The sequence below is a fragment of the Notothenia rossii genome (assembly GCF_949606895.1).
Source record: "Notothenia rossii genome assembly, chromosome: 8".
NCBI lineage: Eukaryota > Metazoa > Chordata > Actinopteri > Perciformes > Nototheniidae > Notothenia > Notothenia rossii.
The window spans coordinates 34661810-34805988 of NC_136906.1; the positions used below are offsets into that span (position 1 = coordinate 34661810).

The following is a 144179-nucleotide window of genomic DNA, read 5'->3' on the forward strand; positions in this document are numbered from 1 at the left end:
GCTTCTCTCTCAAAACACACACACACACACACACACACACACACACACACACACACACACACACACACACACACACACACACACACACACACACACACACACACACACACACACACACACACACACACACACACACACACACACACACACACACACACACACACACACAATGCAGTCTACAAGGATATGCACCACAAACAAAAGGGTAATTAAAAGGACTACTCTATAAAATTCGACATGTGTCCACACTGTTCAAATATGTGTAAATTGGAGATATTGGAAACTAAAACTTTACTTTTTGGCTGTCTCTGCCACTTTCTATTTCGTGATTTTAAAATAGTTTTGCTCAATCCTTTAACCCTTAGATGCACGAGTTGCCTACACTCTTCCATAAGTGGGTCAAAAAGGACCCGTATTAGAATAATGTGTGTTTTTTATGCCATTTTTGTCATTTTGGTTAGGAAAAATCATACTTCTATAATACTTAGTATTATATTTTGGTTCACACTAGAAATATTTTATATTTAATTTTTCAGTATTTATAATCTTAGGGGAAAAAAAAAACATTTTGAAAAAACGAAATTCCATAGAAAATGCATGCGGGTCATTTCTGACCCACTTATGGAAGCTTGGGGTGGTAATACAAAAACTACAACTTCTTAAAATGTAAATTTAAAATGTGAATGGCATGATATCCAAAACATGTTTTTTGAGGAATAGCTGGAATATGAAATGATAAAAAAAATGTAATTACAAAGATACTTCAAGAAAACCACCTCACCGGGTCCAAAAAGACCCACTTATGCATCTAAAGGTTAATACATATTTGACCAAATGTATTATACAATGTTCTTCTGAACAGTGTTTAATTCATCCTATTCTATGTTATATGCATTCATTTTATTACTGCACGTAGGCCTACTTGAATTATTATGTCTATTGTGCTACTTTATTGCACTATTTTTCGTCTTTTATTTTTTAAGTATATTCCATGTTGGTGGGGCTTTTGATCAACTCGGCTAGCCATTTTGCGTATGACAAAATAAAACATCTGAATCATTACATCTACTAATTGTGAATCTGACCACATTTACAGGGACAAATAATATCAATTCAACAGCTTCTAACTAACACTTGTAAACCCTTTCCGCTGTTAGCACTATGTTCTGGTTATTTAAACTAACAGACAGCAAGTATGAGGTTTAACTTTGTATGGCTTTTAGATCATGTTAAATTAATTAACTTTTTACTCCCATTCTGGTCAATCTGTTATAATATCTCTGTGTCACATGGTTGCAATGCTTTGGTCATATCTGGTAGATTTAGTGAGCTGCTAGAGGAAGATATAAGCAACATGTTCACATGAGGAGGAAACTTCCTAAATAAAGTGATTTTCAGCTCACGCATTGAAGTGTTGTGCTTTAGTAGCTTAACAACACGATTTAAGAATGTTGATGCTTTTTTTGTTTGATCAGTGGCAGATCGTGTTCAGACGGGCCTGTAAAGCGATAGGAAATGGATAGCATTGCTGTGGGGATGTTCCAGAGGGTGGGCTGATCCAGATGAATTCAAGGCCTCATAAGCACATTTGATCTGCATGAGAATCCTCCTCCATGTGCGCGGATCACCTTTCAGCCTGACAAATTATGCGCATTTGTTCACTTTGCACATTTTTACGGGCATAGTTTGGCGACCAGAGACAAATTACGCCCAGGAAACCAAAATGGCCAGTTAATGAATTTGAAGAGCTACTTCCACCGGGATTAAAAGTGTTTATTAATTGCACTATACTTTGATTACGGTTTTACAGGCATTATAAACAATTTGGACAACATAATATATTTGGGCTACAAAGCACGGACAACACTGACAAGCAGAAAACAGACAGTAGACAGGACAGTTACATAAAGCAGGCAAGAAGGTGCTGTATTTACAGGAGGCCTCACAGGAGAGGGTCTTATTTTGTCCCTTTGTGTCCATTTTATCTTCCATTTGTTGACGCACACGGTTAAGCACGGTCCCAGTCCGTCAATTCGTTATTTCCCACCTTTTTTGACATTTATCTCAGTTCATTTTTAATGCATAACACGCAAATACACCTTCACTTGATCGTCCAAAGCGCTACGGAGCGGGGGTCTTCACTTTGGCCACGAACTTCTTCTCCTTCACCCGCCGGTTCTGGAACCAGATGGTGATCTGCCGCTCGGACAGGTTGGTGCCGGCGGAGATCTTCCTCCTCTTGTCCTTGGTGATGAATTTGTTGGCGGCGTACTCCTTCTCCAGCTCCTTCAGCTGCAGCTTTGTGTACGGTATCCGCTTCTTCCTGCCGCGGCGGAAATGAGAGCCGTCGTGCTGGTGCGCCACCGCATCTGTAGGAACGGAGGACAAAGAGAAGGTGGTCTGAGGAGGGGGGGCTAATACACCGAGACATATCTCTGCCGTAACAGGTTCACTTTGTGTTGAAAGCGAGGGGGTCAGAAGATGTTTAAAAAGTGTATACACATGTTATATTGTATTGTATTGTACTATATATATTATTCTATTAAATGTTTTGGTAATTAAAGTGGGGATTAGTTCAGATAGGATTTGGAAAAAAAGTTACTAACATGCTTGATTTTGTGATTTTATATTGACTTATAGGGATATATTTTTTTTAATGAAAATATACAATAATGTATTTTATATTCACATTATATGTAATGTTTTCTTATTGCACATATAACCCTTAAAGCATGGTCATTTTTTAGTAATCATTTGGTGGTGCTTGATATTTTTCAGAATGATCTATTTTTGTCTTGTTTTTTCAAAAAAGCTTAATTTCAGATCAAACAATATAGACATGTTCATTATAATTAATTGATATGGGCCTGTATGTTAACAATATGAGCAGAAGTCGCCCCATATAAACAACACGCAACAGATGAGTTGCACGGTGCTACCACACAAGACCTTTTAATTAATGAATGGCCTATTCCCTTTCGAGTGTAATGAGGCAACATAAATGTTAATATTACAATTATCCTCTACAGTGACAGATGAGAATATCCTATTAATTTCTGATTGATGTTATGTTACACTGACTCCAAACAGCTTGTATTATTGCGCACCAGTAGCACCAGAAACTGTCAGATTGACACACGAGCTCACTGTTCTAAGATCTTAATTTCACTATGTTTGAAATGAATGAAGAGTGTGTTTAATTATCAGAGCACATTAATCATATCATGCACTGGCAACGTCAACACTCTATGATCTATTCCTGATGGAATGTCACACAATAACTAAATGTAGCAGAACAATATTACAGTGACTTTGAGTTTAAAAGGAGAATGTCAAGTTTTACCAGCCAGAGCAGACTTCCAGAGGTGTCCTGCCTGGCCCTGGTCCTTGCAATACATCTGTCCCCCCCAGCCGTTTGTCAGAGCCCAGGGCTGGTAGCTGTCCATCGGCAGCAGCGTGTCATGGCGCGGCTCGCTGCCCAGCGTCTGGACCACCGACACGTCCAGGTAGCTGGCCATGGACTGGTACGGGCTCGGGTATCCGTGATAAAAGGCGAACTCTTTGGCGCGGTGGTTAGGGTAATCGTCGGGGTTCACCGTGGTGTCCATGTACTGCGAGCTGAGCGCGGGCCCCGCCGCCTGAGTGCACGACTTCACAGAACCCCGCCCCATCCTGCACGGGTAGTAGCCGTTACCAAAGTAGCTGTATGGTAACGAGGTGGCGGCAGAAGAGCTCTGGTGCGGCATGGGGGCACCAGGACACGGTCCTGCCGCGCACTGCTTCCCCGCAGGCCCGCCTGTCTCACTGGAGCCAGACGCGGACACCTCCACCGTGGGGTATCCCGTTGAAGAGTGCACCAGGCCGGACGGGTGGCCACCCAGAGCTGCGGCCGCCGCTGAGTGCGCCATTATGTTGCGGCACTGGCTCGCGGCGAAGTTGCTGCTGCCCACCAGCCCCTCCATGTTCTTGTTCAGATCGTCCAGATTGTTTTCATACACAAACATCACCGTGTCCGCTGGCCAGCGAGGGTTTAGAACCAAGGAGGCGGTCATATGCGCTCCTTTTCCCGGTGTGTCCTCCGCGCGCTGCCGTTTCCGCTCTGACTGTCCGCTCCTGCGCGCTAAACTGCTACATCGGCTAAAAGAAAAGAACTGTTGCGCATTTACTCTCCTCTGATCGCAGACTCAGGTCATTCACATGTAGGGCCTACCGTCACGCGCACCCTCATAGCACGCGTGCGCTGCCTCACTGCGCCGTTTGGTGACTGCACTCACTTGGAAGCAAAGACTCCCGGTAACCGGCCGCACCTCCGGTTACATCCCAGCCGCAGCCTTGACGCAACAAGCCCCCAAGAGCAGGGGGGGGGGTCGCGAGTCCATTGGATGAAACCAGATGATCACGTGAGGGGGCAACAGAAAAAAAAAAAGGAGAAGAAGAAGAGACTTGGGGCTTGTCAGTCAAAGAACGAATGTTTATGAGGCTCGAGCTGTGGCACGAGAGGAGCTGAGCTTTGGAGCGGGTCAGTTCCCTGGATGTGCCGCAGCGAAGTGTGTCAAACACAGAGAGACAGATATGACCATAGTGACACAAAATAAATCTCTTTACAGACAGTTCGGTGCTGTGCGTAAAGACGCACAGGGAGACGGCGCTCAAACTAGGTTAACATTAAATCTATTAATTCATGGGTCACGTTTATTAATAATACATGGTACATTTCGTCTTACATATAATCCCCCAGTTCTTTTAAGCTTTTCATAGATGATATAACCTGAAACACTGATACACTGATATAATTCATGTAAGGTAAATATTGTATTGTACTGAATGTACAATGAACACACCTGCAGGAGACACTGATGGAATAGAAAGCAAACTAATTTTACATCGAATAAAAAGTGCGATAAATGCTAATAATAATTCTAAATATTAGATATTGGAGAGTTATGGACACTTTTAAAGACTTATGCCAAGACTTGCCAAATACATTTTGTTGTCACAAAAGCATTACAAATATAACAAAACAAAACAAAAGACACGTAATGAGACTTCCAGGAGCAGTCCCAGGTTTCAAAAGAAATATTAGATTTAATAATTTTACCCAATTGCCCATTTCTCAGCCTCTGTGTCTCTCCCGCTCTCAACATCTGAGTGGAGGAAGGGGATTTGTGAAGGGATTTGGAGGTTTTAATGCGTGGTTCACAGCGCCTCAGTCAGGTTTCCACGGTATAATTCTGAGCCGTGTTATTTGCGTAATCATTTCACCGGCTGCTTACGGGTTTATATATGTGAGCGTGAGTCACATGTGCGGAACTCATATTTCTGACACTTTTCTTGCACAAAGATTTTTGACATATTTCCGGATAAAAGACTTCAAGCACCCACACTCACTGTCACGTTTTCATCCATGTGGCCTTTTAGGTGTTAAGCTTCCTTTAACAAAATAATGGAGACAAATCAGTGTGTTAATAACTGATTGACAAAAGGATCCAGTGTTGTCGTAGTGGGTGAACCCTGATAGTTATCACGTATTTCTTAAGGAGGTTTATTTAAAAAATATAAAACACAACATAGGCCTGATTTAAGCGTCATGCATTTTGCTGATTGAGTATTATTTTTATTAAACGCTATACGCCATATTTTGCACATTGCTATCTAACCTTGAGATCTCGAGGAATCTTTGTGTTCGGATAAGCCGGTGAGCGTATAGTAACATGTCGGAAGGAGAAGCTTTGTTTTATTTTTGATCATCGAGGGTCAGGAGTTTTCCATAATGCTGGGCAGCGAATAATTGATTCTGCAAAGGTATATTTGTTACATCAGATTCCACTTCATAAAGCAGCAGAGGACAGGTGACGGAGGAGGACACGGCCACATTTCCCAATCTGAGCAGTCAGTGGAGACAAATCCACTAAAGGCTGAAAGAAGAACATGATCACAGATTACGGTGAAAAGGACACATTTAAAACCTGATGTTTAGACATGGAGACAGAACCGTGCCATTTTTTCGGTCTAACGTATGGCAGTTAAGGTTGAACGTATTATTTTTGATACAATACAATAAAATAGTATGAATCATTTTTTAAATTAAAATAACTTTGGGTGAATGTCCACTTTTGGTTGTTGGTGTTCGCTGATAAATACCGCAACGTGGGAATGAAAGCTCCGTGAAAAGACAAAGGAAAGCGTCCCTTGTATATTTTCTTTGTTTGTGTTTTTAAATACATTTCCAATAAGAATACATTTTGAAGTAAAACGTAATATATTAATAATATATAAATAAATAGTAATATTATACAAATAATATAATAAGTAACCCATGTTGTCTTCCTATCAACTTTTGTCCTCCCGGTTTGACTATTTATTAAGTACTAAGCGTTATTTTTCTGGGACTAACATAACATTGACTTATATCCCCACATTTGACCCGATGACAACAGGAAGGATTAATAAGACTGTAAAGTTGACAAGAAAGTGCTTTTGATGATGCTGTATGGCTACATGGAGTCATTGATACATCACTGTCGGAACAATAATTATTTTGTATATTAGGGAGGTTTACGCATTGCTTTGGTGTATAATAACAAAAACAAGATAAGAGGAATTCAGTTGTGAAAAGGGGCTAATGCTTTTTTTTTTAAATGCACAAAAAATACAAATATACAAAGCAAGTACAAACAGATTATGACAAGTTTCTCTGAAACCTAACATGCAGTATAACATAATGTAAGTTGCAGAGCTGTGGTGTTTTAAAAGAGGGAGAGTTGAACAGAAATGTGCAAAATACTGTGAAGATTCACAGTATGGAATATGGAGACTGGAGGATGTGTGTAAAAAGTAAAATGTCTTTGTAAGGGATAAAACTAGACGGTTTAAAGCTAAATGTGTGTAGATCACGTTGGATGTGAAGGTGTGGTGTGTCTCCATCCCATCAGATCAACACCTGAACATATGAACACCAACATGGCTTCCTCTGAAGTGTTGTAGCATTGCCCGCACTGGACACACACACACACACACACACACACACACACACACACACACACACACACACACACACACACACACACACACACACACACACACACACACACACACACACACACACACACACACACACACACACACACACACACAGAGCGACAGAGTGTCTCTCACAGTGTGGTCTGCTGGGCCGGCTGGCCCCTGAGGGTCAAGGTCAAGTTTAACACGGAGAGAGGGGGGAGGGAGGGCAGGCAGACAGAGAGAGAGAGACAGATGTAATTAGCTCAAGTTCAAGGCCACCGCACACCTAGAAGCTTCTTCTGTGTGTGTGCGCAGATGACACGGAAGACGCCATGCTGTCTCAGGGACGGTCAAACATCACCAGGGCCAAAGAAAATCAGACAAACATCCTGAAGCTGCTCCCTATAAATCATTAATCAAACATATCTGCCTCCATGCAAGGGGGGGGGGGGGGGGGGGATTTTCTGTATTCGTCAGTTTGTATTTAAAATGTACGAATGATGTACATTTATTAAATGTCTAAATCGACTCATATTATTTAACTTTCTATCTGCACTGTCCACTGTAACAATAAGTCTCCCGTCAGGAAGAATAAAGACGTCTTTATCCGAACTGACGCTCATCCTTTTATTCTCAGAAGTCACATCCAGCGAAAACACTCAATACTGACGCAGCCATTTGCACATATTTATAGTTAAGCTGCTTTTCTTTTTGCAAACTCTTGCACTTCAATGCCAACACTTAATTATTTTTTCCTGAAGGGGCAATTTACGGCAGGCGAGGACCTAAATAAAATACACCTGATTCATTCAAACATATAAATAACATTTTAAAGACGCTGGATGACAGAGGAAAGTGAAAGATCACAATTCAGTGTTACAATAACGAAATGCAGATTTGTAAAGCCTTTGATGTAGACACCAAGAAATAGGATGCCCCCTATAAGGGATTATACCCCTACCGTGCCCCGGGGCTAAAAATATGATCTGATGCGTTATATTTTCACAGGTGTGTGTCTTATAGCAAACCACTGCATAGTAATTTAGTGAAGCAAGCTGAATGCACAGCACGCCACAAAAGCTCTTTATAAAATATAACCTTCACCGGCATTCAGCCCTGAGGGGTTTTATATCAAATGTTTGGAGAGGCTTTGACAGGAAAGAGCATTTTCATAATTAACATTAACAAAATACGGATGTCCTGCGGCAGTTAACCTGCTATAGCTGAAGGCGTGAACCATGTGAGGCGCACGGGTGATGCGTAGGCCTACGTCCTGTACAGGAACACCGACGGAAAAGATACACTGAAAAGACTCGACTTCACTGTTCATGTTAAGTTAGACTTTGAGGAAATAACACCAGAAAAAACGCATGTATTTATGAGCTGAATACAAAATATGTCTTTAATTTGGCAGAGGATTTGCACACGTTGCAGAAAACACACATCTCTTCCTGCGCTTTACCAGAGAGAATGTGAACAGCCGTGTTAGTTCACTTCTCTAAGGAGAGTCATCCTTCTTTCTTCTGTAGCTACATTATTTCATATAGTGTGTCGGCCCGGTTCTACGGGGGTGCATAAGGGTGACAAACCCTCAGTTGAGTCCTTATGCACCCTCATTTGAAAAATTAAAAGTGAAAATAAATAAATAATTAAAAGTGGAAAAAAATTACATATATAATAACAATAATAATAGTAGTAATAATAATAATAATAATAATAATAATAATAATAAGAAGAAGAAGAAGAAGAAGAAGAAGAAGAAGAAGAAGAAGAAGAAGAAGAGTTGAAATAAAATAAACACAACCACCCTCGGCGGCCTGCAAGTGCCAGAAGACCTCGGCAAAACAGAGCCTGCCCTGGTATATTTAAAAAAGTACCCAACTCGCCTGTACAGTGGGGTAAGGCGCTCATTTTGCAGCTCATGGTTTCAAAACAGAGATTGGCTGGAATATTCCTGCTAAAAAGATGCCATCTTCTGCTATGCATGTAGACATTTCGGTCTTAAAAGGGGAGTGATTTGTAAAATATCCATAAAGAAAAAGTAAATCTGTTTACAGTTCTGTTTCATATGGGTGTTGAGATTTATCATAGCTCTCTTCATTTTGCTCTAAAAGTGCACCAGATTGATGCTTTTAACTTCAATATTTAAAAAATAAATCTTCTGAGGACCCCCCTAGAAGGTGTTAGGTCCACTCCCCCCTTATAAAAATAGCACTTTACCACTGCACCCTCTCTAATCTCAGATGCACCCTGAGTCATTTTGTTCTGGAACCGGGCCATGCCTTTGGTGGCATCTGGCCCTTTCGTATCAATTAGCTGCATTTACATTTCAATTGGAATCAGTCAAAAAAGTAATTTAACCTTTATATTCCCAGGGTTAACTAACTCTAACATTATTTCCTCTCATAAATAGACACAATCTCTGGCTGGCTTTAATTTGAACGAAAAAAAAGCCAGTTTTCTCTTTATAGTAGAGGTTGTTATTATCAAAATTCAAAAAAACAAAACAACTCGTGGAGTATTCTGTGTACAGCAAACATATAGGTTAAATGCTGAGTCAGCGCTCGTTGCTTCAGTTACCGGAGGTAACGTTAGATAAAGGGCAGCATCAGACAAGGAGAAATGATACATAATTAGAAAAGCAGTTGTGAAAATGTTTGTCTTTTAGGAAAACACTGACCAAACCCTCCGTTAACCTGCTGCACTACAGCAAACAGAGAATCTGTAACAACACTTACAATAACGATACACACACATAAGCGAAGACAAACACCTTGCATTCTGAAGCTACCAACTTCAACACGAGAGGACTTTTAACAACAGATTTTTTCTAGAAACAAGGGAAGCGAAGATTCATTTGAAAATAAGATTTTAATAAAAGATGTCAACAGGATTAATTGTATTATTATTGTGAAACAATTACCTGTAAACGAAACCAACAATGTCAACATATTTTTATTTTGTCATATTATCTGTGAACTCCCCAGATTTACAAACATTCCAGGTCACAGCTGAAAGTTCTCTGGATACCTCCATGTTAGGACGTGCATTATCTTTAAAATTGTGAAATGTATTGTAAATAATGTTGCTATATAAAATATAAAGAACATATCGAACATACAATAATCAACTTTTTCTGGACCTGTACATATAGGGAGGTGTGTGGCGCAGTGGATAGAGCCTTGGTTTTGGGATCAGGGGGTCACAGGTTCAAACCCCACTGCAGTCAGCATATCGTTGTGTCCCTGGGCAAGACACTTCACGCCAAATTGCTCCTGTGGGGATTGTCAGTATTGAGTATGTATGTCTCTTTGGATAAAAGCGTCTAACAAATAACATGAAATGGAGCTATTGAATGTCTTCCATAATAAAACACGACCAAAGTCAGATTTTCCGTTGAGGTCATGAGAGTATAAGTTGTTTAAAGGCTCTGCAGTTGTACACTATTTATAACATGTAAGACACAGTAATACATAAACAATATAATAAACATAACAGTTTTAGCAACATGTGGTTTCGCTTCAGTGTATTTGTAACAGGAGTTTTTCCTCAATTACAGTTGGTCCCCTCTGACAGCAGAGCATGGAGCCTGTAGCAGCTCAGCTCCATGCTTCATTATGAGAGCGGCTCATTAAACCTCCTGCACCTGACGCCTGTGGGAAACCAGCTCATGAAACTGAAGAAATTGAAGCCTGGCAGTGTGCCCCATGTTCACCAACAGAGACACAGCCTGCACACTGCATCCAAACTGCCTTCATTTGATGCCACATCTCAGTAAAAACAAAAAGAGCCTCCGTTTGCCATCTTGGAGTTGGAAATAACTATCTGAGGTTTGTAAATTCACTAATATTCAGGTTCTGATTGACAAGAGAGAGCCCTAGGATGAGGTAATAATGCATCCTAACACAAACATTAATAGCATATCAGTTGCACCTTAGGGCTGCATATTCTTAAATGTGTAGAATGCGTTTAACTGAACACAGGAAGAGGACCTGCACATAGTGTATTTATTTATTTATTTTCATTCCTTATTACCTTCACTCACATGGATTAATTAAGTTCTATCTTATCTTATATCCACAGACACATCCACAGACACATAGTGAACTGGGGTTTGAGGGCTTGATTCCTCAGCCTTGGTTGTGTGGAACATGTTCAACAGCACACATGGTTAAACTTTGAGCAGTTCTGTGTGTGTGTGTGTGTGTGTGTGTGTGTGTGTGTGTGTGTGTGTGTGTGTGTGTGTGTGTGTGTGTGTGTGTGTGTGTGTGTGTGTGTGTGTGCTCTCTCTGTGGCGACACAGTGATTGAGTCATCAGCTGACTGAAACCCATCATAATCAGCCTTTAATAACACCGGAGATATCCAAACTAAAATAATTGTCATCTTAAAATATGTTAATGATTTCTATATGTTGGTTTAGTTTATGTAAGCCATCATTGTGAACATCAGTGTGATTACTTCCCATCATCATTGCTTCCCATTATGCAACAGTATGTAACAATATTAAGATTAAGATGAACCTTAATTTATAGTCATAAAACCCAGGCCTCAGTGTGTCCTTTGTCGTTGAACTTGACCTTGTTGTTGAGCATTGATCTAGAAGACCAGAGCAATCAGCATAGTACCGTCAGGCCAGTGTTGTAGTCAAGTCACCAATTCACGAGTCCAAGTCACTCTCGAGTCACCACTCTTCGAGTCCGAGTCCAAGTCCGAGTCACCAAGGGAGAGTCGTAGTCGAGTCCAAGTCCGAGTCCAAGTCCGAGTCACCAAGGGAGAGTCGTAGTGGAGTCCGAGTCCGAGTCCAAGTCCGAGTCACCAAGGGAGAGTCGTAGTGGAGTCCGAGTCCGAGTCACCCAAGGAGAGTCCAAGTCAAGTCAGAGTCGCCTAAGAGTCCAAGTCAAGTCTGAGTCACAAGTCTTCATGTATTAATCTTAGTGGATGCATTTGTTGAAATGTAGCTGCTCCTCTACATTGCTTTCATCCTGTCATGTTATACTAATCTGTCTATTGAACTGCTGGAGCCTTCTCTTCAATATTGTTTCCACATAACGAGCATTTTGCGCTGCTCTTTTCCAATGTGGAAGCAGAATGTGTGAAAGCATACAGCACGATGTGGGGTGTGTCTCTAGACATCTTTATACTGGAATAGCGGGGCCCAGTACGTCTCTGAACAAAGAACGGATTGAGCTCTCTGCTCTATCACCAATTCAATGCGGGATACAGACAACAACAAGTCAGGAACAACCACAGAATCTATTTCACTCACCTCTTCACCCTGCTCTGACTCCCCCTGTGCATGGCTCACAGCCCGTGTCACAGCGCAAGCCACAAACACTCCAGGGGAGGACTTAGCATTCTCCTCTGGGTTAACAGTCACAGTGGGTGAAGATGACTGTATGGTAGGCGGTTGACCCTCAGCCCACACACGGCTGCCAGCCAGGCCGTTACCCAGGATAACATCCACACCACCAATCGGCATTACAGGACGGACCCCCATGGCGATCTCACCCTGCACCAAACCAGAGTTAAGCACAACAGAATGCAGAGGAACAGGCACAACATTCATTCCCATACCTCGCATCAGGACAAAGTCCCCAGTTCTGGATTTGTCAGAAAACGTTAGCACAGAGCTCAGAATGTATGAGTCATACGATGCAGTGTCTCTCAAAATCTTTACCGGCACGCTGATATCACTTCCCACCAATGACACGCATCCGTTTGACAAAAATGCAGAAAAAACTGGTTCCTTCAACCTGCATGGTTCATTAATCTGCTGACAGGGAGAGATGACAGGTTAGGGTACCACAGCACAAGCAGCAGAGTTAAACTGGCCTACACAGTTCCCCCTGCTAGCCTTAGCATTGGGTCAGCTTTCCAGTGCCCTCTCTCCCTGCAGAAGTTACAGATTTCTGATGGGTCTACCCGTGGCTGCCCTCACATCGCACGTTCAGCATTATCCAAATGTCCATGAGCTTCTTCCTCCCATCTACCTGGTGCACGATACATTCCTTCCTCCTGGACCCTGAAGTCTCGACCGCCCCTGTGTATCAGCATGTAGTCATCAGCCAGAACAGCAGCCTCTGTAGCAGTCTTCACCTTGCGCTCGCTGATGTAAACTGCAATGTGGCTGGATGCAGAATTTTTAAATTGCTCCAACACAATCATATCACACAATGAATGCAGCATCCAAATTCACATTTTGGGCATTGCACCATCTGCTAAAAAAAAGTACCAGATCCCACTAGATAGTAAACTAGAATACTTTTCAGCCATAAACCTTGAACAATTAAATTCAATGATTCTCTCTTCTAAACCATCAAAGTGTATCTTAGACCCGATTCCAACTAAGCTGTTAAAATAAGTGTTTCCATTAATTAGCACTTCTTTATTAAATATTATGAATATGTCTTTATTATCAGGCTATGTTCCACAATCATTCAAAGTAGCAGTGATAAAACCGCTTCTTAAAAAGCACATCCTCGATCCAGAGGTTTTAGCCAACTATAGACCTATTTCTAATCTTCCGTTCCTCTCAAAAAATCTTGAGAAAGCAGTCGCAAAACAGCTGTGTGATTACTTAAAAAACTATGATTTATTTGAAGATTTTCAGTCTGGCTTTAGAACACATCATAGCACAGAGAAAGCCCTGGTTAAAGTCACAAATTACATTCTAATAGCCTCAGACAAAGGACTTGTCTCTATTCTTGTTATTCTGATTCAAAATGCTGCAGCTCGTGTACTAACCAGAGTTAGGAAAAGGGACCACATTACTCCTGTTCTGGCTGCCTTACACTGGCTCCCTATAGAACACAGGATAGAATTTAAAATTCTTCTTCTCGCCTACAAAGCCCTTAATGGGCAAGCGCCATCCTACCTTAAATAACTCATTATACCCTACTGTCCTACTAGGGCATTGCGTTCCAAGAATGCAGGGTTGTTGGTTGTTCATAGAGTCTCTAAAAGTACAATGGGAGCCAGAGCCTTTTCTTATCAAGCTCCACTTTTGTGGAATCAGCTTCCAGTTTGTGTTCGGACGGCAGACACCCTATCTGTTTTTAAGAGTGCGCTTAAGACTTTCCTTTTTGATAAAGCTTATAGTTAGGGCTGATTAGATTCAGCCCCTAGTTTTGCTGATATAGGCTTAGTTTGTCAGGGGACATCTTACTTCTTCCTTCTCTCTGTCTATACCTGTGTATTGTCATGTTCCGATTAACCCAGCTTTTCCAAATGTCTTTCTTTTTGGTGTCTATATACGCCGGGATCCGGAGTCGTGGATGATCCTGCGGTCCTGTGTCATGGATCGCGAGTCCTGGATCTTGAGTCGTGGCTGTGGTCCTGGATCATAAATCCTGGATGGATATCCTCGTGGATTCATCTTCCTATTATACACACATGCATTTCCAAACATTTGGACTACCTATGTTACAAATGTATTATCTTTTCAATTTACACACGGCATCTATTGCACGTCTGTCCGTCCTGGGAGAGGGATCCCTCCTCTGTTGCTCTCCCTGAGGTTTCTCCCATTTTTCCCTTTAAACTGTGGGTTTTCTCCGGAAGTTTTTCCTTGTACGATGTGAGGGTCTAAGGACAGAGGGTGTCATATTGTCATACTGATATTCTGTTCAAACTGTGAAGTCCACTGAGACAAATGTAACATTTGTGATATTGGGCTATATAAATAAACATTGATTGATTGATTGATTGATTGATTGATTGACACTGTCTCTGCCAGGATCAACAGTATACTTTCCCCATTTGAAAGCACCTAACTCGAACAGATTTGCTTTCACAATCGCTCTTATGTTTTCCTTCATTCTTTTATCCCCAACATCCGAGTGGAAATGCTCAGCAACACAGATCAGCTGCTCACGGGAGAAACCCTCCAGCCAACCTGATCTCACCCTCCAGCAGCTCCTCTGAAGGCGCTCTCACAAAATCCTCCACAATCTCCATCACGACAACACTGTGTGGCACGCCCACGCTACTTACACGCTACCGCAGCCTGTCCCTCTAACTTAAGGTGACCAGATTTTCAAAATTAAAACCGGGGACATTTTGAGTTTTGCGGTCAAAATAACATTAACATATCCAATTTTCTTCACTGTTCAAGAAAAAAGGGGGGAAATACTGGTTCAATGTAATTCAAACATTTTAACTGTTGGATACAAACAGAAGGACGATAGCTCATATATGAGACTTCAAAGGTATTTTATTTTGAAACTGTACATCAGATTGTCCTGATTCTCTCTGAGTGACTAGATGGGGTGTCCTGCTATCACCCTGGAGTGAAATAAGTCTTTGATAATTTGACAGTTTTTTATTTATTCTTGTATAAAAACAGAAGGACGATAGCCCATATATTAGATTTCAAAAGTATTTTATTTTGAAACTCTACATCAGATTGTCCGGATTTTCTCTGATTGACTAGATGGGGTCTCCTGCTATCACCCTGTAGTGAAATAAGTATTTGATTGACTTCGAATGAGTCTTTGATTATGGACAGTTTCCATTAAATAATAATCAAAATCTAGATGGACAATAGATCTAATTTGAGATTTTAAGATAAGATAAGATAAGATAAGACTTTATTTATCCCGAAGGAAATTGTTGTGCCAGAGTAACAAAATACAATAAACACAATAAACACAGCAGCAAAAAGAGGAATTAAACATCCACAGACAACATGAAACGTAGAAACATAGAAAGTCACACAATCAATGCAATTATTATTAGCATTATTTAGTAGTTATAGTGCAAAAATTAAAACGTAGTGGCAGTTACGTAATTGCACGTTATCATAGTATTATTAATAATACTAATAATAATAATATGATATAATATTGCACATAGTTATATATATATATATAGCAGCGAGTGTATTGCAGTGATGGAACTTACAGTATATTGCACATAGTGTTGGTGTGGAAGTTCTCAGTGCCCTTTACTTAGGGGTGAAGAGTTAAAGAGTTTGATTGCCACTGGGAGGAAAGACCTCCTGTGGCGCTGTGTGTGTAAACAGCATACATTTTAAATTGTGCTTCAGAAAGTAATGTTATTTTAGGAGTGTTGTGAGATGGTGTCACATTAGTCACCCAGTGGAAAGGTCAGATATGTCTTCATAACTGTATCCTTACATTTTACATTCACTCAGTTATAATGTGGTAGTTATACGTAGTTTGTTTTAAATGATTATTGATCACATTATATAGTACATATTTCTTAATTTAAGCTCCAGTATATATGAATATGTTTGGTGTGTTTTTTAGGTATATTTGTTATTGACCGAGTAAACGCTTTTATTTTGAAGGCATTTTTTACAGGCCTCTACCGTAATGTATAGGATATTTGTGCACCGCAATACAACATGCGGGCTGGCTTGACTGTGTTTTCCGAAGTGGGGGCTGGCATGACCACAGTCTGTTTACCCAGTGTTTCCTGACATGAAACGTTTTATTTCACCTTGCTATGTGTTTTTAACGTATATTAAAAAAACGGGGACATTTCCGGGGACAGTTTCCACCGGGGACAGGCCAATACAAACGGGGACTGTCCCCGGAAAACGGGGATGTCTGGTCTGTAGCTCCCTCCAGTAAATGACACGAGGCTGGGGTCTTGATTAAATACGGGGTTTATTCTTGTGGGACCTATTCCAACCCGTGAGAACTGGGTTATAAGACAGAAAAATATAAAAGGTAAACAACAAATAAATATGTAATATATGCATATGTCATCACTGTTAATGCCACCAATTAAACAATAAACGGCGCACATATCACACATAGTAAGTAGCACAAGCTAACAATAGCATGTAGCACAAGCTAGCGCATAGCATACATACATACACACACAAACCTGCAGCTCAACCGCACACAATTACACAAAACCAGCACGAAACGTACCTCGTAGGCTGCTAGACACCTAGAGGGGCTGATAACTTTATATGCATTTTTCCTTTGGTTTCCGTAGTTTTCCTTTAACGTCTTGCGTTGCTCTGCCTTTGCAAATATCCAGTGCGTCGATTAAACAAGTGTAACACAAAACACATCAGATTAGTTCCGCCTCTAAATGTTGCACATAAAAAGGTAGGAACCAAAAAATACAACGTGGGAACAAATGAATACAGAAAGTGAAGACAGTTACACTCCCACCAAATCACCTGTGATTTCCATAACGTTTTTAGAAAACCGATATACATTAATGTAAAAACTAACTATTTTTTTTTAGACCTAATAAGTGCAGAGTGTGAGTGAGAGTAACTGAGTCTTAGTCTACTTCCAACAACAACACCGTCTTGTGGATAGGCCTTTCGAGGTAGACAGGTTTAGCGAGGCGCTTTCCCTTTCCATCCAAGGTAGTCGCTGATAAGCAGCTTGAGCCTTCTTACTCTTCCACCCCCTCCTGGGTACACTTCCACAACCCTGGCCAGCTTCCATTGGCCCCGTGGTATAGTGTTGTCTTGCAGAATGACAACGTCATTCACCTTGACGTTTCTGCGGTCCTTGATCCACTTTGGTCTTTGTTGGAGATGTACTCCTTATGCTGCTGAAGGCACTTTATTTCTTGAGAGAGTGTTGCTTCTTGAACCATCTCGATTATGGTCAGCTCTGCTTCTCTCCTCTCCTCTAAGCGTGTGGCTTCACAGGACCTTGGCTTGAGACCTTTAATTTCCTTTGCAAGGCGCTTGAGTCTGGCAAAGGCTTTAACCACTCTGAGAATTTGTGAAGGTGATCTAGTAGCGACTTTAGTTAGTTTGCCTGGGTATCATGAACCTGGGCCTTCTTAAGCTCTGGGTCACTACTCACGATCTCTCCCACCTTGACTTCTCCACTTGGTAGCTATTTCTGCGAAAGTAGGTCAGGGCCTGTGAACCAATTTGAGGCTTGAAGTTGCTGTGCTCTGAGACCTTTGTCTGATATGGAGGGTTATCTTCAGAAGCTCTTTCGACAAAGTCAGATTCCAGCACCTCGCTGACATCTGCAGGTGAGACTTCCTTAATCTGTGTTCTACAGACGTAGTGTACTTCCCTTGGGAGGTTTGAAGACTGGAGACTTGGCATCACTTGCTTCACGGTTACCTGGTGACTTACTCCAATCATATCTCCAATGTCGAGACAGGGATTGCCAAAGCCGACAACACTCCAGCCCAAATCTGTTCTCTGTGCAAAGGGCTGGTTTTCTTCACCAGGCACTACTTCTCTTGGGACGAGAGCTTGGGGACAGTTGTAGCCGATAAGCAGGCCAATTTCACAGCTTTGCTGAGGAGCGATATCATCTGCGAGGTGTTCAAGATGAGGCCACGCCTTTGCAGTCTCTGGTGTGGGAATATGGTCTCTGTTTGCAGGGATGAATTCTCTTGAGTAGGTTCCTGGCAGAGGTATTATCCTGTCCGAGTAGATTCCTCTCACTTGGAGACCAGTTAGCTTCCTACATGACACGACTGTGCTTCTTGAAGCCATTGTGGAGAGCTTTAGCTGTACTGCTTCATTCTTTGTGCGAAGAGCCTTTGCCGTTTCTTCAAGGATAAAGCTTGTGTCACTCTGTGTATCGAGGAGTGCATACACAAGTATTTCCCTATGTGGCTCACTTGTGGCTGACACCCACACTGGAACGATTGTGGATATATGGGGGTCTTTAACATTCTGGAAAACTGTATTGGATGTTGCCTCATGTGGTGTGCTTGCCGTTTTATTTTGTGGATGTTCCATTGTGCTTTCTCTTGCACCATCATGTTTAGTTGACATTCTTTCTTCTCTGGTGCGATTGTCGTGGAGACAAGTTGGATGTCCCTTTTCGCATGTTTCGCACATCTTTCTGTTTTGACATTCCTTTCAGCGATGGCAAGATTGTAAACAGCCAAAGCACAACTTCTTCTCTTGAACAAACTTGACTCGCTCAGAGATTGTCTCATTCCTGAATTTGTAACATTCATGCAGACCGTGTCCTGCCTTCTCACAGAAAAGACAGTTTGTGGCGTCTGCGGTTTCATTTGTCTCTGTAGTCAATACGTTTGATACAGGACTTCTATTTGTTAAAATCTTGCCTTTTTTGCTTTCTTTTGATTTTAGAGCATGGAGAGATGTTATTGGGTTGCAAGCTATTTTGGCTTCACTTGTGAGGAATGTAACAAACTGGCTGAAGGTTGGGAACGTGTGATTTTGTTCTTCCATTTCTGTGACCTTTCTGTTCCAACTTGAGGTCAATCAGTCTGGAAGTTTAGCAGGCATCTTTTGGTTTTCGTAGCAGTCGTTAAGTATCTCAAGTCCTTTGATCTGTGACATGGCAGCCTCACAGCTGCGAAGGAAGTCAGAGAGCTCTTGAAGTTCTACGCTGTCTTTGGAACTTATCTTGGGCCATGCATCAAGCTTATCTCTGAAGGCCTTAGCAATGAGGAAAGGATTACTGTACCTCTCTTCTAGGATGGTCCACGCGGCATGATAGGCTGACTCTCCTAGCAGGAAGTAGCTCTCTATGGCCTTCTTGGCGGGTCCACCCACATACTTTCTTAGATAGTATATCTTTTCTTCAGCTGGGATGTTTTTCCTGTCAACGAGTGTACGAAAGGAGACCTTCCAGTACAGTTAACAGTAACATTAACAATAAGTTCCTCAGTAGGTCACCACTGAACATTGTAGGTTCAGGTACAGGTAGACGACTTGCACTGATGGACTCTGCAAGAGCTCTGATAAGAGCTGAAGTACTGTCTTCTTGTTTTTGTTGTGTCGCAGCTTGAGGTGGTGAGTGGTTTTGCAGTTCACTGCTTTTATGCTTGAGTTCTTCTTTCACAACCAGAGGAACATGTTGATGGAGCAGCTCGCTAATTTCTTCGTCTGAGCATGCATTCTGTTCATATACTTGATGCCTCGCCTTTGCAGCTTTTAGCTTCTTCATTGTTTCTAATCGCTCTAGTTGTCTCCGCTTGGCTTGTAACTGTCTTTGCCTCTCAGCATTTTCTGCCTCCTGTTTGGCTCTTAACTGAGCAGCTTCAGCCTCCAGTATATTAAGTTCTTCGATCTGTTGTTCCTGTTCGAGCATTACTTCTAAAGTCGCTTCATTTGCAGCAATTTCAGCAGCGGCTTCTTGTCTTTTGATAGAAGAGAGGAATGAACTTCTTTATGTGGCTCTCGAGTTGCTACGAGAATGAGTCGAGGACCTGGTGACATGAGAGCCAGTACTTCTCTTAACAGAGGCAACAGATTTGCATACAGACTCTGTCTGGTTTTTACCAATTTCTTCTTCTTCATGACTTTTGTCTTTTTTTGTGTCCATTCGTTCTCTTGCAGTCTCAATGATTGTCTTTGTAACTGCTTCACAGGTGTCTTCTCTGCGACGTGTGTCATGGTCGGGAATGTCAATGAGCCTCAACTCTTCATAAGCAATATTTACATCATCGGAGGTCTTGCTTACCTTAGTGATGTATTCATGCAGCAGGTCATTAGAGCATTGACCACTTAGCGCTTGTTTGGCTTCCTTTGTGATATCTTTCCACCTTTTGTAGCTCACACTGAAACGGTGTACAAGTCTTGTTACTTGCTCATCGTGCAGTTCTTGGCCCTTTTCCGTTAACTTCCGGACTCTTTGGCTCCTTTGTGGCTCTTGTGTGGAAAGGGAATCCATGTTCGGATCTTCAGTTGCCTGTGGTTGCTCGTTTTCTACTACACTCACTTCATCACTCTTAGTGTAAGACTCAACATCTGACATTTTACTTGTTTACTTAAGTGTGGTTTTAACTCTAATATTTAATTATCTTTAAAGTTAAGTAGTTAGCCAATTTAGATATGAGCTTTGAGTTATCTTAAGCTTATACACAGCTATTGAGCCTTATTTAAATGAAAATCACAAGTGATCATGATATAGGCAAACAACAAAACTTGGTACATTTCTTCAACACTTATCACTTGAAATATATTGTCCTTTAAATGTACTTTGTTAGTTAGTCTGCAAATACTTACTGCAGATACCTTAATACACAAATCAATATTAACAACCTTTAACTTCCATTAGAAAGGTAAGTAAATAACATTAACACAGATTATATGAACAATGAAAATGTCCCATTTTCTTTGTATGGCACTTTAAAGTCTCTTTGTTGCACCTACATTTACACTAAAACACCTGGACCTTTCAGAAGTAGTTGGATCTTGTGCTGCTGTGTAGATGGCTGCTACAGATGCACATGCTGCGACGGAGATGTCCCGTGCCGTCCATGGATCGCTGCCGTCTGGCGCCGTTTTACTCGTCTACTCATGCGGAGCAGTCGAGTTCTCACTGTTGCCCCCTCCAGTAAATGACACGAGGCTGGGGTCTTGATTAAATACGGGGTTTATTCTTGTGGGACTTATCCCAACCCGTGAGAACTGGGTTATAAGACAGAAAAATATAAAAGGTAAACAACAAATAAATATGTAATATATGCATATGTCATCACTGTTAATGCCGCCAATTACACAATAAACTGCGCACATATCACACACAGTAAGTAGCACAAGCTAACAATAGCATGTAGCACAAGCTAGCGCATAGCATACATACATAAACACACAAACCTGCAGCTCAACCACACACAATTACACAAAACCAGCACGAAACGTACCTCGTAGGCTGCTAGTCACCTAGAGGGGCTGATAACTTTATATGCATTTTTCCTTTGGTTTCCGTAGTTTTCCTTTAACGTCTTGCGTTGCTCTGCCTTTGCAAATATCCAGTGTGTCGATTAAACAGATGTAGCACAAAAGACAGCAGATTAGTTTCGCCTCTAAATGTTGCACATAAAAAGGTAGGAACCAAAAAATACAACGTGGGAACAAATGAATACAGAAAGTGAAGACAGTTACAGGTCACCCTACTCTAACTGCCTCACAGAAACTAGCTAAACTCCCCGCTAGTCTTGAGGTGCTAATTACGGCGGGTACTTATGCACTTACTACCGTAAGCCCGGCGAAGCGACCAGCAAAGCGGCAACTCCACCTGCAGCCTCGGCTTGCTCCCGAGCTAATAGCTCCAACCACGTTCACACCACACTAACAGCCCCACCTACAACCTCCAAGGGAGACCGTACTGAAGCCTAACAGGGACAAGACCAACGGTATTACCGAATAAGATGTGGTCCGAACAACTGGTGATATTCTATAACGGTATAGGCAGATGTATCAGGGGCGTGGCCTTTGTCGAATAACCAGGAAATACACATTTCGATCGCTTCTTCTGTCGTTTACATAAATCTTTTGATATATTTGGCTCCATAGGAACACTTTGAGGCACATTCAGTACCAGTGTGTGAGGTTGTGGCACCCCCCAGGATTGCCAAAGCACCCCCTAAGCACCCCCAAGAAATATATATATATATTTTTTTATTAAATTAGAAAAATTATTGATTACGTCAATGCAAATGTGAAACAAACAAATGTTTGACCGAAAACATAAAGCCAACACAGGTGATATGATTAGGCCAATGGCCAGCACCCATTAGATTTTTGACATACCCATAGGCTAAATTACTTTGTGACACTTGAGTGACTTCCTGTTAGCTGGAGCGCCAAATTATTTGCTAACAGCAAAGTGGATCGTTTTTTAGTCCTTAAACGTCCACGTGTGGACACTCAATCAAAACCACCTGAAAGCGAGAGGGATTCTGCACATAATAGGCCTCGTGAGTACAAGTAGCTTACTTGTGGCTCTCTGTGTTTCATTCAAGCTCTGCTCTGTGTGTGTGTGTGGCACGAGCCATTTTGTGTGCGTGCGCAAGCACCGGTGGGTCTCTACCGGAGATCGTTGTGGTTAGCATCTGGTGCTAGCTAGCCAAGCTAACGGATATAAGGAGCTTTTTCAACAACAAGGTGGAGGGAGAACTCTCTCCTGTCAGACTGAGCGTCTCAGATAACCTCAGCTCAGGTGAAGTACTCTCAGTGTTTAGATAGTTAACTTTAGTCTAGTTATCTCAGTGGGTCTCAAACGGTTTGTTTTAAAAGGGGAGTGATTTGTAAAATATCTATAAAGAAATAGTAAATCTGTTTACAGTTCTGTTTCATATGTATGTTGAGAGATGTATCCATAAATCTCTTCATTTTGCTCTCAAAGTGCACCAGATTGATGCTTTTAACTTCAATATTTAAAAAAAAATCTTCCCAGGGGAGCATGCCCCCGGACCCCACTAGAGGAGGTGAGGACCCTCCTAAAGGAGGTGAGGTCCACTCCCCACTTGTAAAAATAGCACTTTACCCCTGCTTACACCTATATGCCGTGAGCTGATTACCGAGCCTTCATTGTAACAGTCGCGGGTACACTGTGTGTGCGTGTGGGGAGTGTTGCAGACAGTAGAAAATTCAACTGTAGCGCTGGTGCATTAATGGGAAACCCTTAAAGTTTGAGCACCCTCTATGAAACGTCAAGCTACCCCACAGCACCCCCTAGAGAAAATCTCTGGCGCTGCCACAGACAGCGAGGACTACAAAAAGACACATGAGGTGACTGGGGATGTGTGTTCAAAACATCGCAAGCTTGAATAAATCATTTCAACCATTTATTTTTGCCAGACTTATTACTGAATATCATTCTTAATGTGATACCAAGTCCATCTGAGACCTGTGTATACCTTCAGACAGCCTACAAGTGAAGCACACGTTGTTTACTCACAGTTTGAAAGCAGCATCTTCAGCTGTGGAGCTGTGATCCGCCCAGGATAAACTGTGATACGACTTCTGTGGCTTGTTCTTGTTGTCAGTCTTATATTTGTATCATGTATCGTTATTAATATGATGTCGAGTTGATTTGAGACCCGTTTATACTTTCATACCGTCTGTTAGTGAAACATACAGTCTGTCTGAGTTGTTTACACCCATCTCCAACACAGCGTGGAGAGCTGTGGTAAACAGTGATCCGCTCAGATTAAACTGTGATACGAGTTCTGTGGTTATCAACCAGCAATCATGTTTAATATTAAAGACTACACACATGTATCCCTTATCAAAACGGTATTCTGCACTTTGCCGCACTTATCCAGATCAAATTTGACTGTTTACTCGTTTTGCAAAGATAGAAGCAGAAATGTCATTGCTACATTTGCAGGGAGATTTAGAATTTATAATGCTGCTTGATCGTTAATTTTGTTCTCGGCAAACAATATTATGAGCTCTATTCAAAAATATTATTCAGTGTCCATCGACATGAAAATAACAAAAGCTCATGCTGGACTCAAACCCATAGCGGCGGGAAGTAGGGGTGCTGGGGGTGCTGCAGCACCCCCTGTTGGCGAGTGGTGTACATTTGAAAACTGAGTGACCACCTAAATAAAAATGATTAAACTACATTAAATAGTTATGATTTCACTTAAAATAAAATTAGCTGTATAAAGTAGCATATAATAGTCATAGTATATATTTGTATCAGTCAGCTTGGCTTGAATTTATTTTCCAAATAAGTAAAATCCGAGTCATCTAGTTCGTAGGTCGTGGGATAGTGACGTAATTGACGCGACACACACACTGCAGAGTGACAACTTTCTAGAATGGCACAAAAAAGGATTTTGGATTTTTTTCTCCAACAAACAACCCAATAAAAAGAGTGGACCACCAGCTACTCCTCAGCCCACCACCTCTACAACTCGAGTAATATGACACAGAAGAGACTGACACATCTGACTTTGATGCATGTCCATAGTAATATTTTGGACAATGTGGATGTATCTGCTCTAATGAGGGTCTTCATTAGTGCCACTCCAGAGAGGAAGGCTACATTTGGAGTTTTGTGAAGCCCCAACACAAGGTAAGACGATATTTTCCTTTAATGCTGCTGCCGCTGTGCAGTGTTTTGCCTTGTCAATCAGTTAAAATTGAATTCATAGTTTTATTAATATTGTAAATCATATTTTCTGACTATATGTAATGTTATGTAGGTTTGTAAGACCCATAGTTAGCATGTGGGCATGTGCAGCTGTTGCTAAGTGATGTAGGTCTATAATGGTTTATTATTAACAGTTAAGGCGAGACACCCCAGGTGAATAGGGTAATCTTTTTTAACTTAAAGATATCAGCTAAAAATGTCTCCAGCTAATTACCTACAATAAGGCAATTGTTACTTGTAGTCCTATTACAAGTTTTCTGAATATGCAAAAATATTTTTAACACATTTCAGGAAACGAAATCTGAACTTTGGATAAAGCCAGGTTCAAAATTCTTGTTTCATTTTGTAGTCATATTAGCATCTAAGGCTTTTACAGAAGGGATTTTGTATATCTCTTTTTATCACTCCATAAATCGGAAAATACTGTCAACAGCCCTAAAATATCAATTTTGTTTAGGTATACAATCTTATATAATTACAGATATGAATGACATATGAACAAACCCTTCTGTAAAAGCCTTCATAATATTGATAGGAATATAACTGGAAGGTTTGGTGTATGTAAGTGCAACTGAAGTGGAAATTTCGGACTCAAAGTAGGAGAAAAAACTCATTTTGAAAAAAAGACCTTTAAAGATTGCAGTGTGACTCTAGCTAAACCCTCCTGTTCTTTGGATGACAGCTTGCGCCTCGACGCACTCCGTGAAGGCATTTCATGTTCGGCATCATTTGTTTTTTGTATTACCTTGCTTCGTGCAAGTGACAATTGTTGTTTTCTTCTCTGTGAACGCCGTACTTTTGCAATTTTGAGATTTCAATTTCTAGCGGAAAGCTAACCAGGAAGTGTTTTAGCAGATGCGTCAAGTGGTGTACGTGACGCATCTGAACGAATCACGTTGTCAGAAGTTGACACCAGCCAATGAGATTTCATTTCTTGGTTTAAGACCCTTTTGTACTTTCACGATTGGTTGCTGATACAAAGGAAATGACCATATTTGGATCCGATGAGATTGTGCAGGAGAGACGGAGCTTTCGAACGATATCTCATAACATGGTGCAAACAGCGGTCGTGGTACTTTATGTCAGTGGTTCCCAACCGGTGTGCCGCGGCACACTGGGGTGCCGCGAGCACTGTCCAAGTGTGCCGCAAAAAAACGTATTTTTATGTTCCTTGTTTTTTTCTCACTTAATAAACTTCACTTCATATACACTTTATTTTATTACATGTACAATGGAGTTCATAAGCTAATAAAACATATTGCTCCGATTTAGAAATATTAAACAGCTTAAATTCTCATAATTCACGTCAGCCGTCATTGTTTACGGTGTGCAGAGCAGCTTTTTATCCTCGCGCCAAATAATTTCAAGATGGACCGTTACGTAGTGACAATAAATAAAGAAGCACCCCAGCCCTCAACAACACAGGCAGGGATGACAGAACGTGATGGAACAGCAGTGCAAAATAAGTCTAAAATAACATTAATATCAGCCACAAGTTTAAAAAGCAGAGCTCAGGATGAACTCGCAGAGCTATCTATGGACCGCTCCCTGAAACTGAAGCACGGGGAACTACGTCTGGATATATTTTGGCTGCTTGTGGGACACGAGTATCCATCCCTCTCAGAGAGTGCCATCAAGGTGCTTTTACAGTTTCCAACCTCCTACTTGTGCGAGCTGGCGTTTTCCTCACTCGCATATGTCAAAAACAAGACCCGGGCACGGCTGTCAGTGAAGCAGGACCTCCGCGTTGCGCTGTCCACTATCCCCCCACGCATCAAGAGACTCTGCTCACAAAAGCAGGCACAAGTGTCGCACTAGCACCGTGTAACGGTCTGATAAATGTTTATGTTTGGATGTTAATTTGTACGGTGGCCCTGAGAGGCCAGGGTGCTGCAAATAAAAGAACGCTGCAAATAAAAAAAACGCTGCAAATAAAAAACGCCGCGATGCAAATAAAAAAGCCACAACGGAAGTGAATTACCGGGGACTATTATTGCTGATGCACATGCGTTTTTTTATGCGAGAGAAGAAGAAGGCTGGGGGCTCTCCGGGAAACATCTCATGGGTAAGTTTATAATGTTAAGACTTTAAATGACGTTATTTTGTGTGTGGGAGCAGATTATGTGTGTAGTGTATAATGTTAGTAGAACATAGCTACTTTTATCTGCTAACGTTAGCTGTTTTCTAAACAAACGGATCTGAGCCGACCGGGACTTAAAGATGATGCTAAGACACACAAAGTAAGTTGAATATGCCTTTATTCAACAGACGAGCTCGGGTCCTCTCCTCAACATGCTCTGAAGGAACAACTTTTACTGAATTAGGGCTGGGCAAGTTAACGCGTTATAATCGTTGCCCAGCCCTATATTGAATACATACAAGTACAGATCTTCACTAACATCCTGTAGTCAATCTTGACTCCATCAACATGTCATCTAAATGTGCCTGTCTAGAGATAAATGAGGGTCTCTTATCCTGCTTAGAGATAGAGAAGGGTCTCTATCCTATCCAAGACGTGCTTCCTTTGAGAAGTGTACTGGCTTTAAATCTTTTTTTTTTTTTTAATGTATTTTGACATTGTAGATGCATGGTTCAGATATTAAGTGATTGCAGCTGATATCTGCTGTTAAATTAGTGTCAGCTGTTTGCAGGTAACATTACCTGCTGCAATAGCTTACCAAGTAGCTGTTGCTTAATTGCAAATGAATAACATTCACATTGCTCTTTTTCCACAGGCAATGTATTGTCCATATTGTGGGACTGCTGGGTGTTTTGGGAGGTTTTGCGGCTCCTGTGGCAGCAACATTGAATGTTTGGCTCCCTTTCTCGAAGATGGTAAGCTCCTCCTTAAAAGTCAAGAATTTCACCAGTACAGTGATAATGTCTTATTTGTATATGATTTGTTGCCATTTTAATATATGCTATACACATATTATTGTAAGTCATGGCAATTTCAACATGATTTAGAACTACTGATAAAAAAAAATGCCAACAAGTAAAAAAATCAGGTGAAATACCAAAGTTGACCAATTATGTGCTCCTTCATGTGCTGAGGGTTGAGCCTTCTGATGCGTTTATGCACAAATACAGGCATTAAAAGGGTACCTTTTTGTTTGCTACCTCTAGATTGATATGTATTTTTATCCTTACCAATTATGTAAGTATCCCAATATGTTGTCCTTTGCCTGTTTATTTCTCTTCTTTTTTGCTCCTCATGTCTGGAATTGTTCACGCATTGAACATACTGAAAACATACACTTATGCATCAAACATTTCAGGTATTTTCCTCATTACTGATACATTTTCATTTTTTTCTTAATAGGTTTTTTGTTATTAAGTTTCATTCCTAATGACACTGTTGTCTTTTCCCTTCAGTCACAGCATCTAATGAAGGAATCAAGGCAGGCCTCATCCACAAGTACTTCACGGAGGGACACGCTTATGAAGTGATACTTGATTTTCTAGAAAAAAGACACAACATTTTTCTTAGTCTGAGGACCTTAAAGAGGAGGCTACAGAACGCTGGCTTAACAAGAAGGACAGACTACACTCCCATTGGCACTGTACACCAAACTGTTGCACATGAACTGAGAGGCTCGGGTCGGCTGTTGGGTTACAGAGCTATGTGGCAGACATTGCAACAAAAGTATCACCTGACAGTAAAAAGGGAGGATGTTAGACAGACGATTTCCAGACTAGATCCATCTGGTGTTCAACTTCGTTCCAGGCGAAGGTTTGTCCGAAGGGGATACGTCACAGCAGGACCAAACCAAGTGTGGCACGCTGATGGATATGATAAACTTAAACCCTTTGGTATTGCCATCAGTGGCTGCATCGACGGCTTTTCAAGGAAAGTTATGTGGCTCAGGAGTGGCAGCACTAACAACGATCCGGGCATCATTGCGCAGTACTACCTGCAGTGTGTATCGGAGTTTGGACTACTTCCAGCCCGCCTTCGCACTGACTGTGGAACTGAAAACGGCACTATGGCAGCCATTAACTGCACATTACGATCTCAACACACAGATGATTTTGCAGGAGCCCTCAGTCACATGTATGGTACCTCAACTGCAAACCAGCGCATCGAGAGTTGGTGGTCTTTCTTCAGAAAGCAAAGGTATAGCCTTTTAAGGTCTTGTGTGTGTGTGTGTGTGTGTGTGTGTGTGTGTGTGTGTGTGTGTGTGTGTGTGTGTGTGTGTGTGTGTGTGTGTGTGTGTGTGTGTGTGTGTGTGTGTGTGTGTGTTACAGAGGTGCCCAAATACTTTAAATCTATCTGGATGAAAAAAATTGTGAAATTACATTAGAGCTGTACACTAACATTTTCCCAAGGGAGTTTATGTGCTCCCAAATGAAATAATGTAGGAGCGCACCAAGAAATGTTCATCATCTCTAGAAATATTGTGACTTTTTACTTGAAGTTGTCTTTTTTTCATGAAATACAAAAGTTTTGAATTCCACCATTAGGACTCAGTTCTGGATCGAGCTCTTCAGTGACCTTAGAGAGAGGCACCTCTTCAATGGGAGCCATGAGCACAAGTGTCTGCTGCGATATGTGTTTTTGGGCATCTTCCAAAAAGACCTCGATGAGTATAGACAGCTGTGGAACAACCACACCATCAGACCTGTTCGCCTGTCTCAGTGTCCATCAGGTAAACCTGATGCCATGTACCACCTGCCTCACAGGTTTGTATTCAAATTGTTTGGTAATATTACTTTAAAATATATCTGACTTCATATAATTTGGTGTATCAGCCCAATATGACAAGTTTGTCACTTGATAAATAACGTGATTCATTTAGTCTGAAAACTCATTATTTCAAAATGATTTCAAGTCTTAAACGACTAAAAATGGATTCCAACACAAAACCTAAATCAGAAGATATCCAAAGCTATTCTGTCGATTTATCTTACTCAATTCCAAAAAGTACCTTGTGTTAGAAAGTGAGTAGAATGACCATATTTGACTGAAAGAGCTGCTGTCAACCTGAGATTAATTTCTCAAGTCAAAGCTCTTTGTTTAGGATTTAATTAACGAAGAATTGACTCAATGGAGTTTTAGTTATAATGCTTATCTAGCATGTTTGGGGGGTTAAATGATCCATTTGTAATCACTTGACTCATGTTTCAATTTATGACTGGTCATAGGTTTGGCGGAAGGGAGTGTGGATTTCCAGTGTCCTGGGAAGCCCTACACCACTTTGATGGCATCATGCAAGCATCATCCCAGTACAATTTGTGTGGTGATGAGAATCTGGAGATGCATTTTGTGGACTTGCAAAGACGGAGTGGGTTGGCTCCACCAGTGAACTGGACAGCTGCTGTTCAGAATTACATTTCCATGAAAAACATGTCTGGAGTGTAGAATACATTGCCCCACCAGCCCCCCAGAACCTTTTTTGTGTGTACAAGTTTCCAATGTAGGTTGAATATTATTTAGAATGCTGCAATTCTGAGTAGATAAGTCCAGTGAAATATTCAGCTTGTATCTTTGCATAAGTCATTAGACTGAAACCTTTCTTTGTTTAAATAAACATACAGCATATTCATGTATTTTGTAAAACATGTTTAGTGTTACATCCGTGTTATCAGTTGAATGGTCGATCGTCAGAAGATTATACACCTAATATTTTGGTAATTGATTTTAATTTTGAATATAAGCAGGTTCCAGCCTCTAAAATGTGAATATTTGCTGGATTAATTTGTTCTCTGTGAGGCTTCACTTTCTGACATTTTAAAGACCAAGGCGTGTCCGAAATCACTCATTCACTACTCCCTACTCCTTATATAGGGAATTCTATATAGGGAGTATTGAGTGATTTCAGACACAGCCCATAACAAATTGATGAATCAACAATAACATTCATTCATTGCATCAGTCACATATGCTACTGTTATTTCTGTTTTCACAGTGGATCTGAGAATAAAATCTTGTGAACCAGCTACAGCCGTGTCATCTTTGTAGCGAGTGTGTAACATATATGCTATACGTAGAAAAACAAGTCCTTACGTTAAAATGAAACACTTTTAAACCATTTAATGAAGAGTCATTCAGCTTTACTCTTTCACAAAGTCCATGTAAAAACATGTTGATAAAATGGGCAAAACAAAATTGGCACATTTGCACAACAAGGTGCCTTTTGCAGTCTTTATTTACTGTTTATGTAAATATTTGTAAAACATCTTAACACATGTTCTGAACTCTTGATTTAACCACGGTCTACCTTACCTACCTAACGAGAATATAATAACAATACAATACAAATGTGTGGTGTTGTTCACATGTTAGATATGAAATAGGACAAATCTGCCATGAAAAATACTCACATCTCTCTTACGTCACAACATTTTGGTCTGACAGATCGCAACATTAAAACAACGGACTGTGTAGCTACTGTGTGTGGGAACATTAACTTTTACCACAAGTTATTTAATTGTTTAAAGGCACCCAAAGCCGGGGGAATTATTAATGCCAAAGTTCATGTTGGCTTTGAAGGCACCATAAGTGTCCAAAAGAGGAAGCTTTAAAATGTTGGCACAGGTATTTGCCATTGGGAATGTTGACGTTGTAGAACATAGGAACTGAAGGCGTGGCAGAGGACTCATACCAGCAGGAGGCACACATGGCACACCTGTAGCGAACATTAACACCTCCTCCAAGGTCACTGAGCTGTCATTTTCTAAAAAGTAGAGAACATTGGAATCAATTGACAGTAAATACTATCTACATCAACACCGGAACTCTTTATAATCTGTGTGTATAAAAATCAGACAAGAGCAAATTGACTAACCTTCACAATCGAGAAGATAATCTGCCCAGTAACTCATAGCTTTCTCTTCCTGAGCCCTTCTGTTGCTTCCCTGTTGACTAAATTCAGGCTGGAACAGATTTTCCATCTCTGCAGCAGACAGCTTCACATCGGCATGACAGAGAGCAGGGGTCAGGACCGTCGGATGCTGCTGCAGAGCTGTCAGAAACTGCAAACTTTCAAGTCCAGCCTTGAATCTAAAATACAATTAAAAGATGCATGCAAAGATACATGTGCATCATGTAGAAGTAAGTAAGCAAGAAAATGGGACAACAGCAACACGTTTTTCAGAATTATTTTAGCAATAACAATGAAATACAAAAACCTACCTTTCGATTGCAGTGTTGTTCCTGTGGATTATGTACCACTTCAGGTAATCCTCTACTATCATTTTTTTTTCTTCACATGACCTGACATGTCTGAAGCACCCAGCAGTCTGCAACATGGCACTGTTCCGTATCATCAAGTCCTGAAGGATCTCCACTGAGGGTGAATTCTGAATCTAAAAGAAGAGATAACAGAGTCCCACACATTTCAAATATGACACGTAATTATAAAAAATGGTAATGCCAGAAGTATATCTTGAAAGAATGGTTTAAGTGGACAAAACTCTCTCTTTACCTATTCTAGAATTTCACACCCTTCTCATACCTCTTGTAGGACTTTCCCTATCTCCTCATCTGTAATGTCTCCGACAGATGCCTTGAAACTGCTCTGCCCTGAGATGTAGCTGACCAGATCCTCTGACAGAAAATTAGGACCTGGTCCACCATGCACAATGGACACAGCAATCATCTTCCCTGCTAAATAATACTCATCCTCTCTGATAGCTGTCCAAGATAATGCAGAATAAAGAAATATTAAATCAGTTTCTATATTTGAAAACACTGCAAGGTTGAAATATGGGTTCTTTTAAAACATTATACACAAAACAGAACCTGTTGAATTGTAGACCAGGTAGCGGCTCTCCACAGGTCCATCAAATATGGGCCGTTTGTTCAGCTCTTTCATGAGAAGGGAGAGGAATTCTCTTTTGGGGCCACCTGTATCGAGACCTTCCTCAAACCTCCCTTCATCGTCAGAGAATTTCACCAGGATGTCTTTCTTTTCTGAGAATGTTGCCCTTTTGAATCCTCTGACTGCTCCATCCCAGATGTTCGAGCGACAGATGTTAAATCTGCTGACAGCTCGATGGTCAATCTCTAGGGCCAGGTTTGCAGTTATCTCAGAAAGTGATTGCTGGTCCACCCTGTCATCAGATAAATTATGACCATGTTAAATGGTACACCATAGCACACATTTTTGATCAGGAAAAATAACAACCACAGTTGAAGTAAGGGTAACTTTTCTCTTACTTTGTATCCTCTGGAATGTCATGACTGCACTCAACACTGTCTGAGTCATCCTTATCCTCTATTACAATGGGCGCATACAGCTGAGTATATTTGCTGAGAAATTGACATACACAAGTTTACATTGTTGATGTTTTCATATAAAACATACTTGAATTGTAGAAAGGAAAGTATAATACCTATAGCACGCAGTTTCCAGCACACCTCCTGATGTTCCTGGGCCCTCTTGTGAGTCAGAAAATAAGACCTGAATCACAAACCATAACAGGGATAGGACAGGTAAGTTGAAGTATTTTAAATCATGGCTATCTGAGGGCTGATTTAGAAAGAAAAGACTATTCTAATGTACACAAACGTGGATCTCTGGGTCAGTGTGACACGTTATTTCATGTAGTTTAAGACATTAATTGTGTGACAATATTTCCAGACAAGGCTAAATGTGAACAAAAGACAATGTTTTGGAGCCACAATTACCGGAGCTGCTGAATCACTGCCTGACTCTGCAGGTTCCCATACCTGGAAGTAAAAGACAATATATCAGTGTGACACTTCAAATTTGACAGAACTAGAGCTTAACACATTTGAACATAAATATTGAATTCTATTATTCTAACAGAAAGTGTATGTGATTTGCGCCAGGGGGAATGATCCTTCTTACATTATTACTTTCAGTGAAAAACATACACATTATTATGGTGTGATTTTGCAGGGATCTGCACTAAATAAAGTTGTTTTCTTAAGTTTGTAAAATATGTGTAGGCCAGGACGCTGCAACATTTACCGCAATTTAAAATGCTATTTTGGGACATGTTTCATCGTAAAAATATGCCGTCTATGTGAAATCTAGAAACATTTTCACTTCCAGATAGAATTTACAATATAAGCGATCTAAGATACAACAAATGTAGTACTCACTAATGTATCAGCTGCATTGAATTCTGCAGAAGTTGGACTCATGATGATCACCTCTGAATCCGATGAGTTGGATTCAGAGCTGGTTTCCTGAGCTGTGAAATACAAGAACAGGTATAAGAGGATTTTAGACTACTCAGAACAACAGAGTGCTTTCCTTGACAAACAAATCAATTTAAAAAGCTCTTCTTGGTTGGTAATTAATTTCACAATTACTTACAAGATGTAAAGAAATCTTCAGCTGTACAAATGTACAGTGTGATACGTTGGTAGGCCTTCCCCACTACCTCTTTGTACTCGTTTAGAGTGAAGGGTACTTCTGTTCCTGGTATATTAGTTATCTTTGTACCGTCAGGGTAGAGCAGTACGTAGGGACCACCATGTAAATTTCTGTCGAAGGTCTTCATTTTTTGCTCAGCAGCTCTCTGCAATTCGTCCGCATCCGACTCTGGTCGCATCAAAAGGGGAAGTACTGTTCCTCTTACAGTCTTCAGTACACCATCTTTCAGCCTCATAAGGCCTACTGAAATCTACAGAGAAACAACGAAATAGGCGACTGTTAACTAGTTCAGTGACACTATAAATACATGACAGAATGGACTGTCGGCAAATTATTAGTCTATCTCAGCAAAAAAATGTACCTTCACAACCTTCAGGTTGTCTTTTGATGGTGTTTTTTTTTTCTTAAAACCTGCTCGTCTCTCCTTCTCTTTTACACTCCGGAAAGTCCGGAATAACTCCAGTGTGCTTTTTCCTGTAGCCTCTGCTTGAAATAAGAGTCCAATCAATCGTCAATGACAAAGAACAGAGAGACATACAGTGTTCTCACCCATACTCATAAGATATAGAGTGTACATTGCCTAAGCCTAATTCAAAAATAAAAAAATAAAAATTACCTCCACTTGTGCCTGTTTTATCAACATCACACAGGAATTTGAGGTCCTTGCCACATGAACAGCAAAAGGCTGATTTAGAGTCCTGCTGCTGTCCACAAAAAGGACAATACATTATGACCTGCAAGAAAACAAATAAAGTATCATTAGGTTGCTTTGCGCTTCAATTGCATGAACATCTTTCTATCTATCTATCTATCTATCTATATATAAAGCAAGAAATGTCCGTGTGTGTGTGTGTGTGTGTCTGTGTGTGTGTCTGTGGCTCGCATATCTCTCTGACTATTTGTCAGATCGACCTAAGCTTTCGGATATGGCTTGCGGATTGCATGATGATTTGCATCCTTCATTTAGAATTTTTTGGGATTCATTTTTCTAAACCTTTATTTTTGACGAATCTACGCGCTCCGATCGGGTACGCCCCCCGGACAACATTGCAAGCAGCAATTATGGGAGCCAAACAATCGGTCCGCTTAGTACAGGCACAAGCTTTGAACGGCCATGCCCCGAACGGGCACTGCACTAGTTTTTAAATAACACTAACACATTTGGAAAGACTAATCAGTACTACTTTCAACGCTGGCTTAATACAAGGAATCTCCCAAAATGGATTGCAAGTGTGTCTTAATCACGACACTCCCCACTGACAAGGGCAAGACAAGTTTCAGGCAGTTAAACACGCAAGAATACTGTGAGTGTGTGTGTGTGTGTGTGTGTGTGTGTGTGTGTGTGTGTGTGTGTGTGTGGTCTAGATTTAAAACGGTTCAAGCTGCACGGATAAATCGAGCAGAATCAAACAGTTTTTACAGACAAGCAAACAACTTGAAAATAGCTTTCTGCAGTTTTGATCAAAGCTATGTTCTACTAACATTATACACTACACACATAATCTGCTCCCACACACAAAATAACGTCATTTAAAGTCATAAATACGGCAGCGACAGATATTATCTACATCCTGTGTAACTTTAACATTATAAACTTACCCATGAGATGTTTCCCGGAGATCCCCCAGCCTTCTTCTTCTCTCGCATAAAAAAACGCATGTGCATCAGCAATAATAGTCCCCGGTAATTAACTTCCGTCGTATGTGCATCAGCAATAATAGTCCCCGGTAATTCACTTCCGTTGTGGCTTTTTTATTTGCATCGCGGCGTTTTTTATTTGCAGCGTTTTTTTTATTTGCAGCGTTTTTTTTATTTGCAGCGTTCTTTTATTTGCAGCACCCTGGCCTCTCAGGGCCACCGTAAATTTGTGTGCCTTTCTTATAAATGTTAGATTTATGATTTTGTCAATCAGTAGGCTATTATCTGGATAGCGAAATGCAGAATGTTTCATATTTGGGATGTGTTTGATGAGTCACATGACCACAGTCAGGTCAGAGGGCATTGTTTCATCCCTCCAATTCTATTAAGTTATTATTTAATCTAAGTGATCATAGGCCTGCCTCTTTTGAAATCCAAATGTAAAATAATAACTGTATTGATATGTATTCGTGTTTTTACACAGGTAGGCCTAATATTTTCAGCCAAAACAAAAGAGCCCACTTAGTAGGCCTGTTTATAATATTGAATTCATCATAGAAATGGTGTTGACATGTTTAGTCTGATTCTTGTTATTATGTGTGAATACATTATTTGTTCTATAGAATATTCTATTCAATTAAATACACATTTAAAAACCAATTTATGGTGTATTTATGGTTTTTAGTTTAAGCTCTGAAGTGGTTTTTAAATCTACATAAAGTTGGGGTGCCTTGGGGTCGAGAAATATTTTCATGGGTGCCTTGGTAAAAAAAAGGTTGGGAACCACTGCTTTATGTTACGTTAGAATGCTAACTTTTGGTGAATTTAGGAGAAATATACAGACGCAAATAGACAAATTATAGTAAAATAAACACTTAAATGTGTATTTTGTATGTTTTCCTTCCAAAAGCCTGAAAGAAAACATGTTATGGAATCAAAATAGCACAACATCTCAAAATGTACCAGTGCATGAAAAACTACGTTTTTGCCTGCCGTGTCTCGCCTTTAACAAACAATTTATTCTGCTCGTATCGCTGACAGCCGATACAGCACCGCCTTTTTTCTTCTTGTTTTTAAGCATCCCCCCTCCCCACTTTTGACAGCACCCCCTGAGCAAAATGACTTCCCGCGGCTATGCTCAAACCCGAGTCCCAATAGCAAAAATCCCTAGTGCCATGCGCGTTATGAGTGAGCCACGGATCAATACGATGTATTTTATCATCACAGGTTATTTTCTCACATTAACATTGTTAAAAGAGTCAGAACAATTCAACCCGATCATCTTTTATAATGTGAGCGAATGTATGTACACTTTAAGCCATATCATATAAATATTATAGTAGGCATTTGCTTTGAAATAGTATATACTGACTGAGCATCATTAAGACCCACCGAGATCAGATATCCTAGTTTATCAGCCTGCGAGCCTACATTATGTTGTGATAATTGGTCATTTTACGTATTATGTATAGCTTGGTTTCACTTGACTTCACACCGCTGCGTTCCTTTGGCGCGAAATTCCATTGGAAGTCAGGAAGTAATTTTCTACAGAGGATCTAGCTGCTGTTACCATTGTGAAAATGCCGGTGTGTTGTGTGGTTTACGGTTGTTCCAATCGATCCGGCCAAGAGAAAAACAAGAGGTTTTACCGAGTGCCGAAGGTTGTCATCCACAAAGCTGAGCAATTTAACAAGCTAACCGAAGAACGCCGGAAAAAATGGCTTGCAAACCTACATCTGCGGTCGGGAGGAGCAGAGTCGTCTAATGCACGTGTCTGCAGCGACCACTTCATCAGAGGTATTAGCTAACTTGGTTTTTGTGGCTTTGTTTATGTATTATTGGGTTGTGGTTAAATGCTTATTTACTTAGTAATACTGATCATGTTTAAGTCACTTGTAGTCTAATATGGACTTTGTTGGGACTTTTTAGGGTGCCCTAGCGCTTTGGGTGACGTTGAGTCGGTAGACTGGGCTCCCACTGTTAGCCAACAAGTAACAAGATCACACAAAAAGTAAGCCCAGATCAGAGGCATCTCTTCAACGAGAGCAGAGGATGGAGCTCAAGGAAGACCAACAAAGACAATCAGAATGTGCAGAGGCTTCGTTGGATCTCCTGCAGACAACCGAGAGCCCAGAACCGACGCAGCCCCCGTCTGACAGCCCACAACCAGAGGACACCAGTGGGATATTAAATGACCAACAAGGTAAATTAACCACCAGCATTATCATTAAATATTACAAATGTGATTGTCAGAAAATCAATGCAAACTTTGAATTAGGTTTAGGTTTAGAAAATAGAGTACTAACTTGATAATCTGCAATAATTGGAACAGAGAACTTGCATGTGTGTAAAAAGGTTGTCAAAAAAGATAACTTCACAACAATTCACATTCATATTTGACTATTTTAAATAACTAATTATGCTTGCTACTGCTATATTGTATGCAGATGCAGGATGCCAGACTGATTTAACGATGGAGGACATCGAGAGGATGGAGGATGTCCTGAGACAGAACACAACAGAGCTGGGAGATCTTCGGACAAAGGCACTGGACACAAAGTTCAACCAGGAGTCCTTTGAGAACAACGAAGAGAAGACAAAGTTTTACACCGGGCTCCCCAACTTCTTAGTTTTACTTCAGGTTTTTCAACTGTGCGAGCCCTACATCACCTGTGGCCCTATGTCTGTGCTCTCCAAATTTGAACAGTTCATTTTAGTTTGGCTGAGGCTGAGACTAAATCTCCCTCTGAAAGATTTGGCTTTCAGGTTCAACATCTCTCTCTCCACTGCTTCTAGAATTTGGCATAAGTTAATTGACATACTTCATGAGAGTACAGAATTTATAATTGAGTGGCCAGAGCGACTTGTACTTCAAGCTGTAATGCCAATGGGATTCAGACAGGCATTTGGATGTAGAGTTGCTGTGATTGTTGACTGTTTTGAAGTTTTTATTGAGAGGCCCTCTAATTTACTAGCTAGAGCACAAACATGGTCCAACTACAAGCATCACCATACTGTTAAATTTCTGATTGGTGTTGCTCCCCAAGGCTATGTCACTTACATATCTTGTGCCTGGGGAGGAAGAGTTAGTGATAAACAGATCACAATACAGAGTGGGCTCCTAAAAAACCTGTTACCTGGAGATATTGTCCTAGCAGACCGTGGGTTCGATATTGGCGATAGTGTGGGATTTTACTGTGCTTCACTAAAGATGCCTGCATTCACCAGGGGGAAAAGTCAGCTGTCAGCATACGAGGTGGAAGAGACAAGAAAAATAGCTAATGTGCGTATTCATGTCGAAAGAGTCATAGGATTACTCAGAAGAAAATATCAGATTCTGCAAAGCAGGGCTGTGCCCATAGAGCACATGCTAACAAAACCAGGTGAGGCACTAGCATTAATTGACAAGATTGGGGTTATTTGCTGTGCCTTGTCTAATCTGTCAGTGTCTGTCGTCCCATTGGAGTAAAGTAATGGAGCTGTAGTCTTGTAAATAAGAAACTATCTATTATTCAGTATCATTTAATCTTTTCAGTAAACATCTTTTTGTGTTCAAACATCTTGTGTTCAAGTATTTTCAGTAAACATCTTTTTGTGTTCAAACATCTTGTGTTCAAGTCTTTTCAGTAAACATCTTTTTGTGTGTTGTAAATTGTGTAGCCCTAATCAATATACAACTTTCATCTACATTCAGGGTTAATTCATTCAACAATATTCTAGAGATGACAATTGGTCTGGTGACGCTCCCATGAATGGCCATTGAGGGTTATTGTAAATGTAAATAAGAAACCATGTATTATTCAGTCTTCTTAGTATCATTTAATCTTTTCAGGAAACATCTTTTTTACAATAGCAATATATCACACAGCCCTACTTCCTCTAGTGAGTGTGGTCAGTGAATATGAAGGTGCTGTAATGCAGGTTAAAGAGCTGCCACTGTGCAAATAATAATGCAACAAGGAGAGAACCACAACTTCCGCTCACAACAAAGTCTTCGGTCACCATGGGGCAGCCAATCAGATCCAAGGAGCAGATGAATGGTTTAGAGGTTTTTGGATCTATTCCGGCGATCACAGGCTCGATGTAGTATGGCCCAAACCTGATGAGAGCATGACATATTTACCATTTATGCAGGTATTTGTGCCTACTGTAAGCAGCTTAAATGTGGACATAGGTCTATATTAAGTTCAGTGCACTCACCTCTTCTCGTACAACAGGTTGGACACCATGCTCATGAAGGTCTTGGGCTTGATCTGGCGACCCTCCTTCAGCTCGTACAGGTTCAGTCTGAATTTAAGCCTCTGGGATCTACACACAAGGCAAAGACGTCCATCAATCCTCAGATATTTACATTGAATTCAGTCATCACAAATCTAACTTATTTCAAAGCTATGGATAGCAGAATTTCTAATAACGTTTTCTCCCCTATTTATTAGAATGCATAGTAATACTATTCAACTACAACACTTTTGTTGTTGGTATAAACATTATAGGTGTAGTATTGTACTTGACACTCCGGGCTTTCTCTAAATGAGAAGTCTTACTTAGTCTAGATCTGAGAGTTGTTGCTTTATAGAGTTGTAAATCAATCCTGTCATCATAGTACCCTGGTGTTCACAACTGTTTAGCCACTTTGAGAGAACAAGGTGGAGGTCTACACGCTCACACTATCTGAACATCAGTGGCCAGTCCTGCCAGCCCAATATACAGCTTATCTCCCATGGGGAAGATCTTCTGGAAGTCTGTGGTGACCATCCGAGCCTGGATGCCAAACCTCCGGTCCACTGCTATCGCCACACAGTTCTTCCCTCGCATGGCCATGACGGCCCCTCCGTTATAGGACATAATAGACTGGATGAAGAAGGAGAAACGTAAGAAGAGTTAAGTTAGTCAGAGCTTAAACCATTGATAGATCAAACAACTAATTAAAGAGACAATTCAAACTATTTAAACATAAAGCTCATTTTTAAGCACATTCATTGAAATTAAAATTAAGTTTAAGTTGAGGCCCTTCTATACAGCATAACATGTAAAGAATATCCTAAGAATATGTATTATTTGCAACATGCAAATAAGATACTGAATAATGTTGTCCTCAAAATAAATGACTGAAATCTATGTATTTCATTTAAGGACCAAAAACATGACTCAGGGTTATTTCCAACCACCCAAATGTGTAAACATGGAGCATAACGTTAATCTAAAATCAATTCAACGATCAAAAGAAATAAAAGTAAGATAAAATAAAAAGTGTAGTTGTAGAACATTATTATTGAATCAAAGTCTTTATTGTCCCGCGTTATACATGTTTAAATGTAATGATGTATAGTGAAACCTCGTTGCTAGGTTGTTGAAGTTGTTGCAGTTGTCTGCTGTCAGTGGACTCACATTAACAAATTGCTGACTAGCTTAGTAGGTTGAAGCTTTAGCTAACCAAACTAGCAATGTCTAATTAACCAAACGTTAGCTGATGTTGACCCAATCGCAACATCAGCCCTTTAAGTGAACCGGATTTATTGAATCATAATGCCATTAAAGTCAATCAATCAATCAATCAATCAATCAATGTTTATTTATATAGCCCAATATCACAAATGTTACATTTGTCTCAGTGGACTTCACAGTTTGTACAGAATATCAGTATGACAATACGACACCCTCTGTCCTTAGACCCTCACATCGTACAAGGAAAAACTTCCAGAGAAAACCCACAGTTTAAAGGGAAAAATGGGAGAAACCTCATGGAGAGCAACAGAGGAGGGATCCCTCTCCCAGGACGGACAGACGTGCAATAGATGCCGTGTGTAAATTGAAAAGATAATATATTTGCAACATAGGTAGTCCAAATGTTTGCAAATGCATGTGTGTATAATAGGAAGATGAATCCACAAGGATATCCATCCAGGACTTATGATCCAGGACCACAGCCACGACTCAAGATCCAGGACTCGCGATCCATGACACAGGACCGCAGGATCATCCATGACTCCGGATCCCGGCGTATATAGACACCAAAAAGAAAGACATTTGGGGAAGCTGGGTTAATCGGAACATGAGAGTACACAGGTATAGACAGAGAGAAGGAAGAAGTAAGATGTCCCCCGACAAACTAAGCTTATATCAGCAAAACTAGGGGCTGAATCTAATCAGCCCTAACTATAAGCTTTATCAAAAAGGAAGGTCTTAAGCGCACTCTTAAAAACGGATAGGGTGTCTGCCGCCCGAACACAAACTGGAAGCTGATTCCACAAAAGTGGAGCTTGATAAGAAAAGGCTCTGGCTCCCATTGTACTTTTAGAGACTCTAGGAACAACCAACAACCCTGCATTTTTGGAACGCAATGCCCTAGTAGAACAGTAGGGTATAATGAGTTCTTTAAGGTAAGATGGCCATTAAGGGCTTTTTAGAAGAAGAATTTTAAATTCTATCCTGTGTTCTATAGGGAGCCAGTGTAAGGCAGCCAGAACAGGAGTAATGTGGTCCCTTTTCCTAACTCTGGTTAGTACACGAGCTGCAGCATTTTGAATCAACTGAAGCGACTTGACTGACTTCTTTGTACACCCTGATAATAAGGAGTTACAATAATCCAGCCTTGAAGTAACAAATGCATGGACTAGTTTCTCTGCATCGTTTTGAGGCAAGATATGCCTGATTTTTGCAATGTTACGTAGATGGAAGTAGGCGGTCCTTGAAATTGATTTTATGTGGGTGTTAAAGGATAAATCCTGATCAAATATAACACCAAGATTCCTTACAGTCTCACTGGAGGCCAAATTAATGCCATCCATAGTTATTATATCTTTAGATAATTTGTTTCGTAGATTCTTCGGGCCAAGTACAATAACTTCAGTTTTGGTCGTGTTTAACATAAAAAAATGTAAGGTCATCCACGTTTTTAAGTCCTTGAGGCAGTCTTGAATTTTATTTAGATGATTAATTTCATCAGGCTTGATTGATAAATATAGTTGAGTATCATCCGCATAACAATGTAAGTTTACTGAATGATTCCTTATAAAATTGCCTAACGGAAGCATATATAGTGTGAACAAAATAGGTCCAAGCACTGAGCCCTGTGGCACTCCATGGCTAACTTTGGTTTGCATGGAAGATTCATCGTTGACACTTACAAACTGAGAGCGTTCAGATAGATAGGACCTAAACCAGCCTCAAGCAGTTCCCTGTATGCCAACTAAGTGCTCTAGTCTTTGCAATAGGATATCATGGTCGATAGTATCAAATGCAGCACTAAGATCGAGCAAGACAAGAATAGAGACAAGTCCCTTGTCTGAGACTATTAGAATGTCATTTGTGACTTTAACCAGAGCTGTCTCTGTGCTATGTTGTGTTCTAAAGCCAGACTGAAAATCTTCAAATAAATCATAGTTTTTTAAGTAATCACACAGCTGTTTTGCGACTGCTTTCTCAAGAATTTTTGAGAGGAACGGAAGATTAGAAATAGGTCTATCGTTGGCTAAAACCTTTGGATCGAGGTTGTGCTTTTTAAGAAGCGGTTTTATCACTGCTACTTTGAATAATTGTGGAACATAGCCTGATAATAAAGACATATTCATAATATTTAATAAAGAAGTGCTAATTAATGGAAAAACTTATTTTAACAGCTTAGTTGGAATCGGGTCTAAGATACACGTTGATGGTTTAAAAGAGAGAATCATTGAATTTAATTGTTCAAGGTTTATGGCTGAAAAGCATTCTAGTTTACTGCCTAGTGTAATATTAGAACTTACGTTTCCGGGAGCTGTTGATAACACTATACTGGTCAAAGGCAAGAGGTCATTGATTTTGTTTCTAAGAGTAACAATTTTATCGTTAAAAAAGCACATAACATCATTACTACTGAGTGCTATGGGAATAGAAGGCTCAGTCGAGCTGTGGCTCTCTGTCAGCCTGACTACAGTGCTGAAAATAAATCTTGCATTATTCTTATTCTCATCTATTAATGAAGAGTAGTATGCTGCTCTCGCTTTACGCAGTGCTTTCTTATATTAATTGAGAGTAATATGCCAAATTAAACGAGATTCTTCAAGTTTAGTGGAACGCCATATCCTTTCAAGTTGTCTCGACTTTTGCTTTATTTTGCGGGTTTCGGCATTATGCCATGGAGCTAATCTATGTTGTTTTATTTTCATCTTTTTCAAAGGAGCAACAGAGTCTAATTTTATTCGCAGCGCATCTGTAGCACTATCAACAACATGATCAATTTGGGGTGGTGTACATTTTGTATAAGTTTCCTCCCTTACATTCAGTCATGCTATCGAGTTAAGTATTGGTGGAATCTCTTCCTTAAATGTGGCTATAGCACTAACAGATAGGTTTCTGCTGCAGGAGCTTTTGGCTAATGCTTTGTAGTCTAGTAACAGTACTTCAAAAGTTACTAAGAAATGGTCGGATAAAGCAGGATTATGCGGTTCGACTAATAGTTGCTCAATTTCAATACCATAAGTCAGAACAAGGTCGAGAGTGTGATTATAGCAGTGGGTTGGTTTATTTACACTCTGACAGAAACCAACAGAATCTAATATAGAGTTAAATGCAAAAGTAAGGCTATTTTTATCATCGTCAACATGAATATTAAAGTCACCTATGATAATTACTTTATCTGTTTTAAGTACGAAAGTTGATAAAAACTCAGAGAATTCTGATAAGAATTCTGAATAAGGACCTGGTGCACGGTACACTGTAACAAATAAGATTGGCTGCAAAGTTTTCCAGGTCGGATGCGTAAGACTAAAAATGAGGCTTTCAAAGGAGGTATAATTAAATCTTTGTTTAGTATTGATAAGTAAACTTGAGTCAAAGATTGCTGCAACTCCACCTCCTCGGCCCGTGCCTCGGGCAATATGAGTATTGATATGGCTGGGTGGAGTGGCCTCATTTATGCTGACATATTCTTCATGTCTCAACCAAGTTTCAGAGAGACAGCATATATCAATATTATAATCTGATATTAAGTCATTTACCAATATTGCTTTAGATGCTAGAGATCTTATGTTTAAGAGACCACATTTAATCTTCCTGTTTTGTTGCACTGTAGTAGTTGTTACATTTACTTTTATTAGGTTATTATGTATGACACCTCTATTAGGTTTTACCTTAAATTGTCCTTGGGCAGACACACACACCGTTAATATTGGGTATTTTATTGGGTTTGGGATTCCTATGGATGACTGCCTAGGAGAGAGCACAGAGAAGCGTGTAAGACTGCGACTCTGCCTCCTGGTCTCAACTCCAGTTTGTCATGGATTAAGTCCACAATGCCCCGAAATGTTTGCCGAAATGAGATTTGCATCTTCCAAAGTAGGATGAATGCCGTCTCTCTTAATCAGACCAGGTTTTCCCCAGAAGGCTGTCCAATTATTTACGAAGCCCACATTGTTTGCTGGGCACCACCAAGACAACCAGCGCTGAAATGATGACATGCAGCTATACATGTCATCATTGACCAGATTGGGGAGGGGACCAGAGAAGATTACGGTGTCCGACATTGTTTTAGCATAACTACACACCGACGCCACATTAAGTTTGGTGCATTCTGACTGGCGTAAACGAACATCATTACCACCGACGTGAATAACAATCCTTCTGTATTTACGTTTATTTTTAGCCAGCAGTCTAAGATGCGCCTCAACGTCGCCCGCTCTGGCCCCCGGAATGCATGCGACTGTGGAGGCTTTGGTCTCTAAATTCACGTGTCTCATAATAGAGCTACCAATAACCAGAGTTGGCTTCTCAGCGGGTGTCTCGCTGAGTGGGGAATATCTGTTAGATACGTGAACGGGTTGGTGGGGACCTGCGGGTTTCGCGTTATGCCCCTTCTGAACAGTCACCCAATCTCCCTGCTGCTCGGGAGTTGCCGGGGGACGGCTAAGAGGAGCTACCTTTTGCCGGTCCGCACCGGCTAACATGGGCTTTACTGTAGCTGAGTTATTTTGTAAGATGCGGAGCCGGGCTTCTATGGCTATGATTCCCGCCTCCAACCTAACAACTATACTACATTTAACACATGTATCGGTACCAGTAAAGGAGGTAGGGAAACAACCAAACATGAGACAGTTAGAGCAGGAAATAGCACCCGAGGGTGGGGAAAGAGCCATGGCTAGCTATCAAACTAAAGTAGCTAACGTTAGCAAACCCGAAAAGAGTGTAGGCAACTGTGGAGTTACAGTCGCTAAGAGAAGGAGAGTTGTGAGGGCTTAAGCTGTAGTAACGTATGATTACAACGTCAGGCAGTTGCCGTGATCAAGAGTTTTAAAACGATCGATTAAGTTAAGATAATAAGCTATCAGCAACAGAACAGGCACACGGGATACCCGGAGATGACAACAACAACCGGAAGTTACAACATGCTTACCGCAATAGTGGTCCGTGTACTATTGGACTTGTACAAAGGATTGATCAATTAGAAGGGAAAACCTCATGAGACTTAAAGCGCAGGAAGGAGACAACAGAATTGTTCCGTCTGTTCAGATCTGCACTCTGTCACTGCTCATCACAACAAACAAGCTTGTGTAAAGCGTGATGCTGAACACAAGCAAAAGATGATTGACATTAAAGTGAATTCGGGGAATGATTGTAACAGTTAAGTTAGCCTACAAGACACAACGTTAGCTCGTGTGCAGCTAGGTAAGCTAAGTATTTAGCATTGCAGCTATGCCCCGGCTACCATCACAATGAAATGTTTTGTATAATTAACTACAACATTGAATATATTGAAACGTTTAGAGTTGTGAGATTGAAGTTACTTGCAACCCCAAACTTACAATATGTTTTCATTGAATATTTGCTAAGTTTAAGCAGGATGGAGAAGTCTATAAGCTAGCTGGCTACCAACATTAGCTTAGCCATTTCTTGTAACTGTTACCCTTAAATACTAGTTACATTTGACCATTTACCTAAAAACACATTGTCATGTGATCTAATCTCTGTTGCTCTGTGTTGTGATTTTTTCACGATATCTGCGGCGTGCAGGTTCATTTATTTTTTGACATAGTCGGTGTCCTCGATGATTCCTACGTTGATGAATGATTGTGTTTTCACTTCCTGACCTCCACTTGAATTTTGCGCGTCATAGAAGTCACGTGACTGAAACCAAGCTATTCTAGTGCACACATTAAGTTCGCATATGCAAATCAGGCCATGTGTTTCGTTATGTAGTAGCTATAATCATCACCTGTCGTGGAAATACAATAACAAGGAATTCATATTAATATTACCAAGTTACACAGAAATAGATAAAACACATGAGAACAAAGACCACATGGATAAACGCATACACGTTAAGTTAGAAACGAAAACATGTTAACAACAGTGAGAAAAAGTATGAATGTGTTTCTAGTTCTCAACGTAGTCTATGTGAGTACCCTCGTCATTCGGTGTCGCTGTATCAAAATTTAACCAAGTAAACAGTCACATCTTATCTGGATAAGTGTGACAAAATGCAGAATACAGTTTTTATAAGGGATCAATGTGTGTAGTCTTTAATATTAAACATGATCGCTGGTTGATAGCCACAGAAGTCGTATCACAAGTTAGCCTGGGCGGATCACAGCTCCACAGCTGAAGACTTCTCCACGCTACTTTCAAACTGTGAGTAAACAACGTGTGCTTCACTTGTAGGCTGTCTGAAGGTATACACAGATCTCAGATGGACTTGGTATCACATTAAGAATGATATTCAGTAATAAGTCTGGCAAAAATAAATGGTTGAAATGATTTATTCAAGCTTGCAATGTTTTGAACACACATCCCCAGTCACCTCATGTGTCTTTTTGTAGTCCTCGCTATACGCGTCTGCATATCGGCATCACAACCACAACCTCACACACTGGTACTGAATGTGCATCAAAGTGTTCCTATGGAGCCACATATACCAAAAGATTTATGTAAACGACAGAAGAAGCGATCGAAATGTGTATTTCCTGGTTATTCGACAAAGGCCACGCCCCTGATACATCTGCCTATACCGTTATAGAATATCACCAATTGTTCGGACCACATCTTATTCGGTAACAACGGTACGTGACTGCCGTGAACAAATACTCAGTGCACCACACCTAACTCGTATTCCAAACAACCAGCTGATTTGGTGTATTCCTTTTTGCAGGGCATGTTTAGTTTTTTTTTAAGGGAAATTCTTTTTTTGAAGCTGTTGTTGGCCTGTGGAAAAATGTAATCATAAGAGATGACTGCAGATTGAGCCATAAGAAATGAATGCAACTGATTATTTAATGTGCAATCATTTAAGCTTTATTAGTTCCAGGTTTAATATGTGCAATAAGTTCATTTCAATAAGTTTTGCAATAAACATTGAAACAGTCCGGCCCTCGACTAGTACCGATTTTTTAATTTTGGCCCACTGTGTATTTGAGTTAAGAATGTAGTCTAAACCGTTTGGGTATGCACTTTTTTTACAAGAGTATTGTTCATACCTGTTTGTATCTAGATTCTGTGATTTGAATACAAAATAAATACAATTCAAGTCTGATCCAGTGATTTTATTGTAAAAAAAAAAAAGAGCCATGATACAAAATAGATCAGGTTTAACTGCAGTAATATTAGTGGTCCCCCATGTTGAAATAGTCCATCAATGCGGATCTAACGTCAGCTCCTTCTTGTCTACCATTATCTGGAAAGGGGTGTAAAGGGGGTTGGTCATACACAAGTTCATGGCAATCTTCAGTGAAGTTGTCGCTATGTTCCTCACATATGTTGTGTAGTACACAGCAAGTCACTGTCATTATTTTGCTGAGCTCCAGCTTGCAGTCATTCATTTTTAGGAGGCACCTTCATCTTCCTTCTAGCCTTCCAAAAGCCATCTCAACAACCAACCGTGCACTGCTCAGCCTGTAATTGTAGGTTTGCTGTTCATGGGTCAGTCTCCCAGTGTCCAAAAATGGTTTCATTAGCCATCTTTGTCACGGGTTGAGAAACAAGCAGGACCCAAATGCAGATATAAACTGAAAATTCCTTTATTTCAAGGCTATGATATATATAAACAATGACAAAACAGAACACTCACCGCAGAACTAGTCATGGAACAAGACGAACCGACCAAGACAGACAGACAACCCAGAACTTAAATACACACAAGACTCAATCACACAACAAGACACAGGTGAGGAGGGAGGAGAAAACACAGGGGCCCAGGTGAACATAATCAGACAATTAGACACACCAGGGAAACTAATGACAAGACAATAACCCAAAGGAAAACATGACATGAAAAACATCAAAAACACCCAAACCTACAAAACTATAAACGTGACATAACATGAGAATCGTGACACAACCCCCCCCCTCAAGGGACGGATTCCAGACGTCCCAAAAAAACTAAAGTCCAGCAGGGTGGGTGGAGGGGATCTGGAGGACGGGTCTCGGGCGGACGGCCCGGGGGCAAAGCAGAGTTCAAAAAAGGGGAATTCGGGCGGACGGACCGGGGGCAAGGCAGAGTTCAAAAAGGGGAATTCGGGCAGACGGCCCGGGGGCAAGGCAGAGTCCATGGAGGGAATATCGGGCGGACGGCCCGGGGGCAAGGCAGAGTCCGAGGAGGGGTGAAGACCAGACAGCTCCGGAGGCCGGTCAGGAGCCGGTGTTGGCAAGATCCCCCATGGAAGAGGAAACAGTACCGGCAGGACCCCCGGCAGGAGAGCAGTCGGCGGAATCCCCAACGCGACAGGACATGGAGTTGGCAGGACCCCCAGCGGAAGAGTAGTCGGCGGGACCTCCAACGTGGCAAGACATGGAGTTGGCAGGACCCTCGGCAGAAGAGCAGTCTGCGGGACCTCCAACGGCTCAGGACATGGGGTTGGCAGGACCCCCGGCAGAAGAGTAGTCTGCGGGACCTCCAACGGGACACGACATGGAGTTGGCAGGACCCCCGGCAGAAGAGTAGTCTGCGGGACCTCCAACAGCACAGGACATGGGGTTGGCAGGACCCCCGGCAGAAGAGCAGTCTGGGGGACCTCCAACGGCTCAGGACATGGGGTTGGCAGGACCCCCGGTAGAAGAGTAGTCTGCGGGATCCCCAACGCGACAGGACATGGAGTTGGCAGGACCCCCCGCAGAAGAGCAGTCTGCGGGACCTCCAACGGCTCAGGACATGGGGTTGGCAGGACCCTCTGCAGAAGAGCAGTCTGCGGGACCTCCAACGGCTCAGGACATGGGGTTGGCAGGACCCCCGGCAGAAGGGCAGTCTGCGGGACCTCCAACAACACTTGAGTGGGTTGGTTCGCCAACAGAACCCGGGGAGCTGGCGTCGGATGGACAGCCAACAGGAGACGAGGTGCTGGAGTCGGTCGGTATGTCGACAAGACACGGGGAGCTGGCGTCAGACGGACAGCCATCAGGACACGGGGAGCTGGCGTCGGACGGACAGCCAACCGGAGACGAGGTGCTGGAGTCGGCCGGTATGCTGACAGGACATGGGGAGCTGGCGTCGGACGGACAGCCAACAGGAGACGAGGTGCTGGAGTCGGCCGGTACGCCGACAGGACTCGAGGAGCTGGCGTCGGCCGATGAGTCAGCAGGTGACGAGGAGTCGGAGTCGGGACCATGGTTACTGGAGCCGGCACTGAAACTGGGACCATGGCTGTAAGGTCCGGTTCTGGAGCCGGAAACATGGCTGTAAGGTCCGGTTCTGGAGCCTGAAACATGGCTGTAAGGTCCGGTTCTGGAGCCGGAACCCTGGCTGCTGGGCGCGGAGCGGAAGCCTGGACCCTGGCTGTGTAAACCAGGTAATGGAGTATGGAAGCAAATCTGCATGGGCCGGTACTGGAGCATGGAGCCATGGCTGCTGGGGTCTGTTCTGGGGCTGGAACCATGGCTCTTGGGGCTTGAGCTGCTAGCTTGGCCTTGCGACTCCTCCTCTTAGCAGCCGCCTGAATACTCCGTGGACCTCCATAAGCCAGACGAGTTCCAGAATATGACTCCTGGACAGGAGCAGGAACTGGGGCAGAAGCATGGGTTGACTGCAGACGGAACCCACCGAGGCGTATGGTGCCAGGTTGGGAATTGGGAGGCCGGGAGCTAGCATGCCTGGGGCTAGCAGGCCGGGAATCACACACAGGGAGGATCTTTGAAATCCAGCCAGGTAAGAACTTCACCATACCTGGTTTCTCTCTAGCCATCTGGCGCGCCTCCGACAACACAGCCTCCTGCTGCTGAACTCCGGGTGCTCTCTTCCATCTATCCGAGCAGTTAGCCAAAAAAAAGGAAAAATGTAATAATTCCGACTCGAATGGATCGCCTGGGCCCATTTCTTGGTCGGTTCGTACTGTCACGGGTTGAGAAACAAGCAGGACCCAAATGCAGATATAAACTGAAAATTCCTTTATTTCAAGGCTATGATATATATAGACAATGACAAAACAGAACACTCACCGCAGAACTAGTCATGGAACAAGACGAACCGACCAAGACAGACTGACAACCCAGAACTTAAATACACACAAGACTCAATCACACAACAAGACACAGGTGAGGAGGGAGGAGAAAACACAGGGGCCCAGGTGAACATAATCAGACAATTAGACACACCAGGGAAACTAATGACAAGACAATAACCCAAAGGAAAACATGACATGGAAAACAGCAAAAACACCCAAACCTACAAAACTATAAACGTGACATAACATGAGAATCGTGACAATCTTTGCATTGGATAGAATGGGTCACCAATCATGTCCCACATCACAGCCAGAGATGGTCATTTTGTTTTGGCCTATTAACACTCCATCACTGATAGCCACCTAAAGATTGGATTGTTTTAGCACTCTAGCATTATGTACATGTACCTGTGTCGCCAACACACACATCCCAGAACATCCCCCTGCCATCAACAACAGCCTGGAGAACAATAGAAAGCCATCCTTTTCTGTTGTAATAGTCCTTGGGATAATTTTGTGGTGCTAAAAAAAGGCAACACGTTCTCACTCCCAACCGTCACATATTGACGGACGGTCAGGGCCCCTCCCCGTCACTCTATTACGTACAGGGTACCCCTTGGAAGTCAGTTTTCAACGGGCAGGGCGTCCCATTGACTTGCATAGAGCTCCCTGAACATTGGTAATAGACAAGTTGGGATTGTGGCGAAATGCTCTCCGCAGATCCATTCTCACAGCGTTTATCAACCTTTTCTTACTCAATATCAAGCCATACTTATTGTTTTTACTTCTTTATTTTAATTGAATAATGTAGGACTTTTGTTGCCGTCAGTTATGGGGAGAGTAGGGGCTCAGAATACTGAAATCTGTATTGTTTCATCGTTTTTTCCTTCTAATTTGGTATTCTTTTCTAAACCACACGCTGTTATTTACTCAACAATAACACATAATTATCCTTGTGTTTATTTATTTGTTTGATTAATAAACACAAGGAGTTGGAGTCCGTCAGGACCGAGGGTTGGAGCAGCTCATAGCAGTTGCTTTAGAGAATTTTACTCCCGGAAGTAAGTATTCTCTCTGCTTCGCTTGACAAACCCCGTGATAGTCCTCAAGCTCTGTGATTTGGATGTTTGAGTGTGCGCTGAGGGTTACGCCGAGCGTCGAACAACACTTTGAAATGGGATGGAACCACGGCAGACTATCCAAAACTGGATTTGAACGGGTCCACCCCGTCCCCCCCTCCTCCACCACATCCCCAGAACTACACATGCTGGCTATTGTGTGTTTTGCAACATGCTCTATGGCACGTCTCTACTGGGAATTGTAGTTTTAAGAGACGTTTTCGTATTTCCCAAAATATCAAGTTGCCAGTATTAAACTGTGTACATCCCTGAAGGTTTAGGGGATAGGAAACACTCAAATTTAAAACATATAATTAATAAATGGGTGAAAATGGCTTGTGCCCATAATGGGCAGCATTAATATATACCCACATGACAGCTAAGGTCAGAAGAGCTTTATTTAACAGCTGGTCTTATGTCTGTGACCCCTCCTGTTGTTCATTGATAAGCCTGAAACATGCACTTGTCAAGGTTCAGAGGCAAATATGGCATAGCCATCGATCATCTTACATTACATTACATTGCATTTAGCTAACGCTTTTATCCAAAGCGACTTACAATAAGTGCGTTCGACCAACAAGATACAAACTTGAAGAAAACAGAATCATATAAGTACATCAGGTTTCATAGAGCTAAAACATTTCAAGTGCTACTCAACTGGCTTTAGATAAGCCAGTCCTTCATTAGTATATAAGTGCTTTGTTAGTAATTCTATCGCTCAAAGTGGAGTCAAAATAAATAAGATATACTTTATTGATCCCAAGTTGGAAACATTTGTGTTACATCAGCATGTGTAACAGTTGTAAATATGCAGTGGTGTTTATTTGTAAATCATTTTGTATAATCACACAAATTCTGTGTTTTATATTTAATAATTCTGTGTTCTTTATTTATTGATTGTTCAATACCTGACAAGGTCGGAGATGAAAAACTTGGGTCGCAGGTTCCTCAACAGTGGATTACGACATCTATCAATATGTGTCTATACCTCCACCATTAAACTGTCATATCGGTCGGAACTAATCTGCTGTGTTTTGTGTTACACCTGTTTGTTTAATCGATGCACTTGATAGTCGCAACTGCAGAGCAACGCAGAATGTAAAGAAAATCTAAGGAAACTAAGGGAAAATGCAGTTAAAGATATCAGCCCCTCAAGATGACTAGCAGCCTACGAGGTACGTTTTTGTGCTGGTTGTTTGTCTAAATGTGTGTGGTTGAGCTGCAGGTTATATGTATGCAGAGCTCTCAAGTCTCACGCAATTGGCGTGAGACACACGCATTTCACTCCATTCACACGCTCACATGTCACACCTTGTATTTCTCACGCAGAGATTTTCTCACCCAGAGATTTCTTTCCAGGGTACCGCCCACCAAGTTGCGCTGCAATTTTGTAAAAAAACTAGACTTGTTTGAGGCGCGTGTTTATTGTTTTATTTAGCGGCATTAACAGTGATGACATGCATATATTCCATATTCATTTATTGTTTACCTTTTATATATTTTTTGTCTTACAACCCAGTTCTCACGGGTTGGAACAGGTCCCACAAGAATAAATCCCGTATTTAATCAAAACCTCAGCCTCGTGTCATTTAATGGAGGGAGCTACATAAAGTATTATTTTTTTCGGATTTCACATCAACAGGAAGTCCTGTTAACTACAATGTCCGTGCGCAACAATACCCCAACCCATAGATCCGCGGGTGAATAATAATCACCACATTACACACATCCCTTCACATTTAAATTTACATTCACATTAAAGTATTTCGTGATGCCTTCTAAAATGTTTTTTAAAATATAATTAGGGTTTTAGTTGAAGACTTTGTAAATTATTGCGTTGCGCAATCGCACAACGGCACGGCCATTAATTCCACAACCACACACATGGATTAACATCGATTTAATACATTAATGTAGCCTTTGTTTCTGCTAAAAGAGGTGTCGACCAGCTGGGGCAACAAGAAAATTGGCGAAATCGAGTGTGAATATTAAAAAATAAATTATTATTATTTTAATATTGACAATAACAACCGACCGTCGGGGTAGCATTTGCCGGGGAGCGTTCTCATGGCGTCTATTATCAACGTTCAGGGAGCTCTATGCAAGTCAATGGGACGCCATGCCCGTTGAAAACTGACTTCCAAGGGGTACCCTGTACGTAATAGAGTGACGGCGAGCGGCCCTGACCATCCGTCAATATGTGACGGGTTGGGAGTGAGAACGTGTTGAATAGGGATGTGGCTTCCATCTATTGTACCAACACACTGTGGTGCTCTCCAACGGTTGTTGAAAAAAGTGGCCATTTCCACCAACTTCTCCACATCAGGAAATTTGATATAGTGAAAGCAACATTTCCATGGTTGCCCTGCAGACATCCTGAACACAGAGGCAAACGATGCTTAGGCCTACCCCGAAAAGATGGCTGATGGTCCTGTATTCACCTCTGGTGGCCAGCTTCCAGAGGGCAATTGCAACCCGTTTTCTATTGGGTATACACAGACGGTAATTTGTGTCTCTTCTCCCCAAAACGCCGCTGACCTGGTTGCAGATGTAGTCAAAGACACGCGGAAATTATGCATGAATTGCTGAGGGGAAACTGTGTGTTCGCTACAATTATTGATAGGCCTATGTCAGTTTTTAATATTCAAATTGACGGAGGATTCATAATCAGCATTGAAAGAATTAGACATAGCCTACAAGCGCTCCTTAGAAATCATGTAACGGATTTTCAGAATTAAATAAAGTTATTGGAGTTATAGGTGCATTATTTATGATATCATTATTATTATTATTATTAGGTATAGTTCAGCAGTGGTAATTGACGTGATATAGACATGTGTTTCAGTGCGTCACCTGTCTGCTGCATGACGGGAATGAACTGTGACTTTATGAATGAGGAATCCGCTTTATAACCCATTCCATTTTAGTCGACTTAAACGTCTGTAATGTGTCGAAGTAATCTAGACCCGCATGTTATATGATTTATAGAAATAGAGCATTATCGTGCGGTTTGACATATTTCTGAGAAGCAGCTTATGCGCTCCACATAAACACTGGCTGACTGAATCCCAATCTAAACTTTTTATTTTAGTATTTCACTTTGACATTACTAAAATAACATTTTCTAAATGAGCATAAACTCTAAATAGTATTGGCTGAAGTGAGCTTTTCTTCTTCAAATAACAGGCAGTCAAAGAACAGTATTTATTTTCGTCCCGTTGCGTTATTCAAAAAAGCTTTATGAGTCATAACAACTGTACACAATCAACAGCAGAGTGCAGGACAAGATCAGCTGCATTGAAATGAAATTAGGGCTATGTGCAAGGTTTAAGAATGCCATGATTCATAAATTATAATTTTTTTCTTTTCTTTTTTACCAATTCTGAAGCACAGGGAGAAAACGAGTCTTGGCAGGGCAAGTTTATTCATACAGCACATTTCAACACAAGGAAATGTAAAGTTCTTTTAAAAAAAAAAGTCAAGCATTGACATAGAATGACATTTAAATACATTAAAACATATGTATGTATTAAAAACCCAAGATAATACAAATAAAGCAGGCTATAGGAGAGGATGAGACAGGTAAACACAGGAATACAAGTGACAGGGCAGTGCCAGATATGAAGAGTTATTTGATTTAATAAAAAGCAGCAGCAAAAATACTTCATCCTGCAGTTTACTGTTTGTTATTTTTCCCAGATATGGAGCATAATAACTGAACGCTGCGTTTAGTTCGACTTCTGATTTGTATCAGAATAACTAAAACCCTTCATATCAAATCAGCTTGCTGCACTTAGCTTTTACTTATTTAATAATAAAAACATCTACATCCAGTAGACATTATGAGGATGAGGCCTGCAGCTCTCTGTGGGATGTTGTGTTCCCTCAGCGGCCAATAGGAGGGAGCCTTGTGCTTCAGTCTGACTCTCAGGTGATCCTGCTGGCTCACACTACACGTGTGAGAGCTCTGATGGAGGACACACACTTACCTTCATACGTGTAGAATCACTGAATATCAGAATGTAAACGTGATTGTATTGCTGTCTTCATTATGCAGTTCCGTGTTCTTCTTATATTTACACCTGATCAAAGGACGGGCATCATATTGCTTTATTTCAGTAATCCTCAGATAAAAAAAAATGTTTCACTAATGTAAAACACACAAAACTATTAACTGATTTCTTGAAATTGTTAAACTTAAAGTAGTTTCCCTGTCAGAATCTGCACTGTAGGAGGTTTTAGACAATGAACAGATCACACCATTTGCCTGGATATAATTATTCTGTTGCAATAATAACAATTTTGTATAGCCCCTGATCACAAATGTACATGAATAAGTTTTTTCAATACACACCGAGGGTAAGAGAGAGGCAGGTTTTAAGGAGTTCATTCTTGATAGCAGGACTTCCGTCAATCATAAACTGACAAGAATCACAAACGGCTATGTAATTTAGATAAAAGGACCTTGACTTAATCTCCAGGAAAAGAGGAGTCTGGATTTAAAGGCTTCAGCAGGGGGTTTATTCCAGAGAATCTGGGGACGATAGGAAAAGTCCCTGCAGCATGAGGACTTCTTCTTACCTCTGTTTGACCAACATAAACCTTGTACTCAGAGCTTACTGTATCAAGTATCACTGAATTATTTTTAAAAACACTGTAAAACATATAATGGTAATTTGCCCAATCATTTATAGCAAATGAGAAAGTCATAGGTGCCAGGAATTAGGAGAATAACAGTACGTTTTATTGGCTGTTATGTTCATGCGTAAATGGGCTGAATTTCCTTAGGACCCATCAAAGCACTTTTACATACACAAGTCAGCAGTCACACATTCACACACATTCAGACAGAGGGTGACGCTGCCATACAAAGTGCCACCTGCTGACATTTACACACACACACACACACACTCACACTCACACACACACACACACACACACACACACACACACACACACACACACACACACACACACACACACACACACACACACACACACACACACACACACACACACACACACACACACACACACACACACACACACACGGCTGCTCATGCCATCGGGAACAACTTGAGTTTAAGTATCTTTCTCAAAGACACAACGACGTGCTGCTGAAGAGGCTGGGATTCCAAAATCTCTCTTCCTTATTGACATATTACATTACATATCATTTAGCTGATGCTTTTATCCAAAGAGACTTACAATGAGTGTAATTTGTCACAGACAAAGCTGCCCCTACAAAGAATCTGACTCCACTAGCTCCCAATGTACTGAATGTAAACACATACAGTTGGAATAAGTTCAACAAAAGCAACCAAAGACAAGTTACGCCTCGTCCACACAGCAGCTTTAAAAAAATCTTCCAACGCTTCTCTGCCCATTGACTTTGAATGGGGGTGACGTCACTTTGTCTCGCTTTTCGCCGAACTGCATTGTGGGGAAGCAAAGCGAAGATTTCCAGGATTTTCAGGATTTTCAGGATTCAAAAGTTGAGCAATGTTCAACTTTTGAAGCTGAGCTGGAAGCGTCAGCCAATCAAATCCCGTTTATGCAAATCTTACAGTACAAGCGCGAGCTAATCAAACCGCGTGCAAGCTGGGAGAGCCAGGCCGCAGTTCATTTCCTCATATTCCAAACGAGAAATTACGGGAGCAAATCACCCGGTTCTTTACGACCAGAACTATTTACCGGGATACAAACCGGAGGAACCAGGCATGGAGGGAGGTGGCAGAGACAGTGGGTGAAACTGGTAGGTTTTCGCCTGTTTGGGGGTTTTATATCCAGTTACTTCGTTTTAACATTGCTATTGTATGTCGGGGCGGGAGATTCATGTGGTTGTTGGTCGCGTTGCTCGCAGAAAATCCCCAAGCTTTCAGACACGCCTCCCTCCAAGATTTTCAAGATTTTTTCAAAGCTGCTATGTGGACGGGCCGTTAGACTATTATGTACCTATATTATTATCTTAATACATAGCCTACATGTCACTTGTTAGACGCTTTTATCCAAAGCGATTTATACCCCATTTACACGGGAGCGCAAATGCAAAGGGACCGAATTCGTTATCAAAAAAGTATTCTGTTCACACGCATTCGACTCATTTAACGTGTCCATTCAACCAAGACCACTTGAGACGCTGTAGTACATATGCCGGGCCTGTAAGTGGCGCTGTACTTCTGCCACAATATACACCAAAAGCAGCAAAGAAGACCCCCGAGCATGGTTGCCATGGTTGCCCTTCTGTTTATGCCCCACGGACCGTGGTAGATATAGCAAAATGTAGTTAATTTAATTCTCCATGTCCACTTGTTGCTGATGGTTGTGGTAGAGGAGCTGTAGATTTTGCACTAACATCTGTAGCATGGTCAGTAGCAGTAGCAGTAGCTACTGACCATGCTACAGCAGTGAGCAGCAGAGGTGGGGCTATGGCTTCATTGTTATCAGGAAATGATCGTATAGGAATATACACACGGAGCCGTTTGGCCCCCCAGAGCGTTCCGTTTGCAGATCTATCCACCTTGGGACCCGTTATCATTTGCGGGGTCCGTTTCCGTGGTTCCGTTACGGCCTCGTGTGAACGAATGGGCTATACGCGGGAAAATAAATAAATAGCGGATACAACCCGTTTAGTTCTCGTGTAAACATCGCCTTAGGCTGCAGCCACACGAGAACGATAACGGTCGTTTCCGCTACAGTTCTCTATCTTATAGACGGTTCAGCCACACGAGCCCGACAGGGAAACACAGATACAGTAACGATAACGGGTCCCAATCAGTGTTAAGTGTGCCGGTCCTACCCGGTCCTTAGTACCGGTAAGAGATTTCCAGGCGGTCCGGAGGACCAGGAAGAATTGACAGCTCCACCCGTGGAATTTATACTACGAAGGGAAGATATTTTGGTTTGGATTACTGGTCTGGGGGAAGCTCGCGTGTGTGTGTGTGTGTATACGTGTGTGTGTGTTTGTGTATTTTTGCGTATTGTGTTTGTTTCCCGGGGAAAACACGAACGAGAAACACGGGCTGTTGTTATGCCTGCTGTGACCTCAAGTTACTCCGTTCTCCGCTTGTAATTATGCCGTTACAAGCTTCTAAGTTGTATTTATCATCTGAATTTGCCGAAACAAGTTTCATATTCTGAAAGCCAAGACTTTGTTTATTTAAAATCCAATAAAACACGCAAACCCCGAAAAACTATTTTTTTACGCAAATCCACGTTTATTTTTAAATGAGCCGTTGCGACTTCTGACTGATTTCGATAGAGCGGGTCACATATTTGCTTTTCCCCACTTTATCAGAACAGCGGGAGGAGAAAAGAATGGAGTGACTGAATGACAGCTAAAACATTAGGCTACGTGATAATTAAAGCAAAGATGCAAACGACGATTCTTCAGATGTTTAAGAGAAAGGAGAGAGATGAAGAAACTCAGAATGTGATTAAAATTAGAAAAACAACGCCCACAGATGACACAGGTGATGATGCTTATTTAGCCCAGAGAATGGACATGAACCTGGCCATGCTGAATACAATAAGTTAGCTAACTAGCAAACTGTATATCTCTATATGGGGTGCCCAACCAGTCGATCCCAAGTCGATTGCGAGATGTCTAAAAGTACAACAACAATATTCTGTTTTATCGTTAATGTCCTACAACAGGGGTGGCCAAAGTTTTTGGCTCAGGGGCCACAATGATGTATCAATGTGACAGCCGGGCTGGGGGGCATTGTTTGGTTCCGTCTTGATTCATGTCGGGCTGAGGGTCGTCGCGGCGCGACGTCCACGCGCAGCTTTGACAACCAGGGAGGAAGGGACTTTGCGCGGCGCGCGCGGCGTGTGGACAGTGGGGGATAACATAAATAAAAATTGGATCGTGGGATTTTAGACTTTAAGGCTTTTTAAGATCAGCGCGGGAACCCTGGCTCATTTATACCAATATTGGATGGGCCGCATTAAACAGATCAACGGGCCGCATGTGGCCCGTGGGCCGTAGTTTGGCCACCTCCGGGCCCGGTTCTACGGGGGTGCATAAGGGTCCCAGTTGAATGTTATGCACCCTCACTTGAAAAAGAGAAGGGAGTGAAAAATATTACATATACAATAACAATAATAGTAATAGTAGTAGTAATATGAAGAAGAAGAAGAATATAGTTGAACATAAAATAAACTGTAATTTTGGTCAAATATTGTGGTCAAATAACTATAGTTAATAACCCCCCCCCCGTCAACGATCGCCGCCGTCTTGGTTCAAAAAAGGTTGGGCACCCTGCTCTATATAGTCAATGGCTATCTTACAGAGAACACAACATGTACACAGCATACTATTTTAACATTAAATATTTTGCTTTGATATCTTCTATTTTAATCTGCACATTGTGGCATACATTTTGAGATATTTCATTTTATTAGTATTTTAATTTATGTAACCAATATTCTGAAAATTCAGACTTGTACACTTTTGACTGTCTGCTGAATTTAGTTATACATTTTTATTCTAATTTATAACAGTTGAGGCCCAGAGGGAGGAAGAGGAGACTCAGCCAGAAGAAGTGGCAGCAGGTCCCTCAGAAGCCACCACAGGTGATGCTAGCCCTACTGCATACCCTTCTATATGGAAAGAAGAACAATATGAACAGTTCAAACAGAAAAATGAATGGATGTATGCTCACAATGGAAGGCTAGGCTGTACCTCATGCCATGATGTGAAGGATCTGGGTGTCATGGCATCCCGTGGTGTTAATATTGCTATTCAGTGGGCTGATGGAAAGATAATCCCAGCTGGTCAATCAAGGGATGTCCAGCTTTCATCACTGCGCAAAAAAATCCGTGAGCACAAGAACTCTGCAGCACATAATGAAGCAGTCAAGATTCTTCAGACAGCAAATAAAGATATTCTTCTGAGAATGAACGTGAGTAGTCAGGAGTCTGTGTTTGAGTCTACTGCCAAGGTATTCATGACAGCCTATTATGTGGCCAAGAACAACAAGCCTTTCACAGACTTTGAGAGTCTGATTGACCTGCAGCATGCAAATTCTGCTGATTTAGGGCGTGTTTTGCATAGCAAAACTGTCAGTGTTTACATAATTGAGCATATGTCATCACAGATGAAAAAGGAACTTCTAAAAAAGATAATAGAGACCAAGAGCAAAATCACAGTATTGGCTTATGAGTCAACCAGTGTTGGGCACAAATCAACACTAATTGTGTTCCTGAAGGCTAGTGTTGATGGAGACATAGAGCCCATTGCCTTTCCATTGGACCTTGTTGAGCTGGATAGTATGTCTGCTGCTCATATCAAGGAACAGATTATGGGTTGCTTGCTTAAAAATGGCTTCACTGTTGAGTTGCTGAGAGAAATCCTCATTGGATTTTGCAGTGATGGGGCCAGTGTCATGCTGGGAGTGAAGTCAGGTGTTGGGAAGTTGCTCCAGGATGACTTCCCAGGGATCATACTATGGCACTGCCTTAATCACAGACTGGAGCTTGCTGTTGACCAGGCACTGGCTGTGACAGGGGGAACAAAGGACTTCCAAGCATTCATGGACAGCCTATATTCATTATATAGCCAGTCACCAAAAAACATGCGGCAGCTGAGTGAATGTGCTCACAACCTGGACATCGCCCTCAGGAGGATTGGAAAAGTGTTCAGTGTTCGCTGGGTAGCTTATTCATGGAGGGCAGTCTCTGCAGTTTGGCAGTCTTATCCAGCCTTGGCACAACATTTCCGTTAGGCATCAGAGGATGATACAAGGGACAGCAGAGAGAGGGCCAAATTCAAAGGTCTGCTTTCTAAGTTGTGCTACATCAACTTCCTGAAAAGTCTTGCACTGATGGCAGATGTTCTGACTGAACTTAAAGGCCCAGTGAAGTGCATGTTTTTGCACCAAAATGAAATGGCAGTTTCATTCCTTACATATCATTGTGCCTGTTCATGGCTAAAATAATTTTTAATAATTCATAATTAATGAATTAATGAATTATTAATTTTGCCGTCTGAGCCTAACGGAAGTTGCAGACGATAGTGGCTGTGACGTCACAAGATGTACCCAGTTGCGATTGTAAACATGGCGGAGACTCTGGAAAGTGATACTAGTGTGAGAGAAATGATTGATTTGGACAGCTTTTCGGACAGGATAGATGAGGAAAGTGATCAATCTGGTGCACTTTGAGGGCAACATTAAGAGATTTACGGATACAGCTCTCAACACTCATATGAAACATATATTTCAATAATCATAATGATTTCTTAACCTATTTTATACAACTAATATTACATAGATGGAAATATTTGTTTACATAGATGACCAAACCCACTGAGATAACTTAGGCTACAGTTTACCTCCCTGAGCTGACGTTATCTCTCTCAGTCCCACAGGAGAGCACTCTCCCTCTCCTTATTGTTGAAACAGCTAATCTCCGTTAGCTCCGAGCTAGCACCAGATGCTAACAACAACCCTGTAACTCTCTCAGTCTCTCTTTCTCTCTCTCTCGAATCGACCAGTGGCCTTTATTTATCATGATCAATCAAAGAATCTCCGAAACAATGACACTAGCCATGCTCACCTTCATCTTTTGGGAACAGAAACATCGCCACTTCGGCAGACTTGACATTACTACAGCCAGCGGCAATGCATCGTTTCCCCTGTGTTTTTCATCCCTCTTTCTTCACTGTCGCCTCCATTGTCAGGTTTTCTCGATTGGCAATCACTTCCAGTCGACTCCGACACACTTTCCAGGAAAATACTAGCTCAAAAACGTTGAGAAATTCGACTTTGAAAAAGAGAAAAAATGAACGGTGGTGAATGTAAACAGTGCAGCGGCGTCCATCTCGTGACGTCACGCAGTAGATCGCAAGCCACGCCCACGAAGGCGAAGGTCGACTGCAGATTTCCCCGGAAAATTCAAAACTCATTTTTTGATATGGGTTCCAATGGACAATTTTGGTCATTACTATACGTATTAGCATAACAGATCATGCACAGGTGCACACTTCACTGGGCCTTTAAGAACTTGTCAGAAATTCTTCAGAACAGGAAGACCACACTCCCAAAGGCCCATGACATCATGACGACGTGTCAAACGCATAGAAAGTTTCAATCGCTACCCAGGACAACATGCAGTTGATGCCAGTCAGGCAGAGGAAGTGATGGAATTCAAGGGAGAGGAGTTAAGAGTTGGCAGGTCTCCCATCATTGACTCTGCTCAGTTCATCCGAGCAGTGGCAGACAATATGAAAGAAAGACTCTTCACAACCACAGCAAACAGAGCACAGGCCATGTGTTGCAGCCAACCGAAAAGAGGCTTATAACAGCCTTATCATTCAAATGGCAGTCCTCAACCCTGACAACTGGGACCATGACAATCCTCGATTTTGAGATAATGAGGTGAGGGCTTTGTGTGATGTCCTACATGTGAACCAACAAGAGGGCCATCTTGGATTCACAGAATACAAGGCCAGTGGAGGAAGAAACATTCCCAACAAAATGAAGAAGTTGCTCATGGCAGTGGACACACTGTCTCCAAGCAATGCTGACTGTGAACGGGGGTTCAGCACAATGAACAACATCATAACTGAGTATAGGAGCAAACTTACAGCAAAAAATGCAGCAAATCTCCTCTTCATCAGCTCTGTGGGACCACCATGCAGACAGTGGGATCCACTGCCTTATGTGAAGACCTGGCTGGGCAAAGGAAGAAGAGCAGCCCACTCAACAAGTTGCATGGCTCGCCGGTACACAGAAGAGGAGAGCTACTTCAGCCCTCTGTGGAAAATGTGGAAAAGTGTGTAGTTTACCTCCCTCAACATGCCTTGCTAATGGTCTGTTAAGTTTTGACACAAGTTGTATGCACAATTGAAACTAAATAATTGACTATACATATTGTCAAGTGTTTCTAATTTCTACCCCATAAAGGCATTAAAAATTTGAAGTTTGTGTTCAGGGATGCATGAAGCTGGGGGCGGGAGGAGAACAATATGAACCAATGAAGGTCGGGGTAGCATTATAGTACCTGCAAGAAATTCAAACCACTTTCACCCCTGGTCCCAATGCGGGTAGACCTGGGGACGCAACGCTCTGGGGGGCCAAATGGCTCCGTGTCTATGCCCAGGGCCGCCTTAATGCACGGGCTGACCTGGGCTGAAGCCCAGGGGCCTACGGAGATCGGGGGCCTATCATGAGCCAATTAAAAAATAAAAAAATAAAAATAAAAATTCTTTTTTTTTTATTTCGGGTGTTTTTTTTTTTTTTTAAATAAACAAATTCTTGGCTTTCAGAATAGGAAACTTTCATTTCCAAAATCACACGATAAATACATTTTTGAATCTTGTAAAGGGAAGACGACAGCTCTCCCTCGCCACTCTGCTGTTCCACAGCGCCGCCCCCCTCCCTCCACTGAAATTATTATTGTAAGACGTAGAGTAATGATAGATAACACAGCAAGGTCCGTTACAGTTTGTTTTCATCTGATTTTAAAAAAACAAAGTCTTGGCTTTCAGAATATTAAACTTGTTTTGGCAAATTCAGATGATAAATACAACTTTGAAGCTTGTAACGGCATAATTACAAGCGGAGAACGGAGTAACTTGACATCACAGCAGGCATAACAACAGCCGATGTTTCTCGTGAGGGTTTTCCCCGGGAAACAAACACAATACACACAAACGCAAATATACACAAACACACACACACGTCAGAATGAGAATATGTTTCACATGTGACTTATTGAAATTGCGAGTGATTGAGTGAAGAAAAAGTTTGAGTGGCGCTCGGAAAAGGAAATTGTTGAGGGAAAAGGAGTTTCGAGACAAGCAGCTATTACAAAAAATGCCGACGCTTACAGGTTATTTTAAACCTGTAGGCCAGGATGAGGAGGAAGGACAGATGAGTTCTGTACCGAGCGGTAGCGGTGCCGGCCGCGGGGCCTCGGAGACAAGTAGCCGTCTGGTTCTGATAGCGATGGAGTAGCGGGAGAGGAAAAACAGACAGGAGGGACATTATCTGTAGGAGGAGATGGAGAGGACGACGAGGACTTGCTACGTGGAGGGGAGCCAACGGCAACCGGACAAATACATGAGGGAGGCCCGATACGTCATTCATATGGAGGAGAGGACCAGGCGCGTGTAGAGCAGAGTGGAGAAGTGCGATCACAGAGCCTGCCGAGGCTATAAATGACTTTGATTTGTTGTTTAAATAGGGGGCCTACAAAAACTATCAGCCCCAGGGCCTGATGGCAGGTTAAGGCGGGCTTGTCTACGCCCTATACTATTATTTTCTGATAATGATGAAGCCTCTTCCCACCTCTCCTGCTCAGAGATCCGACACACTCTCACTCCATAAACGTCCAGGAGCGACGCTTGGTCAGGGTCCCGTGGCGTGCAGTTGTGACGCTCCTAGGCTCCTTCAGCTTCATAAAGGGACGCAAATAGCTTTCAACTGATTGCAATGTATTCCCATCTGCAGCGGGATTTGACGCTCATGGAAGCACGGCATTCGTTTGTGTCGGCTGCCCTTAACACTAGAACCGCCAGAGGTCGCTGTATACCTAAAACCGCCAACGGGTAAAATGTACCCGCTATTGATTTGAAAGGTACAATGTTCTTTTATTTATCATACAGAACAGTGAGTTTTGATCGCACAGGGATGATATTTATACCAATAGAATCTGTGGACTCTCAGCTTTTCATATGATATAGTTTGTGCAGATAGCATGAAGTATAAAATATTGCTACAAGTGCTGATTTAAACGCTTGGTGTTAGACTTGTGTTTTGTTTAGGTACAAATCTCTCAATCTCTCTCTATCTATCTATAACTATCTATCGATCCCTCTGTAATGTTCTGTTCTATGGACATATAATTGTCTACATAAACAGACGACACAGACTACTTCTCTCATTCCGAGTGTCCATCTTTATTCAACTGGCACGTAACCTGCACACATGCATTAGGCTACGTCCTCAACGTGAGCTCAGTCATCCAAGATCTTGTATTCTCCAAGATCTTACACTATCTATAACTATATATCTATCTCTCTCTCTCTCTCTCTGTCTATCAATCAATATATCTCTCTCTCTCTCTCTCTCTCTCTCTGTCTATCTCTCTATCTATAAGGAACCGCAGTAGACAAAAGGCGTTGCTATCGCAACACGTCATGTTTACACTACATTTTCTATGAGGTAAATATTACCCGCTGGCGGGTATATGGGTATAAATGGCAATTTATTTGGCGATTTTTTCAATCTGACTTCCTATTGACAATTTTTAACAACGGAGGGTGCTATATAACACACTTTCAGGAAAAGTCACGGACTGGGAGACTTTAATATGTTATAGAAAAAAAGTTGCATACAATAAAAAAACAGCTGCGGGTAAAATTTACCCGTTGGCGTTTTCTAGTGTTAAAGGCAATGTGAGCGTCCGTTCCCATTGGATAACGGAGAATTGTACACCCGGAAGTAAGTATTCCCCTTACTGTCGATTGATTTTACAGTGATATCTGCACCACTCATCGACAAAAAAAACCCAGATTATCCTTGTTAATTACACAACATTGATTGGTTTAAATTGTGTGCAATGCTTTTGTATTTTTCCCCTTCGATTCGGAGAAAAATATTTTTTCAGAGTAAAGGATGGCAGAAGACACTACACTACCCAGAATCCCCAGCTATCGTTTAGGACTACACCATGTGCTCTGTTTGGCAAACCCCGTGATTATTTCTCAAGCTCTGTGATTGGTTGACCTCCAACTGCATGCCATTAATTCCAATGGCTGGCATCTATGTCAAGTGATCTTCCAATTTCTCCCAGCAGAAAAACAAAACATGGCCGAATTTCGTTTTATTCTCGGTGGAAAATGCCTATTTTAAAGTTAGTTTGGCCATGAAAATGCGTTTTGATGTCATTTGATGCGAGAAATATGAGTTGTTATTTCAGATTATGTGTGCAGTGGATGTACATGATCTTTAGTTTGCTAGTTATTATGAAGATTACTTCAGGAAATTGCGTCCATAGAATGTTTTCATTGTAACCAAGGCGGTTGCTAGGGACGCTGCTATCGATATTATTTCTGTTATGTTGTGTAACTGTTTAATGGTGTTATCTTTATTGCTACCCTCTTCCCCGTCAACGTATAGTGTTGGTCCACAGCGCAAACGTATTAGTTTAACAAAATCCACATCTAAAGATACGTTATTTTCCCCTGTGCAATTCCAGTCTCACATCTCACATCACATCGTCATTAACAAATACCGGAAACAGACCGAAAACATTTAAAAAAATAATAGTAATACTTTATTCCGAGTGTGCTTGCTTTTCTCTTTGAAAGTCATCAAGGCATTGTAATACACGGTTCGGCTGCATTAAATATTACATATCTGCCTTAGTTCTCTATTTATAGAGCCCTGATGAGAAGACTTCTAGACAAACATGAGGAACTGCCACCAAAACAGAAAACGTGACGTGAATCATAAATATATCAGCAATTAAACAACATCCTAGATTTCTTTTCACACAATACGTCTCCTTGCAGTATCAACACTAATTCGGCTGACTTTTATATTTGATCCAATTGGTAGATGGGCTGTATTTACACCATAAAGGTGCACAGCTGATATAAAGGGACACCTAGTGGTTAAAGCATGTTATTGAATTTCATTATTTGTATTATTAGATATTAATAGGATCCCTATAAAGTATATTCATTACTCGTTATTCTCTACTAATAGTTAATTAAAGCCTGTATATAATGACTATTTTGCACATCCCTTTCAAGATTTCAAGATTTTCTAAGGTTTATTGACATATCATATTCACAAACGGTGTAGTTATGCAATGAATGAAAAACTTGGGTCGCAGGTTCCTCAATAGTGCATTACAAGACATCTATCAATATTTGTGCATACCTCCAGCAATGTTAACTGTGTTGAAGCACTTATTTTAACTGATATTATACATATTATACTCTTATAAGATGTATGTAGATATTTCATCTCCGGCCTTGTCAGGTATTGAACAATCAATAAATAAAGAACACAGAATTATTCAATATAAAACACAGAATTTGTGTGATTATACTAAATGATTTACAAGTAAACACCACTGCATATTTACAACTGTTACACATGCTGATGTAACGCAAATGTTTCCAACTTGGGATCAATAAAGTATATCTTATCTTAAGATGATCGATGGCTACTGCCATATTTGCAAAATTTGCCTCTGAACCTTGACAAGTGCATGTTTCAGGTTTATCAATTAACAACAGGAGGGGTCACAGACATAAGACCAGCTGTTAAATAAAGCTCTTCTTACCTTAGCTGGCATGTGGGTATATATTAATGCTGCCCATTATGGGTAAAAGCCATTTTCACCCATTTATTAATTATATGTTTTAAATTTGAGTGTTTCCTATCCCCTAAACCTCCAGGGATGTACACAGTTTAATACTGGCAACTTCTTATTATGGGAAATACGAAAACGTCTTTTAAAACTAAAACCTAGTAGAGAAGTGCCATAGATAGAGAACATGTTGCGAAACACAATAGCCAGCATGTGTAGTTCTGGGGATGGGGTGGGGAAGGGGGGGGCCGGGTGGACCCGTTCAAATCCAGTTTTGGACAGTCTGCCATGGTTCCATCCCATTTCAAGTGCTTTTCGACGCTCGGCGTAACCCTCGGAGCACACTCTCCAATCACAAAGCTTGAGGACTATCACGGGGTTTGTCAAGCGAAGCGGAGAGAATACTTACTTCCGGGTGTAATATTCTCCAAAGCAAATGAGCTGCTCCGACCCTCGGTCCTGACGGACTCCAACTTGTATTTATTAATCAAACAAATAAATAAACGTGAGGATAATTATGTGTTATTGTTGAGTAAATGGAGAATTGCACAGGGGAAAATAATGTAGGCTATCTAAGCCACAATTTTAGATGCAGATTTTGTTAAACTAATACGTTTGCGCTGTGGACCAACACTATAAATTGACGGGGAAGGGGGTAGCAATAAAGATAACACCATTGAACAGTTACACAACATAACATAAATAATATTGATAGCAGCGTCACTAGCAACAAGTAACAAGTAGTTAATAATAATAAAAGACATTAAGAAAAAGGTATTTTAAACAGTAATTAAAAAGCAACACAATCTACCTGCATTGCATTACTCTAAACGTGTAATAACGGGCTTTAACCAGTAGGTGGTTTGGGTTCAAAAGCTGTCAAGTTTACAGTGTTAACAAAATAAAATATATTGCTGTTTCTGGTTTAGTTTACGACGGATATATTTAGTTATTGTTTTGATATTTGTAACACAAAAGCGATGGAAAAAACCCACAGCAACACAGAAAAGATGGTCTTAACATGACCCAGCGGTCTAGTAGTTAATCAAAAACAATAATATCAAAACAAAATATTACTACTAACTTTATTGTGAAATTCAAACTGAACGATAAAAGAATAGTTTCCGTCTATTCTGAGCCTGATCTCTGTAGATAAATAAAAATAAAGAACTATGACAGATGTGTAATATATTTAATGCAACCGAACCATTTATTACAATGCATTCATGTGATGACTTTCAAAGAGTAAAGCAAGCACTGCTGAATAAAGTATGATTTTATCTTTTACGAAACGTTTTTTTTCATATGGAATGCAGTTGGAGGTCAACCAATCACAGAGCTTGAGAACTAATCACAGGGTTTGTCAAACAAAGGACATGGTGTAGTCCTAAACGATAGCTGGGGATTCTGGGTAGTGTAGTGTCTTCTGCCATCCTTTACTCCGAAAAAATATTAGTTTTTCCGAATCGAAGGGGAAAAATACAAAAGCGTTGCACACAATTTAAACCAATTAATGTTGTGTAATTAACAAGGATAATCTGGGGTTTTTTAGTCGATCAATCGACAGTAAGGGGAATACTTACTTCCGGCATACTTGCCAACCTTGAGACCTCAGAAATCGAGAACATTTCAAAATGCAAAATGGGGGGGGGGGGGGGCGGAGCTGTTAGATTAACATTAACATGCTTATTGTAGTTCTAAGTGCACCATCCTCTTGATGGAGCATATGTGTGGGCTGGACCTGTATTTTACAGGAAAGGAGTGATTAGAGAGTAGAGTTGTCGATTCTTGTTCTGTTTTCTGTGACTATCTTCCTCACCCTCTCAGACTTTGAGTTGCGCGCGCTACTAAAGAGACGTGTTACCATGGAAACCAAACAATGGCTTGGCTGTATGAAAGTCAGAGTGGAAACAGTCCTAAGTAAATCTGATTTTGTCAGAAATCGGGAGAAATGCGGGAGAAATATGACCCCGGGAGGAAACGGGGAGAGGGCAATGAAATCGGGAGTCTCCCGCGAAAATCGGGAGGGTTGACAAGTATGACTTTCGGGTGTACAATTCTCCGTTATCCAATGGGAATGGACGCTCACATTGCCTTTAAGGGCAGCCGACACAAACGAATGCCGTGATTCCATGAGCGTCAAATCCCGCCGCAGATGGGAATACATTGCAATCAGTTGAAAGCTATTTGTGTCCCTTTATGAAGCTGAAGGAGCCTAGGAGCGTCACAACTGCACGCCACGGGTCCCTGACCAAACGTCGCTCCTGGACGATTATGGAGTGAGAGTGTGTTGGAGAGGAGTGCTTAGGGACCGTCTACAAACTGCAACGGGGTTTTGCGAGATCTCACAAAGGTTTTGCGAGATCTCGCAAAGGTGGGGCTCCGTAGATTTCAAATGTGTGCTCTAAAATGATATTTATAAATTAGTATTATCATTATCATAAGCAAGACAATAAATGGCAAAGATATGTAGAAAATAAACGTATTTGAGATACGTATTTGAGATACGTTCATAACAAACGTAACGTGGGAGAAAATATGTTTCCAGCTAAACGTAATTGAGAATGCAGTTTAGTTCTGTGGGAACGTAATTTTTAGGAGACAGGGTTGAACAGTGTGTGTGACAAAACTCTTGTCTTCAGTGCCACACAGCCGGGACAGTGTCTGCATGGGAAGCTAACAAAATCATTATCACAGTAAATCTATTTCCTCTCTGCAGTTCCTCTCATGTGCTGACTGTATAATATACATGTATTATCTTTCACTAACGCGGTTAAAGTAAACAGCCGTAAAGCACACACAACTGCACAACGCGGGACCCTGACCAAGCGTCGCTCCTAACAGGTTTATGATATCACTGCCCCGTCTAAGACACGAGTGGATCTGACTTTAATTACATTTCCAGTGTTTCGTCAACTTAATGTGTTGCTTTAAATAATACTTCTGCATACAGTATGTGACACTGTGAGTGTTGCACGGCCAGATAAGGCTCAGCTGACTCAGATAAGGAAATATATGATACATTATGATGTGATATGCCTCGGACTGTACTTAATGTTACTTTGACCCGGTTACTTATGTTGTGGCAGATATTTAAATAAGCTTTCTTAACGCTATTTATGACATTTATGAATAATGAATGCTGGTGTATACAAGTCTGGCCTAAATCTTCTGTCAGAAAGATTGCAGCAATCCAGGGGGTGTAGATATCCAAACTTTAATTGTTCACAGGAGTTATGATGTTACAGGATGTTCGTTTGTTATGTTGTGTTTTGTTGTGGTTATCTAGGAAATATAAATAAACAGAGTAGATCAAATTAGTGAATGACAATATTAATCCTAATAGTTACTTTACGATTTCCTGCTAGGAACAGTATGTACATATAAATGCTGGAACAGTCAGCTTCAGGGTAAACAATACCAGAGATGCCCGCAAGAGGGCTCACTTGACCGCAACAAGTGCAAGTGTTTTAACACTTGATAATGGCGGCTTACAGGGGGATAACGTTGTACATGCGGTAATGGCGGTTGACAGAGGCATACAGTTATACACAGCTGACCGCAATAGCACAAGACTGGTGGTGTATGGCGATCGTACATACAAAATATAATTATATCAACAGTCACAGCGGACAGAAAGTGAAACTACTGAACATTTAACAGGCAGTCACTTACGGCAAACGAGTACTGTAAACAATATATATACTACGCTGATTACTGTCTGTAAACTGTTATTTACATACGAAATGCAAACATATAAATACTAACAGCTGCTTATGCCACATTAACAACACTTACAGTTTCATACACGCACAACGCGGAACACACAACGGCCCGCTCACTCGCTGAAAGTCTGTTTATGACCAGTCGCGCGCTGCGCGTGACTAATGACGTTACAGTGTGAGGGGTGCGTCCGGTAACTGTCTCTGGGCTGCCTGGGGGGCGTCACAAAGCAGGGAAGTTTGCACAGCCGCCCCCAAATTCATTAGATGAATTTGTAATAGCACAAATGTACCTGCTAGAATGTGGGGTAGGCATGTCAGTCCTCTGGCATTTCAGGAAGTGTGATGAGTTTCGTCACAGGTCGAATATATGTAGTGCCTTTAATATTCACCTCTGCAGAGCGTATCCTACCATCATCGCTCGGCTTCACTTTGGTTACCCGTCCAACTGGCCAGAGAGCCCTTGGCAGTTGCGGGTTCATTTCATTTCATTTCAAACCTTTATTTAACGAGATTGGTCCCATTGAGATCATAGATCTCTTTTTCAAGGGAGATCTGCAGCATATAGGTTCCACATGAAACATAAAACAATAAAGGACATCATACATTATATTTACACGATACATTTACATAGTTAAAGACATTTACAAGTTGACGATCATGACGACCTGGTCTGTGGTTAGGTCTGGCGTAGGAGTGTTCCACTTTCGACGGAGCTGAAGGTTAGGGAGATACAGTTGCAAGAAAAAGTATGTGAACCCTTTGGAATTACCTGGATGTCTGCATAAGTTGGTCATAAAATGGAGGAAGCCACTGCTGTCCAGAAAAAAACATTGCTGCACGTTTGAAGTTTGCAAAAGAGCACCTGGATGTTCCACAGCACTACTGGCAAAATATTCTGTGGACAGATGAAACCAAAGTTGAGTTGTTTGGAAGGAACACACAATGCTATGTGTGGAGAAAAAAAGGCACAGCACACCAACATCGAAACCTCATCCCAACTGTGAAGTATGGTGGAGGGAGCATCATGGTTTGGGGCTGCTTTGCTGCCTCAGGGCCTGGACAGATTGCCATCATCGACGGAAAAATGAATTCTCAAGTTTATCAAGACATTTTGCTGGAGAACTTAAGGCCATCTGTCCACCAATTGAAGCTCAACAGATGGGTGATGCAACAGGACAACGACCCAAAGCACAGAAGTAAATCAACAACAGAATGGCTTCAACAGAAGAAAATACGCCTTCTGGAGTTGCCCAGTCAGAGTCCTGACCTCAACCCAATTGAGATGCTGTGGCATGACCTCAAGAGAGCGATTCACACCAGACATCCCAAGAATATTGCTGAACTGAAACAGTTTTGTAAAGAGGAATGGTCCAAAATTCCTCCTGACCGTTTTGCAGGTCTGATATGCAACTATAGGAAACATTTGGTTGAGGTTATTGCTGCCAAAGGAGGGTCAACCAGTTATTAAATCCAAAGGTTCACATACTTTTTCCACCCTGCACTGTGAATGTTTACATGGTGTGTTCAATAAAAACATAAAAACATATAATTGTTTGTGTGGTTTTAGCTTAAGCAGACTGTGTTGGTCTATTGTTGTGACTTAGATGAAGATCAGAACACATTTTATGACCAATTTATGCAGAAATCCAGGTAGTTCCAAAGGGTTCACATACTTTTTCTTGCAACTGTAGTTACATGTAAACTGGGCCCAGAAGTGGTCAGCCAAGACCTGGCTGTGTTTCCAGCGACGACGCCCCAAGCAGATCGCAGTCGCCGTACACTGCTTGTGGCAATGCATCTCGCTGCCCCATGAGCAAGAGATTGCCGCCCCGTGCATGGATTGGTAGGTGACTTCAAGTAGTTCAGACCATGATTTGAAGAGTGTTAGATCTGGAGCCGCAGATTCGGCTGTAGCAATGTTGCCGCAGAAAGTGGTGTTGCGCGTCTCCTCTGTGTGTGCAGAACTAACCACGGGGTTAGTTGGCCAGTCGGCTGGAGGCAGTTGAAGGAAAGTTGGGACAGATGTCCAGCGATTGGGCTTAGCTAAGTCCAGTAGATGCTTTACCCTAGTAATGTCGTCAGCGGGGTTCTCTTCAGAGGTGACGTATCTATTTGTTTAGCTCTATGAAACCTAATGTACTTATATGATTCGCTTTTCTTCAAGGTTGTATTTTCCTGGTCGAATGTACTTATTGTAAGTCGCTTTGGATAAAAGCGTCAGCTAAATGTAATGTAATGTAATGTATCTCCAGCTGTCAGTTCCGACGAGCTCCTGGATTTCCGCTATCCTTGTCCCTACAAAGATTTTGTATTGCTGGGAGTCAGACTGAATCCAGTGCAGGACTGTAGTGGAATCCGACCACAGGATTGTTTTGTGTATTGACAGTGTCAGCTCGGTATGCAGCAGCTTGGCCAACTGTGCTCCAGTCAGGGCCGCACACAGCTCTAAGTGGGGTATTGAGAGCTGTTTCTTCGGGGCTACACGTGACCTTGCCATCACGAATGACACTTGCACTCTAACTCTGTCGTCTTCAAACCTCAGGTAGGCAACGGAGCCGTATGCTTTCTCAGAGGCGTCAGAGAAGATGTGTAGGTCGGCGGGGGTAATGTCGGGAACGTCACAAGTGTAGCACCGGCTGTGTGGCAGGCTGATTTTCTGGAGATTTGGCAGCTCTCTTTCCCAGGCTTGCCACACAGGGAGAAGTTTGTCTGGCAGTGGTGCATCCCATCCACTTTCCTTCTTCCAGAGGGCTTGAACTATGACCTTGGCTCGTGTGGTAAAGGGGATGATGTAGCAGAGAGGGTCATATTGGCTGGCCAGTACTCGGTACACGTACCTCAAGGTGGGTTCAGCTGAAGGAATAGCACGGTGCTTGTATCCCATGGTATCGGTACTACAGCACCGAGCGCAGACTCTTGGGGGTCGGTCTTATTAGCATTTAGCCATAGCTCACACTCAGCTGATTTGGCTTCTGTAGGGATGTGTGAGATAACGTCTGGCATGTTGCTGGCCCACTGTCTTATTTTGAAGCCTCCGCTGGCAAGGACTGATCTCAGCTTGTCAATAAGGTTTCTGGCCTGGTCCTGGGACTGCAGAGACTGGAGACAGTTATCCACATAGAATGAGTGCATCACAGATTTAACTACCTCTTCATTGTCTTTGCTGTGGTCGTTCACGTGGCGCGGCAGGGCATATGTAGCACAGCATGGGCTACAGGTGGTCCCGAAGGGCAGCACACGCCACTCGTAGACATCTGGACTGCGGTCTGTCTCCCCGTCTCGCCACAGGAAGCGGAGCAGTGGTTGGTCTTCAGGGGGGAGACGCACTTGATGAAACATGCCACGTATGTCTCCGCTGATGGCCACAGAATACTCTCTAAACCTCAGCAGCACGCCAAGCAGCGCTGAGCCCAGGATCGGTCCACAAAGCAGATTGTCATTAAGAGAGGCTTGTTGGTAGTTAAAGGAGCAGTTGAAGACAACTCTGTGTTTACCATTGTGTTGTACAAGATGGTGGGGAATAAACCATGACTCCTTGGAGTTGCTCACCTCTTCAGAGCTAATCTTCACTGCATAACCAGCCTTTTCCAGCTTATGGATCTCTTCATTGTAGACTTCAGATAACTTAGGGTTGTTAGACAGACGACGTTCTGTAGCTCTAAGGAGAGCCATTGTTGCAGTAGGGGGTGCATGCAGAGTAGGGGCACTTTGCTTACGCGGTAGTGGAGTGGCGTAGCGAGACACATCGTCAACTGTGACACGTACAGTCTTGTCCTCCAGTAGTTCAATGGCTGCTTTATCCTCACCAGAGCGGGTCACTTAATTGATGCTCCTGAAGGGGAGTGTGTCGACCTGCCAAAGTTTCTCCACGTTCTGATGCAGCTCCTCTGAAGGGGAGAGGAAAGATAAATGGAGACAGTTGCTCTCACCTGCTGACTGCTGATGGAAGCTGGCTGGTCCCTGTATAGGCAATCTGAATGCCGTGCATGCAGCCACTGGGCAGCCTGTTGGGCCTGTGCGCACAGGCTGTTTGGGGATGATCAGATGTGTGTTATCTGACCCGATGAGCAGCATGGGCTTGACCTTATTAAAGGACGGCAGTGGGATGTCCCTAAGATATTTGTATTTTTGCTTCAGGGACTAAGCTGCACGTGACTGCTCTGCCAGATTCTGCTCGGCAGCTGTAAAGGCCTGACTGATGTTGTGTTTTGCACCTTTCTTCGTCATGGCTGACACTTTGAATGACACAGTAGGTCCTTTCACCTGCACTATTTCTTGCCTAATTGTCCTGAGGGATATTACCTCTTCCTGTCCGAGTAGGCCGAGGTGGCGGGCAGCAGCTGGTAATATGATAGTTCTTTCAGAGCCATCATCCAGTATAGTGTACGTGTCCAGGGTTTTCTTTCCATTCTGTAGTCGGACAGGGACAACCTTAAGCATTACTTTGCCTGACCGGCTCACTTGGTTTGTGAAGACCACACTGGAGGAAGCAGTTATAGTCAGTACAGTCATTGTGAGGGCCACATCGTGCAGTATGATAAGATGTTGTTGTCCACAGGTTGCACATGGCTTCTTTAAGGTGCAGTTTTCAGGCGTGTGCCCTCTCCCACACCTCCAGCATTTCCTGTTATCCTTTATCCAGCTTGCCTTTTCAGTGTTAGTGAGTTTAGCAAAGTCGGCACAGGCGTTGAGGTAGTGCTCCTGGTTCTTACAATAAGGGCAGAAGGGCTTAAAACGTTCACGTTTATTTAGCTGGGCAGGAGTGCTAGCAGCAGGTGATGGATTGGAGTGTTGGGCTCCCTGCTGGCTACCAAGCAGTATAGTAGCAGGTCTGACTCTCTGTGGCTTAGCCACTCTTCGCTCCTTACTGTCTGTGTGTGCAGGCTCTGGACATGTGACAGTTATTCAACGTGAAACCTGTAATGTCTGGACTTTCCTCTCGAGACACGCAGCTAGGTCAGGGAGAGTACAGATGTAGCACTGAATTTCAGACTCCGGCTTACAGCTTCCTGCCTACGACCTGCCAAAGACCAGTATTGAGGAATGTTAAGCTCTCCCACTATTTTCCAAGAGGGCGTTGCCAGATTTTCAATTTCAGGTTTTAACCAGGAGATGGCGCTTCATTCACAAATACAGAAAGACAAGTTTCATGGACTTTCAGTTGTGTTTTGAAGAGCATTTGAATACATCAATATTTTAGATCAACTAAAGTATATCTAATCTTTTAATTCAATAATATATAGTCTTTATATATTAAATAATCATAATTATAATGTAAATGTTTACATTACACTTCTTTATTTGTTATGCTCATACTTTTACCTTTACAATCGTTTGCTTTAATATGCAGTATATTTGTTGTATATTTTTATGTTTGCTTCCTCCTGCTCCCTTTCGGACACATACTGTATGATTTATTATTATTATTAATATGAATATATTATTAAGATAAGACAAGATGTTACTTTATTGATTGAACATTTTAGTTTAGAATGTGCTGTCCCACGGTAATTCAGAAGGCTCACAGGTCACATTCCGACCATTATTTAAAACAATAGGTGCTTTGACAGCGTCTACAGTTTGATTTGTATAGAGGGAGCTCTGTCAGTTTTCGAATTACCCATTTGCTTTCGGGGATCCCTATTTTTCAGATCACATCCTGCTACTAAATATGTCACACGCACGCTCTGTTGACTGGCGCAGCAGCGCTGATGCGATCAATTGCTATAAAAACACTCTTCTACTAATACAGACGGTGTCACTATGCCGGCGGATGTGGCCGTTGTTGAAGCCTCTTCAGGCTCCGCATCGGCAGGCCTCTCCCTCGGTGTGGAGCTGTCATGCTCGACCCTAACGCCGCTTACAGCCGGCCAACTAAAAGTTGTTTTCCGTTCATATTGTCATTTTTAGACTCCTTCGCTTCTTTGCTTGTGAATCCAAAAGCTGTGACGCTTGGTTGTTTTCGTTTTGCCATATTTTTTATTACAAAGCCAGAGTTAAAAAAATATCAATATGAACATTTCAAATACCGCACCGGCATCACCGCCATAACCATAGCAACGTAAGTAAGAATGCAGCGCCGCCACGTACAGATGGCAAAACCCAGACATATTCACAAATATAAAACAAATATTCAGAAACTGAAATGAACAATAACTATTATTTATTTCAAGAACTGTTATTTACAGAAACTCAACATTTCTAATCTGTGTGACACAAATATGCACGATTGTTTTGGGCTCCCCCTATTTATCTCAAAGTCAGCCTTCAGGGTAGCTCCCTCCCTCTTCGGGGGAGCTAATTAAGCTCCCCCTAGTTCCCCCCCATTTCGAACATTGTCTGTGGTTGAATGGCCAGCGATTAGGTGCGGCGCATTTATCATAGGTGATCAGAGCTAACTGCCTGCCGTCAGATTTCATTTAAAAAACCGATATGATTTTAAGACTATTTCTGCGCTCATAAAGAATGATAAGAATAAGAATAATGCGTATTGAACTGGTTTAATTAATTAGTGAGTTTATTTAACACTAAAACCGCCAATCGGGTCAATTTGTGTGATGTGTGTTGTGTGTGTGCAATGTAACTTTTTTTCAATAAAATATTAAAGTCTCCCAGTCCGTGACTTTTCCTGAAAGTGTGTTATGTAGCACCCTATGTTGTTAAAAATTGCATTCTAATAGCGGGATTTTAACGGGTTTAGGTAGGCCTATACAAAAACCTCTGGCGGTTCTAGTGTTAAGGTAATTAGGTACAGTAGAAGCCCTTTTTTATCAGTAACGAATTTAGCAGTTGAACATAAAAGTAAACTAACTGAGGGTCACTTGCAATGACAGTGTTGTGTCTAATTGTAAGCTTGTCACTCAGAGTAACCTACCGTTAATTTAGCTGCTGGAGAAGAAAGATCAAGGGGGGAGAGAGCTGTGGTTTATGGGCCATTAGTTGTGTAAATACACAGCTGAGAGCTGCCGTTTCATTCAGACTGTTTAAAAAACGGTAACAACGGGACTATTTTTCTTAGCCGATGCATGTCAATTTAAATCAATACATACAACTATTTTTTAAATCAATAAAAACATTTTCTAAATCCATAAAAGCATGTCATCTCGTTACTTTGTTGAGAATTTGGCCATGTAATAAGCGGGATAATTTGCTGCGACTTGTTCCTTATGGGGAAAATAACACCCTTCATCCAGATGAGGATCCCTCCGCTACGCTTTGGGATCCTGATCGACCGACGGAGCTCCATTAAAATATACATATTTTTGGTGAATTACTGAGTTTAGGCACGTTAATAACGTTTTAATGAAGTTGAATACAGTATATTCATATGTGTCAGTGATTTCATGTCAATTCGGCGAACATAAACATAAATGATCGTGGTGAAGATGATGATTAAATTAGGATTAAAAATCGAGAGCCGGGCTGCATTTCCTCCCGTTCGTTTTTTTCGAATAACACAATTATTTTGTTAAATAACAACATGGTGATGTTTTGTAAATGATTGCATGTTTCTTATTTAGCACAGTAGTATGATATCCATGACATATGGATCTTAACAAAGTTCCGCTGTACATCCAGCATACTGTATCTGACTTTATTTCACATGAGCTCCAGTGTGGAACCCCACTGCACCCCCTGGTGGATCAATGATCCATTGCAGCTGGCTTCATTATAATTACATTTATCTATCATGGGGGCGGTCTCAAGTCAAGCTGGAGGTTTTCCCTTGAGCGAGGGCAGATCACGTACCAATCACGGCCCTCGCGTTTCAAACTGTCTGAAATGAATCGCTACATCTGTATATGTGAGGTTACTACCACTCTGGATGATCCCTCTGTTGAAGCAGTATTCCACGAACGAGTCTCTGAAGTGAGGAGGAAGTTTGCTGAGTAAGGTGTCAACATGAGACCCACATCTCAGCTCGGATGATGAGGGGCCTTCCATGGTGTTTAGCATTCCCACCAGAGGGACAACTGATGCTGCAAAGTCTTCAAACGCTTGATAATCACCAGTTTTCACTGCTGGAGCGTTCAAGATTGGCTTTAAGCTCTCCCTGCACCAGTTGTCTTGGCGGGCCATAGCGTTGGGTCAGGGTTTGCATGGCACTTGTGTATGGAGTCGGGCTGTTGATGTACCTCTTAGATACCTAGAGTGCAGATGGAAAGGTGAGGGGATCGAGGAGGATTTGGTATTTATAATCCACGGACAGGTGTTGGTGAGGGCAAGCACGCTGTCCAATCCCTTTTTGAGCATAAGAAAGTCAGTTTCTTTTCCTGAGCTGAAGATGGTTAATCTTGGCTTTGGGATACCATATGATGATGCAATCGCCATCTCCATCATACTGGGTATGTTTTGATAAGCTGTGGGCCAGGCCGGTGCAGGAGGCTGCATCATCTAGGAGTGATGTACTGGAGGTGGTGCAGCATACTGCATAGGCTGATATGGCTGTGGAGCCGTCTGCCAGTACCGGTGATGTGCATTATCTGGCTGTTCCGGTGGGGCTGGCGCAGACTGCGGGTATGCAACAGGAGCAGGAATAACACCAGGATGTATTAGCAAGGCAGGAGGTTCAGGCTGTACCACAACAGGAGAAGTGACAGGTGACGCAAGCTGCATCAGCGAAGCAGTGGGTGCAGAATGCATCTCTGTTGCAGAAGCTCTTGGAGCCATAGGAGGTACAGGCTGCATCTGTTCAGCAGAAGTAACAGGCGCCGCGGGGGAAGTCTGCTGTGTCTGCGGCGCAGGAGGATCAGCCTGTGTTTGAGGTGGAGACGTTGAAGGACACGTTTGGAGAGGAGCAGGATGAGCTTGAGGATATGAGAGTAAACCTGTTTCTTCCAAACGGTGGTTCGTGGGAGAACACAGCTCCAGTTGAGGGAGGCTGCAGTAGCGACTCTGGTATGCTGTAAACTGTTTTGAGTGGTATTAATGGTAAGCCAGGGCACTTTGTGGATGTGAGATAATCTTTACCTGGTCCATTTCAGTTTCTAGCTCTTGCATCTGCCTGCTAATCGTCTGCCAGCATGCCTCTAATCGTTGCCAGTTGTGATCTGGAGTGCCAACAGGGTGATGTGCTGCTACAGGGTAACCAACATGTCCTCCTTGGCTGGGCGAAGCGTCATATGCTGGTCTTGGTGATGAGACTGGCCTCATATGGGGGGGATAAAGAGGTTGATGTGGGTAGCTGAGCTCGAAGTACTCCAGATGTCCGGGAATGTGCCGCACTCTGCTGGGACGGGGACTGAGCGGTGGCTGCCCATCATACAGCTCCCTGGATGTGGCCATAGCGCAGCTTGTATACATCCGGCTCGAAGGACCACTTATGACATTTATGAATAATAAATGCTGGTGTATACAAGTCTGGCCTAAATATTCTGTCAGAAAGATTGCAGAAATCCAGGGGGTGTAGATATCCAAACTTTAATTGTTCACAGGAGTTATGATGTTACAGGATGTTTGTTTGTTAGGTTGTGTTGTGTTGTGGTTATCTAGGAAATATAAATAAACAGAGTAGATCAAATTAGTGAATGACAATATTAATCCTAATTGTTACTTTACGACAGGGGTACTCAAATACAAATCTTAAAGGTCCACAAAGAAAATGTTCAATAAGACAAAGGTCCGTTTAATACGGTCATTCAAACTTTTAAACAATTGTAACAAGATTCTTAACACGAGATTGCAAAAACAGTCTCGAAGTGAATCAAACCATCCCAGGAATCAAAGTCGAAATAAGTCCAGAACTATTGTACATTGTGTCAAACACTGTTGCTTAATGAGAGAAGTGGCACCTTTGGTCTGTTGCCAAGACTTTGAACTTTGGCACAAAAGGCGTGATGGCCAGGCGGACACACTGATGCAAGTGTTCATTGGTGAGTCGGCTGCGGTACTTGTTCTTCACCATGTTCATTGTTGAGAATGCAGACTCACACCTGTAGGTTGAGCCAAACATTGTGAGAATGTGAAGTGCCATCTTATGCAGGAGAGGGAAATTAGCTGCAGTGACCATCTTTGTCCAGAAGGTGGGAGTGTCACAGTCAGCCTCTTTCAGTGCAAGGTTTTCCTGGAGGTCAATCAACTCACTTTGCAGAGAAGCAGCACTGGCCCATGGGAAGATTTGTTGTGCTTCTGCAGAGAACTCTCTGACATTTCTGACAAGAAATGGGTTTTCAATGTACAGTAGGACTTGTTTTCCTAATCTGAAGTCATCAAAGCGAGTCTTGAAGTTTTCAATCAGCTTCTCCAGGAATCCAACATGATTCTGAGGACGATTGTCTCCTTTGGTCTGTTCCAAAAGTTTGGGGAAGTGGAGCAGTCCCTCCTGTAGGAAAAAATAAATAAGAAAAATATAAGGAGCACTGCTTAAAAGGGTATGATAAAGTATCAAAAAGGTGTTCATTGGAATCCAGGAAATGTGTGTGGTAGAAAATATTAAAAAGGCTTACCTGTAGGTCACTTTTGAAAACCTCCAGTTTCCTCTGGAAAGCACGCACTGCTGACATCAGCTCACACACTGTGTTGTTCTTGCCCTGTAGCTTGAGATTTAGGTCATTGAGATGAGATGTTATATCAGCCAAAAATGCAACAGCTTCCATCTTCTCTTCATTTTGCATGAATTCCATGAACTGTTTTGCTTTTGCACTCTTTTGCTCTGACAGAAACACTTGCAGCTCTTTCCTAATGGACCAAAAACGCTCCAGGACCTTGCCTTTGCTCAGCCACCTGATGTTGTTGTGCAGGAGCAAATCATCAAAAGTTGCATTGACCTCTGTCAGGAATGTTCGCAGCAAGCGATGCTGCAGTGAAGATGATGCTCTCAAAAAGTTTATGAGTCTCATCACTGTTGCCATGATTTCAGAGTACACTTCTCCAAGACTTGCACAAAGGACAGACTGGTGGATTATGCAGTGGTATGAGATCAGGTCAGGGTGGTGATCTTTCAGGCGCTGAACCAGTCCTCTCTCTCTCCCCATCATGGCTGGAGCTCCATCAGTAGCAATTGACACCACTTTCTTTAGATCTATCCCTCTTTCATTCAGCATTCCCATTACTGCTTTATAAATGTCTTCCCCCCTTGTGTGTCCACTGAGGTTCGTCAGGCCCAACACATCTTCAACAAACTCCCCCTTTGCCTCATCATAAAATCTCACAAACACCAGCAACTGAGCATTGTCAGTGGTGTCAGTGGACTCATCCACAGCTAAGGAAATGCGCTGTGCATTTTTGATTCCATCACAAAGCTGATTAATCAAATCACCAGCCAGTATTTCCGTTCTTCTGGTTGCTGTGGAATCTGAGAGGGGATTTGCTTAATTTTAGCTGTTATTTCCTCTTTTTGTTTGCCTTCAAACATGGTCTCCATCACTTCAGTCATGCATTCTTTAATTATTTCTGCATCAGAGAATGGCTTCTTGTGTTTAGCCAACACCCATGCCACTCTGAGTGAGGACTCAGTTGCCTTTTCTCCTTGTGACATAGATGTTACAAGGATCCTGCTTGCAGCTTGATATGAGGATTTCATCCCATTTATTTTTGTGGTTCTTACCGCTGAATTTTGAGGGAAGGTCGCCTCAAAATAATTATGTTTCGTTTCATAGTGCCGTTTCAAATTGCCACTCTTCACAAGAGCTACCGTTTCTTGGCATATTAGGCACATTGGTTTGGTGCTCGCTGGAGGGAGGATGAACGCATATTTTGCAGTCCACTCATCTTTGAATTGCCGGTTTTCACTGTCGACTTTTCTTTTATTGGTCATCTTTGAACATGCCATTTTTCTAGCTTTACTAGCTACACTAGGCTACAGCTGAAACTACTAGCTAAATGCAACTAGATGCGCTGTCAACTCTCGCTCTGACTTTATTTATTTTTTAAGCTCCCGCGCTGACTCAGACAGGTTGAAAGAGACGACACACGCATTTTCATTCCGCGAAGACCCGCCCTCCTGTGCCTCTGATTCGCAGACTGTTGGTGGGGGAAAAAAACGCTGACGGGCTGCTGAATGTGATTGGACCAAAGCGTTGACAGACACACACACACAGTGGAACAGTGTGTGTGTGTGTGTGTGTCGCCAGAGCGCTGTTTGCAGACATAGCGGATAATTTTGACTCGTTGCGTTGTGGCAGACGGATAAGGCAGGCGTTGTGGCAGGCGTTGTGTCTCGCAGATAATACAGATAATACAGATTATACAGATAATACATATGAAAAGTATAATTTGCTCAGAGTCCAGAGACAGTGGTGGTTCGGTCCGGATCCGGACCGGAGTCCGGACTTTGAGGATGCCTGCTTTACGATATCCTGCTAGGAACAGTACGTACACATAAATGCTGGAACAGTCAGCTTCATGGTAAATAATACCAGAAATGCCCGCAAGAGGGCTCACTTGACCGCAACAAGTGCAAGTGTTTTAAAACGTGATAATGGCGGCTTACAGGGGGATAACGTTGTACATGCGGTATAGCGGCTGACAGAGGCATACAGTTATACACAGCTCGCCGCAATAGCACAAGACTGGTGGTGTATGGCGATTGTACATACCAAATATAATTATATCAACATTCACAGCGGACAGAAAGTGAAACGACTGAACATTTAACAGGCAATCACTTACGGCAAACGAGTACTGCAAACAATATATATACTACGCTGATTACTGTCTGTAAACTGTTATTTACATACGAAATGCAAACATATAGGTACTAACAGGTGCTTATACCACAGTAACAACACTTACAGTTTCATACACGCACAACGCGGAACACACAACGACCCGTTCACTCGCTGAAAGTCTGTTTATGACCGGTCGCGCGCTGCGCGTGACTAATGACGTTACAGTGTGTTGAATGCGTACATTAACAGGTTTATGATATCACTGCCCCGTCTAAGACACGATCTGACTTTAATTACATTTGACTCGAGTGTTTCGTGTCAACTTAATGTGTTGCTTAAAATAATACTTCTGCATACAGTATGTGACACGGCCAGATGCGGCTCAATAAGCTGACTCAGATAAGGAAATATATGATGAGATGTGATATGAATGATAATGGGACACATCGACGTCTGCACTCACAGTGCCGCGGACTGTACTTAATGTTACTCCGGTTACTTATGTTGTGGCAGATATTTAAGTAAGCTTTCTTAACGCTAATGTTATAATAGTCAGATTGCTCTGAAGATGGGACGTGATATTCTATTAATTTTCACGTTCACACAGTCGGTGATTTGAACTGCAACGGCAGTTTATCCTGTAATATGACTTGATCACTTTAAACTCTGCACACTGTTGTTATCAGCTGTTCCACCATGGTTTCTACCTCAACCTGTAATAAATGTATCCTTATTGAAACGGTTACATTAAATGAAAAATAAAATCAATGTGCAGGCTTACGTGGCCTACATGAACAATATGGGCAATTTATACATTAAATAAATCAACAGTATAGTGGCGATATATGCTCCAAGTGGAAGCGATTCGCCATTAAAGCAAAGAAGAAGAAGAACTCCGCACAGTTGATCTCTTATCCTGGAACCTATCCTGCTTCGGAGCACAGACACAGGTTCCAGGATAAGTAACCATGGAGATCTAGCCTGCTAAAAAGTGAACCAGCTTCGTAGGACCGGAAATCACAGAAGTTAGCTCGCTAAACGAAAATCTTGATTCGTAGTATACCCCCCTGGTCCCGACCAGGTTAGCCGCACAGCATAAGTTACCATGGAGATCTAGCCTGCTAAAAAGAGAACCAGCTTCGTAGGACCGGAAACCCCGAGTTTTCCCTGAAGTTAGCGAAAATCATGCGTTGTAGTATACCCCCCTGGTGACCGGAGATCTCCTTCATAAAACGAGTAATCGGGGGAATACTCTGGTTGTTCGATGTGTGTGTGGTTAAATGTAGCAGCCTCGATCCCTATTCAGCTGTTCTAATTAAGGGAAGCACAGTGAACTAAACAGTAAAAGGCACAGCTCTTTGCAGCTGGTGCTGCTCTTCTCAGATTCTGCTGAGTTACACATTACTGCCTCCAGTGCCCTGTACAACAAAGCCAGTTCAACAGACCCTGGATATGTTTGAGTTACCCGGCTTAACTAACCCTAACAAACAAAATGTCGCTAAGCGGTCCTACGAAGCTGGTTATCGACTCAGTAAATGAACCAGGGTTTCTCTGTCCGGCTGAGAGCGCCTTCACGTGAAAGGGGCGGGGTTAGCAACATTTTCTCCCACTTTCTCCCAAAAACTAAATTTTTAACAGATATATTTTAGTTTTTTTCTTAAAGTAATACATGTGTTAATGAAAAACAAACAAACAAAATAAAAACATAAAAAAACTAATAAATAAACAGATAAATAGACAAACAAATAATTATTAATTACAGTTATTGTTTTTTGATAGTTTTGCAGCAATTGGACTTTACGCAATGTTTGTGTGCGTGAGCGCCAGTGTGTGTTTATGTGGCCGCCGTTCCAGAATGAGTATGTCCGCACCGCTCTGTGTATCCATGCTTTATTGTTGACGCTGTGCAGCTGTGCAGCTGTTGGCAGCTGTGTGTTTGTGCAGCGGCAGCCGTGTCATGTTATAGACCAGGGGTTCCCAAACTTTTCAGCCCGCGACCCCAAAAATAACAGTGCCAGAGACTGGCGACCCCCTGTCGACGGGAGGGGGGGGGGGGGGGGGGGGGGGGGGGGTTCCATGTGTGTTTTTTATTGGTGTGGTCCTTGGTGGATTGTCAAAGGGGGAGCCTTGTTGCGGGGAAGTTATACAGATGGCTAGTCCGCCCCTGAAAATGTCTATGCAAACGTTATTATTAATAATAATTTAAAAAAAGAAATTATAAAAAATATTAATCAATTTTCCATTTTTATTTTATAATCATCTCGCCACCCCCACTCGGGGGGGTCGCGACCCCCACTTTGGGAACCCCTGTTATAGGCTACTGTGCTGGTGTTGTGTGCGTGTAAATGACTTCTAATATATATGTGTCCCTCTGAATAAACTTTTCTGCAATCAGGCAAGTATAGTTGGCTTAATGGTGGCTTATTTCAGTTAAAATGCGTTTTAGGACATATTAAGTATGTTTGGTCTTGAACAGGCTGGGCCCACCTGATTTGTTTTGGGCCCACCCACTCTTTGATTTCTGCCTACTCCACAGTTTGCGGAGGACACCAAAAAAGTCCTAGAAAAGACAACTTAAACTTAACTGATGTGCATTAAAAGAAAAGAGGAATAGTTTTTGGCGTATTGTAAAGCACTTTGAATTGCCTTGTCTTGAAATGAGCTAAATAAATAAACTCGTCTTGCCTTGCCTTATATTTTCTCAGCCGTGGTGCTCAGGCTGAGCTCCTTGGTGTCTCACTGTCTTGCAGACCCCACGCAGCAACCAGGAAACGACACCAGTAATACAGCTCACACTGTCCACTCCTCGAGCCTCAAAGGGCGGAGCAGCGAGCCCCGCAACGTCCCGCCAACACGGCACCCAGACCCCACGCAGCATTCTCATCTGTTTGTCATTACTGGTGTCATTTTCTGGTTTCTAACGCCATTGTAACACATAATCTCTGATGTTCCGCTGTAACGGTGGTGGACTAATCAGAACAGAGTGGCCGAGCTGACCAATCAGAGCGCAGTGGGCTCATTGGGAGGGGGGGGGGGGGGGGGGGTGTCACGGAGCTCCAACAAGCCGTGTAGGACAGAGAGTGAATACACATACTATACAGAGATGCTGTATGAGAAAACAAATGTGAGTTTGGAACATTGAACAATGTAAATCTATTCTAGTAGACCTCAACAATGGAATTATGACATGGGACCTTTAAGTTGAACCTAATGAAATAATTTATTTAAACTTCATATTATTGCTTTCAACTAACCTAATATAGTTATGTGAAATCGGATAGTGGTATGCTGCTATTCATTGTTAAAAGGACGTGGTCTTCAGAAAAGCTAAACTTAACGCATACAGTATGTCCACTTACTCAATGCAAAAGCAAATTTTATTGCCCACAGAGACAGAAGCACTGGGAATTTATTAACTTTATTGTGTAAAGTGCCCAATCCGAGCTGTAAATGATGTATTGAACACAACAAAAACATATCAACGGACTCAATGCTTTGTATTTATTTGTGGACCGATAAACTCTTTATCCTGCATTTTTCATATTGCAAAGAAAAGTTTGACCTCTGTTATTATCTACATCTTTCCTTCACATGTTAAATAGAAAATAACTGAGCAAACTATAAAAGAACACTACAAGCCAGAGCTGAAGAGAGCAAACTGCAGTCATGGTCGTGATGACAGAATAATTATTTCTAAGATGCTGTACAATACTTCTACGTGATAGTCTCACATTTTTGAGAGATTATGAGTTATGTTGTGCCTGCTGTTGTTCTTAGCAGCAGCTGCTTTCACTGACTCTTAACACAAAGCCCAGCAATTTATTGAGCAAACAGTACATCACATCTGGGCAGCAGTTTAATCTGCAGCAGAGTCAGCTGGAACAGATGAAAGATGAACAGCTGCTCATCTTCACTGATGCATGCAAAGAGAAACACACAATGTTAAGTGAGAGGAAGATGCTCTGTTCCCTTCAGCCTGAAGTTCGTTAGCTTACGGGTCACATTGTCCTGATATTCAGCCAGTGTTACTGCAGTGACATGGGACTTAACTGGTGTAATTAGCTAAACACGCTTCATCCGGCCCTTTTTTCCACATGTGTAAACACTTGAGTGGATTGTTTGAGGGATAAATCATTTTTATCTCTGCCATATCATGCCCTGATGGAAGGACGAGTTAGCAGGTGTAAGTGCTAATAGTGCAGAGACCGTTCTGGATTTGCTCATTCTGCTGCTTCTTGGGTTTTGAAGTCTTTGCATGGCTGGCTTTGTTGTGATTGGTCCCGCCCCTCCGCCTATCACATACAATTTGTTGTAGCGCTAGCCAATATAATCTGCACGTGTTACACAGTGATGTCAATATGTTGCGGAAGTAAACTACGGAGTCCAATGGATGTGTTTTAGACAGGGATAGCGTGTGGGAGAGAAAGTCCCTCAAGAGAAAACACAGGGATGTTAGCCTACAGTATGTAGACCATTTACATGCACTGAAACCTATAGAACACACTACAGGAGAGGGAAAACCCCAACATTCATAATAGGGCATCTTTAAGACCACCTTCTCTTTGGAAAACGTGTGTTTATTAGTTTATTTGATATACACTCTAGATATAATACATAATGTTGACATTGAAAAGACTTGGTATAATTTGTGGCTTTTGTTATTTTCATCTTTTTGAGCACTCAAGCAGCAGCATTCTGAACAGTGGTATACAGTGAAAATACTGGGTTAGGGTTACTACTTATTTGGTTGTATCATCCACATAATTATGGCCAGCAATGTTGTTTGGATGATTCTGTCATAAGGAAGCATGTAGAGATCAAATCCGAGGTCCGCGCATGGTACCTTGAGGATCTCCACATTTCATGCTAGATCACTCGGATTCTTATGGCTTTTCCACTATAGGTTTTGGCGCGGCTTGCCTCGGCTCAGCTCACTTTAAGCTGCGTTTCCATTACAGTTAGTAACGGGGGTAGTAACTATAGTAACAACGCAGTGTAGGCGGGGCGATCGGCTGCGTAAAACTGCTGTGATGTCATCTTCAAGGCGACACAACTCACAAACACCATAACAATGAAGGATATGGAAGCGATCGTGTACTTGGTATGTGGATTTTTATCAAAGAAAGGAGGCTTTGTTTGAAAACTTTTTTTCAGAAAAGGCTGAGTATAGCAGGACGAAATACAGAAGATAAAAACAGGAGAGTTTTGGCAATCCTACAACGCAGCGTAGACGACAAGACGACTCTGATCACTTCAAAACGACAGTGCTACTTGGTAAGCTAACGTTCGAAATGTGTTTAGGGTCCCGGTCACTATACGACCAAAGTGTTTCAAGTATTTAATTCATTTTAGCTACCAGTTTTACGTATTACAATATGTATGCTTTTGTATGTGTATTTCAGAAGTTATACCATTTGCAAAGTCGCCGCCGCAGACCTTGTGTTTAGACGTTCAACCGAGTGGTGGGGTGTGATTATTCCATCTTTCACACACACTCAGTGGGTGCAGAACCTCTAGACGTCTGAGGAAACCTACACCTATCTGTGCAATAAATGTCATGGAGAGACCTATGATGATGAATGGGATGCAGCAGCAACAGCAGAGCCTGGGGTAGCAGTGGCACAAGGTGCAGAGGAGGAGGGCAGGGACATACGAGAGGGTCTAATGCGCTACATGAATAGCTACATATTCATTGTACTGATTGTAAATTGTATTGAACATAAATACATATGTTTTACTCTTTCACATATACAGTACATGTGTTTATCAAATGATTTAAATCTAATCAGAATTGACTTTTAGTTAATATTTGAATTTCAAGCACCAGTATACTGCCCCATAATAAGAACATTTGAGAAAATAACAGATCATGAAAAGAAAATCTTTCTAACACATTAAGAAAGTTGTCTACCATTTACACAGAGGAAATCACGATAAAGATACTTGTTACAAACAAAAAACTGTTTAATCATCAAACAAGTGCAAATAACAAAGCAAACTATAAACTTAAATACAAAAGTGTATAACACAGCAAAACTATATACATAAATGCAAGTGTAAAAGGCCACTATGGCCAGCTGCATGTGCCGTTCCTGCTGGGCCCGGTTCAGCTCCTGCTGGGCCAGATCTGCACTGTGCATCTCCCTCAGGACTCTGAGATGCTCCTCTCCTCGTTTCCTCTTGCCTGGATGACAAAAAGATGAGATAAACCTTTTTTCCCTGTAGGGAAATTAGGGTGTTATCCCAGCTAGCGGGGAACGTTCTTACAACTTTGGCTAACGTTACCTACAGGTTCTTATAAGGTTTTAAAGTAACGTTTTAATCTGATGTTCAAAGAAACTTTTTAGGATATTTATCACACGAATGCACAGCGATCCGTGCACAGAAAGCGGTGTGTGTTTGCAGGTTCAGGGGATTTAAACGGAAACAAATATGTGAGGATCAAAAATACATACACTATGTAAAACTTTTTTCTGTATTTGCATTTTATTTACATGTATATGAAACGGAACACATTTGTGTGTGCATTGAAAAACACAAGTGTGAATACTTTTGCGGATCATGAAATACAAGTGTGAATCCTTCTGTGTGCATGTGTGTATTATGAGACTGTTCTGAGCCCATAGATTACTCCTGATACGAGTCGTCTCTGAATCCGATCTTCATTTATTCCACAGACGATCCTGTCTCTCAACCTCTGCTGCAAAGTGTTACCATAGTTGCAATCCTGCGCTAACCGACGCAGCTCAGCCATGTATTACATTACTGACTCATTGGGCTCACGGTTGCGGGAGTCAAACTTGTACCTTTGCACAATTTCAGTAGGCTTTGGGTCAAAATGATTTTTTAGCAGCTCCACAAGTTGTGTGTAAGTTTTATCCTTCGGTTTATCCGGACTGAGGAGGTTTTTCATAAGGCTGTATGTTGATGATCTCAAAATACTCCCACAAGCATGGCCATCTCTGTACAAACTAAACAAGTGTTTAAATTACAATTAAGATAGGTATACACATCCAGAATTATAGCATATGAAAGCTTGAATCCTGTGGGAAAAACTCTCTCCTTGGTAGGTGATTGAATGTAGGGACCTACATGGCCGCTTTGGCAGAGAAGGATTCATGGTGTTCATAGAAGAGAGAGCCACTGAAAAGAGCGAAGTCTAAGATGATGGACACATGTGTATCGAGCTATTATGCATTATTCAGATCCACATAACAGATATATATGTATTTTTAATTTGTTATTATTTAATCATTTATTTAATTTATAGTAGTATACCAACTTACAACTTCTGTGTAATTGCCTAAAAATAAGAACTACTGCAGACAAAATATTTCCATAATAAAACATTGCTTCATGCAGAATTGTATGATATACAGTACCTGCTAAGAGTCCTCGGGGGTGTGACGTCAGCGGGAAGCAGAGCAGCATGGGTAAACGCGGAAGTAGAAGCATGGGTTGAGGAGGAGGCAGTGGCGGAGCTGGGGCGTGGCTGGGAGTGGCCGTGGCCACCCCCAGCTGAATCCTGGCCACCCTATTGGCCACCCCAAACACCCTCACCACGGGGGCCCAAACTATTTTAGAACATTAAGAAAAAAATGTTTAAGTAACCTCTCATCATTCATCAATAATTAACATTAATATAACGTTATATAAAAATGATTTACATATAATGGTTTGATCCCGCCTCCGCCTCCAAACAGCCCTTTCTAGCAGAGAGAGGGACTGTTCCAATCTCCAGCATACTTGGAATTCCACCGAGGCCGCATCCTAGGTTTGGGGGTAATTTCGAGGCTGCACATGGGTAGACTTCGCGTCCTTAAAATCCACAATGCTTTGCGCACGGACCAATTTCCCCAAATCTGTGACGGAAAATGTAAGGCGGGGCCTCTCATATGACGCACACCTGCACACTTGCTAGCCTGTTCCACTCTTCGTTTTCCGAATGCCAGGAAGGATTCTTGCCTTGCTTCTGAAGCAAGTGACTCAGAAGACATGTGCTACCAAGCAAGCATCCTCGCGATTGAGAAACGGCCCGTTTCTCAATGTCGAGTACACATGCTGCAGAGCCACTATTTCAAGTATACTACGTCATAGAGTGGCGCAGAATGCTGGGCATTTAACATGCATTTAAACAATCCTTCGGCACCACTCGATGAAGTAGTAGACTTGAAATAGTTGCTCTGCAGCAGTTTTACTTGCGATTGAGAAACGGCTTGAGAGCATGTGAGTACTGGGATGCTAGTACTTACGTGTGTGCCATTGTGACAGACAAGAATAGTCAACTCTGAGAGATAGATGCATCCTGCTGTATGGGTTGATTGTGCGTTAATCTGTTGGTAATTTTGTTTGGTTCCCAGAACGTTCTTCTGAAAGGTAGGATAACGTTCCCTAAAAACATTCTTAAAATGTTTGGTGATAACATTCTTAGAACATTATGCCCTCCTATTCTTAAAACGTTTTCAGCGGGAAGTTTTGGTTTGGTTCCCAGAATGTTCTTCTGAAAAGTAGGATAACGTTCTCTGAAAACATTCTTAAAATGTTTGGTGATAACCTTCTTAAAATGTTTTTGATAACATTGTTAGAGCATTATGCCCTACTGTTCTTAAAGAGCAACTTGCAGGTAAGAAACATCAGTGAATAAATGTGTAGGAAAATGATGAATACACTAGATTTTCAAAAGAATATACCGAAATATACACTACAGTGACATCTACGATTTTTTTCTAAGACTATGTCTTACGGTGCTGTGTACCGGAGGGGAAACGCGAGATACGGCTGATACTTGACAATCTGGCGGAGAAAGGTTGTGGAGCCTCCGTTGATATGCCGTTGTAAATGGCTTGATGGAAAGCAGGTGTGTAGTCGGGGAGGGTGCACAGCTGATTGCAGCAGGTGAGTGGAGGTTGAGCCGGGAGCCAGGAGTGACAGCCACCACGCCCACACAAACAACACAGACAGGGGGAAACAAACAAACACAAAGGAGACGGCTGGAGCAGTACAGCCACCACAGCGTTACCTACTGCAACTCCACACTACGTCTTACGGTGCCGTGTACTGGAGGGGAGAGAGAGAGAGCAGCGAAGGGGGGAAAGAGATTTAATACGGTTTCCTGCTAAAGCTGTGGAGAGTATGTGCTGCAGGGAGGTGGATGCAAAACGCACCCAGGAACGAACGCTAGCTCGGGTCCTTTTCCCGTGAGGGAAACTGTGGACTCGATGTCCTGACAGGCTGGAGCTTTTGCAACCTGCACAAACACAAGCTCACCATGATTACAAATGGTGAAATACAATGTAAAATTAACGAAAAAATACCAGCTCACTAAATCACAACAGCTCAAACCAACTACAAACTACTACCGCGGATTGGGCAGAGAAGGAGTCCGAGAAAGTTGCTCCGCCATGTGACGTAATATGACGCGTTTGACGTATGACGTTAAAAAAAAAAAGCAGTTTTTAGTAGCAGAGCTCAAAACGGCTCCTTTTCCTCTGAATTCCTGCCCTTATGTCTTGTAAAACATATTAAATCCTGCATTAACATTTTTAAATCGAATTTTCAGGCAAGGTTGAGCGTAAATGTAGTAAAAAAAAAAACCTGGAAGTTGCTCTTTAAAACGTTTTCAGCAGAAGCTTTTATTTTGGTTCCCAGAATGTTCTTCTGAAAGGTAGGATAACGTTCTCTAAGAACATTCTTAAAATGTTTTTGATAACATTGTTAGAACATTATGCCCTACTGTTCTCAAAACATTTTCAGCTGCAAGTTGGATTTGTTATGTTGCCAGAATGTTATTATTTTAGGGAAGGATAACATAATTTATGTTAAAAAAAATTATGCAAATGTTCTGTGGTAACAATTTACTAAAATATGTTTACATTATTAGAAGTTAAAGACATAATATTCCTGTAATTGTTCAACTCAAAATTCCTGGGTAAGTGGACTGACCACTGTGGTCATTAGGATGATTATGTTTACTTAACTATTGGAATTTGACTATTAACACATGTAAAAGGATGACTCGGAATCAGCTGGTGAAAGTAACATTTGTTTATTAGAAAAGGGGAGCTGGGAGTGGAGGTTGTTTATGGCGGCAGTGGGAAACAGTTGTTCCAGGGTTGGTAGAGAGGCCTGACTGGTCTTGGGAGTGTGGAAGGTCTTGGATTCCTCCTGGGAGAGACATACAAATGAGTGTGAGGCAAAAGCAGGCAAAGTTGTCAAAGAATATGCTTGTAAGAAGCTAGAGCGGCACGCAACAAACCGTTCACGGCAACAATCTGGCAGGGAATGAGTGCAGGATGCAGGCTTTCATAGTGTGGCTGATGAGCAGGTTGCAGGTGTGGTTGATTGGAGATTGCTCTCAGCCGTGTAGAGCAGGCAGGTGGGGCGGGGGGGCGGCACTAACCCACTAACAGGGGTTTCAGGGACGGGCAGTGATAGTCGGTCCGTTCTTCTATATGTCTGTCTTTGGTTTTCTAAGTGTTATTCGATCCATATGACAATAGAGATATGTGCATAAACAACAAAAACACTTGGGGTATAATGTTCAAACAATGTTACATTTTAAGAATGTTTTTAGAGAACGTTATTCTACCTTTCAGAAGTACATTCTAGGAACCAAAATAAAATGTCTCGATGAAACCATTCCTAGAACAATAAATGGTAACATTCTCAGAATGTTTTTAGAACCAACAATGTCTAGCTGGGAACTCAGACATGCCTACGCAAACATGCAATATCATGAATTATGTGCTTGTTTTTTTCTAAAAAGGAAAATGTGGTGACATCAGATTTCTTTTAAACATCCTTTTCAAACAAATGCAACAAGTTTGTTTTTTAAAGCGCACTACAAATAAATCTGAAGTTGACCATGACCCTGTTAATATTTCGCATCACAGGAACATTTTATAAAAAAAATAATAAGCTCCTGAAAACATTATCCAAATGTTGCTTTCAAAATGTTCTTCTTTAGTTACTATGTAACATTGAGGGAATGTTTTATAAAAGAACATCTGTAATGTGTTACCTCAACAACGTCCAAAACACATCCTCAGAATGTTGCAGGCAAAACGTTATGTCTTAGTTAACATATCACATTAAGGAAACATTTTATAAAACACTTTGTCATCTCAGGCCTCAATAACATCCTGACAATATTTTCAGAATGTTGCTTGGAGAACGTTCCACCTTTGTTAACATATCACATTAAAGGAACATTTTATAAAAAAACTTTCTGTCATCTCAGGCCTCAATAACATCCTCAAACAACACGTTCTCACTCCCAACCCGTTACATATTGACGGACGGTCAGGGCCCCTCCCCATCACTCTATTACGTACAGGGTACCTGTCGTGGCTTCCTTCCTTGTTTTTCCATCAAGCCACTAGACGCCTTAAACAGACAGTTCTAACTCGTTTCTTTCCTTAAATTAATCACAGTTTGAAGTGTTGCTTGGCCTCCGATGGTTTAGAAGATGTTGCGATGTGTTTGCTCAAAATAAAATAACAAACTTTTGCACATACAACAAAGAAAAATAGGCCTATACAATATTCAAAAGAAATAGGCAAAACTCAAATAAAACAAACAACTTAGGAATTCTTTCTTTCGTGATAATGCTTATAACTTCACAACTTAAAGGGTACTTGTACGGTTCGTGTGCACGTATACGAGTACGAGTATGTTACGTTACGGTTAAAAACCGTTCCTCAACGGCGTCTCTCAACAGGTTGCCCATCACTGTGGCGTTAGCACAGGCGCCGTGGGAATTGTAGTCCTTTATAGTGCGTTGACTACAGACGTCACAATTAGGTGGCCTTTCTTATCAAATCAAAATACTGGCTCTAACATACCGGCCCCTATTGTTATGGGCATCTTTAATAACAATAAACAAAAATTCAAAAAGAGCCAGACAAAGTCAGTCTTGATATTCTATTTGAGATAGACAGGGTGTCTTAATTGTCCATCTTCAGTTATTTCCTTATTCTATGGCAGGCACCAGCAGGCATATTTTACTTATTGGTCTTTCCAGCTTGTTGTTTTTTTTTTTAAGAAGAACACTCCGAATCAGTCTTCCAGATCCATGACGCGTCTCCATAACTCTTGCCATTAACCAGGATCCACGAGGTGCATTAGAATCCATGATTATTACGATGTCTCCAGGTATGAAGTTCCCTTTAATGCGATTCCATTGCTGTCTTTCTTGCAAAAGTGGTAGATATTCTTTGATCCATCTGGTCCAAAACAAATTTGCTATGTACTGCACTTGTCGCCAGCGTCGTCTTGAGTATGTATCTTGCTGATGGAATAAGCCTGGGGGCAACGAAGGTTTGACCTTGAGCTGCAACAAATGGTTTGGTGAGAGAGGTTCCAAGTCATTTGGATCATTTGACACTGTAGTTATTGGTCGGCTGTTGAGAATTCCTTCAACTTCACACAGAACTGTTGAAAGGCTTTCGTCATCAAGTGTTTGTTGTTTTGTGATGGAGAGCAGAATTTTCTTTACAAGCCGGATTAGTCTTTCCCATACTCCGCCATGATGTGCTCCGTAAGGAGGATTGAAGGTCCATTTCACATCCTTTTGCTGGAGGGCTTGTTCTATTTTGCTCAGATTCCACTCTTTTATAGATTCCTTCAGCTCTCTTTCAGTGGCAATGAAATTAGTCCCACTGTCTGACCTCATCTCAAATACTTGTCCTCTTCTGCTGATGAAACGTCTGCAGGCATTAATGCATGAATCTGTATCTAACGAATGAGCTTCTTCCAAGTGCACTGCTCTGGTTGTTAGACAGGTAAATATAACTCCATATCGTTTCACAATGCTTCGTCCTCTTTTCACTTCCAGTGTGCCAAAGTAATCCACTCCAACATATGTGAATGGTCGTAGGTCTGGTGTAATTCTGTCTTTTGGCAGATCTGACATTTTTGTTCTCCTGCATTTCCATGCATACGTCTGCACACAGTACATTCAGATATAATTTTTCTGGCTAATGCATTGGCACATGGTATCCAGTATTTTTGTCTTAACCTGGATAACATATGATTCCTTCCACTGTGACCAACTTGTTGATGAATATCTCGAAGTATGGTTTTAGAGACATGGTGGTGTTTTCCAAGAATGGTTGGGTGCTTTGCTTCCTCAGGCATTGCCATTTTATTTAGCCTTCCTCCAACCTTTACCAGTTAATTCTCGTACACTGGATCCAATTTATACAGTGTACTACTTCCTTTGATAGGTTTTCCCCTTTTCAAAGTTTCCACTTCCTCTGAAAAGACTGTTTTTGACAGAAACACAACACTGCTGCTTCAGCCTTGTCCAAGTTATCCTTAGAGAGTATGAGACCTCTCATAGAGTCTTTAAACGCTCTCATCTCCTTCTCAATCAGCTTTATTCGATGTGGTTCTTTTGCTTGAGTAGAAGTAACTTCCTTCCTCTTCTTACTTAAAAGCAGCAAGAGATGTTTTACTTGAAGGAACCATGCAACTGCTCTTTTCAGTTTCCTCCAATCAGTGTAGTGATGCGTTAGCTTGCTTGTGGCATTTAGGTCAGTTGCAATTGTTGGGTTCACGTTTAATTTTTTCTTCTTCACCTCTGGATCATCAGTTTAGCTGTCGTTGACCATTTTAATTCCGTCCGCAAACTCAGGCCATTTTTCCTCAGGTTTTTTCAGAAACAATGGACCATTTATCCAAGTCTCACATTTCAAGAACGATTCTGCTGCCAATCCCCGAGATGCATCATCTGCTGGATTCAGTTTAGTGTTGATGTATTTCCACTGTGATGTTGCTGTTGCTTCTCTGATCAGACTTATTCTGTTGGCTACAAATGTCTGAAACCTTAGCGCTTCATTCATGATGTATCTCAAAACAGATGTACTGTCAGTCCGGAAGACAGATTTGCATAATGGGGTTTGCAGCTCGGTTCTGATCATCTTGTCCATGCATACTGCCAGTACTGCTGCTGTGAGCTCCAATCTTGGGACAGTGACTTTTTTCTGAGGCACGACACGTGACTTTCCTGACATGAAGGATATGTGAACGTCTTCATCTTCATTTGTCATCTTAAGGTAGGTGACAACACCGTGTCCAATCTCGCTTGCATCACTGAAATGGTGCAATTGTGCAGATTTAATTTGTCCATAATTCTTTGGTTTGATACATCGATCAATCTTGAAGCATTCTATCTGCTTTAATCCCATGAGCCATCTTTGCCACTGTTTCTTGAGAGCCTCCGGGATTTCTTCGTCCCACCCACAATTGAGTTTGCACAACTCTTGTAGGACAAGCTTTGCAGTGAATATAAATGGTGAAAGAAATCTAAGTGGGTCATACACAGAGTAGGCTGTTGAAAGGATGCCTCTCCTTGTGGCTGGTTGAGATTTTAAGCAGACTTGAAACTTGAAAACATCTTCCTCCACATGCCACTGTATCCCTAGGGCTCTTTCTATTGGAAGATTGTCTTGGGTCTCTAAGTCCAGGTTTTTTACCTCTTTGGGTTTTTCACTCTTTAGGATGGAGGCCAGCACAGTTTTACTGTTGCTTGTCCACTTTGTCAGATTAAATCCTCCCTTTGCACAAAGGTCCTTGAGTTCTTCACATAACTTCACAGCTTGATCAGCAGAAGCGACAGATTTTAAGCAGTCGTCAACATAGAGATTTCTTCTGACGGTGTCAACAGCTTCAGCAGAGAAATCATCTTTGTTGTCTTCAGCGGTTTTAGTGAGAGCAAAGGTTGCACAACTTGCTGATGAAGTGGCACCAAATAGATGTACTGTCATCCTGTACTCAGCGAGAGGTAAACGGACCTCTCCTCCTGGCCACCAAAGAAAGCGAAGATAATCCTGATCGGCAGGATCCACCTTGACCTGATGATACATCCCCTCGACATCACCCATGAAAGCTATCTGTTCTTGTCTGAATCGAATGAGCACACCAAGTAGCGTGTTGGTAAGATTGGGACCCTGAATAAGCTTGTTATTTAATGAATATCCTTGATAAGATGCGGAACAATCGAACACTACACAAATCTTGCCCTTCTTTGGGTGATGAACCCCATGATGTGTTATGTACCACACCTTTCCACTCTCAGGTTCGAGCTGCTCTTGGGGCAGTGGCTGAGCGTGACCTTTTACTATCACAGACTCCAAGAATGTTTTATATTCATCATAGAAAACTTTGTTCCTTTTGAATTTCCTTTTTAATGATTCTGCTCTCTGCTCTGCAAATTTGCGATTGTTTGGCATCATGATATTCTTCTGTTTAAATGGAAGTTCAAGCTGATAATGTCCATCTTTGATTTGAGCTGAATCTGACATGATCTTTAAAAATTGTTTGTCTTCAACTGACATCTCTTTCTTCTCATCACAACCTTTCTCTGGAAAGTCATGATTGTATTGCTGTCCTGTCAGTCCACAACCCAACCCAGGACGGTCTTAACAGCAAAGGGTCCTCCATTTTGACTTTTTATTATTTTCCACGGTTCCATTAGCTTTGGTGCATTTGTTCATATAAGCAACCCGATTTCACAATCCAATTCAGGCAACTTAATTTCTCTTAGATACAGTATTTCCATTTATTTATGGTTTCTTGAGTGGGAATGTGCTCTTTTCCAACAGGAATTTCCTCTTGTGTGTATACTTTAGGCCGCCGATAAAAATCATTGCCTTCGATGCAACTCACTTCAAGACCTTTGACAAAGGAAGTGTCAATCATTTTCTCCTGACCTATCGTTTTTAAGAGGATTCTTGTTCTCTTGGCTTTGGCATGCAAATCTTGTTGAAGGGCTTCAGTACAAAAACTTGCAGTGCTTCCCTGATCCATAAATGCGTAAGTCTGCACAGTCTGGTTCGAGTTTGACAACTTTATTTGAACTGGGATAATTGGTAGGGTTTGTTGACCACCGGCCCCAGTGTGGTTTCTGCCATTTAAAGAGACTAATGCACTACTTACAGAAGCTGCTTGGGTGTATTTATCAGAGCTGTCTTTTTGTTCAATCCTTTTCTTGTAGATGTGCAATATTGTTGGATGTTTCATTGAACAAACTTCACATTTCATTCTTTTCTGACAGTCTTTGCTTAGATGTCCTTTCGTTAGACAGCCAAAGCATTCCTTGTGCTTTTAAGCAGTCAATCTTTTCATTGTGAGATTTTGTGTTCATCTTACATGTTTCAGAGGTGTGTTCTCCTGCACAAAATACACAGCGCTTCTGAACAGTAATGCCTTTATGGTCTGATTTGATGTTTTGGAAAGGCTTTTGCTCTTCATTGACTCCTGGGATTGTCACAGTAACAAAACTACTTCCCTTATAACCATGAGCAGGCTTATTGCTGGGGGATTTGTACACTTTAACATCCCTTTTTGGCATGACATCCTGTATGTCTCCAAACATGGGGCCTGATCACAATGTGTGCATGCTTTTCAATGAAGTCGACCAATATTGGAAACTTTGCTCTTGTCTTATTGTGTTCATAATATGCATATGCAGTTGTTCTCCACTTTTCCCTGAGTTTAAATGGGAGTTTCATGATCACATTTCTCATGTTTGATGTGCTATTCATTTCATCCAAAAACTCAACATCTTCCATTGTGTTGCAACATCCACGAAGAAAGATAGCATAAGAATGCAATGCCTTTCTATCTTCACTCTTGATGACATTCCAGTTCAACATTTTGTCCAAACAAGCTGCTGCGATTAAGAGTTGATGTCCATAGTTCTCTTGGAGCAGTCTTTTGGCTTCCAAAAAGCGCTTTTTAGAATCCATGTATTGGCAACTTTTGACCAAGTCTTTAGCTTGGCCTTCTGTATACTGCTCTAGAAAGAACAGCCTGTCTTTGTAATTGTCAGTTTTATCTTCTATTGTATGTTCGAACATTTTGATGAATGAAAGGTACTGTAATGGATCTCCTTTAAAGATGGGTATTTCTCTGGATGGGAGTAATGTTAAGCGTTCCTCCTTCATTAGCATTTCAGTGATTTCGTTTTGTCGCTGCATTACTTGAATAAAGTCATTGCTTTCTGTCCGAGAGCTTTGTCTGACTTGGATGGAGTGATGCTGCTGTGCTGATGCTGCTGTCCTTGTTGTGGGCCCTGGTTATAATACTTGGACATGACCACTAGGAGCTGCATGACTTGAGTTCATTGAATTTGAGTATATGAAACTCTTTTTATTATCCTTCTCCACAGGTTTTCCTTGGTTCTCTTCATCCTGGAAATCAGGATCAGAGTCATCTTCCTCAGAAGCTTCCAATGTTTTAATTTTGGCTGTTGCAGCAACAATATAAGTTTGAAGCTCAAGCTTTTCCATTTCAGCTCTGATATTGGCTTTCATTGCTTCCAGGTCAGCTTCTTGTTTTTTAAGTGAGTGTTTCTGTGATAAGGCAGCAGCGCGTGATCTGAGCGCAGCTCTCTCTGCCTCTGCTTTTCTTCTTACTGATGAAGCTGTTGAAGATTTATTGCTGCCACTAGAACTTTTACCTTTTTTACTTATCATGCCCACTGATATTGCTTTATGTGGACTTGACATAAGTGCAGCATATGAGCCATGGTCAGAAGGAGGCACATGCTCAAAGGAGGTAGCTCTAGCTAACCATTTCTTCATCACATCTTGAAACTCATTGAAATATGCAATTTTTGGGAGATACCAGTCAACATGATCACTTTCTTGTCCTTGCTCCGACAGCATTTCTTGCACTGAGTAATGTGAGTTTGAAAACTCTTTGGAGAGTATTTGAAAAACCCCACGACAACCTTGCATCTCAATGATATTCCCATAATCAATCATGAGTGAATCAATCTCATTTATTTTCCTTGAGACTTGACCCAATTTCGTTCTCCTTTTTTTAATTAACTGTGCCAGCTTATCTTCCAAAGCCTTTTCTGTAGGTGTTATTGTTCTTTTTGGTCTGACGTCAGCATTTTCCACAGGCACTTCACGTTCATTCCCGTTTGGGTCCATAGGAGTTTCATTCGTTTCCACATTTTCCTTTTCAGCCATTGTTATGCTTTATTGTCATTAAACATCCACTTGTAAACAGCTGTCCTTATTTTAATGTTGCGCTTTGTTAGTGTGCGGCTTGGATCCGCGGCAGTGAGCCAGATAGACAAACTTATTAAAGCACTTTTCAAGATGCGCTCCTTGAGTTACGTTCCACACTTTATTCATAAGCGAATTTATTCCACTTCCAGCATTAGACTATACTGTATTGCAACATCCACAACATGCGGCACAAGCCTTTTTCCACAGAAATCCACGTTGTCACAATCCAGAAAGTCAATGCGGTCCTTCCTTGTTCGCTATGAAGTCCATGATTTGTAAACTCACGATTCACATCCGCTCGTATCCATTCATTTCCAAGAGTATTTCATTCATTATAATAATATGGTGGCAACCATTTAATTTCACACGGATTTGTCCGTCACGAGAGTTTTTAACAATGTCGTGGCTTCCTTCCTTGTTTTTCCATCAAGCCACTAGATGCCTTAAACAGACAGTTATAACTTGTTTCTTTAATTACTCACAGTTTGAAGTGTTGCTTGGCTTCCGATGGTTTAGAAGATGTTGCAATGTGTTTGCTCAAAATAAAATAACAAACTTTTGCACATGCAACAAAGAAAAATAGGCCTATACAATATTCAAAAGAAATAAGCAAAACTCAAATAAAACAAACAACTTAGGGATTATTTCTTTCTTGATAATGCTTATAACTTGACAACTTAAAGGGTACTTGTACGGTTCGTGTGCACATATGCTACGAGTACGTTACGTTACGTTACGGTTAAAAACTGTTCCTCGACGGCGTCTCTCAACAGGTTGCCCATCACTGTGGCGTTAGCACAGGCGCCGTGGGAATTGTAATCCTTTATAGTGCGTTGACTCCAGACGTCACAATTAGGTGGCCTTTCTTATCAAATCAAAATACTGGCTCTAACAGTACCCCTTTGAAGTCAGTTTTCAACGGGCAGGGCGTCCCATTGACTTGCATAGAGCTCCCTGAACGTTGGTAATGGAGTTGGGATCGCGGCGAAATGTGTTAGGGATAGTGAAACAGACAGGACCCAAATGCAGGTTGAACAGAGAAAAATACCTTTATTTCAAGGTGAAGGTGACAAAAAACAGAAAACTACCCTGAGAACACAGTCTGAGACAAACGAGAAACCAACAATGACAGACAGCAAAAACAGAACTTAAATACACACAAGACTAATCAACGAAACAAGAGATAGGTGAGGAGGGAGGAGAAAACACAGGGGCACCAGGTGAACACAATCAAGTAAACAGGTAGGAGGGAACACACACAGACAGGAAGGCCCAATCCCAAACCACTCCCTCGACCTTACCCCTCCGTGACGGAGTGAACTCCGTCTGTAGCCACACTCGCAGCTCAACGAGGCTCCCTCCAGGTGGAGGGAGTAAATACAGCAGCAAGCTTTGGGACGGCCTCCCCTCTCTCCAGCGGAAACAGGACATGCCTTAACTGTATGTAACAACGATTTCAAATCAGCATCTCTTAGACAAAAAGTTTAAATGAATAACTCAAATAAAACTCCAAACATCTTTCATTGTGTTTCAAAGCTCTTTTAGTTTTAAACCTGATGTTTATAAGCTTCTTAGTTTTTGCAACGGTCTGTAAATATACACAACTTTATAATAAAATGCACACATTTACCTTTTTCCAGACTAAACGCAGGTATGATCCTAAGTTAAAAACATATGAGGTTATCATGAGGTTGTTAACATCGCAATTTATCAGTGGATGTTTGCTGGAACTACTTGTAAACAGCTTGTTTCCTGACGGACACACACAGCGTGACTCCGGTCAGGTAGAGACCGGTCTCAAGTCAGCACCGGTGCAGACTCGCTGTTTGAGGGCTTGATAGCCCACTCCCCCTCCACACCGCTCCACACTCGTTGCTTTGGAACAGCCCTCAATATGGCGGACCCTCCACGTGAACGCGCAAACGGAGGGGTAGGGTGTAGGGGTAGGGTGTAGGGGGCTGTTTGGGAATGGGCCGAAACCAAGGACAGATCTAAACAAGACAAAACACAACGCAGACAGAAAACAAAAGACAGATCTAGACAAGACCAAACACAACACAGACAGATCGTGACAAAATGCTCTCCGCAGATCCATTCTCACAGCGTTTATCAACCTTTTTCTTACTCAATATCAAGCCACACTTATTGTTTTTACTTCTTTATTTTAATTGAATAATGTAGGACTTTTGTTGCCGTCAGTTATGGGGAGAGTAGGGGCTCAGAATAATGAAATCTGTATTGTTTCATCATTTTTTCCTTCTAATTTTGTATTCTTTTCTAAACCACACACTGTTATTTAATCAACAATAACACATAATTATCCTTGTGATTATTTATTTGTCCGTCAGGACCGAGGGTCGGAGCAGCTGATAGTAGTTGCTAAGTTAATTTTACACCCGGAAGTAAGTATTCTCTCCGCTTCGCTTGAAAAACCCTGTGATAGTCCTCAAGCTCTGTATTTGGATGTTTGAGTGTGCGCCGAGGGTTACGCCGAGCGTCGAACAACACTTTGAAATGGGATGGAACCACGGCAGACTGTCCAAAACTGGATTTGAGCGATCCACTTGATAACCTGCGTCGTAGTACCGTTTAGCGAGAGCGCGTATGTTTTGGATTAGGCCAACCGGCTAACTCAAACATATCCAGGTTAGGTTGAACCAGCTTCGTAGTACAGGCCTCAGGGCTCTATAAATAGTGAACTATGGCAGATATGTAATATTTAATGCAGCCGAACCGTGTATTACAATGCCGTTATGTGATGACCTTCAAAGAGAAAAGCAAGGACACTCGGAATAAAATATTATTTTATTTTTATTTATTTTTTCCGGATTTCACATCAACAGGAAGTCCGGTTAACTATAATGTCCGTGCGCAACAATACCCCAACCCATTGATCCGCGGGTGAATAATAATCACCACATTACACACATCCCTTCACATTTAAATTTACTTTTACATTAAAGTATTTTGTGAGGTCTTCTAAAATGTTTTTAAATATAATTAAGGTTGTAGTTGAAGAGTTTGTAAATGATTGCGTTGCGCAACCGCACAACGGCACGTCCATTAATTCCACAACCACACACATGGATTAACATAGATTTAATACATTAATGTAGCCTTTGTTTCTGCTAAAAGAGGTGTCGACCAGCTGGGGGCAACAAGAAAATCGGCGAAATCGAGTGTGACTATTAAAAAATAAATAATTATTATATTAATATTGACAATAACAACCGACCGTCGGGGTAGCATTTGCCGGGGAGCGTTCTCAATGGCGTCTATTATCAACGCTATGGGAGGTCTATGAAGGTCTATTGGACGGCCTGCCCGTTGAAAACTGACTTCCAAGGGGTACCCTGTACGTAATAGAGTGACGGGGAGGGGCCCTGACCATCCGTCAATATGTGACGGGTTGGGAGTGAGAACGTGTTGCCTCAAAACATCCTCTGAATGTTGCAGTTAAAACGTTATATCTTAGTTAACCTTAAACCTTATAGGAACATTATTTGAAAAAATAAACATCCTAAAAAGGTTCTTTGAACATCAGATTAAAACGTTTCTTTAAAACCTTATTAGAACCAATAGGTTAAGTTGTGAGAACGTTCCCCGCTAGCTGGGCAGGTACTTTCCTGGGAGAAAAAGGTTCCCATTTCTGATTGGCTGGGCGAATTGCAAACCAGGCCCTATATAACTCGGAAAACTTTTGTGAAGCCACCATTTTATTAGCTGGCATTAGCATTATTAGCATTAGCCCAGCGCACCAACGAAGAGAGACTAACTTATGGCAACACAAAATAAAACATGGGAGCGATGAGGTGGAGTGATGAGGTGTCGGCGTTCTGGCGATTTAGTACAACTCCGGGGACTTCCGGCCGGGGACTTCGGGTGGCAGTATACGCCGTGAAGTTGTTTACGGCCTGCCAGTCAACCCAAAGCAGAAGAAGAAGTGACGTCAGCTGCTCCCTCAGGTACTTATGCCGGTGTGAACGCGATTTACTAGATAGTTCCAGGAAATAAAAGTTCCGGGAACTATTCCTGGGACAAGTACTTGGTGTGAAAGCCCCTAAATTCTTGCCTCAGACAATAACACCTCACCTCTGAAAGCATATCTCACTGCTCCATAGTTTGCTCAGGTTCTCCCTTTCTATTATCATGAACAATTTGCACTTACATAATGTAGCTACTTTCACTACCTCACAGGATATACAGTATTTCCCTTTCAATTAAACTTTAAAAGCTGTGCACAATGCTTTAATGAACATAGTGCAATATGTTTATATGTTTATGTCCCTTTAATAGCTATTAGAGAATGTTCTAATTTATTCTGTATATTTTATAATGTGTATTCTTATACACTCTTCTATGTGTTTTCTACTTTGACCATGCATATATTTGTTTTATTTTTATTTGAAGTTTATTCTATTTTTAAGAAATGTTGTAATTCTTGCACAATGATACCGAACATGACAAAAATAATTTCCCAAGTATATATATCTATCTATCTATCTATCTATCTATCTATCTATCTATCTATCTATCTATCTATCTATCTATCTATCTATCTATCTATCTATCTATCTATCTATCTATCTATCTATCTATCTATCTATCTATCTATCTATCCATCCATCCATCCATCCATCCATCCATCCATCCATCCATCCATCCATCCATCCATCCATCCATCCATCCATCTATCTATCTATCTATCTATCTATCTATCTATCTATCTATCTATCTATCTATCTATCTGTCTCTGAAGAGACTCTGTATGATCTACCTGAGTGCTTTAATAACGATACATTTCCTGCTGGAGGGACTCCACCCTACCTGGCGTCTGAGTGTCTCTGTCCTCCTCCTGTCCTCTTTATCATCATCTGGCCGCTGGATTAACAATCAGCGCAAATTATAGCCACAATAAACTCAAAAACACAGGTTCAAGGGTCAGCTCTGCATGGAGAGAGGCTGTGTAAAGGATGTTTTAGAGACTGATACTGCTCTACTTATTATTATAAACTCACATGATCTGCCTGTCAAGTCTTATTGTAGCTTGTTATTTAAGCGCCTGATGAAAACAAAGGATATTTCCTCATATCATTAATACATTGCATTACATTTAATTTAGCTGACGTGTTAATGCGAAGCGAATTACGTAATCCAATAACGTGAGGAAAGTTTTATTTGCAAATTAAATATTTCGATTTATAACAGACACATTTCTTTGAATACAAAGGCCTACTTTGTTATAGCTTAGTGTTACTGTAAATATACAGTAGATGGTTTTAAAAATTAATCTACGTCATTTAATCGTGAAAGAAATAATACATAAGCACGGTCATAATACCACCGCTTTGAAAAAGGTCATGATTGATACAAATACCGATTTAAAAAAGATTGCACATTGGTCACTCGCAAAATTCTCTTGAACAATTTTTTTCTATTCTGTTTCTTTGTACACCATTTGTATTGTTTTATATTCATTTCTTATATTGATGTTGCATTGTTGGAGGAGCCTGGGACAGCAGCAAGTATTAATGTACAGTATGTAAGACTTTAATAATTCCTCCGCCGTGATCCACCTGGGCCAATTTGGAGCCATTAGGCCTGTAATGATTTACTTCCAAACCCGCCGACATCAAACGGCGGAGAACAATGTGAGTCTGCTCCCTGTCTCTGCCTGCGCGTCTTTAATTCTCCATAACAAAAGTACAAAGGCCGAGACGGAGACCAAAGGCTCCGTCCTTAAACACCTCTACACCTCCGCGGCCGCGGCGCCGCGCCGGCCCGACGCGCACACGGCTGCCCGTCTGGAGCGCCTGTGATAGGGCAGAGGAGAGCAGAGCCGCCCCGGGGACACAGACAGTGGTGAGGAGGAGGGGGGAGTCGGGTCAAACACACCTCATCTTCACCCTGACTGTCTGCGTGAAGTGTGAGAGTCAGGGAGAGAAGTTTGTCAGACTGCAGACAGCATCTTCAGCGGAGAGACACACAGGAGGATTTATTTATCATTTCATTCTAACACCACAGATGCGTAAGTAGGCCTATGTCAAAAATGCTTGTTCATCACTGTCAAGTGCTTCCAAAGTGGAATAACTGAGATAACTTTATTTCTTATTTCAAAATAGAAAAGTATAGCCTCATTAAAATGTCCAAAACACAACTGTCCATATGATTAATCGAGTGTGTTGTTATTGGCAAGGCATGCGGCACGTTTAAAATATAGGATATGTCTACACAGGGCAGTTCAAAGTGCAACAACAATCAACAAACTTTAAAAGTGAAGAGATTACAAATACAACAAGCTCAAATTGAATTAGACAGTTATATGTCTATAAATTACTTCCGTGTTGTTTGGGGTCCAACAGAAATGTGTAAAATACTAAAGAAGTGCAACATCGACCCATAGTTTAAAAAAAAGTGTGTTCTTGTTTTAAAATACAAATAGTTTTAAAGAGTTTTAATACAATTATTTGGTATTTGAAAGGAGACCTGTGTAAAAAGTAGTGCACCAAACCAAAAGTTATTAAGCAGCATGGAATATATTGAATGTAACCAAGTTTACAGCTGAGTCTCTGACAACACAGAAGTAATGTGACATAGGCTACTGAAGCATCAAAATGCCATCAGTTCAGAATCAAGTTACAATTATCAATGTAGAGGCGTTTACTCAGAGGTGGGAGAAGTACTTCAATATACAGGACCAAATGTAAAAGGGATCAATAAGTGTAATGGCACATTTTTTGTATTAAAACGTAATGATTATTGATGCATGTCTCTATCAAAGGTGGAGCTAATTGTAATTACTATATACTGCTGATATCTTAGTATATGTTAATGTTTATTAGTTGATTTACGATGTAGCTATTAATCTGAGTCTGTAGTAACTAAAGCCGATAAAAGTTGGTCCCATAGTTTAGTGGAGTATACTCGAGTACTTCATTAAATTCCACCCTGCATTCTGCTTGATTCATGTTTTGACTTTGATTTGTATCTCTTATCACGTGTGCTGCTGTAGTTTGTGTACAGGTTAAACCACAATATATAAAACACCGAATACGATTTGACACGATATGGTACAGTCATACCTACTTTATTGCCAGGTCAGGTTAATTTCTTTCTGGCACAGCAGCTGTTTTTGCAACAAAGACAAGACAAGAGAGACTTTGACTAGGGTTGCGAAAGTCAAAGTTGTTTCAAATTCGCAATTTGGACGAGTACAATATTCAAATTGCAGGAATAACGAAAGTATTAAAAGCTAAATATATGTGAAAATACAATTTTGTATAAAGTATTGTGGAGCAGCAGAGATCTCCCAGCCTGCAAAAAGTCTTCCACAAATGTAAGAAAACGTATTTGTTTGCTACAGATCCTCTTAAGAAATCACACCAAGATCATTTAATATATTCTTCAATTAGGGAACTTTGATTCAAAAACGACCAATGCCTCCGATATCATGAATCATGATGGATAACCGAAAATAATCGCAACTATTTTTTGGGCGCACAGAGGACCTCTTCAGTCTAACCTTATTACATCGTGTGACCCTCCAATTTACAATCAACATTCAGTTTGACTTGTTTGGGGTCAGATGTGAGACTGAGTTGCCCACATTGATTCCTTTATTATCCTCTATGCCTGCCTGTAGTGTCGGAGGACAGACAGACGCCGGTGGCTGCTGTGCACTGTCCCGGCGCAGAGGCGCACACGGAGCCGTGCCCGCGCAGCGCGCTGCTGGACCCAAGCCGGCGGCACCGGACCGCGTTCACGCGCGAGCAGCTGTCCCGGCTGGAGCAGGAGTACAACACGGAGAGCTACGTCTCCAGACCCCGCCGCTGCGAGCTGGCCGCCACCCTGAACCTGCCGGAGACCACCATCAAGGTGTGTGTGAGAGAGAGAGAGAGAGTGTGTGTGTGTGTGTGTGTGTGTGTGTGTGTGTGTGTGTGTGTGTGTGTGTGTGTGTGTGTGTGTGTGTGTGTGTGTGTTAACATGGCCAACAGTGGGGGGGAGATGGCCATTACATGGGGGGAAGCAGAAACCGAATCAGAATTCCTTTATGAGTCCCACAGTGGGTACATTTAACAAAATACTTAAAAACAAAAGACATCTTCAATTAATCTACAGTGAATACAGTAAATACAAATAATGAAAATGGTTATATAAACAAAAATATATGAAAATGTGTATATATAATATAATTGATCAATAAATAATTAATAAGGAAAATTAATTTCCATCTTCAAAATTGTATTTACTTTAAAAAAAATGTTGATTGCACAAGGTGTTTGTATTTTGTATGTTTACATTATGCTAAATACTTACTTGAAAAGTAAGAAAAGTTTACTTAAAGTATAAAAAACTATTTTGTAAGTGATTTTTGATTATAAAATATTATAATATGTGTTTTTATCACTACGAATGTTTTTATGTGGTAATTCTTCAATGTAAAGCAACGTTTGGATACTTTGTTTACTATTACTATATCATATATAATAAATGGGTTATGCATGTAGTAACATGTGTCAAATAAATGTAGTTAATATAAAAAGTACAATATCTCCATGTAGTGGAGTGAATAAATCAGTAACAAGCATCCACTTCCACGGGTTGTGATAAGGGTTCAGACAGGTATTTCATGATGCAGCAACATAAAGGTGTTTTCATCCGACCAGTAGTCTGATAGCTTCCACTACACAGAACATAGAGGCTTCATTTAATACTCTTGCATATTAGAGAGACTGGGTGGTCAATAGGGGCCCAGCAACTACTTTTTGCCCGAGGCCTCATGCATGATAGGATACTCTTGACTAGGGTAAAGGTTAGTCACTAAACTAAAATGAGCTACAATCCTTATTTGACTGTATTGGAGCCACACACAGAGATACAGGGAGTTTGATTTGGGTTTTTCTGGACAGCTGTTTTCACTCATTGTGCTAAGCATTGAATTAGCATATTTTTCAAAGTGTGAAATCATTCCTTACATGTCGTATATGGTTTGACAAATCTGTATACAAAGAGAAAACAGCAGTTTGTGGTTTCATGGGCGGTTAAGTTTGTCCCCCTAACACAAATCATAATTTTAGCATTGCTGTTTCTGTACAGGACACAACATGCTAATCAGTTAGCTTCAACGAGGTTGGACATTGTTTTTGAACGGATGTTGGATGGAGTCATGCTAAATGTTTCCCCTAGTCTTTAGCTAAGATCATTTCCAGTTCCGTATTGACAACACTGACATTGAGCTTTCAGAAAACTCCATCTCTGATTTTCAATTCTTACCTCATTTGTTCTGGCAAGAAACAGGAGGACAGCTTCAAAAATAAACGACAAACCCCCTTTGACATTTCCCATGAATCTATCTACTTTTCATTTTAGTCAGCGTGCTGGATTGAGCACTGACAGGTTTAGCAGTGTAACATTTGGCCCAGTGCAGCAGCTTTATTACGCAGTAAAGCCACCTTTCTACCAACTACTGGAGGGTCTTTTATGAAAGAGCAGGAATGTGAGGCGAGGCCTCGTAAACGCTGCCACCTGACGCTTTAGAAGCTCAGCCTTCTGAGGAGCTTCTATGAGCTGGTAAAAGATTTGAGGACAAACGGACACACAGAAGACTCCCAGCTTTAAAGCTTAAAAGAAAAGGGAGACATCTAGTTAAGTAGAGAAATTAAATGAAGCAAGGTGATGGACAGCATTGCAATTTAAAATATACATTTACATTGAATATAGTTATCATATGTATGTAGCTATAAGGTCAGTCCTAGAACTAAACCATCCCAACTTGTCTTTGTAAGTGAGAGTAATATAGAGAATATTAGATCAGGGGAAAAATACTATTAAATAATAATAATTAAAGTATATATATCTTATAGAGTAACTCAGACCATGTGCATGCATAACATGTGATCATGTCAATTATATGTTTGAATATTGTCCTTGTATTGTAGTGCTGTCTTTTCTGTTTATATATGTCTTTGAATACAGTCAAATCTAAATGATAAAAAGCATAAAGTTTAAGACAAAATACCTGCAAAATAATGACATTCCCTTCGGCCTCAGCTGTACGTTATGTCTTCTAATAATTAGCAGATGTTAGCATGCTTCTGAGATTGAATATCAACATTGGTCGTTTGAAGCTTTTTGGTCAAATAACCATTGCTTTCCATTTTAATTGTACAGTTAATTTTTCCCCCCAAAATATTGACTTGTTTGAACAAATCATCTTCTCACAACTTATCCTGAGCTTCTTTTTTCTGCTCTTGTCCAAATCTTTTCACCTTCCTTGCCCTCCTTCCTTCTTTCCTTTCCTCTCTCAAGGTGTGGTTCCAGAACAGGCGGATGAAGGACAAAAGGCAGAGACACTCCTTGCCGTGGCCCCACCCTCTCGTGGACCCCCTGGGGGCGCTCCTGATGGGCCGCGCCTCCTCCGGCCTGCCGTACCCCTTCATCCCACACCACCTCCCACACCTCCCCCTCCCCCTCCCCAGTCACTACCCCCTGGCTCTCTCCTCACCCTCGGCCCACAGTCGCTACAATGTGCCCATGAGGACCCTGGACGCACTCCGCCTCTCCCAGTACCACCACAGAGCGGGGGGACTGCCTCCAACACAAACAGCCCTCTACCCCTCCAGCAGCATTGTGCACCACCCTGTCTCCTGCCCCTGCCTGCTGTGCATGAACTGGGGACCAGAACACCTGCTGAAGGCCAGGGGGGAGGCGCTCGGACTGAACCGGCCCCGGAGTCCCAAGGTCCAGCCAGCAGGTCTGGAGCGGAGAGAAGAGGTGGTGTAAAAGAGGACAGAAACTACCTCACCATCCTAGGCGGTCAAACTGCTGTCGGATAAGGAAGTAGCAGCATCACTGTGTCTTCAATTAATGTCACGTGCACTGTCGAGCTCACTATGGTAGGACATTTTAGAGTTTCATTAACTAAGAACAGGAAAAACACAATTCCTAGGTCTTATCTATGCCAGTCACATGACACTGATAATAGCAGCAATTTGTTTATTGGATGACGGAAAACTGTTTCCACAATAGAGTGCTGCAGGAATGAGTCCCAAAACCCGGTAATGGGTTAGCATTTTACCATTTCCGGTGCAGTTTTTTAAACTATTTTTTTAACACCCCACTGGTGAATGTCCAGAGCCTATATGTGTATAGACACTTCCTCACTTGTCTTCTACTCTAAATTACACTACTAAACGTGGTCACGTCGAGCATTAGCCACCCTTAGCTTTGTGGGGATGATGTCAAACAATTGCATAGTTTGTTTATAGCCTAATGTTAGCTTTTTAGATTTACATTTACGCTTCCAAAATAATAAAAGTAATGTTAATATGTGGAGATTTTCCTGCTGAACAAAACGTGTCAGTATCATAAATGTATGTTTGACAAAGATCTTCAATACAATGGAAAAATCCCATTGCTCTTTGTCAATGGAGCCCTTGTGATGCTAACTTCCGGGTTCGGCTTACAAAAATACGTCAACACTGCAACACTATTCATAGGTTTTATCTCAAACAAGGCCATTTACATGAGCATGGAGCCATATTTGTATTATGATTAGGATTATAATTCATGACCATTTTCAGCACAAAGGCAGCTTTTACCTCCAGACTGTGGGTAGGCCTATAGTCCTTGTTTATTCGCCTCAGAATCTACCAACTGTGCAAATGTTAGCAACTCAAACTTGTTGCTTGCATACAGCCATTATACTGCAAGAGCAATGTTTTCGTACCTAATATTTTTAAGTTGCATGTATGCAACATGCCTCTTTCCTATCTGTTGCAGCATATAAAAGCTTTGCACACTTCAATATTTAAAGAGTAACACTCAAACTGTTGTTGCTGACCTCTAGTTGTCTAACTGCTCAGCTTTCAGCAAACTTCTAACTGGTCTTAAATGACAGTAGGCTATACCTGCTGCAGTTTTTCTTCATTTTTTAAAAACGTTTGGAGCTTAGGAATACATTCATAAACTGTACATTTCACCAAAACTGACTTTAAAACACATACTTTGAAAAATAATTTGTTCTCAACTTTTTATATATATTTTCTCACCACTTGGAGACTATCAAGTGTAGAAGCTTGCTTTGCTCCAGTAAATGTGATAGTTTTCAGTTCATGCATACAGTTTTTTATTGAAAAAAGGGAGTAGATATAAGCGAGAAATTACAGTAGCTATGATCTGTCAAATGTTTGCAAATGTAGTTGTGTTGCCTTAAAGAAAAACTGTCTTCTGGCTCCATGCCTTTGATTCCATTGCCATACTAGCATCTGGTGGTCAGCTCTTGAGGATATCGTCTGTTAGAGCATTTTTGCACTTTAACGTAAACATTTTCAGATGTTTCCTTTCGACAAAAGGCATTGTTGTTTTCTGAGGTCCTTTAATCATTATACCTAACCAGTGATGTTTTTCTTGAAGGGCAAACACAAAAAATGCCTAGCCACTGTAAGTGTGCATATCTGTGCACAATGTGGCCGTGGAGGGGAGCAAATAAAGAAGAAAGACATCTTGAAGTCAATGTCTGTAAACGTGCAATTGCACCATGTGAAGCCTTAATGTACATATAATGCTGTTGGAGTTGTTTTGATTGTTTGTCTGCTGTAACACTAATGACTACTGCTTTTATTTATTTGTACAACTGCAATGTTTTAAGTAGCATTCACAATCCGGTTGAAATGTGTAACTGTAGCCTATGATACACTTATCCACTTTCTTTTTGAGCGTCCAGATGTTTAGTAACTCTTTCCTGATGGACCACAGTTTATCCACAGGTTTTGGTTAAAGTCTCTGCACAGCTGTGAAGGAGTAAACCTGACAACAGCTTGGGAAACTGCACAGTCAGGATGCACCTCTCTCTAAAACCACAAATTGACATTGTTACAATTCTGTTGATGTATATATTAAACAAACAAAAAGCAATTTATAATGAGTTGAGTTATTGAGATATATTTATTTATTTTCACTATCTCTGTAAAGTGACTGTGAGCACCTGTAAAAGCACTTACAAACTGGCTGTTAGCTGGCTGTGTTAGCTGGCTGTGTTAGCTGGCTAGCTAGCAACGTGTGCTTGCAGTACCAAATCTTAGCAGACTGCTTGATTAACCTTTTAAAATTAACCATTGCTCCTTTTCGAAAGCAGTATAGTGGTATGCTACTTTGTTTTAAAAAACATTTAGTAGGCTACTTTTATTTGTATGGTGCTGTGTTAGCCACAGAGCAAAGATGTTGGGACAAACTTATGCACACAAAATAGCAAATACAAGTGGCAGAACAGTTTTGTTGAAAGGACCCTCAAGAATTTTGTTTTCTAATCTATATATATGTGGAGTCTATTTCTATATAACATTACAAGACTGATTCTTATTATTACATTATATGCTTATTGTGCTCATGAGATTGCTATGACTATAGAATAAACCAACCCAGTCTCATGGCATTTCGTGTTCACCAACACGATTTTTAATCTATTGATTTGTGTTCACCAACACGATTTCCCCCTTTTTTTCGTGTTGCACAGCACGATTTTAAAAGCAATGTATTTCTATTGGTAGTCTCACGACATTACGTGTTATAGGAAGACCGGAAGCTGTGTGGTTCATAAAAGCATGTTCTTACTCAATATCAAGCCACAATTATTGCTTTTATTTTAAATCGTATAATTTCGGACTTTTGTTGCCGTCTGTGAGGAAAATAAATGGGGCTGAGAGCCTCAGGAAACTGAAATCTGTATATTTGTAAAACTTTTTTTCCTTCTAAGTTGTTATTCTTTTCAAAATAACACACTGTTATTTACTCACCAATAATACACAATTATCCTTGTTTTATTTATTTGTTTAATTCCATAATCTCTGGCTTTTTTGGCGTCCGTCAGGAACTGAATTTCAAAATAAAAATAACCGGAAACAGACGTAGGCATTTCGAGCAATTACCCAAGATCCTCAGCTATGGTTTAAGCTCGCCGATTGGATGTTTTAGCCGCAATGCATGCTGGGATTTGGTGTTTATATGATATGAAATCCGGAAAACATTTTTAAATAATAAAATAATACTTAATTCCGTGTGTTTTTGCTTTTCTCTTTGAAAGTCATCACATAACGGCATTGATTCAATACACGGTTCGGCTGCATTAAATATTACAGATCTGCCGTAGTTCTTTATTTATAGAGCCCTGATGAGAAGACCTTTGGAAAAACTGGAAGAAATGCCGCCGAAACTGAAGACTTGACGTGGATCATATATATATATCAACAATAAAACAACATCAATTTTTCTTCACACAATTCGTCTCCTTTCAGTATCAACACTAATTCGGCTGACTTTTACATTTGATCCAATTGGTAGATAGGTTATATTTACACCATAACGGTGCACAGCTGATATAAAAGGACTTGTAGTTTTTAAAGATATTACTGATTTTCTTTGAATATAAGAATGTAAATACTGAGTCTGAAATAGTATAGCAATATGCTGTAAAATTATGTGAAAGCATGAATAAAACTACACATCTTCAGATGTTGTACATACATAAGTGTCCAACACTAATAATAAAAAGTTATTATGGCTGTGTGCACCTTGTGTGCACCGCCTAGTGGTTAAAGCATGTTATTGAATTATTGTTTTTATGTGTTATATTTGATTAAAAAAATATTAAGAGTACATACTTTCATAGGGGGAAAGTAGAAGGTCTGTGATAGAAATATAAAAAATCAAGAAGATACTGTAAGTGATCTCTACAATAAAACAGTTTAGTGCTGGATGTACAAAGATATTAATATGAGGATGTGCAAAACAGAAAAACGAATTAACCTTTATTCAAACATTAAATAATACTTTAGAATAAGGTCTTCTTTTAAATAAGAAAAAAGCTTTGGGGGTATCTACAGATAAATATTAAGCCTGACAAAGTACTTAACGTCTAATATATTGCTTTCCTGCAATGTTGACTATGTTGAAGCACTTATTTTAACTGATATCATACATATGAATTATACTCTTATGTATGTAGATAGTATAAGAAATGTGCAGAATATGACAGTTTAATGGTGGTGGTACCATGGTGGTACGCACATATTGATAGATGTCTTGTAATGCGCTGTTGAGGAACCTGTGACCCAAGTTTTTCATTCATTGCATACACAGTTGTGTATTATGATATGTCAATAAACCTTTGAAAATCTTGAAATCTTGAAAGGGATGTGCAAAATAGCCATTATACAGTCTTTAATTAACTATTAGTAGAGAATAACGAGTAATGAATATACTTTATTACTCGTTTCCATTCATGTCAATTGCAGATAAATGTTTAGTCTTCTCAAGCACCAACTATCAAATATCTCTTCTGATTGTTGGCACTTGACAATCACCTTCCCTGAATTTTACTCAGGTGTAACTAAAGTCTGCTTTAAGGGTTGTTTATATTTCACATCATTAATCAGAATCTGCAAAGTAACTCAAATAAGTGTAGTGGAGTACAAATACCAGGTTAACCTCTGAATTGTAGTGGAGTAGAATTACAAAGTAACAATAAGCTGTCATGTGGGTATATATTAATGCTGCGCATTATGGACACAAGCGATTTTCACCCATTTATTAATTATATGTTTTACATTTGATAACACCAATGTGTTTAATACTGGCAACTTCTAATTGTGGGAAAAACGAAAACGTTCAGTAGAGACATCCCATAGCATGTGTAGTCCTGGGGGGACGTTCGATTCCAGTTTTGGATAGTCTGGCGTGGTTTCGTTCCATTTCAAACAGCTGTTTGACGCTCGGCGTAACCTTGGCGCACTGCCATTCCAACATCCAATCCCAGAGCTTGAAGATTAATCACGGGGACTGTAGTCCTAAACCAGGGGTGTCAAACTCATTTTCACCGAGGGCCACATCAGCATAATCGTTGCCCTCAAAGGGCCAGATGTAACTTATAAATGTAACTAAATGCAATGTAACTAAATGCAATGTAAAATAAATGTAACTAGATATTTGCATAGATGTAAAAAATATGTTTGCTTGTTGCTCTGTTATTATAACATAAATCCTTTTAATTTGTCAGGTTATGAAACCCATATTACTCCATCAATCAACGATCAAACTATCCAAGTGAATAAAGAAAAATAACATCAAACACAAGTTATGACATTAACTTTGTTCAAAACTTGAAATAACAAATAACTGTAAAACCAACAATTGTGAGCTGCTAAGAACATGTGTGACAGATGTAGCATTTTACAAAAACAAATGGCTGCACACAGCCTTGCAGGGGGCATACATCCAACTCATGAGAGATGGTTTGATTACAGTAAACATTTGTTTGCATAAACACATAAAACCTGCAAACACTAAATACATTGCTACACATATAAAGTAGTATATGTAATAAACTCAAAATAACAAAATAAGGGTTGTCTCAGTCCACAACTATATTGGTCAAGTATTTAGGTTAGTTTTTGATGAGGAGATGCTGCCTGTCCTTGAACACACCATGTGGATCCCCTCTCCACCATCCTCATCCATTGATCATGTTCTGTAAATAACAAACACAAAACAAAATGCAAACACAATCATTACATTGCACATAGTTTAACTATTGTTCTTCTTGGTTGAATTGCATTTTATTATATATTATTAGGTTTTTTCAAATGCTTACCAATGTGTTTTCTGACCAGATGTCTGACACCGTTTTTCCGTGGCCAGTGTGTCAATGTCTGGTTTTAGGTCCTGTGCTGTAGCAATCCGTAGAACAGCGTGGAGGTTGTCGTCAGTGATGCGTGATCTGTGCTTGTTTTTGTTTAGATTCATTATTGAAAACATCTGTTCGCAAAAATAGGTGCTCCCAAACATAGACAGAACACGGGCAGCATGAAGTCGAAGCTGTGGCATGAAAGCAGGGGGCAGTAGACGGTAAAAGTCCTGGATTGTAACATCCTGGAACTTTGCTCTCAGGCCACTATCGCTTTGAAGCTCTATTAACTCCATCTGAAGTTGTTGGGGTGCAGTGCACACGTCGGTGGTGAAAGGACTAGCAAAGATGGCAAATCCAGAGTGCTGTGCTCTGAAGTCAGAGAAGCGCCGATCAAACTCATTCATCAACAGGCTCAGTTTGGTAGCTAACTGAGCACATGAGAAAGTACCGGGACATGAGGCTGAGATGCTCTGAGAAACAGGAAAGTGGGCAAGATTGTCCTGTTTCACTTGGCACATCCATAGGTCAAGTTTACGCTGGAAAGCCGTGATCGTGTCGGACATCTGCGTGATGACTTGTTTGCGTCCCTGCAGCTTCTGATTCAGTTGGGCGAGATGTTCGGTTATGTCACACAACATAGCAAAGTCACACAGCCAGTTTGGATCTGACAGTTCAGACAAGGGTTTTCCTTTACTCTGCATGAAAAGAGCAATGTCTTCCCTAAGCTCAAAAAATCGTTTGAGGACTTTGCTCCTACTCAGCCACCTTACTTCTGTATGGTACGGCACGTCTCCGTGCTCCGAGCCCATCTCCTGCAAGAAAAGCTGGAACTGACGATGATTCAGGCCACGCGCCCGAATGAAGTTCACTGTCTTCATGACCGTGGTCACTATATCATCCATCCCCAGCACCTTCCCGCACAAAGCTTCTTGATGGATAATGCAATGATACGTTATCAGAGGCGTGTGACAGTTACTTTCTTGCATTTTCTCCTTCATTAGTCCAACCAAGCCCACTTTTCTTCCACACATTGCAGGTGCACCGTCTGTAGTTAATCCCACCAAGTTTTCCCAGGGCAATGCGTTTTTACTGATGGACTTCTCCACCGCATCAAAAATGTCCCGTCCCGTTGTAGTCCCATGCATGGCGGCCACATCCAACAGCTCCTCAGTGACAGAGAGGTCCGACTTCATGCCTCTAATAAAAATAGATAGCTGCGCTGTATCCGTGTTGTCTGTGCTTTCATCAACAGCTAATGAAAAAGCTATGTAGCTGCGTGTCTCTTCGGCCAGCTGTGTTGCCAGGTTTCCTGCTAGTTCCTTAACTCGGTCCGCGATGGTGTTTCTTGATAAACTGACATTTTTAAAAGTCTGTATCTGGTCGGGACACACCTGCTCACAGACCTTCAGCATGCACTGCTTCAAAAACGCTCCCTCTGAAAAAGACTTTGAAGCACGGGCGATTTCTTCAGCCACAACAAAGCTAGCTTTCACTGCCGCGTTGTTTTTGGTTGTGGCTTTCGCGAACACATTCTGCTGCGATCGCAGTTTGCCTTTTAATTCTTGGGCAATTTGTTGTTTTTCTTGATGGCTAAATTTGGCATACTTACCTCCGTGTTTGGTCTCAAAATGCCGACGTAGATTGTACTCTTTGACAACCGCCACCGCCTCATAACACAAAAGACATACCGGTTTTTCTCCTTGAAGCACAAACATGTATTCGCCTTCCCATCTTTCTTGAAACACCCTTCCATCTGCATCAATTTTTCTCTTCCTGGACATTTTGGGATCATTATTTGTATTTCTCAATTCCACTTGTTGGGAAAATCGCATCGATGTGGAAACACTGCAGTCTAGTGGCGGGATGCCGTCACTTCGCGGGTAACATAATCGGCATGTATTGTGGGAAATGTAGTTTTTGGTCACTGCACGCATTTGACTTATTTATTTTTAGACAATCAGACCTATTAAGCTCTCGCGGGCCTCATAAAATGACGTGGCGGGCCACATTTGGCCCGCGGGCCTTGAGTTTGACACGTCTGTCCTAAACGATAGCTGGGTATTATGGGTAGTGTAGTGTCTTCGGCCATCCTAAACTCGAAATGCGTACATCTGTTTCCGGTTATTTTTATTTTGAAATTCAGTTCCTGACAGACGCCAAAAAAAACAGAGATTATGGAATTAAACAAATAAATAAAAACAAGGATAATTGTGTGTTATTGGTGAGTAAATAACAGTGTGTTATTTTGAAAAGAATAACAACTTAGAAGGAAAAAAAGATTTACAAATATACAGATTTCAGTATCCTGAGGCTCTCAGCCCCATTTATTTTCCTCACAGACGGCAACAAAAGTCCGAAATTATACGATTTAAAATAAAAGCAATAATTGTGGCTTGATATTGAGTAAGAACATGCTTTTAGGAACCACACAGCTTCCGGTCTTCCTATAACACGTAATGTCGTGAGACTACCAATAGAAATACATTGCTTTTAAAATCGTGCTGTGCAACACGAAAAAAAGGGGGAAAATCGTGTTGGTGAACACGAATCAATAGATTAAAAATCGTGTTGGTGAACACGAAATGCCGTGAGACTAGGTTGAATAAACAGACACCATCACTAATCCCAGGTTCTGATGGGTTAGATACCAACGAGGGGAATAGTCAGAAGAAAGTTTAGCTTGCAATATTGAAAGTAGCAAGGTCGGGTGCAGATACTGAGAGAACACAAAGAGGTAGTCAGAACAGCACATCACACCGGCCTTCACTCTGTATGGGAGCCGCACTCCCCCGCAAAGCTAGGAAGTACATTATGGTTTTCCACTATATCTGAAGAAACGTTAGAGAAAACAAATTAGTATGATGGTGCCAGAGTAGGGAGGGACTTCCACAGGCCGGCTGAATGCTGATTGGAGGATCGTGTTGCCAAGAGACTCTATCTGAGTCTGCTCACCAACCAAAGAGAACCAAGTCTAAACCGCAGTATCTCTTCAGCTAGTCTTGACCAATCAAAAATGTAAAAACGGTTTTAATTGCATTATTTTAACTTCCTTTATTACAGCAATTGATTGTGTTTGGGAACAGTATGCACAAAGTAATATCAACTATTTATTTAAGAATTAAGAGCAAGTTGCTTGTATTGATCGTTGTGTTTCTTGATGATCAGAAGATTGCAGTAAAAATCAACATACAATGAATTGGTGCGTCCCAGCACCAAGCGAAAATTATAACTAAAATCACATACAAAATAGGAGCGGCCATCAAAGGGTGTCTAGCTATGGAGAACGAGAAATATTAAGTCACTTCTTCTTTTATACGACCTCACCTTTATTGCAAAGCCATCAGACTTAAACCTGAAATCAGAAAGACGTGGCAGTAGCCTCAGGTGTAGATCTCAATGCAGGAAGCCATACGGTGGTTACCGTTTGTGTTTACTTTGGGTGGGTCTCAGAGACAAGCGTTAGAAATGATTAATATGAAAACTGAAGGAGGCTAGTCTTTCTTTGGTCTTAGTTTAAAGGTAGCAATGTGTTGAGTTCACCTGTTTATACTCTTATTATTCTACTTCTGTTTTCTTGTGTCTGCTGTCATTTCAGACACTCCATCTGCCTGCCCTCAGTAGATCGACTCCACCCGCTCCTGTCACCTACATATCCCATAAATAGCTCCACTTCTACCAGTTTGCTACCTGATTGTCTGTGCATTGTGCCTTAAAGCCTTCCAGCATTTAAATCATAGCCTGCCTTTTTCAAATGGTTGTGACAAAAGTCTGTATTTCCAATACTCTGATTTAGCCTGGCCCTCTAGTACTTTGTTTGCCTGCCTGATTTTTTTTATTCTTGTACTTCTGTAGACTTTGCTTTTTGCAGCTGTCTTTTCCATTGTTTTTTTTTTGCCCTTGAGCTGTGAGTAAAGTAGCAACTACACCACAAATTACAAACACACTTGATATATTTCCAACAGTAGTTACTTACTGTATATTATGTATTATTTGTAGTATATCGTCCCTGAACTGGAAAAAAAACAATTGAAAACAATTAACAGTCTGACAATTGGCATTAAGCCTATACATAATAAGTTAAAATGTATGGCTATAGATATACATTGAAACATACCTCTAAATGTCACTTGTTATTGAATCTGCCATGTCAACCTTGTGTGTGTGTGTGTGTGTGTGTGTGTGTGTGTGTGTGTGAGAGAGAGAGAGAGAGAGAGAGAGTGAATGAGAGAGAGATTCATACTTCTTCTCATTTGTTGAACTGTGCATGCCTCAATTTGTATTTGAATGCATTGTCCTCCATGATTGTTCATGCCATGCCCCCCCCCCTCTTGTTAATGCTGCAGGCTGTAAAAGGTTTTGGACAGAAAAGTCAATCAGTCGGTTGGCTTGGGTGGATTCCTATAAACAACACAACCTTTGTGCACGATGCTGCTGTGACTGTAACATTTATTTTATTCTTCCAACCAGAACTGACGCCCTGAATCTGATCTGCGGCTGTGTGAAGAACTGTAAGATTAGGAAAAATACTATTTGGGTCTATCAAAATGGTCAAACAGGTCGTAGCAACGATACAAAATCCACTATAACTAAGATAAAAGGAGGTGAAAAGCTACAATGAACAAAAAGGGCAATTGCAATATTGGAAACCGTTATAATATATTCTATAACACATAGGTTTGAGCAAGCTCTCTCATTGGTCAATAGGCGTGTTGGATTCCACGATCAAACAACAATCAAATAGAACGTGCCTAATCACAAAGTATCCAGTGGCCTACACACGCCACTAGCCTACCAAAACTACTTCCATGAGCCTACATCGTGTGGTTTCCATAGCGACGTTTAGCGACACACAGCCGTTACACTGTTATACATTGTCTCTCGTTTGAAATCGGTAGCTACAAAATGTCAGATTTTAAAGTTAATTTTGATTTGTTGGGGGGCCTCAGTATTGATGAATATTTGGACATGGACACAGACCACAAAACCAACAAAAGATTTGCGGCTGTTTCAACTGACGAGTCCGGTCCGGGACACGCCATTAAACGGCCACTGGAGGAAAGCTCTTCCTATAACGTAGTCCTACCCGTGAACACCACAGCACCACCTGCAAAAAAGTCTGGCATGGAGTTCATGGAGAGCTGTTTCAAGAATTGCACTTTTAATGGCAGCATGAACATCCACCTTCATTCTGAACCCAAAATGTTTCAGCACCATGGACAGCCTGATTTGATTTGTTCCGCTAATCCCACACAGTGATTACTCAGATATTTAAATAGCCTAATTCAAGAATTGTTTTCAATAAATTGTTTTCAATAAATTGGTTAATAATATATTATTTACTATAATTAAATCAATAACTGTAAGCGGGGTAGCAGGAGTGTTTGATCGGCTATCGTTACCATGGGAACTGCTTTCTAGGAACTACTTTCTGATTGAGATTAACTCAAGCAGAAAGCGTAGGATTGGGAGCAAATTAGCCAACATTATGAAATTATTTTACGATATTGTTGATTACAATGATAGTTTGTGTAATAGAATCACAATCATACAATTGAGGCCGTTCTTGAACGTCATTATTGGTACGACAGTACTGTGGCAGGCGCCGAGGTCCATACGCCTGTACTGGAGTATCAATAATGACGTTCAAGGGAGTGCTCTGGGAAGATTTCTTTTTTAAATATTGAAGTTAAATGCATCAACCTGGTGCACTTTGAGAGCAAAATGAATGTATGGATACATCTCTCAACACCCATATGAAACAGAACTGTGAACAGATTTTCTTTATGAATAGCCTATTTTACAAATCACTCACCTTTTAAACTTTATTCTTGTTTTACTGTCATATTGTATTTCATGACTGTTTTTCATTTGTTCTCATAAATGGTGACCAAAACGTTTGAGACCCACTGAGATAAGTAGACTAAAGTGAACTATCTAAACACTCAGAGAGTCCCTTACCTCACTGAGCTGTAGTTATCTCTCAGTCTGACAGGAGAGAGCTCTCCCTCTCCTTGTTTTCGAAACAGCTTTTAATTAAGCAATCATACACAAGAGGCCGTTCTTGAACGTCATTATTGGTACGACAGTACTGCGGCAGGACCGAGGCGCTTGCATGCAGTTTGCTTTTCTAACTGACAAGACAAGAGCGACAAGAAAACAGCGGAGAAGTAACGGGCAGAAATCCTCCTTTTTACGCAACGGTCCAGACATAGACATCAAACGGCGACACATATTCAGTTGCCAGTTACTTTGGCATAGGGCAGGGATATCCAGATACTTTCCAAGGTTTGACATAATGAATTGTGCTACTTTTAAAGCAAGGAGCGATGTTTTCAAATCTGTAATCAAAAAGCTCCTCAAAAACGCTATCGAAGCAGTTCCTGCCGTTGCTACGTTAAGGCCCAGATACACCGGCCCGAAATCGGTAGTGAGCGTGAGCGTGGGCACGCCCTATTCGGAGTGGTGTGCGCCGCACCGTCGGGTCTTTTCTGCCGACCTGACGCCTTTTCTTGCCGATTCAACATGATGAATCGGCGTCGGGAACACCACCGGAAGTCGGACAAAGGGATAACACTAATTGGCTGTTCAGCTAGCAAATCAGTGCATGAGAACGTTAACGGAAGTGAGGGAGGTAAACAAATGATTTAAAATGGAAGATGGAACACACACGGACGGCTATTTCCCCTCATCGGTTTATAGAGCTCCTGTTCGTTCATGTTTTCAATGGACGAGAGTGAAAATGGAAAGAAAAACGCTATTTGCTGTTTGTTTATATCACGGAGTCTGTTATTCTTCTCTGTCTTCCGGTTGTTCCGGTTGTTGCCTCTTTTGAATGATGAATACACACTACCGCCGCCTGCTGGTAAGGAGAGTTATTGCCACTCACGCATACGCGCAGTTCATACGTGCTCGGCTCGGATTTGCGGTGTGTTCCAGTGCGTGAAGTCGGCAAATACGCAGGAGAGTCCGGTGACGCAACAGTCGGTGTCGGCGTCGGCGACTTCTCAGGTGACTTGCAGGTGTATCTGGGCCTTTAGTTCAAACGGTAACAACGGACTATTTTTCTTAGCGGATGCACGTCAATTTAAATCAATACAACTATTTTTTAAATCAATAAAATCATTTTCTTAATCCATAAAAGCATTTCAATTAATATTGGGAGTCATAACGTTACTTTGTTGAGAATGTGGCCATGTAATAAGCGGGATAATGTGCAGCGACTTGGTCATTATGGGGAAAAGAACACCTTCATGCCGATCTAGATCCCTCCGCTTCGCGTCGGGCTCATGGTCGGGCTCCTGATCAGCCTGTCGGTGTTCTTTTCCCCATAATGACCGCGTCGCAGCACAATATCCCTACATGTAAATGGTCTGCAAATAAATAAATAAACATTAAAGAAAATACAAATACAGATGTGAATATGAATTCATATCTGGGCCGCTAAACTTTTAATTAGGTCAACATTTAATTATATTATGGTAAAATACGATTTTGAATTCACTAAATAATTATTTAGGGGTAACGTGATTACCCACCGTAATAATAATGCATTAAAAAAAAATTGGTTTACTAAGTGCCTGCATATTAAATGGTAACAAACTAGTTTCCTCTGCGGTCTACCCTGACATTTTGAAAAGTTCAAATGGAGTCCAAACCAAATAAAGCAACAAAACAATCTTCTAACAAATCAAATGCTTTACTGTGGTCCGAACAGCAGTGGGTTGGATATATCTGGCCTACACATTATTTTATAGTTCTAAGAACTTAGCCCACAAACACTGCATGATAAGCCTTAACGTTTTATAGTAGTAAAAGCTTGAACAAATAAGAATATGAATAATAAAACTGTGTTCCTTGTGAGGGTTTTTACAGTGCATCAGTTTCATTGAGTAATCAATATGAGGTTTACAGAATCAAAACAAAGCTGTAAATTAGCTTTTGTGAGGTAATCAATTTCCTAGAATGAAGTACAGATTTAATTAGTCGTTGTTGTTCTCTTTTGAATACATTTCAGACAACGTGTCAAAAAGTCCCTAAGTGTGATAGAGATTAAATGCCATGACAAACCTATGCTTGCTGATGATTCCAGGACACCAAGTTCACTGTAAACCTCTGATTTCACCTGGGCAGGTATCTCCACCATGTCAGCCCTACGTGTGCAGGAAGCAGCTCTGCAGGCTGTGTGTAATAATGTAGGGCAATAAACATAAGGGTTAATTACAGGTGAGTGCGTCTGAGCGGAGATTAGCACGGCGGGACACACAGAGGGTACAGCATGGATAATAATGTGGTATAATCACGTAAGGCCATAAGTAGAGGGGGCGACACCCTGGCCTGTCTCAACGGGCTCAGGTGGGATGTAGAGAGCGAATAAAGGGCTTTCATGTCACTTCATTTACTGTCTGGTGGTCCTCTGGGAGCAGCTGCCTGTGTTTCTGTCTGTCTCCACAGCTGACAAGACATTGCACAGAAAACGGTAACAAATTAAATGCATTGTCAACAGATTTCACATAACTGTATTAGGTTAGTTGAACGTTTAATATTACGCTTAAATCAAAAATATTAGGTTCAACTTAATATTATTGCTTTCAACTTACCTAATACTGTTATGTGCAATGTTGTGACATAATACATTTAATTAAAGTACATTTTCAGTGTGCTATGTCTTTCTGTGACTAAGAACCAAGTCATTACAATGCTTAATGCCAATGTCTTGTTCATAAATTCAAACTGTTATTCACAAGAAGATGGAAAACACTCTCATGTCATTACGGTTATAACATTGACAAAACATTATTGGTACCCGACCAGCATCAGTGATATTAGTGAGAAGAGCTGCCTGCTTAGATCTCAAAGGTTATTAAAAGACCATTACCCCCCAGCAGGGCCTGTGTACCCTGCAATATGCAGTGAGATACAGAAGTCTGCTGCTTCACCTCCACGGAGCAGTTTCTTCTACAACTTCCTATTGTGCTTAACCCTAACTTCATCGCAGAATGAAAACTCATGTTTCAACTGCACCTTGGTGAATAAAACCTTACATGACATTACACTTGTAGCCTACACTAGACACTTTTATCCAAAGCGAATTACATACTCAATACTGTGGGCAATCCCACGTAAACAAAGTATCCATAAGTGTCCAGGCCAAGCCCCCCCATAGTGGCCAATGGTGGTACTACAACTTCCGGGTCAATGCTCTGACACCATTGGGATACTTTCTCCCATGGATTTACATTAGGAATAAACAGGGCCCAAATAAATGAAAACTAGCATAGCTTTGTCCAAAGTTCTGGGCAATATCTTGTGCAGTTGCCCAGCAAATATCCAGGAAAGTACTGGTCAGCATGTTCGTCAAAATGTTTAACATTTTCAACAAGACATGTATTTAACACATTAGCAAAACGTGGTGTTACATTTTGAAGCAACAATTCATGTTACTTCAAGTTACATAAAAAATGAAATACATCACATGTTCCTGTGGACACAGACCAAGCACAGTAGGGCAGATCTCTTAAATGACTTGAACAAACAATCAGCCATGTAACATGTACCCTTGTTCAGAGGTGGTTCTGCAATTAGTTTTAATAGGTGAGCAAATTCTTTTCCAGTTCAGTTTAATGAGTCTGTTGGATGAAGCCAAAATGTAAGCAGTGAAAGAGGGGGGGTCAAACAAGCTATAGGTTACTAATCCATATCGGCCACAAACAAGAATGCTGATTGTTGTCTACCAGAAGGTTACAGAAAAGCCATGAATTGGAGCAACAAATTACACTTATGTGTAAGTCCAGACTGCTTTACATGTCATGTCCATCTGAAGCTCATATTATACCAGAAGTTATTTCAGGCAGTTATTCCTCTTGGATTTTCCAATTCATTGGCAAATTTAATTAAATTGTTTCATTCCATCTATTGATTTGATTCTTCAACCCAGTCTCACGGCATTTCGTGTTATAGTCACAAATGTAATCTATTGATTCGTGTTCATCAACACGATTTCGCCATTTTCTTCGTGTCACATAGAACGATTTTAAAAGCAATGTAAATAATAAAAAATCAGAAGGAAAAACAGATAAAAAAAATAAAAATTTCAGCATTCTGATACAGAACTATTTTAGAAGCTATGTATTTCTATTATGTTTCGTGCCTGCACCAAATAATAACAAATTAGAAGGAAAAAAAGCTGACAAAAAATACAGATTTCAGTATTCTGAGGCTCTGAGCCCCATTTATTTTCCTCGCGGACAGCAAAAAAGCTCAGACATTAAACAATTTAAAATAAAAGGGATGGGGTTAGGCTTAGGGTAAGATATTGAGTAAAAAAATGTTTTTATGAACCAAACAGCTTCTGGTATCCCAAGACCCAAAGCTGTGGGGTTCATCAAAACATCTTCTTACTCAATATCAAGCCACAATTATTGTTTTTATTTTAAATCGTATAATGTCAGACTTTTTTTGTCGTCTGTGAGGAAAATAAATGGGGCTCAGAGCCTCAAAATACTGAAATCTGTATTTTTTAAAATCTTTTTTTCCTTCTAATTTGTTATTCTTTTCTAAATAACACACTGTTATTTACTCAACAATAACACACAATTATCCTTGTTTTTATTTATTTAGTTTAATTCCATAATCTCTGGCTTTTTTGGCGTCCATCAGGAACTGAATTTCAAAATAAAAATAACCGGAAACAGACGTAGGCCTATAAGGGACATTTTCGAGCATCATTGTGATACACAGCCACTGAACTGATCACCCAAGATCCTCCGCTATGGTTTAAGCTCGCTGATTGGATGTTTTAGCCGCAATGCACATATGGATATGGTGCTAATGCGATATGAAATCCGAAATGGCACTAAATACACTACCCATAATCCCCGGCTATCGTTTAGGACTACTGAACTGACTATTTCCTGTGATAGATAAAGCTGCGCTATTATCACTCGCCACTAGGGGCTCCCACAAACACACAGCTCTATACACAGAACACAAAACTCACCCCGTTTGAGGTTTTGGAGACAGGACCTCATATTACTACTACTACTTTAATCTTGAGAGTCCTGCTGGGGACAGGAGAAGGACCACTTCCGTCGCAGGTCTGGAGTAAACCTTTGGCTTGCCCTCCTTGATCACTCACACGTCTACTTTCCTTACCAGTCCATCCTGGCTCGGAAAAGCCTTTGTGACGACTGCCGTGGGCCAGTCATTTCTCTTTGCTTGAGCATCTTTCATTAAGACTACATCTCCTTGCTTGAGATTAGGCCTCTTGTTTACCCATTTATGCCGGACTTGCAGGGTGCTCAAATACTCTTGGCGCCACCTAGTCCAAAAAGTGTCCGCCAAACTTTGGAATCACTTCCATTCTGCCTTGAGAAGATCTCCTTTCTTGAAGTCACTTGGTGGAGGTGGAGGAGCGCCGACTTTCTGGGTCAGGAGAATCAGAGGAGAGAGGATAACGGGAGCTTCTGGATCGAAACATACAGGAATCAGAGGCCTTGCGTTCATAATAGCACTGACCTCGGCCATTAGGGTCGTCAGGACTTCATGAGTTAGGCGTGACTTATGTTCCAGAAGCATGCAGTCCAGGATACGACGAGCAATCCCGATCATCCTTTCCCATACACCGCCCATGAGATGAATGAGGGGGATTGAAAACACAAATGCATTTCTGTGTCTCCAGAAACTTCTCCACACTATGCGGGTCAGGGATCCATCCATTCCGAGCTCAACGGCATGCGCCAATGAAATTTGTGCCACAATCTGAGCGCAGCTGCTTTGATAGCGAAGAACCTTCTGAGTGCATTAATGAAGCTACTAGCACTCATAGCTTCGATGATTTCGATGTGCAGAGCTCGTGTACACATACAGTACATGAAAATAACACTGCCCAGCGTCTACTGTTGACTCTCCCTCCTCTGGTACGGCAAGAGACCACCTCCCAAGGCCCGAATACATCTAATCCCACATAGGAAAAGGGTGGTGCTCCCTGTAGCCGCTCGGCTGGCAGATCTGCCATCTGTTGGTGCTCTGTTTTCCCTCAAAGTCTTCTGCAGGTCACGCATTTGAAGAGCAGACTACGGATGCTTCGTTTAGCTCTCACCAGCCAGATTCCAGATGCTCTGACGGCGCCCTCTGTAAAATGCCTGCCTTGGTGTTTCACAGCATGGTGGTGATGACGAACAATGAGGGTTTCTAGATGGTGATGGCCTGGAACAATGATGGGGTTGGTTTCGTCTGTGCTTAACTGGGACTCTTTGATGCGACCTCCCACTCTGAGTATTCCAGTGCTGTCGACAAAGGGATGTAGTTTCCACAGACTGCTGTTGAGAGAAAATAATAAAAGTAGGGTAGACATGTGGATATTATCCGGCTGAACAAAACATGATCTGTCTCTTCAATTTGTGTCAACCACAGACCTTATTTCGTATGGCGGCAAAGTACTTCTTGTCCCTCTCTAATGTGATGAAATATGGCTGTGGAAACGTCTCACGTAAGTTACTTTACTTTACTAATGATTTTTTTAATTAAAGACATGCTTTTGTATTCTGGGGTTATTCCACAAGAGCTGTCCTTACTTATAAATGGATTGAGTTTTTTAGAGTTTTTTAAACAACGTGTGCTTCACTTGGAGGCTGTCTGAAGGTATACAGGTCTCAGATGGACTTGGTACAGAGGTTGCGCTAGACTTTTTCGCTGCCCGTCATTTTGAAGGACAGGATCGTAACATTTCCGTCAAAATCCATTATTACCCGTCCGTCTGTACACAACTGACGGGGGGAAGAGCACACTTGTGAACTGGCAACGGGGGGGAGGGGGTCTCGTGAACTGTTAGCGCCGGTGTTTTGTCAAATGATGCAGCCCCACCGTGAAATGCAACCCACAAGTCACGGGAACGCGCATTTCTAAATGAAACGTTTAGACCTCAAAACAATGCTTAAAACGAAAAGTAAACGTACAGTTTTTTTTTAATGGTAATTTTTAACTGTGAGTCGTTTAGTGGTAGCTGGTCCCTCGGCTCATGTCGTCCCCTCGGGCCACCTGTACGTCAACAAATAATGTCCCCCTGACCAACGTATATTGCAACACCGCAACCATCAAAATACGGAGCGAAAAGTTTAAAAACAAGAATCAAGACTATATGAGCTACCACTAAACGACTCAGTCTGAACATCACCATTAAAAAAAACCTGGACGTTCACTTTTCGTTTTAAGCATCGTTTTAAGGTGTAAACGTTTCATTTTCAAATGCGCGTTCCCGTGACAAGGGGTGCATTTCACACCGGGGGTGCATCATTTGGCACAACACCGGTGTAATGCCCTGTTATGCATGCCCACTGCACCTCGCGGGAGCGCACCACAGCGTAAAGCATAAACTCCCAGACATTTCAATGATTTGTACGGCAAAGTTAGGTCTGGAAACAACATAACGGCATAACACCGGAGCCCTGCTGCGGGGAACTTTGGCGCTGTTCTGAGTCCTAATCCGTCAAAATGACGGACTGCTTTCAGATTTTTCTGTCATTGTTAAAAAAATTCCGTGATAGACGGAATATATTCAGTTAACGCGACCTCTGACTTGGTATCACATTAAGAATGATATGCAGTAATAAGTCTGGCAAAAATAGCTGGTTTAAATGATTTATTCATGTTTTGAACAGACATACCAGTCACCTCATGTGTCTTTTTGTAGTCCTCGCTGTACGCGTCCGGATATCGGCATCGCAACCACAACTTCACACCCTGGTACTGAATGTGCATCAAAGTGTTCCTATCCAGCCAAATATACCAAAAGATGAATGTAAACGACAGAAGAAGCGATCAAAATGTGTATTTATTGGTTATTCGACAAAGGCCACGCCCCTGATACATCTGCCTACCGTTATAGAATATCACCAGTTGTTCGTCCCACATTTTATTCGGTAACACCTCCACCTCCATCTGTGCCTGTTTTAATCTATAAAAGATGAGTGTGCTTTTCATTGAGCACCACAGTGTGTAGTTTGTTGGACAAAGAGTCTTCTACTATAAATGAAGTGTGAGCCATTTGGTGCAAAGGTTTGGATTTTTGTGTATTGAGCAGTGATTAATTCTGCGGGATGTTTGAGGTCTTTTGCAATTCTGGTGTGTGGTTTTCTCCATTGTGTAAAGTGTTTGAGAAAACTTGCCCTGACTTTCAAAAAAGGGTTTAAGCAATTGAAAAAACTGTAATACATCCATGACTGAGCCACCTGCCATTACAGTTTTTCTCAATCGCTAAACCCACTCTTTAGAATCAAAATTCCTTTCATCAAACCAACAGCACAGCCATCGAAACAGAAAACCATTTCTCTACAACAGTATACCATTTATCATTGATATCACACAAAATGCAGATGCTAAGCAATGTTTTGCAAAACAGATCACACAATTCTCTAACTGAAGTTACAATTCTCTACACAAACATCAAAAATCTTTTGTGTAACTCATGTCTACAAAACAAAATAATCTTCTCACAGTGGATAACACTTACTCCTCATAAACTTAGACCGTAGCTACACTAATTGATACTTGATGTGCAACATATTAACACTTGTTATCACCCCATTGAAAAAGGTAACTGCATGGAATGTACTGTATACCTTACAGTAATGATGTTACATTGAAAACATTTACATGACAGAATTTGCATGACTGTACTTAAAATATTTTTTTAAATGGTGCCGGTAAAGCTATAATAGTGTTGATATGACTTGCATAGCTCTTTGAGATGTTCATATGGGGAGGATTAGCTATAGTTGATAGTAGAGCAATACATTTTTACAGTCAGTAATTGTGGTCTTTTCCTTTTTGCACATTGAGAACAATTTTTTTTGTATTGGGGTGAATTGAGTGGGGGAGACCGGGGCTGGTTGTCTCACGGGTTGGTTGTCACATTGCTTATTCCAGGCACACTAGGTGGCGCTGTGGTAAAATTTTGATATCAAACTGTTAACCTTTGATAGCTTAATCATTTGCACTAGGAATTTTGCTGAGCAGACACACAACATTGAGGTGAGGAGACAATTTTTAATTTTCATGGGTCAGAGTAAATGTTCATGTTGGTGTTGTTTTTGTATTGAGAGCTTGTAGGATATTAGTCATTCAAAAACAAAACACTCATTAAAAAGCCAAAGGTAGTAGCTTTATTTTGAGTCATATTTTAGCTATCAAGTTAAAGCCATGTGGCAGCTAGGTTAGCATCTTTGTCAAGAGGTCAGTTGGGGATGGTTGTCACATAGTTCGTGGGGTTGGTTGTCACATGTGACAACCAACCCCACGAACTATGTGACAACCATCTCAAGTACTAGAATTAGGTTTTTTTTTCAACTTAGGATGTGCAGACAGTGATATCTTGTGTCTTTGTTGGTAGAATGGTCAGGAACTTCAAGAGAAAGACAGAGAGGGGCAGAACACCAGCAGACATTATGCTTTTGGCTGTGAGGCAGGTGAAGCTAGAAGGCAAAAGCATACGTAGGACAGCTAAAGAATTCAATATTAACTACAGGACATTGACCCGTTACTGCCAGAAAATGTCAGATGAAGACATCCAGGGTGGCGCTACCACTCCCTCAGTGCCAGTTGGATATAGAAAAAATCGCCAGATTTTCAACAGTCACCAAGAACAGCAGCTGAGAGATTACATATTAAAGGCCTCTGAGATCTATTATGGTCTCTCTCCCAAAGAAGTGCGCTGTCTGGCTTACCAGTTTTCTGTGTCACAGCAAATTAAGATTCCACAGTCCTGGAGTGACACTAGTCAAGCCAGTGCTGACTGGTTCAGTGGCTTTCTCAAGCGCCATCCTTCTCTCTCCATCCGATCACCTGAGGCCACAAGCTTGGCACGAGCCTCAAGCTTCAATAGGGAGAATGTTGCCAAGTTCTTTGACAACTTGGAGAGGGTCATGCAGAAGTACAAATTTGGGCCTAATGATATTTGGAACATGGACGAGACCGGTGTCAGCACTGTACATAAGCCAAATAAAGTTGTGGCTCGGAAGGGCCACAAACAAGTGGGCAGCCTCACATCCGCCGAAAGGGGAACACTTGTCACAATCGCTGCAGCTGTTTCTGCCACTGGGAACAGCATCCCCCCTTTCTTTGTTTTCCCAAGAGTCAATTACCGAGATCACTTCCTTAAAAATGGGCCTGTTGGAAGTAGAGGTGTAGCAAACGTGTCTGGATGGATGAAGGAGGAGCATTTTGTGGATTTTCTGAAGCATTTTGTCAGCCACACGAAATGTTCAAAAGAGAAGCCCTCTCTGCTGCTTTTGGACAACCACGGATCACATCTCTCTGTGGATGGCCTTGACTATGCCAAAGAAAATGGTGTGGTCATCTTGTCCTTTCATCCACACTGCTCACACAAGCTTCAGCCCCTTGACAGGTCAGTGTATGGACCTTTTAAGAAGCATGTCAGCTCTGCCTGTCACGCCTGGATGATGCAAAACCCAGGGAAGACCATGTCAATTTATGACATTCCAGGCATTGTCGCCATTGCCTACCCACTGGCTGCAACCCCTACCAACATCCAGTCAGGCTTCAGGGTTTCGGGCATTTACCCATTTAACAGGGATGTGTTTGAGGACTATGAGTTTGCCCCATCTTTCGTTACAGATCGGCCCCTAGCCCCTCCCACCACTGTGCAACAGCAGGACCTGTCCCCTCCCACCACCAGTCAACAGCAGCCACTGGCCCCTCCCACCACCAGTCAACAGCAGCCACTGGCCCCTCCCACCACCAGTCAACAGCAGCCACTGTCCCCTCCCACCACCAGTCAACAGCAGCCACTGTCCCCTCCCACCGCTACCTGTTCAACTATTTGGTCAAGCCCAGAAGATATCCGTCCATTTCCAAAGGCGGGCCCAAGGAAACTGGTCCAGCATAGGAGAAAACGCACAAGTGCTGTACTAACAGATACTCCCGTGAAAGCCTAAATTGAAAATGAGAAAAGGTCTGCTGCTGCTAGGAAGAAAATTGTTGTGACCAAAGATGCTCCTCAGCCGTGATGGGGTTGATTGTCACATTGTGTCAGAGTGTCTTTGATGGTTAATTGCTCCCTGTTACAATACATTCTAAAAGTAAAAATGATACACATTTAAAGCCAAGACCCCAAGCTTTCATTTCATGTAGGAGTTACTGCTGAAAGAGTTTTTGAAGATGAGCAATTCATGCATGAGTAAAAATTGTGACAACCAACCCCGGTCTCCCCTACTTCACTTCCATGTAAATGAAATGCTCACAGCTGATATCAATGACTTTTCTATAGTAATTGTAATTTATGAGAATCCTATAAAGGGTTAGATCTGGGTGCTTCTACTTTTACTCAAGTACAAGACCTGAGTACTTCTACTTTTACTCTAGTACAGCGATACTCAACCCGCGGCTCGCGAGCCGCATGCGGCTCTTTTAAGACTAACTGCGGCTCTTTTAAAGTCCCACTTAAAAAAAAAAAAAAAAAAAAAAAATCTTTGAAAAACGAAAAACAAAGTCAGAAGAATTCATCAACATTTCATTATCACTCACAAGTCACACATCAGTCGTCGCCCCTCCCCCTCTGAATAGCCAATCAAATATTATATCAGGTTTCGCGCTCTGATTGTTTCGCGCGAGATAATTGCTACGTCACACTGGGAAAACTATACAGCACTATGCAAAAATGGCTACGACTAAACGGAAATATGAAGAGGAATATCGAACATTTAAAGAGGACTGGGAACTGGAGTTTTTCTTCGTCTCCACCGGTTCGGGAAAATGCACCTGCCTGCTTTGTGACAACATCATTTCACAATTTAAAAGGTCCAATTTGCAGCGCCATCACGACACAAAACACCCAAAGTTTAGTACCGACTTTCCGAAAGGTGGAGAGCTGAGGGCGGAAAAGCTGGCTAGACTCAAACAGAACCGAACTGCTCAAAAAAACTTTTTCCACACTAATACGAGTGAAAGAGCGACAGAGGCATCCTACAAAATCACACATGAACTGATGAAAAAGATGAAGCCATATACTGATGGAGAAATGGTGAAGGACTGCATACTGCTGGCTTGTTCAACGTTGTTTCCTGAGAAAAAAGACCTGGAACGAGAGGCCAAAAAAATGCAACTGTCGGATTCTACTGTAGGGGGCATCAGACATTTCAGAGAACATTGCACATACTCTTAAGGACAAACTGTCATCCGCTGAGTTTGTCAGCCTTGCAATGGACGAAAGCTTGGATGTCAATGACACGCCACAATTACTAATCTTTATCCGGGCGGTCAACAGTAAGCTTGACATTACAGAGGAACTGCTTGACATGGTTTCACTGAAAAATGGAACAACGGGCATTGAAATAAAAAACGCTGTGCTGGAAACATCACAGAAGTTTAACATTGGCCCAGAAAAAATCACAGCATTCACGACAGATGGCGCACCGGCGATGCTTGGTAAGAGGAACGGAGCCGTGGCCTTGCTGAAAGAGACGCTTAAAAACGGCGGGGTTGCTGCTGAGGGTATTTTCTCATACCATTGTATTGTGCATCAACAAGCCTTGTTTGCTAAGTTCAAATGTCTGAATGAAGTGATGGCAAATGTAATCGAAGTGGTTAATTATATCAGGGCCCGTGCAAGAAACCACTTAAATTTTAAACTGCTGTGTGAGGAGTTTGACACTCACTATGGAGATTTGGTGTTACACACCGAGATCATATGGCTGTCTAAAGGACGTATGCTTGCACATTTAATGGACTTGATTGAACCCCTGAAAGCCTTCATTGTCGGCCAAGGGGAGACTTCCCGATTTTCCTTTTTGGATGATAAAGAGTGGGTGCTGTCTGTTGCGTTCCTGTGTGACATTACGCAGCACTTGAACGAACTTAATCTCAAGATGCAGGGAAGAAACAAGACCGTGTATGAGCTCTACACGGCTGTCAAAGTATTTTCTGACAAACTGGATGTACTCGACCAAAGTGTCCGTGGTTCTGATTACCGTTTCTTCCCCACCGTGCAGAAAGTGATGGCGAGGCATGCAGACGCTCTCCTGACCTGTCAATCTCAATTCTGTGAGGTGCTAACTGAGCTCAAGCAAAACTACACATCCAGATTCCACGACTTCAAGGACCATAGCAATATTTTTCTACTTGTGAAAAACCCATTCCTGATTGAAGTCAATGAAATGAAGCAAATAAGCGACCAGCTCGGACTTGTGCAGCTTCAAATGGAGTTCGTGGAGTTAAAGAGCTCAGATGAACTTCAGCGTCAATTTCGGATTACAGATGTCGTGGACTTTTGGAAACTGGTGGGGCATCTACCAAATATCTCCAGACTGGCAAGACGCATCATCTCAATGTTTCCGTCCACATACCGGTGTGAAGCAGCATTCTCTGCGCTCACAAAAATAAAATGTCGCAACCGAAACAGATTGAGTCTGCAGCACACAACAGAGGCCCTCCGGATCGCCGTTTCCAGCGCAGAGCCCGACTTCAAATCACTTGTGCGGCAGAAGGAGTGTCAGAAATCACATTGAGTGTGAAGTAAGGTCAACATTACTCTTCTGACAACCCCTGCTGTGTATAATCTGCTGTTATATGGACTGTGATTATCAGTAAACATGCTGTCTGTTATCTGTTGTTTTGTGTGTTTTGTGGTTGCAGTGAAAATAAGAAATCACAGTTATTGCACTTTACATTATGCTTTTCATTCTTAAGTAACATATTACTATTATCCATATTCTCAAATGCATAAAGGTTTCAGGGAGGAAAGGAGCGTTTTTGGATTGTGGCTCTTGCAAAAATATTTTTTCGTCAATGTGGCTCCTGATTAGGACAAGGTTGAGTACCACTGCTCTAGTACAAGATCTGTGTGCTTCTACTTTTACTCAAGTACAAGATCTGTGTGCTTCTACTTTTACTCAAGTAGAAGACCTGAGTGCTTCTACTTTTACTTAAGTACAAGACCTGAGTACTTCTACTTTTACTCAAGTACAAGACCTGAGTACTTCTACTTTTACTCAAGTACAATATCTGAGTACTTCTACTTTTACTCTAGTACAAGATCTGAGTTCTTCTACTTTTACTCAAGTACAAGACCTGAGTACTTCTACTTTTATTCTAGTACAAGATCTGAGTACTTCTACTTTTACTCAAGTAGGCCTACAATATATATATACTTATACCACCTCTGTTTATAGCCTATGAAAAACACTATTAGAAACAGAAGGCTAAAGCTAACATTAGCAGATAGTGACAATGTATGCTAGCTAGCTAGCTCAACGATTCCTTAAATAATATTGCCACAGAAAAACGTTTCAGTTCACATCACGCTCTGCCGCTCCAACAGGGAGCTCTGCTCTGAACACCTGAATGGCCCGTTCTAACAGCTGTTCACCAGCGGTCCAGTCTGTGCCACAGTGCTCCGGACGCGCAGTTAATATTAACGAACGCACCCGTAGGTAATGTAGCTGCTGAAGCTAGACCATCATCTCGGAGCAGCAGAGCCTTATTATACATCCATGAGCAGAGCCGACAGGCAGGAAGACTCGAGCACACAGCTCGCACTTCATTATAATATATAAAAAAAGAACACCATGCGTGTCATGATGGCACATAACAGCTCACGGCCGCAGATTACTCCGGGTCCCAGACCCCCCCATAGACCAAAAATATTTTTATTGCAGATCTACATGAATCACACAAACGACTTATTTTGGATTCAAAACTGCGAATTTCGCCGAAAGGTGATACGTTTGCAGCACTGAACATAGACAGAGCACAACTGAAACATAACATCTGAGATGTAACAACATAATGCACTTTTTGGGGATGCTTGGGATGTGAGGAGTGAGGGACACGGCTTTGAACGGGCGTGTCGCCTGGCAGGACAGGAGAGTGTGTGCACCAGTCTGCCTTGATCTATGAATTCATGTCCGCGACACTCACTGCTGCCCACAGCTGTTTTATAGAAGGAAATTCCTTCACTTCATGAAAGTGTTTTAACCACACACACCTCTACACACACATGACGGGTGTTATTTTCCCCATAAGGAACCAGTCGCTGCAAATTATCCCGCTTATTACATGGCCACATTCTCAACAAAGTAGCCTAACGACATGACTCCCAATATTAATTTAAATGCTTTTATGGATTTATAAAATGTTTGTATTGATTTAAAAAATAGTTGTATGTATTGATTTAAATTGACATGCATCCGCTAAGAAAAATAGTCCGTTGTTACCGTTTTTTAAACAGTCTGAATGAAACGGCAGCTCTCAGCTGTGTATTTACACAACTAATGGCCCATCAACCACAGCTCTCTCCCCCCATCCCCCCTTGATCTTTCTTCTCCAGCAGCTAAATTAACTGTAGGTTACTCTGAGTGACAAGCTTACAGTTAGACACAACACTGTCATTGCAAGTGACCCTCAGTTAGTTAACTTTTATGTTCAACTGCTAAATTCGTTACTGATAAAAAAGGGCTTCTACTGTACCTAATTACCTTAACACTAGAACCGCCAGAGGTTTTTGTATAGGCCTACCTAAACCCGTCAAATCCCGCTATTAGAATGCAATTTTTAACAACATAGGGTGCTACATAACACACTTTCAGGAAAAGTCACGGACTGGGAGACTTTAATATTTTATTGAAAAAAAAGTTACATTGCACACACGCAACACACATCACACAAATTGACCCGATTGGCGGTTCTAGTGTTAAATAAACTCACTAATTAATTAAACCAGTTCAATACGCATTATTCTTATCATTCTTTATGAGCGCAGAAATAGTCCTAAAATCATATCTGTTTTTTAAATGAAATCTGACGGCGGGCAGTTAGCTCTGATCACCTATGATAAATGCGCCGCACCTAATCGCTGGCCATTCAGCCACAGACACTGTTCGAAATGGGGGGGAGCCAGGGGAGCTTGGCTCCCCCGAAGAGGGAGGGAGCTCCCTTGAAGGCTGACTTTGAGATAAATAGGGGGAGCCCAAAACAATCGTGCATATTTGTGTCACACAGATTAGAAATGTTGAGTTTCTGTAAATAACAGTTCTTGAAATAAATAATAGTTATTGTTCATTACAGTTTCTGAATATTTGTTTTATATTTGTGAATATGTCTGGGTGTTGCCATCTGTACGTGGCGGCGCTGCATTCTTACTTACGTTGCTATGGTTACGGCGGTGATGCCGGCGCGGTATTTAAAATGTTCATATTGATATTTTGTTAACTCTGGCTTTGTAATACAAAATATGGCAAAACGAAAACAGCCAAGCGTCACAGCTTTTGGATTCACAAGCAAAGAAGCGAAGGAGTCTAAAAATTACAACGTGAACGGAAAACAACTTTTAGTTGGCCGGCTGTAAGCGGCGTTAGGGTCGAGCTTGACAGCTCCCACCGAGGGAGAGGCCTGCCGATGCGGAGCCTGAAGACGCTTCAACATCGGCCACAGCCGCCGGCGTAGTGACACCGTCTGTAGTAGTAGCAGAGTGATTTTATAGCAATTGATCGAATCCGCGCTGCTGCGAGTTGAGTAAAGTTAGAACGATATTGGCAGATTCGGATTTCACGGATCAATAACTGATGAACAAAACGTTATTCCGATACAAATGACGTCTCCTAAGTACCGTGGTAAGGATGACAACTACAATCACATGTTGATAAAAAAAAGGCAATATGCGCCGTCCTCCGAGCTGGATACATTAAATTGGTCTTTTTCCACAGCCGGAGAAGAAACGAGTGCTCAGGGACCGTCTGCAAAGTGCAACACCGAAAAAAGAGAATACAATAATATTCAATCACTTCACTATTATAAAGTATTACTACCAAACTCACTACACACATCAATAGTCTCCTGATGCTCATACTACAGCAGAGAGTTTGGAAGAATGTGTTTTTGAGTAATGTTGGGGAATATTTATAGTGTAACATCTTCAATAAATATGGCATCATCTTCAATCACTTCAATATTATACAGTATATTTCTACCAAACTCACAACACACATCAATAGTCTCCTGTTGGTCAGACTACAGCAGAGAGTTTGAAAGAATGTGCTTTTGAATAATTTTGGGGAAGATTTATAATGTAAAATCTTCAATAAATATGGCATCATCTTCAATAACGTTACTATTATATAGTTTATTTCTACCTACCTCACTCCACACATCAATAGTCTTCTGGTGGTCAGACTACAGCAGAGAGTTTGGAAGAATATGGTTTGGTTTTGATTTCTTATATTGACAAATCCAATGGCTCCATCATATACTGTAGATCAAATGTGACCTGAAAAACCTATGGAATATGTAAACATAAGTGTAATTTTCTATAATATACAGGTGCAAAACAATAATTTCATTTACACAGTATTCATTTTTTATTTTTCTCAACAGGAACAAGAAAAAAAGGAAAGCTTATATTCTAAATGTATTGGTTAAAAACAACACAAAAGTCTCCAAAAACTGCATGATTATAATAACGCTGGAAGTTGCCTGTAGACAAAGTTCAGTCTCCTTTCTCAAGCCTACAGTGCTCAAGGGATGCACATATTCTGAATAATCAGTTTCACTCACCTTTTTTAGCTCTTGCCTGGCCATCTGCTCTTGTGTGCCGTCTAGGATTACACCCATGATCCAGGAGGTATAGACGGTTATTGAAAATGATGCCATGATTTTACATTATAAATATTCACCAAAATTATTAAAAACCATATTCTTCCAAACTCTCTGCTGTAGTCTGACCACCAGGAGACTATTGATGTGTGTAGTGAGTTTCGTATAAATATACTGTATAATAGTAACGTTATTGAAGATGATGCCATATTTATTGAAGATTTTACATTTGAAATATTCACCAAAATTATTCAAAAGCACATTCTTCCAAACTCTCTGCTGTAGTCTGACCAACAGGAGACTATTGATGTGTGTAGTGAGTTTGGTAGAAATAAGCTGTATAATAGTGATTGAATATTATTGTATTCTCTTTTTTCGGAGTTGCACTTTGCAGACGGTCCCTGAGCACTCATTTCTTCTCCGGCTGCGGATAGAGACCAATGTAATGTTTCCAGTTTGGAGGACAGCACGTATTGGCTTTTTTTGATAAAAATGTAGTTCGTTGTCAACCTTACCACGGTACTTAGGAGACGTCATTTGTGTCTGAATAAAGTTTTGTTCATGAGTTATTGATCCGTGAAATCTGAATCTGCCAATATCGTTCCAACTTTAATCAACTGCTGCTGCGCCAGTCAACAGAGCGTGCATGTGATATATTTAATAGCAGAATGTGCACTGAATAATAGGGCTCCCCCGAAAGCAAATGGGTAATTCGAACACTGGCCACAGAGCTCCCTCCATACAAATCAAACTGTAGACCAGGGGTCGGCAACCCCTGGCACGCGTGCCAGCATTGGCACGTGGCACCGTAACCAGTGGCACACTAGGAATAAGTGGAATAAGTGTGCAAAATATTTAAAT

The 144179-nt window shown here is 41.4% G+C and overlaps 8 protein-coding genes across 13 annotated transcripts; 3 read left to right on the forward strand and 5 right to left on the reverse strand.

Moving 5' to 3' along the window:
- Positions 1–1807: 1807 nt before the first annotated feature.
- Positions 1808–4123, reverse strand: hoxb13a (homeobox B13a). The gene is made up of 2 exons (XM_079646124.1): positions 3344–4123; positions 1808–2369 (listed from the first exon to the last, which is right to left on the reverse strand). Exons 1-2 carry the CDS (start codon positions 4050–4052, stop codon positions 2122–2124), a joined length of 957 nt encoding a protein of 318 aa, XP_079502250.1. The 5' UTR covers positions 4053–4123; the 3' UTR covers positions 1808–2121.
- A 22723-nt stretch (positions 4124–26846) lies between these two features.
- Positions 26847–30781, forward strand: LOC307016176 (uncharacterized protein; the record flags this gene model as incomplete). The annotated part of the gene is made up of 5 exons (XM_079645213.1): positions 26847–26906; positions 27577–27676; positions 28217–28958; positions 29306–29524; positions 29987–30781. The coding sequence occupies 5 exons, from the start codon at positions 26847–26849 to the stop codon at positions 30201–30203; spliced, it is 1338 nt and encodes a 445-aa protein (XP_079501339.1). The 3' UTR covers positions 30204–30781.
- Positions 30782–30860: 79 nt separating this feature from the next.
- LOC307015031 (G2/M phase-specific E3 ubiquitin-protein ligase-like) lies at positions 30861–35990 on the reverse strand. Of its 5 annotated transcripts, none has more exons than XM_079643372.1 (13): positions 35791–35987; positions 34808–34925; positions 34562–34677; positions 34132–34441; positions 33915–34006; positions 33474–33515; positions 33179–33246; positions 33003–33095; positions 32586–32896; positions 32299–32477; positions 31977–32149; positions 31630–31844; positions 30861–31518 (listed from the first exon to the last, which is right to left on the reverse strand). In XM_079643372.1, exons 1-13 carry the CDS (start codon positions 35854–35856, stop codon positions 31277–31279), a joined length of 2025 nt encoding a protein of 674 aa, XP_079499498.1. In that variant the 5' UTR covers positions 35857–35987; the 3' UTR covers positions 30861–31276. The 5 variants fall into 5 exon arrangements, with proteins under 5 accessions (XP_079499498.1, XP_079499496.1, XP_079499499.1 ...); XM_079643370.1 differs by having other exon boundaries at positions 34553–34677; positions 35791–35983; XM_079643373.1 differs by having other exon boundaries at positions 34562–34674; positions 35791–35981.
- A 1327-nt stretch (positions 35991–37317) lies between these two features.
- LOC307016537 (uncharacterized protein) lies at positions 37318–39557 on the forward strand. Its single transcript, XM_079645665.1, has 3 exons — positions 37318–37626; positions 37759–38032; positions 38277–39557. Exons 2-3 carry the CDS (start codon positions 37882–37884, stop codon positions 39296–39298), a joined length of 1173 nt encoding a protein of 390 aa, XP_079501791.1. The 5' UTR covers positions 37318–37626; positions 37759–37881; the 3' UTR covers positions 39299–39557.
- Positions 39558–39632: 75 nt separating this feature from the next.
- Positions 39633–41012, reverse strand: LOC307016538 (proteasome subunit beta type-3-like). Its single transcript, XM_079645666.1, has 3 exons — positions 40496–41012; positions 40030–40137; positions 39633–39928 (listed from the first exon to the last, which is right to left on the reverse strand). The coding sequence occupies exons 1-3, from the start codon at positions 40672–40674 to the stop codon at positions 39709–39711; spliced, it is 507 nt and encodes a 168-aa protein (XP_079501792.1). The 5' UTR covers positions 40675–41012; the 3' UTR covers positions 39633–39708.
- A 40997-nt stretch (positions 41013–82009) lies between these two features.
- On the reverse strand, positions 82010–84689 carry LOC307014548 (general transcription factor II-I repeat domain-containing protein 2-like). The gene is made up of 2 exons (XM_079642527.1): positions 82851–84689; positions 82010–82726 (listed from the first exon to the last, which is right to left on the reverse strand). The coding sequence occupies exons 1-2, from the start codon at positions 83451–83453 to the stop codon at positions 82178–82180; spliced, it is 1152 nt and encodes a 383-aa protein (XP_079498653.1). The 5' UTR covers positions 83454–84689; the 3' UTR covers positions 82010–82177.
- Positions 84690–90082: 5393 nt separating this feature from the next.
- LOC307016068 (homeobox protein XHOX-3-like) lies at positions 90083–115944 on the forward strand. Of its 2 annotated transcripts, XM_079645114.1 has the most exons (3): positions 90083–90287; positions 110682–110914; positions 113348–115944. In XM_079645114.1, the coding sequence occupies exon 3, from the start codon at positions 113369–113371 to the stop codon at positions 113819–113821; it is 453 nt and encodes a 150-aa protein (XP_079501240.1). In that variant the 5' UTR covers positions 90083–90287; positions 110682–110914; positions 113348–113368; the 3' UTR covers positions 113822–115944. The 2 variants fall into 2 exon arrangements, with proteins under 2 accessions (XP_079501240.1, XP_079501239.1); XM_079645113.1 differs by lacking the exon at positions 110682–110914.
- Positions 115945–119058: 3114 nt separating this feature from the next.
- On the reverse strand, positions 119059–120805 carry LOC307016536 (general transcription factor II-I repeat domain-containing protein 2B-like). The gene is made up of 2 exons (XM_079645664.1): positions 119685–120805; positions 119059–119561 (listed from the first exon to the last, which is right to left on the reverse strand). Coding segments are annotated over exons 1-2 (1068 nt in total). The 5' UTR covers positions 120752–120805; the 3' UTR covers positions 119059–119560.
- Positions 120806–144179: the final 23374 nt, after the last annotated feature.

What these genes read in the sequence shown, in the direction of transcription:
- LOC307015031 (XM_079643370.1), bottom strand. Translation starts at nt 35,856, where the DNA reads ATGCACATGCGTTTTTTTATGCGAGAGAAGAAGAAGGCTGGGGGATCT. An exon ending in ACAACCTGAAGGTTGTGAAG is followed by an intron (nt 34,442 to 34,552) that starts GTACATTTTTTT and finishes GTTTCTCTGTAG; the next exon opens with ATTTCAGTAGGCCTTATGAG. An exon ending in CCTGGTCTACAATTCAACAG is followed by an intron (nt 32,478 to 32,585) that starts GTTCTGTTTTGT and finishes TATCTTGGACAG; the next exon opens with CTATCAGAGAGGATGAGTAT.
- LOC307016068 (XM_079645113.1), top strand. Translation starts at nt 90,117, where the DNA reads ATGTGGATTTTTATCAAAGAAAGGAGGCTTTGTTTGAAAACTTTTTTT. An exon ending in CAAAACGACAGTGCTACTTG is followed by an intron (nt 90,288 to 113,347) that starts GTAAGCTAACGT and finishes TCCTCTCTCAAG; the next exon opens with GTGTGGTTCCAGAACAGGCG.
- LOC307014548 (XM_079642527.1), bottom strand. Translation starts at nt 83,453, where the DNA reads ATGGGAATGCTGAATGAAAGAGGGATAGATCTAAAGAAAGTGGTGTCA. An exon ending in TTTTCAAAAGTGACCTACAG is followed by an intron (nt 82,727 to 82,850) that starts GTAAGCCTTTTT and finishes TTTTTCCTACAG; the next exon opens with GAGGGACTGCTCCACTTCCC.
- hoxb13a (XM_079646124.1), bottom strand. Translation starts at nt 4,052, where the DNA reads ATGACCGCCTCCTTGGTTCTAAACCCTCGCTGGCCAGCGGACACGGTG. An exon ending in CTGGAAGTCTGCTCTGGCTG is followed by an intron (nt 2,370 to 3,343) that starts GTAAAACTTGAC and finishes CCGTTCCTACAG; the next exon opens with ATGCGGTGGCGCACCAGCAC.
- LOC307016538 (XM_079645666.1), bottom strand. Translation starts at nt 40,674, where the DNA reads ATGTCCTATAACGGAGGGGCCGTCATGGCCATGCGAGGGAAGAACTGT. An exon ending in GCCACTGATGTTCAGATAGT is followed by an intron (nt 40,138 to 40,495) that starts GTGAGCGTGTAG and finishes CCTTGTGTGTAG; the next exon opens with ATCCCAGAGGCTTAAATTCA. An exon ending in AACCTGTTGTACGAGAAGAG is followed by an intron (nt 39,929 to 40,029) that starts GTGAGTGCACTG and finishes TGCTCTCATCAG; the next exon opens with GTTTGGGCCATACTACATCG.
- LOC307016536 (XM_079645664.1), bottom strand. Translation starts at nt 120,751, where the DNA reads ATGTGTGGAAGAAAAGTGGGCTTGGTTGGACTAATGAAGGAGAAAATG.
- LOC307016537 (XM_079645665.1), top strand. Translation starts at nt 37,882, where the DNA reads ATGGAGCTCAAGGAAGACCAACAAAGACAATCAGAATGTGCAGAGGCT. An exon ending in GATATTAAATGACCAACAAG is followed by an intron (nt 38,033 to 38,276) that starts GTAAATTAACCA and finishes TATTGTATGCAG; the next exon opens with ATGCAGGATGCCAGACTGAT.